Source organism: Vipera ursinii, assembly GCF_947247035.1.
Source record: "Vipera ursinii genome assembly, chromosome: 4".
NCBI classification, from domain to species: domain Eukaryota; kingdom Metazoa; phylum Chordata; class Lepidosauria; order Squamata; family Viperidae; genus Vipera; species Vipera ursinii.
In genome coordinates this window covers 108,110,870-108,255,048 of record NC_139514.1, presented here as the reverse complement: position 1 = coordinate 108,255,048, position 144,179 = coordinate 108,110,870, and the positions used below count along the sequence as shown (strand labels likewise).

The 144,179-nt window shown below is 43.5% G+C and overlaps 1 long non-coding RNA gene across 1 annotated transcript; it reads right to left on the bottom strand.

Moving 5' to 3' along the window:
* Window positions 1-63,170: 63,170 nt before the first annotated feature.
* Window positions 63,171-113,537, bottom strand: LOC310640195. Its single transcript, XR_014492490.1, has 2 exons — window positions 113,501-113,537; window positions 63,171-63,279 (listed from the first exon to the last, which is right to left on the bottom strand). It is a non-coding gene; the product is annotated as an uncharacterized lncRNA (long non-coding RNA).
* Window positions 113,538-144,179: the final 30,642 nt, after the last annotated feature.

Sequence of the window (144,179 nt, the reverse complement as noted above, 5' to 3'; positions counted from 1 at the left end):
TCTTTTTCTCCTTTGCCTTTCGCTTCCCTCCTTTCCTCAGCTATTTGCAAAGCTTCCTCAGACAGCCATTTTGCTTTCTTGCATTTCTTTTTGTTTGGGATGGTTTAGTTGCTATTTTTTGTACAATGTTGTGAACCTCCATCCATAGTTCTTCAGGCACTCTGTCTATCAGATCTAATTCCTTAAATCTATTTGTCACCTCTACTGTATATTCGTCAGGGATATGATTTAGTTCATACCTGAGTAGTCTAGTGCTTTTCCCTACTTTCTTCAGTTTAAGCCTAAATTTTGAATTGAGAAGCTCATGGTCTGAGACACAGTCAGCTCCTGGTCTTGATTTAACTGACTGTATAGAGCTTTTCCATCTTTGGCTGCAGAGCACATAGTCAATCTGATTTCTGTGTTGACCGTCTGGTGATATCCATCTGTAAAGGTGTCTCTTGGGTTGTTGGAAAAGAGTGTTTGCTATGATCATCGTATTCTCTTGGCAAAATTCTATCAGCCTGTGCCCTGCTTCATTTTGTACTCCAAGGCCAAACTTGCCTGTTTTTCCGGTTATCTTTTGGCTTCCTACTTTAGCATTCCAATCCCTCATGATGATAAGGACATCATTTTTTGGTGTTAGCACTATAAGGTGCTGTAGGGTTTCATAGAACCAGTCAATTTCATCCTCTTCAGCACCGGTGGTTGGGGCAAAGACTTGGGCTACTGTGATATTGAATGGTTTGCCTTGGATTTGCACTGAGATCATTCTGTCATTTGGGGGATTGTATCCCAGTATTGATTTTCCTACTCTTTTCTTGACTATGAAGGCTACTCCATTTCTTCTAAGGCAGACATGTCAAACACAAGGCCCGGGGGCCGGATCCGGCCCGCGAAGTGGTTTCATGTGGCCCGCAAAGCCATCCTGGAAACAGTGAGGGAATGGCCTCCACTGCCTTGGCCCTGGCCCAGAGACCCTCCTTCTGCCAGAGACCCCCAGATCTGCCCCACTCCTGTCCAGGCCCCCATAGGCACACTTGATGCGAAGGATGTAGAGCTGGCCACGCCCACCCAGTAGGCCATACGCACTCTAGCCACGCCCACCCAGTAGGCCACGCCCACCCTGGCCATACCCACCCGGCCCCCTGAGGGCAACCGCAATGCTGATGCGGCCCTCAATGAAATTGAGTTTGACACCCCTGTTCTAAGGGATTCTTGCTCACAGTAGTATACCTGATGGTCATCTGAATTAAATTCACCCATTCCTGTCTATTTTAGTTTGCTGATTCCTAAGATGTTGATGTTCAGTCTTGTCATCTCTTGTTTGACCACGTCCAGCTTGCCTTGATTCATGGATCTTACATTCCAGGTTCCTATGGAGAAAAAATATTTACAGCATCGGACTTTCCTTTCACCACCAGACACATCCACAGCTGAGCGTCCTTTCGGCTTTGGCCCAGTCGCTTCATTCTTTCTGGCACTACTAGTACTAGCCCTCTGCTCTTCCCCGGTAGCATATTGGACGCCTTCCGACCTGAGGGGCTCATCTTCCAGCGTCATATCGTTTTGCCTTTTGGTACTGTCCATAGGGTTTTCATGGCAAAGATACTGGAGTGGGTTGCCATTTCCTTCTCCAGTGGATCACATTTTGTCAGAACTCTCTGCTATGACCTGTCTGTCTTGGGTGGCCCTGCACAGCATAGCTCATAGCTTCATTGAATTATGCAAGCCCCTTCAACACGACAAGGCAGTAATATAATACACACACACACACACACACACACTTATACATACATACATACATACAGTACATGGGGTCAGATGCCCTAATAAACACCTTGGAATCAAGATGTTGGGTCAAGATTCATGGTTTTCCCATGGTATCTTCTTGATCAGTATTGCTCCTGAGATCTATCAATATGAAAGCCATTAATATTCCAGGATTCAATCTGAGTCAGTCACTGGGACCAAAGGTTTACTTTTCCAAGCTCTTGCTGGAGCCCATTCTTCCCAAAATTATTTTTCCCCCAAAACCTGGAGAACAAACCTTTGGTCCCAGTGACTGACTCAGATTGGATCCTGCAACATTATACTGGGATATGTATATTTCCCTTCCATGGTGAATAATAATCTGTGCCCCCCCCTTCACACCTCATGATAATGATAGTGATGGTAGTGATGGGGAGAGTAAATGGAGTGTAGCCAGAGCGCAGCTGTGTTCTGGTCAATTCCAGCTGTTAAGGGAGTCCTGTGAAAGTAGACACAGTGGGCTCTGAAATGGGTTGTGTGTGGAATGGGTCCCCAATGAAATCATGGCTGTGCACACATCAGTAAGTCACATATGTCCTCTGCCCTCCATTCTGGCACGTTAAAAGCTGCTGGCATTTGATATGCTCACCTTGTATGTGATCATTCAAAGAAAACATCAATCTTGCTTGCATAAAACCTAGATTCCCTAAAGCAGAGGTCCTCAATCTATGGGCCATGGCCCACTACCGGTCCATGGCCACTGGGCCGCATGCATAGCTGGGCAGTGCCCACGTGCATGTGCTCTACCCACCTTCGTGCCAGCATTGCCGCGAGTGTTGTGCAGGTGTCAGCAGCACCACTAGTATTGTGCGGGCAGCAGCATTGCCACAAACCTTGTACTAGCGTAGGCAGCACTGAAAATGGCAGGCAGGCCACAGTGCAATACTCACGCAGGATTGGGGGCAGAATCATCGCACTGGTGGTGGCATCACTCTGGGTCATGCCATGAGCTTCAAGCAGGGGCAGCAGTGAGATCCTCGCGCCGGTGGTAGCATCGCCATGAGCCTGGCAGTGGCAGCAGCACCACAAGCCTCACACAAGTGCTGGCATCTGTGAGAGCCTCATGGGCATGCTAGCAGCCCCATTTTGTGTTGTGCGTGGTTGTGGCCTGTTTGTGTGTGTGCATGCACATGTGGCCACATTCACATTTGTGCATGCCCCTCCCTCTCCCACCGGGCTGCCAACACAGAAAGGTTGGGGACCCCTGACCTAAAGTATTGGAGATCTATCTTCTCCCACCTCTGGGAGGACAAAGAAACATCTTTCAACTGAAAGTTTTGGGGGGAAATACGAAAAGATCATTCACAGAAAACCCCAAAGAAGAGGGAGTCAAGCTATTCTCCAAAGCACCTGAAGGCAGGACAAGAAGCAATGGATGGAAACCAATCAAGAAGAGAAGCAACCTAGAACTAAGGCGAAATTTCCCGACAGTTAGAACAATTAACCAGTGGAATGGGTTGCCTTCTGAAGTTGTGGGTGCTCCATCATTGGAGGCTTTTAAGAAGAGACTGGACAGCCACGTTGCCTGGAATGGTTTAGAACAGGGGTAGGGAACCTTGGCTCTTTTATGACTCGTGGACTTCAACTCCCAGAATTTCTGAGCCAGCCATGCTGAGGGGAAAGAGAGAGGTTTCCAAGCTGAGCCATGCTGGCTCAGGAATTCTGGGAGTTGAAGTCCACAAGTCATAAAAGAGCCAAGGTTGCCTATCCCTGGCCTAGGCCGCTTTATGACTTGTGGACTTCAACTCCCAGAATTCCTGAGCCAGCCAAGCTGAGGGGAAAGGGAGAGGTTTCCATGCTGAGCCATGCTGGCTCAGGAATTCTGGGAGTTGAAGTCCACGAGTCATAAAAGAGCTAAGGTTGCCTACCCCTGGATAGGGTCTCCTGCTTCAGAAGGGGTTGGACTAGAAGACCTCTAAGGTGTCTTCCAACTCTATTATTCTGTTAGCTCAGACTTGGAAGCAGACCAGGCAGCTGCTGGGGATGAAGAATTCCAGAAATACTTCCTCTGCACTGCAGATACTTTCAATCAGCGCTGATACTTTTGAAGAGAAAATGTGGGGCTGGTATGGCCAACCTGTTGCCCTGGTGATGCTCTCTTGGATGGCTGGAGGAACACTCAGAAAGATTTCCAGTCTCTGGAGGGCTCTAGTTCAGTGTTCAAGCACATGCTTTGCATTCAGGAGGAGACGGAATCGATCACAGCATTTTGAGCTAGAAAGAATTGACTAGGAGGAGGCGGAAAAGTTTGCAAAGATGCTGCCAGTCAAACTTGCATGTTTAGGAGTTGATGGGAAAAATTCCTAGACTTTGGCACAGGTCACTTTCCCCTGTCTCAGACACCCCACAAGTAAAATGGGGGATAATAGATTTCAAAAGACAGCAAGACAGCAAAACATGAGTCTTTACTCATGAGCCAGGAGGCGTGGAAAGTAGAAATAAAACATGCTTCATGACTTCTAATGCCTGACCTCAGATGCTTATAAGACTTGTGGGACTATCCCCTCCAAGTCCACTTTCTGTGGAGTCCTTCCATGTCACAGCAGATGGCCACAACTGTTGGAGCCCCTGACCTCTGGACATCCAAGGAAGAAGTCCATCATGGAGGAGGACATGACTCTTTCAACTGGTCTATTGTGGGACGTGGACCAGTTCCTCTTCAGATCTTCCTCTTTTCTGATCAGCGTTTGCGTTCCAGCTTCATTTCTAATATTTGAGAATCAAAATAAATGTTCAACGGTTTACATCTTTTTTATATTGTCCACCATCTAAAATAGTTTTCTTTTTAAAAATCAAGGAGGGAGGGAGGGAGGGAGGGAGGGAAGGAAGGAAGGAAAGGAAAGAAGGAAAGGAAAGAAGGAAGGAAGGAAGGAAGGAAGGAAGGAAGGAAGGAAGGAAGGAAGGGGATATGGGAAACAAGATTAAGCAGTGAATATTGAAATTTTGATTGATCATACCCTTTGCAGATTATCAATTTGAGGGTCCCTTTTAAATTAATAACTTCTACCATAAATGTTCAAAATCTTCATTTCAAAGTTATATATATATGCATGTATATTTCTTTAAAGAAAACAAGATTTAGCTAACCCCACCTCTCCCCTGTGTTTCCTGCTCTCTCTCTGCCCATCTTTCAATTCATATTATTGTACTTTCCTTGCTTATTTTTTATTGTTTCCTTGCTTTGCTATTGTTATATTTGCATTTTTTAATTTTTTTCCCCCCAGTTTACCGTCTTAACTCACCCGGAGTAGCTCCATGGCAAGATGGGCAGTAAGTAAAATTAACAAATACAATACAATAAAATAAAATAAATAAAAACAATTTTTAGCAATGTTTGTAACAGGTCTCATTTGCTTTTTCTGTTACTTTTTGGTGCAAAGACTGAAATTGTTTTCATTGTTTTAGGGTGTTGCCAAGTCAAAGGTTCCCATCCAGTACATCAGACGTCACCAACCTTCCTCAGTTGGCAGACCGGAGGGAACGGGAGGGGAAGTATTTTACACATGTACGTGTGCGCGCATGGGGCCACGATCGTGTGGACGCAAACAGGGTGGGGCTAGCGCCCGTATGATACTCACTAACACTGCCCCATTGTATGTCTGTATATGTATATGCATACATATATATGTATGTATGTATGTATTATGCCCAATTTTGAGCAAATTGTATGATTATCCTCAAAATGTTCTATGTCTGAAACCACAATTTGCTTATTGGCAGTTATTATAGAAATACGTCCAACAGTTTTGCATCAGTGTCGATCCCCAGAGAAAGCTGCCATGAAATCAGCTGAACGGAGAGAAGAAACAGATCCCACTGTGATCTCAGAAAGGCAGCGAGGCCAGTGGAAAAATCCTGAGCCCAAGTATAATTGAATCTGGCCTTGGCTTTCCCTTCATCTGACCAGCCAAACCAACGTGTTTTGCTTCCTTTCCTCGCCTTTGTGTTAATGTTTTGTTTTTGTTTTGTTTTGTTTGGCTTGTTGGTCTGAGATCTGTTCATGTATGGTGGTTGTCAGTCCCGTAGGCTTTTGGGCTGAAGGAATTAAGGTACAGTACAAGTTTTCGGAGACACATGCCAGGAGCAGACAAGGGCAGGCAAAAGAAACCAAGGGGAAGACGTAAGAGATAAGGAACGCCAACACAATTCAGTGCAAACTTCATTTCTGTACTTGCAAACCAGAGTTACCTTTAGTGGTTGAAACTGCTCACTTTCCTTTTTAAGAATTATAAGGAGGTAACATATCAATGACACATCATTTTGTGATCTGCAGAAAAAATATTGGGCATGGAATGGGGAGGGAGGAAGGAAGGAAGGAAGGAAGGAAGGAAGGAAGGAAGGAAGGAAGGAAGGAAGGAAGGAAGGAAGGAAGGAAGGAAGGAAGGAATGGATTTCTCACACTAGCATACGTATAATATGATTCCAAGAGAAAAAAGAAGGTTAAATTTCTATTGGCCTTTCTTGTTTCTTTTCCTGATTGTTATTTTGCACTTGGATTGTTTTGTAAACTCCCGTAAAAAATATTGGTCAATTAAAAATAAAATTCAGTGGGGCTAATCTGAGCTTTAACAAAGGACCTCCTCTGAGCAGAGATATGACATTTAGCCTTTCATTAACCACCACCACACATTAATGTGGTTTTTGCAAAAGCTGCAAAAGAAAAAAGGAACGAAAACTGGCTCACATGTTTAGTTAAGTACATTCCTAGCTTTAAAAAGCAACCAAACCTCATGCATACTTGGGAGAATCCGATTCCAAGAAAAAGACTGGGGTCCCTTGACAGTTCTGCCCATGATAAGGAGCCAAGCTAGATGCAACCCAAAGAGGAGACAAGAAGGTAACAGAATATCAGCCTTTCGAGGGACCTTGGAGGTCTTCTAGTCCACCTCCCGCTCAAGCAGGAAATGCTATAACATTTCAGATAAATGGTTGCCCAATCTCTTCTTAAAAACCTCCAGTGATGGAGCATTTCCACTGATTAATTGTTCTAACTATCAGGAAATAAGATAAGCAGCTCTCCTACCTCCATCTCATAAAAAGTTACTTAGTCAAAACTTTTCTTTCCTCAAAAACGTTTTGGCTCCAACTTCTAAGTGATCACTGTGGCTTCACACCATCCACCAAAAGAGGATCAACTAATTGACTCTGGTTACTGCTAATTACATTATTGCTGAGTTGGTGCTTGGGATGTGCAAAGTTGTATGATTTATTTTATTGTCCATTATTGATTTTGTTTAATTATGTATTTTATTATCTGAAAGTTATTATCAGCTGGCAAGACTTCTTGTGTACAAAGAAAGGGAGAAACAAAGCCAATGTTTTGTAACGCTTCTTGGAAGCCCAAATCAGGCAGAGAACAAAGGAAGGTTAATAAATAAACCCCAATCAGATAATTATATGCAAATTTGCGGAAAAAAGCCTCTTCTCTTTTAGTCAATAAACTAGAAAGCAAGACTGGGGATGTGCAACATAAAGTGCAACATAGTCCTTACAACAGTTTGTTTACTGACCATTTGAAGTTACAATGGCAGTAAAAAAAAAGTGACTTATGATCACTTTTTACAGTTATGACCATTGCAGCCTCCCTGTGGTCATGTGGTTTACATTTGGATGCTTGACAATTTCATATTTATGATGGTTGCAGCATCCTGGGGTCATGTGGGTCGCCTTTTGGACCTTCTGAGCCACCAAAATCATTGGGAAAGCCAGATTCAGCGTCCCCCAGGGAATGGTGATGTCACTAGCTAATTCTTTCAACTCAGAAGTGCCTTGGTGCTTCTGACACAAGTGCAAGGTTTAAGAAATTCTTTAATACACCAGTGTCAATATAAGACTTAAATGTCTGGGTTTTTTGGTTCGGAATAAATAACAACAAAACAACAATAATAACAATAACAACAGAGTTGGAAGGGACCTTGGAGATCTTCTAGTCAACCCCCCTGCTCAGGCAGGAAACCCTATACCAGGGGTGTCAAACTGCCGGCCTGCGGGCTGGACGTGTCATCTGGAAACCGCACCCAGCCCATTGCCGGCAATGGCAAAACCGTCCCGATATGTTGCGTGACGTCATGTGACGTTGCAAGTTTGACATGTCTGCCCGATACCATTTCAGACAAATGGTTGTCCAGTCTCTTCTTAAAAACTTCCAGTGCTGGAGCATTCACAAATTCTGGAGGCAGGTTGTTCCACTGATTAATTGTTCTAACTGTCAGGAAATTTCTCTTTAGTTCTAGGTTGTTTCTCTCCTTGATGAATTTCCAACTGTTGCTTCTTGTCCTGCCTTCGGGAGCTTTGGAGAATGGCTTGACTCCCACTTCTTTGGGGCAGCCCCTGAGATGTTAGAACACTGCTATCATGTCACCCCTTGTCCTTCTCTTCATTAAACTAGACATACCCAATTCCAATTGTGTTTTAGCCTCCAACCCAATACAGTTACAGTATATGTCAAATCCAAAATAAGACAGATCATCTCTATGTTTTACTCTATACAGGTTGTCCTCAACCTACGGCAGTTCATTTAGCGACCATTTGAAGATACAATGGCACTGAAAAAAGGGGACTTATGCCCATTTTTCACACTTATGACCACTGCAGCATCCCCATGATTCTATGATAAAAATTCAGATGCTTGGCAACTGATTCATACTTATGACCATTGCAGCATCTCGGGCTCATGTGATCCCCTCTTGGGACTTTTTGACCAAAGTGAATGGGAAAGCCAGATGCACTTAACGACCATGTTACTAATTTAACAACTTCAGTGCTTCACTTAACAAATGTGGCAAGGAAAGTCATAAAAGGGGGCAAAGCACACCTAACAAATATCTCACTTAGCAACATAAATTTTGGGATCAGTGGTGTTGGTAAGTCAAGGACTACCCTTACTTAATAAATAAGTTACTTTAAAAAAAAACAATGCTCAGCGTTCTGTACACTTTTAAACATTCCTACAACTGATTAACTAATATTTCAGTAAGAACAGCATAAAAGGGCTGCCTGTTGAATGCATAAATGTTTTGAAGCAAGCAAAAAAAAAAAGTGAAGAAAGGGATAAAGTGTAAAACTTGCCAGGATACACGATACCCAACACTTGGTAGGTGAGATCCTCTATCTTTTCTTGAGGTGTTCCCCCGCTCCCCAGGATACTGGAAGCTACTATTCGGGATATATACAAATGCCCATTTGCATTTAAAAATTATACATTCAGGAATGAAGCAGAGAAAAATATTTTCATCATCATCATCGAACACTTGTTCAAAAATGCTTAAGGGAAATAAACATGCCTTCCTGATTTAACATACTCATCCTTTTTTGGAAAAAAAAAAGTTCAACCTCTTTTTTCTGCAAACAGGAGAAAAATAACTTTCCATTAAAACCTGTTTAATATAAAAGAAAATGAAGTTATCTGTTGCTCTTGGTAACCCAGTTAAATATGGTCCTTTTTTTTCTCTCCTCCAGACACAGAGCTAACGTAGCTGGGAAGAATTTAACCCTAGTATAGTTCTACAGCTACAGATCTACTCATGAGTAAGAAAGAGAAGGAATGGGGAAAATGCCCGTCAGATTTTGCAACGCTCTGACTCTCTTGTGGCATCTTTCTATAAGTCAGATTTAGAAAGCAGATATTAGGGATCCATAAAAGTAACGGTAAAGGTTTCCCCTGCCCAGTCATGTCCAACTGTAGGGGTGGTGCTCATCTCCATTTAGCCAAGGGAACCAGCATCATCCAAAGGCATTTCTTGTGGTCGTGTGGCCAGCATAATCATACGCTGAGAGACATGGAACGCTGATACCTGCCCACCAAAAGTGGTACCTGTTTATCTACTCACATTTGCATGCTTTCAAACTGCTAAGTTGCCAGTAGCTGGGGCAAGTGACAGGAGCTCACCCCATCGCACGGTGCTCAAGTCTCGAACCTGGGCTGTCAGCTTTTCAGCTGACAAACTCGGTGTCTGAACACCTGAACCATTGTGTGATGGGGTGAGATTTAAGAAGTCGATATTAGAAATACGTATAGTCTTATCGGCTTCATCCCTCCTTCTTCAGCATGGGGTGGAGGCCAGCATTAGAGCTGCCACTGTTAAGAATGGAAGCAAACTCTGACTAGCAGGGAAGTCAAAAGTCTGTGTGAGCTCATTCTACAATGTAGACCTTTAGAAAAGATCCTCAAACAGCCAGTCCCTTTCAGCTCTGCTGCTTAATCAGGTGACAATGCATCTTCTAGGTTTCTCCTAGAAGTCTTCATCCATGCCTCATTAATTATGAATCCAAATTCTTTTACTAACCCCTCTCCTTTTACATCTTATCACTGCTTAAAACTATGGAAGATAGAAATGCAATAATAACACATGGAGATTTGGTGCTTCCTTCCACTCACTCATTCACTCACTGCCCACATTTAATTTCTTGACATTATACTTTGTTGTTGTTGTTGTTAGTTGCGAAGTTGTGTCCGACCCATCACGACCCCATGGACAATGTTCCTCCAGGCCTTCCTGTCCTCTACCATCTTCTGGAGTCCCTTTAAGCTCACGCCTACTGCTTCAGGGACTCCATCCAGCCACCTCCTTCTCTGTCATCCCCTTCTTCTCTTGCCCTCAACCTTTCCCAGCATTAGGCTCTTCTCCAGTGAGTCCTTCCTTCTCATCATTTTATGGCCTGGTTAGGTCTGCTTTCCTGTATGGCTAGAATGCTTTTGAAACATGCTGGCATGTATGGCAAGTTTAAACCACATTTAAATTTGGACTGGATCACTCACTTGTTTAGCCAAATCACACTGGAGAGTAGGGAAGCTTTTTTTTTTAATTAAATTTATATCCCACCCTTTTCCGAAGACTCAGGGCGGCTTACAAGCTTACCAGTAGCCTTCATTCTATGTATATGCCTGCTTGTTAGGGCTTTCACACACCCCCCAAGCGGCATTATTACAAAGTCAGCTTATTGCCCCCAACAATCTGGGTCCTCATTTTACCTACCTCGGAAGGACAGAAGGCTGAGTCAACCTTGAGCCTGGTGGGATGCGAACCTGCACTAATTGCAGGCAGCTGGTGTTACTTAAGGAGGCATTAGCCCACTGCTCCACCAAGCTAACCACAGAGACGGTTAGGGTTAGGATTAAGGGCAGGTTTGGGGCCACCTCTCCTCTACTTGGTCAAGGGCCACAGTCTGGTCCCTCCATTAGATTCAAAGATAGGAACTTGCAGTCTACTTTTTCCACCATGGCTGAATTCCAACTATGGCTTATGGCCAATAGCAAAGAATGACAGAAGCTGCAGTTAAACACTTCTGGGCTGGTTGCAGATTTTTAGAGCAAGTTCCTTTTTATTACCTTTCGATTACTAACAAAAGAAAAATGAGCAAAACAAATAATAATAATAATAATAATAATAATAATAATAATAATAATAATAATAATAATAATAATAATAAAAAATAGTGATGGTGATGGTGATCGATACACTGTCAAAAAGAAGACAAAAAAAGAAAAACAACATGGAAAAAGCACAATATGAAATGTCATTATAACAATAAGCAGTTACAATACTTGTGTAATGCAAACACTATTCAAATACATGCATACATTCACACACACACACATATGCATATACATAATACATGCATACATACAGTATATATGTTTCTACTACATTAATACAACTATCTTTTTGTTTAGCTCATGGTATTCTGAGGGGTCCTTGGTGCTCTCTGAGCTTGCTTGTTTTCTTGCAGATGTTTCATTCCCCAAACTAGGTAATATCATCAGTGCTGGCACTGACTAGCACTGATGATGTTACCTAGTTTGGGGAATGAAACGTCTGCAAGAAAACAAGCTAGTTCAAAGAGCACCAAGGATGCCTCATTTCAACCCTGAGCTACAAATATTCTCCTTCATTGGTATCATTGTATTCTGTATTTATAATTTTTAGAGCAATCTTGAGAACTCGGATGAGGTGAAGACCTATTGACAGGCACACGCACACACCCAAGCATCTAAAGAGATAATTTGTCGAGATGGCATACTTGGTACCAAATGGAGGTAATTGTTGTGATTCAGGGTCAGCCTGTGAGTTCGGCAGTTGGGTCAGACGACTCAGAGGAGGAGGGGGTTGTTGAAGAGCTTGCTGAGGGGGTTGGAGAGCTTGCTGATGAGAGCCCTCAGCCAGGCCCCTCCCACCTGGTCACAATGGAGACCCAGCTGTGTGAGCCTGACAGCATGGATGAAGATGACCCACAGCTGGCCCTGTTCAAGGACGCCTGACGTAGGAGGCAGTCAATCAGGAGTAAACAGAAGAAGGCAATGGGGCACCTCGGAAGGAGGCAGAGAGAAGCCATGCCCTGAACTGTATAAAAGGGGAATGCGTGGGAGGGCTGGTTTGCTGAAGGCAACCGCTTGAATAGCTCCTGTTTCATGGTTCGTGTCTTGTTTGCTTTTGTATCCATAAATTTGGTAGGCTTAGTTCCAGCCTCTTGCCTTCTTGTAAAAGGGGTTGTCCCTGCCTTTTCTGCAGGGCCGGTAGCAGGCTGGTACAGAACAGTAATATAGCAATAGCAATAGCACATAGACTTACTGTATATACTGCTTCAAAGTGCTTCACAGCCCTTTCTAAGCAGTTTACAGAGTCAGCATATTGCCCCCAATAATCTGGGCCCTCATTTTACGCACCTCAGAAGGATGGGGGGGCTGAGTCAGCTTTGAGCTGGTCAGACTCAAACTCCAGGCAGTGGGCAGAATTAGCAATCTGTATTCTAACCACTGTGCCACCGCCACCACTTTCTCCTGGCACCAAAGCCTGAAGTAGAACGTTGCCTTCTGGAGGTTGCCTATATCAGCACCACGTGTGGTGGTTGTTCTCTGCACCTGCCGCATATCTAACCAACCCATGCCAAATGCTTCTAGAAAAGGGACTGAGAAGGAAAACAAGCTCCAAAAATACCGTTTTATCAGCAGAGTAGTAGACCCAGAAATAACATCACCACAGACTGTTATTTCTGGACACCAGAACTGAAAGCTGTTAGAGAGGATCTCAGACTGCTTCAAGCAACACCAAGAGATCAGAGAAAAAAATATAGAACTCCCAAATTAATCATTTTAATCTGTCTTTGAAAAAAAAACATGACCATCATCTATCAGTCTTGAGAGATTTCAGATGAGAAGGCTGAAATCTCAAAAGATCTTGCGCCGGGGTTGCCAAGACTTGTGCAGTTAATATTTAATATTTTGATTTTAAAATTGTATCTTATTGAATGGCATGGCTTGTTTGCACCCAGAACCTGAAAAGTGCACCCAGGAGGTAACAGGAGGAGGAAAAACTTGATTCCAGCCTAATCTTTGGGAAGTAGTCTTGACTTTACCACCTAGACCTGCCTTTGGGTTTTTGCAATTGAAATAAGAGAGGAAAAGCTTAAGTCAGAGAGAAAATGGTTCTTGGCCAATAGACCCTCTTGACACCCATTGCTTTTCCTCCAATGTTCTGCTGTCCTTTCCTCAATTTTCCTGCACAGCAGAAAAAGAAGTGTAAATATCCTTCAGAAAATGGACTATAGCAGAAGGAGCAACACAATTTCCTTTAACAAGGAGGAGAAAATAAGAAGCCAATTCAAGTAACAAGGGACACTTTTCATCCTTGCAATTCATGCTCAACGTCAGAATATGTTCTCCCGCACAATTAAAGGGAGCCGAAATGTCCCTTTCCATGTTATGTAGTCCAATCTCCTTTGTTTTTCCTCCTCCTCCATCTAGATGTGCTTCCCCCCCAGCCCTGGAGGGATGTGGTGATGTGTAAGGCTGCCATGGAAACCCAATGGGACAAGCAGCAGAGAGGGAAGAGGTGAAGAAAAGCATCACGTTGGAAGCAAGCAACAACTAATGCAAAGTTCTTTGGAACTGACAAGAGGAGAGATTTAGACTGAAAGAGCATTTGTCCAATAACAGGCTCACAGCTAGGACAATGCACGTTCTCTCCTTTCTCCCAGGGTTGAATAAAATCAAGACTGTATCTGCCAAACAGCAGCTAAAAATGGAGATGGGGTAGGGAAGGATTAATTGAGGTCAGGATTAGATAAAGAAGAGGTTGCCTCTTCTTCAAGCTGGCTTGCATGATATGACTTTACCATCTTTACCACCAGACCACCAGAGTCTGTCCTTTCCGTAAACTTTGACTCCGCAGTATAAATGCCTTGGCAAGGAAGCAGCACGGATCCTCTTCAGAAGGAGCCGATAAGTGGGCTCCTTTCATCTTCACAACAAGCCTTGTATGAGAAAAATAACCAGGGAAACATATTAAGTATTTTACACACACATGGGGCCACAGTGAATAATACAACAGGTGCAGAAATATCTACGTCCTCCAAATCTAATAATCTCAGTGTCTCCCTTGCCATCCAATTGTGTTCTCTCACGCCCAAGGTTGTCTAACTGAGAAATACCCATCTTGATCTCCAGCGAAAAGTATGGGAGGGTCAGGATGGATGTTCTTCCTAGGGATGGTGTGAGAGAAAAGCCGGCCCACATCATCTGGCAGGTTGGGCTGAAGATCACAGCAGAAATCAAGCAAGGAAACCAGTGTGCTGGTGAGCTTCAGTAGCTTTCATTGCAGGAGCTGAAGGCAGCATCTGCTTAGTGGACCTTGTTCTGGTGTGTTTCCCCCCCCCCCCCTTACCAGAGCAATCCTGAGAGACAGGTTTTTGCAAAAGATCACTGGCCCGTGTGATGGAATGTAGTCTGGATTCCCAGGAGGGAGGGGCTGCATTCCAGAGGACCAAGAGACAGTGAAGTTTAGATGGCTTGTATGGGTGAACGAGAGTTAAGACAGCTCCTCCCTAGAAGTTCCCAGAATATATGTTTAATGGAGCAAACTGCTTAGGTTTGGCAAGATTTCTATAGGTGAGGAACAATAACGGAAATTGCTTAGAAAAACGTCAGTATATCTTTCTTGGTGTCTGGAGTCTGACATCATTCTTGCAAGACTCAAGCAGACTACTTGCAATATTACCCTACATTGTGCCCTATCATTGTATCATAATGAAATACACACTAAAAAAAGGGGCGGGGACCCAAATATAATGTTTACATTATAATTCTCTAATGTAAATGTAGTTTGGGAACGAGAACTATGAAAGCATGGACATTTCTCCCATTTCTTTGCTAACTTTTCTTTGTGGAAATAGCAGTGTGGAAATCCATCTGCATAGGCTTTAGAAGGTAAAGTCTCCTTTGAACTGAGTTGACCACCAAAATGGAAATGAAACAGCTGGAAGGTATTGGACTCCTCATTCCCCCTGCCCACCCCCCATTGCTTCTGCCCAACCTGTTTCTCATTAGCTTAATGAAAGACAAAAAAAAACCATGATAACATTGCTGATTTGTCTGGACAAAGTCAGGGAGATTTGGAAAGCAGATGTGGCTAGGAAGAGTGTCTGACCAATCCTGAGAATTGCTTCAGGGCCTAAATGGACTCTATGTCCAGAACCAATGTTGCAGCCAAGAACATTCTCCTCCTCCTCTTCCTCCTCCTCCTCCTCTTTATCGTCATCATCATCATCATCATCATCATCATCATCATCATCATCATCAAAACTAAGTTATCCTACAGAGGAGTGATCTTCAACTGCCTTCTGAAATCTAGTACAGGTAGTCCTCAACTTACAACAGTTGATTTAGTGACCATTTGAATTTACAACAGCACTGAAAAAAAGTGACTTATGATCATTTTTTCACACTTACAAACCATTGCAGCATCCCCACAATCACAGGATCAAAATTTGGACGCTTGGCAACTGGCATGTATTCATGATGGTTACAATGTCCTGGGGACATATGATCCCCTTTTGTGACCTTCTGACAAGCAAAGTCAATGGGGAAGCCAGATTCACTTAGCAGCCATGTTGCTAATTAAGCAACTGCAGTGATTCACTTAACAACCGTGTCAAGAAAGGCCGTGAAATGGGGCAAGCTTACTTAACAGTTGTATGGCTTAGCATCAGAAATGTTGGGCTCAGATGTGGTTGTAAGTCAAAAATTACCCGTACACTCCAGATGTGTTGCTGTTGAACTCATGAATTTCCTGCAAAGCTGGCCTTTGGAACTGATGCCTTGGGGATTCTGGACTTGGTCATCCCAAACCTTCTGGCAGGGGAAGGCTGACCTATCCTTTCTCACAGATCAGTGCCACATCTGTAGGTGAGTTCCACAAGAGAAAGAAATTCTAATTATGCCCAGTGTGACAAGAATCCTTTGGCAGAGGGCGTTGATTGGGGTAGCTACACTCTCTGGCCAGCCTTCTTTGACTTGCATTCTTGTTGCTTACTATATCTGGCGCTCCCACTCTCCTCCCATCAGTTAGAGTTTTCAAAGAACTGCTTTGCGTAATTGTAGAATTGCAGTAAATCTTCCTCATTTCAGCCTCCAGGAACACTGTCAACAACCTGCCCAGATTTTCCATGAACAGGCAAAGATTATACTGTACAAGGCAATGAATGTACAGGAAGTTTTATAATTGATATTAATCTTTGGATTATTATTTTTTTCTATGAACTGAGCTTCCTTTGGACTAAGGTCCACTTATCTTAAACCTTGTATCTTCAACCATGGCCAGATCTATGCCTGTGGTCAATGAGGGCTGGCTCACGAGCCAGTGGGGAAAACTTTAGTAAGTGAAGATAACATCTAATATATATACACGCACACACAGCCAGTTTTGTTGAAACAAATTACTGTAATGGAAAATGACGAGCAACACAAAAATTTGCTTTCTGTTCTGACGTTGAAATAAATAATAATGAAAAATAATAACCTTCTGACTGAGCATTGGATATAACCTTCTGTACAAATCTCTTCTTGGAAAAAATTATGAAGACTAATGAGAATAGACAGAAAGATCTAAATTTAAAGAGTGAAATGTCAGACAGTGAAATTAACGAAAATTCTTGGATAATTTTGGTGCTGTAGAGCATTCTTCCTGGCAATGTGACCCATGCTTGCTGTTTCACCATAAACTGATCTGCCAAAATAAATCCGTATTTCATGACTCATTTTTTTTGGCCTCTTTTTAAAAAAGCAAAGTTAGCTGAAGATATACTGTACGATATGATCTTCCTTGCTCTTCATTTCTGAAAATTCTCTATCACAATTTCATTTCAAAGTAGAGAAGGGAAAGGAAGGCTGTCCAATGTCCAACACTATCTTTTTAAGCAGAGAGTGATCTTGTCGTTTCCTGTGTCTGCTGATAAAAGAAAAGCCACGGAAAGATAACCCCTTGCTCCTTGGCTATAGACTTCCTTTGCATCCAGTTCTCCAGGAAAGGTGAAACCAAAACAGGAGATGTGTCCATCCATGGTTGGTTGGAGAAGGAGGAAATCAAGGATAAAAGTTTTCTTATTATTGGGAAAATCAAGATTGTTTTCAAATAAAGTTCCAGGAGTGGAATGGCACACTTCTCCCTCAAGAAATCTGAGCTTCCTCCTTCTTGGAAAGGAAGGATAAGTGCATCTCATTCTGCAAACCAGTTGCAGACTTGTGCACTTTTTATCATAAACAGGAACAATATTTGACCATATCAGGACAGAGAGATTTTCAAAAACTCAGAGCTGAAAACAGGTTTTAAGATAATGGCAATTAGCAATCTCACCCAAACAGAAAAGCAATTTGTCTCTCCATTCTTGAATGTTAGCTCAGGATGTCTGCCACAGATGTGACCTCCTTCCAACCTCCACAAAGCCCCACCCAGGTGTTTTGTGGTTGCAGCTGTGCAGAGAACAGTATCTGATGTTGGCTGAGGGTTGTCTCCTTTTGGTCTCAGAGAAAAACAGTTTGCTTAGCATGATGCTCAGAAGCAAGCTATCCGTCAAATAGCAGTTTCAACTTAGAGATCAGAAGGCATTAGCTCCCAATGTCGAGGAATAATAGCCTACTACCCTGTCATCCCCCCAAAAAACCTTCCTCAGTTGTTACTACCGCCTGCCCTCCTCTAGAGGCCCAGGCCTGCACTGCTCACAGCCACAAAAGTTGGTTGATACAGAGATGGCCAAGGTTGGCTAAGCTGGGGATAGCCCTCTTTCCTGCACTCTTATAATCTTAAAAACTCCAGGAGTCACCCTACAGATCTTGGGAAAATGCAGCACAACACAACTGGTTTGAAAGAACCCACCCAGAAGCTCCCTTGTAGCCACAGCAGTCTCTGTAAGATTGACATACATCAGGAAAATTCAGTGGACTAAAATCTGGCCTTTAAAGGGGACCTAGGATCTTCTTATATTTTATAGAGAGCAAGTCATGTCTAGCCTAAGGACAAGACCACTGATTAAGATACTGGCCACTATTGCAATGTTAACCCTTTGATTTTTAGATATGGACTTGAACTCCTTCAAATACCAATAAAATCAAAAATGGTCCCAATCCAGCAAGAGATCTTACAGGTTATACCCAGTTTTCTGCTTGAAAAGTACACACAGTACCACTAAATCCTTTCTTCTTCAAAAAAAATGTGAAGCCAGCGTGGGGTAAGGGTTGAATCATCAACAGCCCAACAACACAATAAAAAGAGCGATGGGACCATGAAGCATCTCAATAAAAGTACAGTGGTACCTTGGTATTCAACTGCTTGGAAACTCATCAAATTTGTTACTCGACACTTTTTGATGAGAAAATTTTGTCCCCATATTTGTTATTTGTCTGGTACTCAACGCACTAGCTAGAACTAGTAGGTGTTAGTTGCCTCCTGATTCACTCCCCTTTCCAGCTGAAGGGTGACATGTTAGCCACATGGTTGCTTTTGCCCTGTGCACATCCCCTTATCTTAGCTTCTGTGGCCATTTTGTATATTTTTGAGCTTTTTTCCCCCTAAAGGTAAAGTGAAGCTTTTATTTTATTTAATCTAAGTATTTATTAATTTTTAGGTTTATTTCTCATGTAAAGTGATAGTATACAACTCTATAATGTGCATTGTCTTTGGTTTGGGAGTTTAATTTATTTGCATTATTCCTTATGGGAAAATTTTGTTTGGTACTCATCATTGGTACTCTGTTCTGTACCAGCCTACTACCGGCCCTACAGATAAGGCAGGGACAATCCCTTTACAAGAAGGCAAGAGGCTGGAACTAAGCCTGCCAAATTTATGGACACAAAAGCAAACACAGCAAAACAAGACACGAACCATGAAACAGGAGCTATTCAAGCGGTTACCTTCAGCAAACCAGCCCTCCCACGCATTCCCCTTTTAAACAGTTCAGGGCATGGCTTCTCTCTGCCTCCTTCTGAGGTGCCCCATTGCCTTCCTCTGTTTACTCCTGATTGACTGCCTCCTGCGTCGGGCGTCCTTGAACAGGGCCAGCTGTGGGTCATCTTCATCCACGCTGTCAGGCTCACACAGCTGGGTCTGCGTCGTAACCAGATGGGAGGGGCCTGGCTGAGGGATCTCATCAGCAAGCTCTCCAACCCCCTCAGCAACCTCTCCAACACCCCCCTCCTCCTCCTCTGAATCGTCCGACCCTACTGCCGAACCCACAGGCTGACCCTGAATCACAACATACTCATTGCACCTCTGAAAACCAATTAACAATGAGTACTGAGATACCTATACTGCACAAATATTACAGAGAATGCTTGTCTCCCTCCTGGTCACCTATGTATTGCTGGTTTTATGTATAAGAATACTGGTAAGTCTTGAAATGATCTTATGTAGATTTCTTCTTTGTGAAACTTTGAGCAATGACATCCATGGATTCTGAACAGAAAACTCCCATTTTGCTCTTTTGTTTGGGACAGCAGAAAGCAGAAGAAGAAATCTAGGGTTCTCTCCAGGGGTGGGATTCAGCCAGTTCCTACCAGTTCAGCAGAACCAATACCTAATTTTTTGTTGAGTTCAGCAAATCGGTTATGATAAATCCGTGTTTTCCAGAACATGTCTGGTTTTCGTTCAACTTCCTTCCAGGTGGGGGAAACAAACTCTCCCCAAAAGTCAAAAAGAGGAGCGACAGAAACCAAACAGAGACTTGGCATCTTCGATCACGTCACTCAGATGAGAATTAGATGGTGCTTCTCAGAGGTAATTTCAGGAATAGACATTTCATCTCTCTAGTTTCCCGATTGTTGGATAACAGGAAAGGGGGTGAGGCCACCAAGTACTACCTTTTGATATATCGTTTTTCTATATACTTAAAACAGCCATTAGGGCAGAGAACAGATTGTTAAATTAGTTGAATCCCACCACTGGTTCTCTCCCTCACCTGTTCCTGCTGGTGATCACTCACATGGAATGTGACAATTTGCTGTGGCCAATTCGCCACAGAACAATTCGACCGTTCGACTTAATTATTTAAGATAATTTAAACATTTTTTTTTGTCATTCGCATTTGATTTTGTCCTTCCTTTTGCATCCTTTCTTTAATGATTCTGTTCCACCGTTTCTTCGATATTGCCGTAACTCTCGTACCCTTGGCAAATTGCCCCATGGGGAGTTGGCGATGCTGTGGCATGTTGTGGGTAAACGTCGGATGAAGGGCCCCCATTGCAGCCCTTTCTGGACAGAGTTGATTTTAGTTGTGCCACTCAAGGCTCCCACCAAGAGACAAGAAAGCATTAGTCACACTGCTCTGCATTGTAGCTCTATATTCAGATAAAGTCAAGAGCCCTAGAGAGAGGGGACAAGCTCCTGGCAGTGTATTTGTGCAGCAAAGAAACATCTTCTGTTCAAGGGCATCATCCTGATACAGACAGAGATTAGCCATGTTCCTTTTTTGAGAGAAATGTTTATTTTTAAGAGACGTTGGTGGGTTGTAGCTTTCTCACTGGTAGATTTCGCTTAATGCTTATGTGTGGACTGGACCTCTTAGATATAAACCTACATTTTGTCCTTCCCCTCCCTTCTCCTCCTGTTTGCTGGGTTGCAGGCAGTCAACTTACTACTGTAAGGTAAAATCAATGCAATGTAATCCTATGGCTGGTGTTTCTCTCTCCCGACCCCGCCTTTTTGGACTCTGGCATGGACAACCCTAATCTGCAATGTGCCAGAATAGCCAGGATTTATTGGGCCAATAAAATTTTGGAACAGCCTTCTGATACAGAACTGAATTAGCATCCATCATCCACACTCCTGTGGCCTCTCAGGTCTCAAAGCTTTAGCCCTTATCTCCTCCCCATTTCTTTCCCTCTTTTTTTCTTTTCTTTTCTTTTTAATGAAAAAGCCTGTCCTTTAATCTTATAACCCCTTAACCGTTCTGCAGATATTGGCATTTGGATCATTGCATGACTTAACGGTTCTCAGTTCTGTTCAATTTGCTCATGATTTTTTTTAATGGAATTTCTTTCCCCTTTCCTGCCCAAGTGCACTGAGACTGCTACGATAAGTCATAGCTGGTGGCACTCGTGGTTTGATGGCCTGAACCCAGGAGACCCAGGGGTGTGTGGGGGGGTGGGTGGGGGGAAACAGTTCAAATTCGAACTATTTCCAAATTTAGATGGCCTTTTTGGGGTGTGAACATTGCTCTGAGGGTGAAGAGGCAGCTTCTCTCACAGTTTTTTTCATCTTTGAAGGGTGCTTCGCTTAAAAAAAAATTCAATTGGAAACATTTTGCACTTTGTAAGAGAGAAGATTACCAAGGAGCACAAGATGATAACTTAATCATCTTCATATGAAACATAATGTATATTGTAGGTGGGCTTGTTCCCAAACTCAGGTATGGATTTTTGTACAAAGTAGCAAACAAATATTTAAAGCCAGATTTAAAATTATATGATTCACCTTTATTGTGGTATTTTATTCCCTCCAACATATGCATTTTAGATGAATCTTGGCTGTACCTTTCCTTATTATTTTACACACAACTGCCCAACATGCACATTTTTCATGCAGCAGCCCTCAAAATATGTTGTTTATTTGATAATTTTTGGAAAAAAAATGCTTTTTCCTGGAAGGAAGTTTGAAAAAAACTGTTGGGTAGTAACTTCAGTTCCTACTTGCCATCATGAGGATGACAAATTTAATCTGGCTCCAAGACCAGATCTTTGAAATGCTAGATGAAATTCACATTACATTCAATTTGGATATATTCTACATTCATATCCAGGAATTTCATGTTTCCAAATGCCTCTTAGAAAGTTTTAGAATTGTTTATGCATCCAGCGAAAATCTTGGACATAAGTTTTTATACACCGGTATAAACAAACTCTCCTTAATTTCCCATTTTTTCATTCTAGTTCCACATTTCACAGATTAGAAAGTACCATCCACCCTGCAACTTCATGAGACAAATTTGTTTGTAAGACATGCAAATTTGTAAGATTTGCAAACTTCATTACGTTTTTAATTTTAACTCCTCAGCTATTGATAATAATCAGATGCCTGAAGGAACATGGATATCTTAAAGAGACACAAATAGTAACAGAATGGTGTTAACACTCACTACGGCTATGATAGAAAACAACAGATTTATATTGTGTGGGAAATTTTTCTCCCTTCTCCACTGGGCTTCCAGACAGCTATGTTAGTTTATTACCACTTTTGCTCTTGGATGGATAGAAACCAGTTCAGGCTATATAATCAAGAAATGGTCTGAATTCCCAGTGGGTGGAAAGTCAGCAGAACAACAGAGAATTCTGTCCAAAGACCAAGAAGGTGAACTATTGGATTAAAAAAGGATGATTAACCAATGTCTGGTCAAACGAGGTGAACCTCAATTCCTTACAAGTTGGCCAACATAGCTAGTGGGATGCTGCATTTCAGGAATGTCTTCATCTCTAAAACAAGCTTCCCATAATGGAGCAAAAATGCAAATTAAATGGAGAGTCAGGAATTCAGTGAGGAAAAGAGGGAAATTCCCCAATTCCCCAGCCAAACGGTCACTTCGTGGCTACCTAAATTACAGCTACACAAATCTGTCTTTAGAATGACCTCAACAATACTGGATCAATTTTCTTTATCACTGTTGTCTGCTTGCGGTTTCTAGGATTGAAAAAAGAAAGCTTAGATAGCAATAATAAATGCATCGCAGATTATAAAGACTTTATCTGACTCATAACCATCGGGAATTGAAAAGTGCTTCTACTTTTCAAATAAGAAGGAAACGCCACCAAGTCCAGCATCATAGCAATAGCAATAGAACCTAGACTTATATACCACCCTACAGTTCTTTACTGCACTCTATGAGCAATTTATAATGTCAGAATATTGCTCCTAACAATCTGAGTCCTCATTTTACCGACCTCAGAAGGATAGAAGGCTGAGTAAACCTGGAGCTGTCTGGCTCGAACTCCAGGCTGTGGACAGAGTCAGCCTGCAATACTGCATTCTGTCTACTGCACCACCATGGCTTCTCCTTGATTTATTCCCCCAAGAGAAGATTGTAATGTTACTACATATGGTTCTGATGTAGCCTTTTATCCCTTCCATTAATTCCACCCCAATTCTGGGGAAAGGGCTAAGACACCAAAAACTTTTTCCCCATGATGAGGGGGATTCAACTGGCAGGAAACAGCCTTCTTATTTTGGGCTGTCCAGGAACAAGAGAAATAATTATACAGATACTTCAGACAGTAGCATTGCTTTGGAAAAAAACAATAGGTTGGAGGGCTCTCCAAATCTAAAACACCTGTTGCACAAGGGGAGGGAAAAGCTAATTGAGGATTCTGTCTAGCATCACCATGGATGAAAAGCTAGAACAGGGGTGTCAAACTCAATTTCATTGAGGGCCGCATCAGCATTGCGGTTGCCCTCAAGGGGCCGGGTGGGTATGGCCAGGGTGGGCGTGGCCTACTGGGTGGGCGTGGCTAGAGTGCATATGGCCTACTGGGTAGGCGTGGCCAGCTCTACATCGTTCGCATCAAGGGTGCCTATGCGGGCCTGGGCAGGAGTGGGACAGATCTGAGGGTCTCTGGCAGAAGGAGGGTCTCTGGGCCAGGGCCAAGGCAGTGGGGGCCGTTCCCTCCCTGTTTCCAGGATGGCTTCGTGGGCCACATGAAACCACTTCGCGGGCCGCATCCGGCCCCCGGGCCTTGTGTTTGACATGTCTGAGCTAGACCAAATGGAAGTTTGCAGGAGATGAACAAAGGGTTGTGCCTTCAGCAAAGGCAACAGAAAAGATGAGAGTGGAAGGACTTTGGAAGCTTTCAGAGGTCACAATTTTCTCCTTTCTGATTAACCTTTTGCCTGATCAGGTCTCCAACCTTCCATGAGTGATGACTAATATCTTACCTTTTCTTTTTTATGTCCAAGGATAATTGTGATATTATTATTATTATTAGATGACTAGAAGAAACTTCAGCCTTGACAGCTCTTGCTATCAGGCACGTGGTTGTTCCTCATGCTTAGGGTTAGTAAGAAATTCAGATATCAGCCTTAAGGGAGGTGGTCAAGTGGAGTCCACAACATCACCTTGTTTATGGTTCATCACTTCTGACTATTATAAAGGGAGACTAAAGGTTCCCCCATCCAGTCTTGTCTGACTCTAGGGGGTGGTGCTTGTCTCCATTTCTTACCTCAGGTAGGCAGAGTTGTATGAAGACACTTCTGTGATCATGCAGCTGGCATGACTATATTACCAAGGTGCACAGAACGCTGTTACCTTCCCACCAAAGTGGTACCTATTGATCTACTTGCATTTGCATGCTTTTGAACTAATAGGTGGGCAGGAGCTGGAGCAAGTAATGGAAGCTCACCCCATCATGTGGTGATCAGGTCTCAAAACCAGGTTGTCAGCTTTCCAGCTGACAAGCTCAGCATCTTTTAATCGCTCAGCCATCGTGCCCCAGAAGGGGACTAGGATGGCTGAACGTTCCTCAGTACAAAACCAATTCCTTCTTTTCTGGAAAAAAGTGTGAGAGGATCTAGCCAAGCTTTCCGTAGAGATGCTAGTTTTCCAGGCACAGGCTTGGGCATTTTGACCATCATTCAACATAAGATCCTCTCTTCTTCAGATTGGCCAAAAGCATGCTCAAATGCTCCGTAGACCTCACAATGTCTACATTGCTAGAAGTGTTATCGCCTCTTTGTTTTTTTCTACTCTGCTCTCTCTGAGCCTTTTTCACTGCCCTGCAGCAGAAATCTGAACTCCACCATGCCCTTTCATCAAAATGTCTTTCAGAGAATGAGGAGATCTGTCAGGGAATTGTGCAGCAGTCACAATGAGGTCAGAGACACTGACACGAACTTCTAGTTTTATATAAATAAATATATTTTACACCGATATATACAGCAGACAAAGTCGTCAGGCAAACAGGAGCATCATGAGGTAAATCACAGAGCATACAGGGCATGGAAGAAAAAGGCGGGAAAAAAGGGAAACTCCCCTTCCACACCCACAGCAACCCATCACAGCACAGATTGCCTCAGACAAGACCAGCACCTCCAATCATCTATAACCGTGTGTTCTGAATCATTTTGCAACCCAAATTTAAATATCTTAACAAGATCACAATGGAAAGACCCTCCCACTACTGATGGTGTGATTGTAGCAGCAAAACCTGGCAGACAGTTCCTGCCTTGGGCAACCCAGATGAATCCAGCAGGGCTGACCCCAAATCCTCACATTAAAACACCTTCAAACCATTTTTTTAAAAAGGTGATTCCTTTCTTTAGGTGGAGGAAACGTAGGAGAGAAATAGCTTCTTGCTTGCCTGGGATCTAAATTTGTCAGTTAGGAGTAGCTAATGCTTTCTTTGTAGGCTTAGCATGGCAGCAATTAAAAATAAAAAAGCAAATCCACAAAGTTCAGCTTGACCAGGCATGGCCAGGTCAGTCAATTAAAGCTGCAGGATGGGGAGGAGGATCAGGCAGAAGAGAAAGGGTGGGTGGGTGGGGGCAACAGTATGACCACAAGTCTGCCTCTGTTTCTCATAGCAACCATCTCAAAGGCTTTTGTCTTTCTGCTCTGCTTCATAATTAAGCGCTAAGAAGAAGTACAGCTTGGTGAGCTCAGCTTCCTTCCTGATAAAACCTCAGGTTACATTCATCTTCCCTCTTGACAAGATGAAAGATTGCACCAACATGGGGGGAGGAGGAGGAGGAGGAGGAGGAGGAGGAGGAGGAGGAGGAGGAGGAGGAGGAAGAAGAAGAAGAAGAAGAAGAAGAAGAAGAAGAAGAAGAAGAAGAAGAAGAAGAAGAAGAAGAAGAAGAAGAAGAAGAAGAAGAAGAAGAAGAAGAGAAGGAGGAGGAGGAAGAAATACAATTTGCAAATCTAGAAGTATCACAAGTTGTTTGAAGGAACGCTGTGGCAGGATGGAAAGGGTGGGGCATTAGATTCTCTGTGTTATATTAAAATGAATGCCTGGCAACATTTATATTGGATTGCATATGGACAACTTCAAACACCTTTTATGAATGTCTAGAAATTGACTTATTCTATAGAAAAATGACAACTTTAGTGCTGATGTTTATTCATTGAGATTAAAAGCATTCATGTATGGACTGCCAACACTCACCAAGGGTTGGGCATTTACTGCTATAATTCTTTAGCACATAGTTCCAAATCAAGGTTCCTTTAGACATCAATTGCCGGAGACTATGTGATTTTTGTGCCAACACCACAGAGGAAAACGTTTTGCATCTGTTGTGGTGTCTGACTTCCCAGTTTAGACTACTACACTGAAATTTCCCGGTTTCTTCCATCCAAAATTCACCATATCTAACCAGGATCAGTTTTATTTATTTTTTTCAGATCGGCCAGGGCTGTCTGGGTGCTGCCAATCATTTGTACTAACCTGGGGTTGGTTGCTTAGTTTCAACTGCAATTAGAGCAAGTGTGTCAGGGAGAGCTAATTCTCCGGCCTTTGAATGAAAATAGAGGTAAAGTTTCCCCCGCACATATGTGCTAGTCATTTGCGACTCTAGGGGCCGGTGCTCATCTCCATTTCAAAGCCGTTGCTGGTGGAACCAACAGCAAAAGTTGCAACAGTAATAGAAAAACAGAATTGGGAGGGACCTTGGAGGTCTTCTAGTCCAACCCCCTGCTCAAACAGGAGACCCGATACCATTCCAAATATTTGCCCAATCAGTTCTTTTTTAAAAAAAAAACTCCAGTGATGGAGTAGCCACAACTTAACCTGAAGTTCTCTCTTTTAGATATATTCATCTTTATTTCCCTAATTTCCTATGGTTTTGGCCACTGGCTGGGAATTTTGGAGTTCAACCGGTCTTACCACAAAGGGAAAGATGAGCTGACAAAATCCTGATCCCTTCCTTGCCTCTGTTCACCTAAAACCAAAGAAATCCCTTAAGGGTACTGAGTCCAGGGCCTCCCTTGTTTCATAAAGCTGCCCTGAAGAAATAGGGAAGGGATGTGGCTTGAACTCTGGACTTTACAGTTGATACTCTTCACTCCTACATTACATTAGCAATCCATCTATATATATATATATATACAAGTGTGTTTGTGTGTTTCCTCCCCACCTTAATATGTCACTAAGTTTGTTCCAAAGTTTATAGGGAGTTCTTGCTACAGCAGTTTATTTCTGGTTCATTTCTTCCCAGGAGAACACAGGAAAATTAATGAATGCAAAGATACTTGCACTTAGAACATAGAATAATGGAGTTGGAAGCGACCTCGGAGGTCTTCTAGTCCAACCTCCTGATCAAGCAGGAGACCCTACACTACAGGTGTCAAACTCGCTGTGTCACATGATGTATCATGACTTTTTTCGCATTGTCAGGGCTGGGGTGGGTGCAGCCTCTGCATGATGCAACCGACCCAAGGGCTGGCAGTTTGACACCCCTGCCCTATACCATGTCAGACAAATGGTTGCCCAGTCTTTTTTGGAAAGCTTCCAGCGATGGAGCACCCACAACTTCTGAAGGCAAGCTCTATTCCATTTGTTGACTGCTCTCACCCTTAGGAAATCTCTCCGTAGTTCTAGATGGCTTCTCTCCTTGGTTAGTTTCCAACCATTGTTTCTTGTCTTGCCTTTTGGTGCTTTGGAAAATCTTTTATAGGAGCCCCTCAAATATGGCTGGTTAGCATTAGCAAAGCGTAATGAGAGTGGGGCTGGTGAGGAAGTGACACACAACCAATTGGACGGGAATATGAAGAGCTGAAAACCAGAAAGGAAAATGTGCTGTGCATAGAATAAGCTATCCACCTCATTTACTATCTAAAGATCACCACTTTTCCATGTTTACGGTGTGCTTCATTTTTAAAAAATAATTTGAATGGCCAGAACTTTAGCAGCAGCCCAGCCTTCAGGACCTCGCTAAGTCTACAAAAGTTTAAATTCCCTTCAAGGCGTTGCAAATCTTCTAGGGGCAGATGGCAGCACCCAGCTAAACTGTAACACGTGTTTTTTTAGTTTTGCCAGCTTTGCTCATTTCTAATTGTACATCTCTTTCTGCTCTGCACCTGTGTTATTATCTTATCATGTAACCATAGTGACTCCAGCTATGTCCAGCTATGTTTTAGTTTTAAACAGTTTTGTGCGCATGCCTAGAAAAAGTTTCTCACAGTTACTACTTTACTTTTTTCTTCTGCCTGATGAGAGAATGTAGTCAGTTTAGGTCTTTTGTTTTCTCATTAAAAGTTTTACTATAGAATATGCCTTGGATTTCTTTTCTTTGATATTGACCATGCAAATGAACCACGGTCCATCCTCCTCTGGTCGGACTGTTAATTGTTCCACGACATTTGGTAGCAGAGGATGGTTTATTTTTATTTTCAAGATTTATTGATAGGCAATTAGCCAGGCAGTTAGTCCGGCACTGAGGAGGCTGTGATAAATTGCTGCAAAATATGCCGAGGAAAAGGAGAAAGAAGAAGGCCGGCTATCTCTCGGCTGAGGAGGAGGCAGCCGTTTCACAGAGAGATCTTAGCAGATGTTCCCTAAGCTACACAGGGCTGGACTCGGGTGGTGCTAGGATAGGAGATTGCCAGGTAATTCTGGAGCTTTAGGCTAGTTGGGGAGAAGTAACAAAACACTGGGGGAAAAAAGACTTGTTAACCTATTACTCACTGGAGAAGAGCCTAATGCTGGGAAAGGTTGAGGGCAAGAGAAGAAGGGGACGAGAGAGAATGAGGTGGCTGGATGGAGTCACTGAAGCAGTAGGCGTGAGCCTAAATGTACTCCAGAAGATGGTACAAGACAGGAAGGCCTGGAGGAACATTATCCATGGGGTGGCGAGGGGTCGGACACGACTTCGCAACTAACAACAACCTATTACATTTTTCCCATTTCCCCATTAATGTACATGCTTAGGAGATTCAGCACGCTGCCTACAGAATCTGAGGGGTGCATTTCTTGGAGCAGAATTCATCAAGACTAAGTTGGGGACTGGATTTTACTACACGTAGTCCTTGACTTATAACAGTTCATTTAGTGACCGTTCAAAGTTACAATAGCACTGAAAAAAAGTGACTTGTGACCATTTTTCACACTTACTGTCATGGTTCCGATAGATGAAACTCTTCAAAGAACTTCGAGGCTGTTGCAGCATCCCCATGGTCACGCGATTTAGATTCAGATGCTTGGCAACTGACTCACATTTATTTACTTACTTACTTACTTACTTACTTACTTATTTATTTAAAAGATTTTATTGGTTTTCATAGGGTTGGGAATAGAGTGGAAGGATGAGGATTGGGGTTGGGGTCAAAGGAAGGATGGAATCAGGGTTAGGGTTGGGGTTCCCCCCCCCAATAAAATTTCCAATATTTGGCAAACAGCATATTGTCTGGGTAGGTATGTATACATAAGAATATAACACAACAACAACTGGTCTAATGGTTAATAACAATAGAGAATATAGTTAATAATCATAAACAACATTAATTTTTCAATCCATAATCTTTTCCTTACTAATATATAGTCAAAATTATATATCACATTCCTTTCTCTTTAATTTGTTTTCCTAGCCCTTGGTAAAATCTATTCCAAGTTCTATAGTAAACTGAGTGTTCTTTCTCTTTAATCTCTAAAGTTAATCTATCCATTTCCGCACAATCTAGTATTTTCTTAATTAGTATTTCTTCCGTATTTTAAAATATTTTTCCAGTATTGGGCAAATACAATTCTTGCTGCTGTTCATTCATGTAATATTAAATATCCAATCTCCTTTTCATAGCTAGGTCCTATCATTCCTAACCAAAACAATTCTGGTTTAAATTCTATTTGTTTTTTAGTCATCTTCTCCAACCATAAATGTATCTTAAGCCAAAACCTTTTAGCTTTAGGACATGTCCACCAGATATGATAGTATGTACCCAATGATTACATTTCCAACAAACATTTGAAGTATTTTTAAACATTTTCGCTAGTCTCACTGACTCACATTTATGACAGTTGCGGTGTCCTGGCGTCACGTGGTCAGATTAGAAGGTCAAGCAAGATCTCTTGACAGAATAAAGTGGATGGTTCAGAACTGCCTGACTTCACTCCACCCAACAGCTCACACCCAACAGCCAGAACGTCTGAGAAGAGTTTTTGATTAGAGACAATTTGGAAGACATACCCAAAGAATTTGCAGTGATGCATCTACCATCGTGTCTACACGTGGAAAGGAGATTCACCACTGGCTGTGTGAGACTCGCATGAGGCCATTGGAAAGTCAGGACTGGGGAACAGAAAAGCCTAACTACAGACAGTCCTCAACTTACAACAGTTCATTTAGCGACCGTTTGAAGTTACAACGTCACTGGGGGAAAAAATTGACTCATGAGCATTTTTCACATTTAAGACTGCTGCAGCATCCCCAAGGCCACATGATTTATATTCGGACGCTTGGCAACTGACTCACATTTATGATAGTTGCGGTGTCCCAGGGTCATGTGATCCCCTTTTGTGACCTTCTGACAAGCAAAATCAGTGGGGAAAACAGATTCACTTAACAACTGGGTTACTAATTTAACAACTGCAATGATTCAGCTAACAAATGTGACAAGAAAAATCATAAGATGGGGCAAAACTGACTTAACATATTTCTCACTTAGCAACATAAATTTTGGGCTCAATTGTGGTCGTACGTAGGACTACCTGTATATCAAGGTATGTGAGATTAGTCCTTAGCTTCCTGGCTTTGACCAGCACAACAATTTTGCACACAAAATATGTTGCCTAATAAACCAATGCCCATAAAACTGCTGTGGTTGCGTCTACAACTATTACTGATTTTGAGAAATGCTGCCTTATTATGATGATCCATCAGTCAGAATAGAGCTGGAAGGGACCTGGGAGGTCTTCTAGTCCAGCCCCCTGCTCAAGCAGGAGTCCCCATATCATTTCAGACAAGTGACTGTCCAGTCTGTTCTTAAAAACTTTGAATCTGAAGGTAAGCTGTTCCACAGTTTGATTGTTCTCACTGTTAGGAAGTTTCTCCATAATTCTCTCCTTGATTAGTTTCCATCCATTGTTTCCTGTCTTGCCTTCTGGTGCTTTGAAAAATAAGTTGACCCCTTCCTCCTTGTGGTAGCCTCTCAAATACTGGAATGCTGCTATCACCTCTCCCTTAGTCTTTCTGGCTATAATCTTTTTGAGGCAGAAAACACGAAAGAACGAGAGCTTCACCCCACTCTCTCTCACAACATGGGGAATCAAAGCCAAGCAAATGAGGTCAGAACATATTTGTCCCTTTCTCCTTTGAACCAAAAAGGGACGTGGTGGCTCAGTGGGTTAGGACGCTGAGCTTATCAATCAGAAGGTCGGCAGTTTGGCGGGTCAAATCCCGAGTGCTGCATAACAGAGTGAGCGCCTGTTACTCGTCCCAGCTTCTGCCAACCTAGCAGTTTGAAAGCACGTAAAAATGCAAGTAGAAAAATAGGGACCAGTACGGTGGGAAGGTAACAGCGTTCCGTGCGCCTTTGGTGTCTAGTCATGCTGGCCACATGACCACAGAGACGTCCTCGGACAAGCGCTGGGTCTTCGGCTTTGAAACGGAGATGAGCACCGGCCCCTAGAGTCAGAAACGACTAGCACGCATGTGCGGGGGAACCTTTACCTTTACCTTTGAACCAAGACATCTTTGTGAAAAGCTCCTTTCTAAAGAGAGTCCAAACTCTGTTACCTGAAAGGCCCCCTTACACACACACACACACACACACACACACATCCTATTCGCTGGCCATATGACATCTCCCAAGCCCAGGAAAGATATGTCACAACTGCAGACGGTTGTTCAGAAACTGTTGTACCAATTATGAACTGTTTTAAAAATGAAAAAATAGGGTAAGATTATGTCCGTCTCCTCTCCATTTCTTAGCTGAGGGAGCCAGCATTGTCTGAAGACGATTCCATAGTCATGCGGGCAGCTTGGCTGTATGCTGAGGTGCACTGAATGCCACTGAAGTGGTACCTATCTATCTTTTCACATTTGCATGCTTTCGAACTGCTAGGTTGCAGGAGCTGGGACAAGTTAACGGGAGCTCATCCTGTCATGCGGTGCTGGGGTCTTGAACCTGGACTGTCAGCGTTCCAGCTCAGCATCTTTAAACACTGAGCCATCACAGCTCCCAAACTATAGTCATGCTATAACCGAGGAATTTGCTCTGTGTGAGTCAGGACATTGGATGTATCTCCTGGTTACTGATAAAAAAAAGCTTGAAGACAACATACTGAGATTCTATGAACATCCTCGGGGCAAAGTCTAGTTGAAGTTTGGCATGCTGATCCAAATGTTCCCAAACTGACCCACATTATATCCTTCTCATTAGCTAGGCAAGCCATCATTATGACAAAGGTCATCTACCCCACGTTCTTAACCTATAGACCTTTTAGGGATCAGTGGATAGATTGCTTGGAATAAGGTGAAAAGATGTATGTAGAAATGTGAAAAATGAACAGAAAGATGAAGTGAAAGGGATTGTGGATGAAGAATATACAATTTCTGAAAAAGATGAGGGTGAAAGAAATAGATGGTACAAAGTCTACAGCAGGCATGTCAAACTTGCGACGTCACGTGATTTTAAGAAGAGACTGACAGCCATTTGTCCAAAATGGTATAGGGTTTCCTGCCTGAGCAGGGGGTTGGACTAGATGACCTCCACGGTCCCTTCTAACTTGATGATGATGATGATGATGATGATGCACAACATATCACAACTTTTCCCCCATTGCTGGCAATGGGGTAGACGCAGTTTCGCCGTGATGCATCCGGCCCGCGGGCCAGCAGTTTGACATGCCTGGTCTCCAGAATATAAGGGGAAAGAACATTAAGTCAAAAAGAGCGAGGAACGGTTAGAATATTAGGACATTATCATTTTGATGTCTCAAAGGTGCTTTTTCAAAAGGCAACCAGACTATCTATCTATCTATCTATCTATCTATCTATCTATCTATCTATCTATCTATCTATCTATTTATTTATTTATTTATTTATTTATTTATTTATTTATTTATTTATTTATTTATTTATTTATTTATTTTTGCCTCGAGGAAGGCCTCTCGCTCACCATCCAAGAAGTTTCATGGGTCCTGGCAGGATGATGGAATCATTTTGATGGAAAGGGGGGGGGAGAGGAAAAAAAAAGCATTTAGGAATTGAACGAAGAGGACCAAAGAAGAGGCCTCCTGCAGGGAGAACAGAATGAAAACTGCCAGAAGGAAATCAGAAAAGGGAGTCGCAGCGGCAGCGAGAAGGTTGAAAAGACTGCAAGGGTGGAGGGCAGGCAGCGCTGGAGAGAGAGGCTGAAATACGGCTGCAGTCGGCCTAGGGAGGGGCTGCCAAGACTTCCTTTCAGCCACCCAGGCAGGAAGGCAGCCGGGAGGACCCCCCCTCCCCACACAGACACACACACTTCACAAGGGAAAAGTGGCAAGAGCGAAGCCACAACTGCGAGAAATGGGGGGGGGTTGTTTGCAAAGTACAGCCTGCCAGGAAGGGGTGGAGCAGAACAATAACCGAAGGTGGGGTGGGCGGGAAAGGCAACATTTGTGGGGGGGGGAGGCAGAGCAGATGTTCTCCCTTCAGCAGGTCACTGAGGCGTGTTCTTTGGGAGAAAGTTGACGACTCGTTATGGCTTTGGAGAAAGTGCCTGGAAAGTGAACTGGAATCAGTGAGCTGGGAGGGCGGCGGGGGGGGGGGAGAAGGGGAAGGGGGAGAGAGATGGTTTGGGGCAGGGAGCTGGTTGCCCAATGCCCCCAACCCTGGGGAGAGAGAGAGAGAGAGAGAGAGAGAGAGAGAGAGAGAGAGGGGGGGGAAGAAAAGGGCTAGACGCAGCCATCGAATGACGAGCCCCCCCTCCACGCCTCCCCAAAGACAGACGGAGCTCTCGGGGTGGCCCCTGTGGAGGGCAAAGGAAGGGCGGGCTGGAATTCCCCCGGGACGGGGATGCTCCCTTGCCCGGGACGAGGTGGTGGTGGTGGGGGAGAGACAGGGGGTCCCCGAAGCTCTCGGGGTGGCCCCTGTGGAGGGCAAAGGAAGGGCGGGCTGGAATTCCCCCGGGGCGGGGATGCTCCCTTGCCCGGGACGAGGTGGTGGTAGTGGTGGGGGGAAAAGAGACCGGGGGGTCCCCGAAGCCATCCGAGCTGGCTGGGGAGGCGTCCCCCACCCAACCCCTCCTCGAGCCGGACCGCGATCCCAGCCAGCGTGCCGAGAGCCTCCTGCTCGCCCACCCTCCATCCTCCCCTTTCCGCCTTGGCGAGCGGAAAGCAGGGCTCACCTGAGCCCTCCCCGCGGACAAAAAAGCGCCCGCGCCGCGGCCAGTCCGGCGGGCCTTTGTTCGTCGGAGCCGCCGCCGGCTGCTCCGGCCCCGCGGCAGCGCCTGGCATGCAAACGAAGGGCAGCTACCACACACACACACACCCACCCACACACACACCATTCTCTTCGGCCCCCGCCCGGCGTTGCCATGGGAACTGCAGGCTCGCAGCAGCTGCGGCCCCGCTGCCGGAGGGGTGGGGTGGGGTGGGGGAGGGAAGGGAAGGGAGGGGACCGAGCCGTCGCCTGCGCAGAAGCCGCTTTTTACCCACCCACCCACCCACTCCCAACCCCCGCCCCGATTGCGCTCGGAGGCGCTGCGGGACGCCTTCCGACCCGCAGCGAAGAGGTAGGAGAAAAGCCACAAAGCCCAGCCTGCCCAGCCAGCAAGGCGAGGGCTGGACGAGTCTGGACCTTCCCCTCCCCCCCACCTCCGTCCTCAGGACTGATCTCTGCTGCTGCTGCTGCTGCTGCAAAGTCAGGGTTGCAAGATCCAGATGTGCAAGCGACCCCCAGGAAAGAGACAGAGAAACTCCCGGCTCTTCTCTTCCTCCTGTAGGTGGATGGAGGTTCAGTCCAATGACCAGCAGGGGGAAGAGGCTGGGCTGGCTGACCTGGACGGATGGCAGACCACTAGGAGATCATTCCCAGAGGGAGGGAGAGAGTGTCCCAGAAGCAGCAGTGGTGAGCCCTGTCTGGCCTCTGAGTAGGCAATCTGCAAGCTCAACTTGAGGGCATCTCTGGGTGACCCCGTGCTCCTTTTCTGGTTCTGACTCTTAGACTTTCTTATCATTTCCACCTCAAAGAACAGGGGATTGAAGCAGTCGGTTTCCAGAAGCAGAAAGACTTTGTCTGCCCAAATGTCAGTTTTGTGGCACAATAAAACCTGATTTTGTCCCTTAAACCTGGTCCCTGGAGGCCCGGCTTGTGGCAAGGGGCCTCCAACTTCCTTTGCACCATCCAGCATGGCCAGGAGGGGGCAGATGATACCCTAAAATACCCTAAATACTGATGCTTTGGTGCCACCTAGTGGTCTTCTCAAATACTTTGGCCACCTAATGAGAAGGATTCTCACTGGAGAAGAGCCTAATGCTGGGAAAGGTTGAGGGCAAGAGAAGAATGGGACGACAGAGAATGAGGTGGCTGGATGGAGTCACTGAAGCAGTAGGCATGAGCCTAAATGGACTCCAGAAGATGGTAGGGGACAGGAAGGCCTGGAGGAACGTCCATGGGGTCGCGATGGGTCGGACACGACTTCGCAGCTAACAACAACAACAGTGGTCTTCTACAGCGCTGCAGTGCAGCTCTCTATAGGCAGCTTTTGTACACTTTATTCCCAGGGCTGTAGCTGCTCTTAAACAAGGGAATGCTTTATCAAAAACTATTGCTAGGTTGTGTTTACTCTCAAAGCTGGTTTCTTCCATCACCTCATTCTCTCCAGAAACTTTGCACATAAAGCAGCCACCATCTTGATTCCCGGGATCACAGCTGTGGACATCCGAAGAAGGTTCCCCACGAGGGAGCTGAAACGCTGATGCAGAAAAACAGCTTTTCCTTCAGCAGAGTTAGTATCCCTTGTGGAAGCCTTTAGAAAGGGCAGTATTTGGGGCAAAATAAATTCCATCTCAATATAGTTTGGTCCCACGATATAAGAAAGATGTTGAGACAGAGTGCAGAGAAGACCAGCAAAGGTGATTAGGCGGGTGGAGGCTAAAACATATAAGGAACGGTTGCAGGAATTGGGTATGTCTAGTTTAATGAAAAGAAGGACTAGGAGGCAACATGATAGCAGTGTTCCAATATCTTAGGGGCTGCCACAAAGAAGAGGACTGCCTAATTCTCCAAAGCACCTGAAGGCAGCACAAGAATCAATGGATGGAAACTCATCAAGGAGAGAACCAACCTAGAACTAAGGAGATTTTTTCTGAAGTTAGAACAACCAATCAGTGGAATAGCTGGCCTTCAGAAGTTGTGGATGCTCCATCATTGGAGATTTTTAAGAAGAGATTGGACAACCATTTTGTCTGAATTGATATAGGATTTCCTGCTTGAGCAGGGGGTTGGACTAGAAGACCTCCAAGGTCCCTTCCAACTCCATTATTCTATTATTCATAGAAAGCTTTTTCATCATGATCCCATTGTGATCATGTTTTATTCTTGATGCCCTTCATTAAGGCCACCTAGAAGGGAAGCAAATGACCTGATCTAAAAATACTGGCCTGGCTAGACCAGGGGACTCAAATACGGAACTTGCTGGTTTAGCAACTGGTGAATAGAGCAGAGCAGAGCAGAACAGGAAAAAACAACAACAATATTCTTTATTGCCCAAGTGTGACTGAACACACAAGGTCCAAAACTGGACCTTTGTCACTGGCCCTTATCCAGGACAAATTTTGAGTTCACCACCTTATTTGCCATCAGGAAAGTAATATTAAATTTCATCCCCAGCCTTTTCTCTAAAAGGGAGTCCATACAGATGAAAGACAAATGATGTGACTTAATTTCATTAAAGTTTTGCTGCTGGGTGCAAATCAGAGAACAGATGCCTTTTGTGCGTGCGTGTGTGTGTGTGAATGTGCATGCAACCATACTAAATGTAAGCGGTATTTTGGAATTCCTAGGCAATGGTCTACCGGTCCTTCACCTGAAATACAGATTTGGAAAAGCAAAGGGAGAGAAGCCCTTCTAGTTCTCTGCAGAGGTTTGGGGGAACTGAAATATATTTCAGCTAAAAGAGTCACCCAAGGACAGGAGAATTTAATAGTGCCCATCGGCACACTGGCAGGCTGGAGCAGCTCTCTCCTGTTAGAAGGAGAGAGAGAAAGAGAGCGACATAGAGAGAGAGAGGGAGGGAGGGAGAGAAGAAAGAGAGGAGAGAGAGGAGAGAGAGAAAGGAAAGAGGAGAGGAAGAGAAGAGAAATCCTGGAGGGAAAAAAAAATCTGTATTGCCATGGAGGAGCTGAAGAGGCTGATGCAAAGATAAAAGAGCCTGTACAGAAATGGTTTCCAGGGGATGGTTCTCCAACTGCAATCTCTCTGTGGTGTGTGTGTGTTTGGGTGTGTGTGTGTGTGTGTGTGAGAGAGAGAGAGAGGACTGCTCATTTTCACTACAGCCAGGGGGGTCTCGGATCCATTCTTCAAAAAACAGAAGGAAAGGGGGGGGGGTTCAACCCCCGCAGAGAACTGAGCTACTAGCAGAGGAACGGAGAGGAGCTGCTGTGTATTTATTAAATCAGGGTCCCCAACCCACAGGCTGCAGCTCACTACCGAGCCGTGGCCTGTTCTGCAGTGAGCCACATGAGCAGCTGGCCAGTGCACATGTGCACGGAGCTCAACTCGCGTGAGCGATGGGCCGGGGTGTGCAGCAGCCTTGCATGGGTCGGTTCCCCTCTCCCTCCCCCTCCAGCTGGGCTGCAAAGCCATAAAGGTTGGGGAACGCCATATTAAGTCATATGTCCTCCGTCTGACTTTGCAAAGCAAATCTGGGTGGCTGTTGCCCCCTCCAAGCTGATTTGCACAGGACCTTAGCAAAGCAATGGATTTTAGCGAATGGCTTCCAGCGGATTCGCATGAGTGGGCTCCTTGCATTCCCGTCAATGCAGGTGAGCTGCAGCGGAGTACAAATCTCATCCCTAAACAGCTGGGAGAGTGGAAAGGACAGGCCACTTGCAATAGGCCCTTGATACCTCCCTGCAAGGAACCTCTGGAATTCTGGAAATAAAATCATTTCTTCTCTTCAACTGGAGCCAAGCACTGCCTGCTTGTCAATGTGATTGCTCACTGCTGCTCTGGAGATGCCCAGAAAACCATGTTTAATGTCTGTTGCAAATTGAAGTTGAATTAGTTGCTAAAATGGCAGTGACTCGAAAGTTTTTTCCCCCTCCCCCATCATTTGAAAAATTACTAGACTAGTGCTGTGACAGCTTTCATTCTGATGTTGTATTTGAGGCCATAGACTACTTTTCCAGCATTTTAGTGGTAATGAAAACATGGGTCTTTAAAATGAGGGGAGAAGAGTGATCGGAGATCCTATGTAGGTAACTGTGAAGGGGCTCAGTTGTCCTGCTCGTCTCTTCTTTAAAGCCTCCAGTGAAGGAGCACCCACAACTTCTGGAGGCAAGGAGTTCCACTGGTTAATTGTTCTCGGTGTCAGGAATTTATCTTTAGTTTTAGGATGCTTCTCTCTTTAAAGATCTTCCACCCATTACTTCTTGTCCTGCCCTCAGGTGCTTTGGACAATAAATCACTTCTTCTTCTTCTTCTTCTTCTTCTTCTTCTTCTTCTTCTTCTTCTTCTTCTTCTTCTTCTTCTTCTTCTTCTTCTTCTTCTTCTTCTCCTTCTCCTTCTCCTTCTCCTCCTCCTCCTCCTCCTCCTCTTCTTCTTCTAACATGGATTCTACCATGTCACCCCTAGTTCTTCTCTTCGTGAGGCTACTCATACCTAATTCTCTCAACCATTCATCATATGGTTAAGCCTCCAGACTTCTTACCATCTTTGCACAAATGTTAGTGCAGAAAGAGAAGTTAAGTGGCTTCATTCTGCTTTTCTCCAAAAACTTTTTTATGGAGCATTTCTCCCCCCCACACACACACTCGCTCCAATTTATAGCATCAGATAGCCAGCCTTACATCATCTTACTTAGTAAGAAGAGAAAGCTCCTGAAATGCAAAATTAAGTCTTCCCACTTACTCACCGCTATTTACACAAAGGTACCTGGGACTAATTCGTTTAGACAAACCTGAGGTTGGGATGGTTTTGCACACAGGCTGTGCAGCATGGGTTTTGCCCTGTGCTAAGGCTCCCCCTTCTTGAGAAACCTCTGCAAGTGTAGGAAGCTGTTTCTGGGCTCTTCTCTTGAAAGTGTTTGCGGGCTGAGATTGCTCTCAACTCTCCTTCAGAAGTTGTGGGTGCTCCGTCACTGGAGGCTTTTAAAAAGAGACTGGACAGCCATTTGTCTGAAATGGTATAGGATCTCCTGCTTGAGCAGCGGGTTGGACTGGAGGATCTCCAAGGTCCCTTCCAACTCTGTTAGCCTATGTTCTAGTTTCTCCTAGAACTCAGCTCTGTGCACCGGTTGGCTTTTTGGCAATGATTTCTTTACAGTATTTGCATCGCTATCATGATCGGCATTAGCATCATTCCTTCGTTGTGTTGCCATTCCATTCAGAATGCTTTGTCTGGGGAAGAACATTTGCAACAATGGTACATATTTTGCCCCTCTTGACACATCCTGTAAGAGGCACAGCATTTCTGTGAATGAAGACGGCCTCCCTCATCGTCTTCTCCATGCCCTTTAGCCAGCAGGAGAAACGGAGTGGACAAATGAGCAAGTTTCATGCAATAAGCTGCTAATGAAACTATCATTCTTGAAACCAATTTAATCTTCTATTTCCTGGTACGAGGCAAAGAATTAATTGGCAGCCCATGGCTTGTGATGGACTTTTTTGCTGGAATGCTCCCTGGTGGCCAGTTGAAATGCTAAGTAATAGTTCCGTTGCTAACTCGGTGAGCAACCAGATGTGAAAGGTATGGGTGCAAGAACATCTGCCACCCCAGATGTGCCAACACAGCACGATATCATCCTTCTTTTGCTGCAGAAATCTTTCATGCAGCTTGGGGAAAAAAGGTGATCTAACAAACTGGGAAGAAGAAGGAGGAGGAGGAGGAGGAGGAGGAGGAGGAGGAAGAGGAGGAGGAGGAGGAGGAGGAGGAGGAGGAGGAGAATCATCACTGGAGCCAGTTATAGATAAAACCATCAGAAGCATCATTTCTTACAGAAAACCAGTAACACTTTGCAAAATGAATGTGAGTGATTATGACATGAGCCTGGTCATATTGATTACAATCCACAATATCAATAAGAAGGGAGATGATAGCAATTCAGAAGACATGTGGAGGGAAAAAAAGCAGGTAGGAGATTGATGGCTTGAATGAAAGGTGCATCTTCTAAGTGCTATATCAGTCATAGGTTTGGCATCCTGGACAGTTCCATATTCTCGGTGTTATTGTAAGTCTGAATTCTCTGGCTAGGCAACACTGCTGTGCTTTGGCTGATTTCCAAAAGGCTAACCAGGTTGAGCTTGGTTAGTGCTTAGATGAGAGACTGCCTGGAAATTCAGTACAGTAACTATGGGAGCGACTGGACAGTTTCAAAAGAATATGGTGACGCTGGCATGTCAATTTTGTGGCCAAGAAAGCAACCCACGGTATTGTTGAATCTGAAGTGTAACAATCCAAATGGGCACAAGGGGGCACCAAAGAGCTGGGTTTTCAGTATCTCTCTGAAAGGTTTGTGGATCTGTAACTCTAAATAGAATCATCAGGCAATCAGCTAAACTTTAGGGATACTACTTTATATCTAGAAAAAATAAATTGTCAAAAACTGTTCAGAACTGGATTACTTTTCTCCACCATGTCTGTCAGCTTTGACCTTGAGTGAATTGTGAAACGGGCAATAAGATAATAAAGATCCTATCAACACAGTACTTGACTAAAGAAATTCTTCCCGCTCGGCTGTCATAAAAGGGAACAGCAACTTCCTCCACGCTTCATCCAAAGTCTCTTTTTTCCTGGATCAGGAAGGGGAAAATGGAGACCTTCAAAGGAGCAAGCAGCCCCCACCCCACCCCAAAAATGAAGGGGTGAGCCATGGAGCTCTTCTGTGGACCAGATTTCCAGGTAGGCTCTGCTGGATTAATAATGGAGCACTGCAGTTTTCAGGTCAGCCCAGGCCTGCTTCCATGTGGCGCTGATGTTTCACAATTCTTGCATTGTGGGAGGACTTATAGTCTCCCTTCTTCCCAACGCACAATCGTGCAAGATAGGCATGTTCTAAGGAGCACAGTTTCACAATTCTTGCACTGTGGGAGGACTTATAATCTTCCTTCTTCCCAATGCACAATCGTGCAAGATAGGCATGTTCTAAGGAGGCTCCTGTTCACCATCACACTTTTGGCCATAGTGCAACCTGGCAGCTTGAGTGAACTCACTGTGGTTTATAAACGTGGTTATGGCTTATCATGACATATTACCTGACCTCTGTGTTTGTTTAACATATGGGTTCTCCAAACTTGGCAACTTTTAAGACTTGTGGACTTCCAACTACCAGAATTCCTCAGCCAACCATGCCAGGAGTTGAAGCCCACAAGTCTTAAAATTGCCAGGTTTGGAGATTCCTGGTTTAACAGATGATGGCTTTGCACAGGGAGGGAGCCAGACCTGTGTCCATCTGACTGGCCCTACTTCAAGAGAAAGAATCCGGACTTCTGTGTTAGGTCAGGATATGTCCATTGTTGCATCCAGGGAAGGCTGTTCCAGCTAAAGGAAAACTCTGAAATAGCCACAACTGTGTTGGGGCCAGTAAGAGGAGTTCATGGAAGGAGTTCATAGGCAAAGGAAGGGACTATGATCTCCAGAAGCTTTTGCTTTGGATAACGGAGAACTTAGTGGGGGAAAAACCAGTGGAGTCATCCAGAAATCAATACCTTTATTCAATCAAATGAGTGAATAGAATCCTTCAATTGCAGCAAGTGATACTCAATGCCTCTCTGTCACAGGCTCATAATTGCCACATCTGAGGGCTGAAAATGATGGGGACTCTCTGCTGTAAATTACACAAGAGATTTTAAAGTAATTGACAATCTACCCACCATGAGACAGTTGTAGTTCCCAGCCTGAGCACAAGCAGATCTTTCAATTCTTCCGTGCCTTGTACAATGCCTATTGTTGGTTTCTCTCTTTCTTTCTCTCCCACGCAGACAAAACCATGCACCAAAATATCAATACAAAAATGCTGACTCCTGAAACTTCTCATTTCATGGGTTTTCTCCACCCAGGGATGAGGATGATCTCTAGGTAGCTCCTTTTTTATACAACACAGAGATGAGGAGCAGATAAATAGTGCTCCTGGTCACCACGTACTCCAGGGGTCTTCAAACTTGGCCCTTTTATGACTTGTGGACTTCAACTCCCAGAATTCCTCAGCCAGCTTTGCTGGCTGAGGAATTCTGGGAGTTGAAGTCCACAAGTCATAAAAGGGCCAAGTTTGAAGACCCCTGACGTACTCCTTGAATACAAGTGCAGTTATCCTCTGAAAGGCCCAGATTAAGCAACGTGGCATGAAACCATTGGACTCATCATTCCTGGAAGAACATTCCTTTCTGTAAAATATCTACTGTAGCACTTTTCCTTCTCCACTTTCCCTTGCTCTGCTTTATTGAAGACTTACATCTTCCAGATTTTTTTTTCTTTTTTGGAAGCTCAAGTTGCTACAAGGGAAGAAAGAAGACTTAATCTAGGATACAAGACAGTTCAAGGACATACTACTTAGCTGGACAGAAGCTTCCTGTGGACAATGAAGTAAGAGAATAACAGAGTTGGCAGGGACCTTGGAGGTCTTCTAGTCCAACCCCCTGCACAAGCAGGAGACCCTCTACCCTTCCAGACAAGTGGTTGTCCAATGTCTTCTTAAAAGCTTCCAATGATGGAGCACCAACCATTTCTGAAGACAAGCTGTTCCACTGATTAATTGTTCACACTGTTAGGAAATTTCTCCTTAGTTCTAGGTTGCTTCTCCCCTTGATGAGTTTCCATCCAGTGCTTCTTGTCCTACCCTCCGGGGCTTTGGAAAATAGATTGACCCCCTCAAAAATGGGCACACCTAGTTCTTTTTACTAGACTAGACATAGCCAATTCCTGCAACCGTTCTTGATATGTTTTAGCCTCCATTCTCATAATAATCTTTGTTACTCTTCTCTGCATTCTTTTCAGAGTCTCTACAACTTTTTTATAATATGGTGACCAAAACTGAATGCGATATTCTAAGTGTGATCTTACTTACTTACTATAGCCTTTAGCTGTATTTCACGTCCAGACAGGTCATATGATTGCACTATTGAATTCAACATAAAGGTAAAGGTAAAGGTTCCCCCGCACATGCATGCTACTCGTTTCCGACTCTAGGGGCCGGTGCTCATCTCCGTTTCAAAGCCGAAGAGCCAGCGCTTGTCCGAGGACGTCTCCGTGGTCATGTGGCCGGCATGACTAGATGCCAAAGGCGCACGGAACGCTGTTACCGTACTGGTCCCTATTTTTCTACTTGCATTTTTACGTGCTTTTGAACTGCTAGGTGGGCAGAAGCTGGGACGAGTAACAGGCGCTCACTCTGCTACGCGGCACTCAGGATTCGACCCGCCAAACTGCCGACCTTCTGATCGACAGGCTCAGCGTCCTAACCCACTGAGCCACCACGTCCCTATGAATTCAACATACAGCACATTAAATGTTAGACTGATAATTTGGATATGTGTTTTCCATTTTTTCATTGGATGTTCTAGGACTTTCTTTTTAGTTTTATCATCCTCCTGTAATGATTTATTTATGAGCAATGGATCCAAACAATGAAGAGTTTTATGCTAATTTACACTTAATTAGGATTAAATTAAATACCGCCAACATTGCTCTTCATGCATTTAATGTTTTTTAATAATTTAAGCGTTGGTGTGTGGGAGGGGGGGGAGAGAGAGAGCTGTTGCAAATTAATGCTCTTGTTTGGAGAAGCCCTAGGGATTTGAGGCATTCCAGCAGCTCCATCTGTTGTAGGTCTGGGATCCCAAAAGAACAAGGAACTCAGTGTTCCAAAGGTGCTTTTTCAAGAGGCGACTGGACTTCCTTGTTTTTTTTTCCTTTGAAGACGTTTCGCTCCTCATCCAAGAAGCTTCTTCAGCTCTGACTGGATGGTGGGGAATGGAAGGATTTATATTCCTTGCAGGCAGCTGGTCGTTTGCCCTCTTTCAGAGAGTCGTTGAGGCCACTTGGAGGTTGGAGCCTTAGGTGGCCTCTTTGACCCCTCTAGTCTGCAATGGGGATGAGACAGCATACAGGGGGGAGGTACAAAAACTATCCATATGGTGTTGCAACAACAACTTGCACCTGAACATCGGCAAGACGAAAGAGATGGTGCTAGACTTTTGGAGGAAAAAGGAGGAACCTGCACCACTTTACATCGGGGGAAGACTGTGTGGAGAGAGTTTCCTCCTTTAAATTTCTGGGAGTCTACCTCTGTGAAGATCTGACCTGGAAAGTCAGTACAACCCAGGTGGCTAGAAAGGCCCAACAGAGGCTTCACTTTCTCAGGGTCTTGTGGAAGAACAGGGTAGAACAACGGCTAATGACCCTCTATTACTGGTCTACTATAGAGAGCGTCCTCTCGTACGGTATTGTGATTTGGTATGCTGGTCTGACAGCCGCGGATAGGAAAGCATTACAGAGGGTAGTGAGCACAGCACAGAACATCGTGGGCTGTCCCCTGATACCACTGGATGACCTCGCCAGGACTCGCTGCCTTGGAAGAGTGAGGAAAATTCTCAGGGACGACTCACACCCTGGACGGTATCTCTTTACTCTCCTACCATCGGGTAGGAGATATAGGAGTATAGCCAGCCACACCAACAGGCTGAAAAACAGCTTTTATCCATGGGCTGTTAGGCCTTTGAATGGGAAATAATTTTTATAAACTTTATGCATGATTGACTTGCGAGGCCGGTGTGTCGTGCAATTAGCTCGCATGGTGTAATAAGATGGAAGGTTTGTGTCACTGTGAGTTGGGGGGTGGGAGCACGAAGGGAGGCTCAGCCAATATCAATGTAGGGTTGTACTTTGACAATAAATGTTCATTCATTCATTTCCCCCCACCATTTGAGGGGTGTCCATCCCAAAGTGAGAGCTGGATACTTCTCTGAGGTTTGGAAACTCATTTGCGAAGTGCTAGATTGACGCTGCTTTGCTGCAGGAGCGTTTCAGAAGGAAAATCCTTCCTTCCTTGGTTCCCCCTCACTATAAACCTGGCAGTTGCAACTGATTTTGAGTGATGAATCACCAGGAAGAGGAAATGTCTGAGCAGGTCTGAGGTAGCTGGATGATTAAGCATCCACCACCTTGACTTGAAAGCTTACAGAAAGGATTCGTCACATTTGCTTTCCTAGGTGAAGAAGCTCTTTGAAGACCTCCTGTATTTTCTCTTTTTTTCCTTCTTCTTACCATATTGTTACTGTATTGTTCCACCACCACCACCAAGTAGCAACAGCAACAGCAGTAGTAGCTAGACCTATATACTGATGGAGGGCTGAGTCAACTTCAAGCTGGTCAGTCCGCTGAATTACAGCGCTGGAGGGTGCAGTGGTTAGAATGCAGCATTGCAGGCTAACTCTGCCAGCTGCCAGCAGTTCAGTTCTGACTGGCTTAAGGTTGACTCAGCCTTCCATTCTTCCAAGGTTGGTAAAATGAGGACCCAGATTGTTGGGGGCAAGATGCTGACTCTGTAAAACTGCTTAGAGAGGGCTGTAAAGCACTAGGAAGTGGTATATAAGTCAAAGTTCTATTGCTATTGCTGTTAGCCTGCAATGCTGCATTCTAACCACTGTGCCATCACGGCTCTTAGCCTCCACAGAGTAGTTATCTAGAGCAGGGGTCCTCAACCTATGGGCCGTGACCTACTCGTGCTAGCACCCGCAGACATGTTTGTGCATGCGTGCGGGGCTAGCAGCGACAGCTAATGCTTGTGCACCTGTGCAAATGGGGCCACTAGTGCCCATGCGGTTTGCACGGCCCATTTGTGCATGCATGCAGGGCTAGCAGCGGCAGCTAGTGCCTGCATGCCTGCGCAAATGGGGGCTGCTAGCGCCGTGCAGGTTTCACATTTGCACATGCGCACAGGCAACTTGAAAAGGTTGGTGACCTCTGATCTAGAGACCAAATCCTGGAAATACTCCTGCCTTTTAACACTTTGATTGTTTTAATAATAATAATAATAATAATAATAATAATAATAATAATAATAATAATAATAATAACAACAACAACAACAACAACAACAACAACAATAATAATAATAATAATAATAATAATAATAATAATAATAGTTGCAAGGGACCTTGGAGGTCATCTAGTCCAACCCCCTGCTCAGGCAGGAAACCCTATAGGCCTATACCATTTCAGACAAATGGCTGCCCAGTCTCTTCTTAAAAACGTCCAGTGTTGGAGCATTCACAGCTTCTGGAGGCAGGTAGTTCCACTGGTTAATTGTTCTAATTGCACCACAATGCAACAGTTGCAATATTTTAAAGTGAAACTTTACAAATGAAACTGCAGGTTTCATTTCTTTGTTTAAAACAAGAGCACTTTCTTCTTAAACATCACATAAAAGGTAAAAACAGAAAACTATTTGAAAGAAACAAAGACTAGGTGCCTGATGCCTAGCCATTTCCAGTCCATCTTTTCTCTTAGTTAGGGCAATTGAAGAATGGGCACAACAGATCTATCAAGCAGAAAGCCTAGCCTAGAAGCTGCAGCTGCCATCCCTAGCCGAAGAAGCTGCAGCTGCCAAAAAAGCCAACACAGTTCTAGGCTGCTTTAACAGAGGGATAGAATCAAGATGACGTGAAGTAGGTTAATACCACTTTACAATCCCTTGGTAAGGTCACACTTGCAATACTGCATCCAGTTTTGGTCACCATGATGTCAAAAAGATGTTGAGACTCTAGAAAGAGTGCAGAGAAGAGCAACAAAGATGATTAGGGGACTGGAGGCTAAAACATAAGGAATGGTTGCTGGAATTGGATATGTCTAGTTTAATGAAGTGGGACGCGGTGGCTCAGTGGGTTAGGACGCTGAGCTTGTCGATCAGAAGGTCGGCAGTTTGGCAGGTCGAATCCCGAGTGCCGCGTAACAGAGTGAGCGCCTGTTACTCGTCCCAGCTTCTGCCAACCTACCAGTTCGAAAGCACGTAAAAATGCAAGTAGAAAAATAGGGACCACTACGGTGGGAAGGTAACAGCGTTCCGTGCACCTTTGGCGTCTAGTCATGCCGGCCACATGACCACAGAGATGTCCTCAGACAAGCGCTGGCTCTTCGGATTTGAAATGGAGATGAGCACCGACCCCTAGAGTTGGAAACGACTAGCACGCATGTGCGGGGGAACCTTTACCTTTTACCTAGTTTAATGAAGAGAAGAGTGAGGGGTGACATGATAGCAGTCTTCCAATATCTCAGGGGCTGCCCCAAAGAAGAGGGAGTCAAGTTCTCCAAAGCACCTGAAAGCAGGACAAGAAGCAACGGATGGAAACTAACCAAAGAGAGAAGCAACCTGGAACTAAGGAGAAATTTCCTGACAGTGAGAACAATTAAACCAGTGGAACAACCTGCCTCCAGAAGCGGTGAATGCTCCAACACTGGAAGTTTTTAAGAAGAGCCTGGACAACCATTTGTCTGAAATGGTATAGGTTTCCTGCCTGAGCAAGGGGTTGGGCTAGAATGGGGGTCCTCAACCCCAGGTCCATGGACTGGCATTGCTTCGTGGCATGTTAGAAACCAGTCCACACAAACAAGCAAAGCCCCATCTGTGGGATGCAGGCAGCACACGAAACCACGTCTGTTCCAGTCCATTAAAAAACCTTTCCACTGAATTGGTCCCTGGTGCCCAAAAGGATGGTGATCCCTGGACTAGAAGACTTCCAAGATCCCTTCCAACTCTGTTATTCTATTCTATTCTATTCTATTCTATTCTATTCTATTCTATTCTATTCTATTCTATTCTATTCTATTCTATTCTATTCTATTCTATTCTATTCTATTCCATTCCATTCCATTCCATTCCATTCCATTCCATTCATTCCATATTTTATTCTATTCTATTCTATTCCATTCCATTCCATATTCTATTCTATTCTATTCTATTCTATTCTATTCTATTCTATTCTATTCTATTCTATTCTATTCTATTCTATTCTATTCCATTCCATTCCATTCCATTCCATTCATTCCATATTCTATTCTATTCTATTCTATTCTATTCTATTCTATTCTATTCTATTCTATTCTATTCTATTCTATTCTATTCTATTCTATTCTATTCTATTCTATTCCATTCCATTCCATTCCATTCCATTCCATTCCATTCATTCCATATTTTATTCTATTCTATTCTATTCCATTCCATTCCATATTCTATTCTATTCTATTCTATTCTATTCTATTCTATTCTATTCTATTCTATTCTATTCTATTCTATTCTATTCCATTCCATTCCATTCCATTCCATTCCATTCCATTCCATTCATTCCATATTTTATTCTATTCTATTCTATTCCATTCCATTCCATATTCTATTCTATTCTATTCTATTCTATTCTATTCTATTCTATTCTATTCTATTCTATTCTATTCTATTCTATTCTATTCTATTCCAGTCCAGTCCAGTCCAGTCCAGTCCAGTCCAGTCCATATTCTATTCTATTCTATTCTATTCTATTCTATTCTATTCTATTCTATTCTATTCTATTCTATTCTATTCTATTCTATTCTATTCTATTCTATTCTATTCTATTTTCTATTCTATATTCTATTCTATTCTATTCTATTCTGTTCTGTTCTGTTCTGTTCTGTTCTGTTCTGTTCTGTTCTGTTCAGCTGATAGAGTGAATTCTAATCCAGAGAAGACCCAGGGAAAGTACTAGGACTCCACCTGGTTTCTAGGCAACGACTCATTATGGTAGCTCTGCAGCTGTACGTAACCCCTTTCACTTCTACATTCACCATTCCCAGGATAAATTAACCCTTCATTCCCTTCTCCAGAAGAAACTTGTCTACCCTGTTCTCAACCTCATTTCTACCTTACTCTCTCCATCATTTTTAACCACCAGTTAAAAGATTGTCTCCATGTATCTTGAGTCAGCTTCGGGTGCAGCGCAGAAACAACCACCAAAGTAACCAGAAAGGCTTGTGGGGAACAGAATCTACCTATTATCACAAGCTACAGTGCATGTTAATGCTCACTCACAAGGAAGTTATCTTATAAGTTCTGCTTCTGGAGCAGAAATGATGAGTGCTCTTCTTCAGCCATTAATAAACAAGCACTTTGTCAATGAATTTCAGGTCTGCGGTCACATGGATGATACAAGCAGTCTCAGGGTTTTTGCTTTTTTTCTTCCATTCAATCGTGTCTGAATCTCAGAGGCTCACTGCTGTTTTCTTGGTAAGGGCTTTTCGGAAATGGTTTTCCATTGTCTCTTTCCTAGGGCTGAGAGAGAGTGACTGGCCTACAGCTACCCAGCTGGCTTGTACCCAAGGCAGGACTAGAACTCACAATCTCCTTGTTTCTAGACCGATGCCTTGATCACAACACCAGACTAGCTCTCGGTTTCGAAGTAGACAGAGTTAAAAAAAAAAAGGATCCATATATACAGTATTTTGCATCCTTATTTCAAATTTAACCACCTTTCTGGCAATTTTTCCAAATAAGAATTCTTATTTGAAACAGGAATGATAAAGCAGAAAAAAATGTAAGCCAAACAATGCATGAAACCTCTTTTCTCAACATCAGAATAGATTTAAGTAACCCCTTTACCGTTACCCTGAAGCCACCCAGAATTACCTTGAGGTAAGATGGGCAGCCTAATAAGTTTTATAAATAAATTTCCCGAATATCCCACCCTTAATAATCTTTCCCCATTGGAAACGTAGTTTGTAAATCTCTGTTTATTACATTCTCTGAATCAGATTCTTTAAATGTTTCCTGCTGAAAACTGTAATCTGATTATGGAGGCTTTCCCCCAAACGGTCAGATTATTCCCATTTCTCACCCATAATCCTGTAGAATATGACAAGGTGCAGTAAGATGCTAGCATGATCTTCTAAGGTTGTCCACTATTGGAAACCCCCAAAGTGCAATGTAATTTTGGATTAGCTGTTTCAGGAGCAGCCTTCAGGGATTTTGGAAGCTGTAGTCCAACACCCATGGATTCAAGCTTTAGTTGTTCTAAAGCTTCCAATTCATTATTTCCACTTGTGGAGTAATTCTCAGTGAATGGAAAGCCTACAATAAAACAGAATTTAAATATGAGGTTTGATAAGCCAGTTTCATCAGCTAAGAAATGGAGATGAGCACCACCTCCTAGACTAGGGGTCTTCAAACTTGGTCATTTTATGACTTGTGGACTTCAACTCCCAGAATTCCATGCTGGCTGAGGAATTCTGGGAGTTGAAGTCCACAAGTCATAAAAGGGTCAAGTTTGAAGATCCCTGTCTTAGAATGAGACACAACTGGACAGGGGAAACCTTTACCTTTATTTTTAAGCCTTGTTGGGTCTGTGAAGTCTTGGTGCTCTTGTGAGTTTGTTTGTTAGCACACAAACCAATCAAAACCCTCAAAACATCTTAGGTAAACCAAAAGACCCAGTAGCCCAAGAAAAAATAATAGGAATCATCTACAACTATAAGGCAGAGAATGAGGTGGCTGGTCGGAGTCACTGAAGCAGTAGGCGTGAGCCTAAATGGACTCCAGAAGATGGTACAAGACAGGAAGGCCTGGAGGAACATTGCCCATGGAGTTCTGATGGGTCAGACATGACTTCGCAACTAACAACAACAACACAACTATAAGGACTGTAACAGCCACTCTGTAGGGTAGACAGGCAGAAGACTAGGAGACTAGCAAAGCACATCCATGATCGTGATCTAATAGAAGACACAATGAAAACTCCTTAATTTCACAACATATGGACAGATCAACTCACAACTGGAAAACTGTCAGCATCTTAAACCAAGCAAAATCCAAAATGCTAGGGAATTCCTGGCAGCTTGGCACTCCGACAAATCAGCCATCCACAAGCACATAGAGATTGACAGCATCAGCACACCATTTAAAACTGACAATATAAAGCTAAAAAGGACACCAAAAGATCAGAACATCTCCTCTCCAAGAACCCACACCCAGGGGTTAACACCAGACAGGCAATCATGCAGTAAACCTAATCAAGGAGGAAACTGCTTCCCCACTAACTCTGACAGGCCAAGTTACTGTCTATAAACACAATCCACCCTTCCCTTCTAGAATTGATGGTGTTACCTAGTCTGATAATGAAACATCCCCAAGCAAACAACCCAGTTCAGAAAGCATCAAGGACAACACAGTTCAGCCCTGAGCTACAGAGATTCTCCTGGCTCTTGTGGGCTTTCCCCACCCCCTCCTCCTTGTCTGCTATGCTTTTCTACTCTGATGCATCACTACATGTGCGGAAGAGGAAGAGCTTCATTTGCAAAATCACCAGACCCTGAGGATGCTGTCAATGCAGAATGAGAAGGCTGAATTTCATAGAGGTACTTATGTTCCTCTGTAAAGCTGATGAAAGGGACTTCAGGAAACATATGGAGGGAAGATAGACGGCAGGTAAATTCAGATGTGGATTAAATTGGACAATTCACACAGGAACAGGTTTTCGGTTTTTTTGTTTCTTCGCAGCAGAAGTCTTTTACTTAATCTGTAGTTTTGGAAATGCATCCTGGGATGTCACATCATCGGTTTTCCCACCGTGCTCGCTTTTCTTTGCTTGCCTCCCGCAGAAGCAGAAGCAGATGCATTTATGCCCAAGGCTTATAGAGCTTCTGTTTGGGTTGTTTATAAATGCCTCCTATCATACTTACCATTATTGGTAGATTAGCGGTGCAGAAAATAACAGCAGCGTCGACAGTAACATCGTCTCAGGAAAGGAAATCACAAGGAAAAGCCACGCTCTAAAATTTTCACAAGTGAAACGTAAACCAGAGGCTTAAACAGTTTGAAACCTGGCCTTCCGCAGCTTAAAACCCTCAGCTGTGGTTGTACAGTTTTGGCCAGACTCCAGTGGATCTGGAATCTGTGGATTCTAAGAGCTGGGCCTAAGTGTCCCCACTTGACCAGTCTGGCTGTAGGAGAGTGGTTACCTCAGCCTGTGGTCTGGGGACCTCTGCAGGGCTGCAATATCATCATGGGGTCCGCGAAGGCTTGGAGAAATGTCATGATTTAAATCTTGAGGATCCGTGGCCATGGTTGAGAGCCACGGCTGTAGAAGCAGCAGAAATATGCTGAGAGCGAAAACAAGTCAATCCGTTGTAGGACAGCTTCGGATTAGATCAACCAATTTCTTTCGAGTGGTAGGAAAAGATGCTAATCAGAGCCAAGGTCAACCTAGGCTGTTCTCATAAAGAAGGGAAGAGAAATTAATAAGCCTCACATAATTAAAGATGAATTGTGCAATGCTCTCATCCAAGAGATTTACTGAGGATTCCCCTATGAGCATTTTGCATAAAAATCACCAAATGGAAGCCCATGGTTTTTCATAAAACAATGGCTGTTTAGCCTCTGTAGCAGCTCGTGTGTTTAGCTATTGTTACAAACTGTTTTTCAACTGATTTACAAGGTATCTGGGAGCAATGAGGGTTGTTGTTTTTTTCTCCCCATAATCTTCTATATTAAAATGCATCTTTTAACAGCCAGGCTTGTGCTTGGGAATCGGTTTATGTCAATCAGAGCAGACCTGGCAAACGAGGAGATCCCTGTGGCAGGTCTTGGGAGAGAGAAGCCCATCCCCCAGTAATGACTGGTTGAGATAAGGAGACTTTCCCCAAATCCCTGTTCCTGCTAGTCGATGGTCATCTTTCATGGGCAAGGAACTGGCCGCCATGGCAAGCGATGCCCCAGGATGTTATTTGTCGCTCTGTGTAGAAAAAAGAACCAAGGAAATGAAGACCAGATCTTTGCTCTAGCTACTTCCTTCCTTTCTTTACTCTCAACAAAAGCATTATCTATTGACATAGTGTTATGTATGGGGTAGGAGCAGCAGCTCTGCAAGAACCACCGGGTGGCGCTGTGCTGTGGCTGGATTGGCTGAAGGGTTTTCGGCGGGAGATTCGGATGGATGGATTGGCCAGAGTGATACCTGGCTAGGTATATAAGGAGTCCAGGTAACCCCCTTTGTTCAGTACGCGCCTACCACGAATAAAGAGCTGACATGCGGTACTCATGTCCTTTCATTGCCATGCGGTCCACAACTCACTACACAATACATAGTTCTAACCCTGGAGATCTCTCCCCTCTTAGCAACCTGTTTCTTGCAAAAGCAACAATACAGAGTGACTCTATTTTTGTCCTCTCCGTGGAAATATCAGCCTTGCTCACCCATCTATCTACCTTCACCTTCTGCAACCAATTTGGACAACCAGTGGCTCTTTAGGTCTCCATTTCAAATGGATTTCCAGGAAACCCATCTGGGACACAGCCAAGAGTTTAAAAGCGCTCAGAAAACATTGTGTTGGATCACTACTGGGGTGATAAGCTACAGTGAGGCGTTTTACTTTCCAGAGGAACCTAGATGTCATCTTTCTACACATTTTATATGCTGAATAAATCCTCAGAGTTAATAATCAGTATTTGGTTTTTATTATAAAGATAACGTCTGCATTCTGGAAGGAATTTCTGATTTTACATCTAATACACACCTCCAGCCTCAGATTGCCTCTAAAATTTTCTAAGGGCACGTAGCATTTATATCCTCTTCTTCAGGATCCAAAGGGTTTCGCATTTACATTATCCCGCGGTGATCTTTCGAAGGGATGCCACGATTATTGTTTCCATACTTCAGTGGAAGGTTTACTTTGGCTGAGAGAAGCCATCATCCGGTTGGTCATGAGTGCTTCCTGAGCACAGAGAAAAGATGGAAACAAATTCCTCTTAAGCCAGGGACTGGATATCTGCTTCACCTGCAGGAAACTCTAGTTTGACCACTCACCTTCAGAAACACCTTGGTGTGAATTTTCTGCCGGTGACCAATGGTCAGGAGAGAGACTGATCAGGGTCTGAGCTAGCCTACATGCCTCCCTGAGCCATTATGCTAAAGATGTATTTATTTATTATTAATTAATTTGAAAGAGTAATATCTCCAGGTGTGAAAAACAAGCAATGTTTGGTTCTCTGCTGATTAATGAGGACTGATTAATCGTCTCCCTTGTAAACAAGTATTTAATATATCAAACTGAAATATTAGTCTTATTTATAGAACAGCATCAAAACATTCAGCAGTTTATAAGGATTTTATAAGCACATTGGATGGTTTTGATTGTGCAGCAGTGTCCAAGATGGGGCACAAGGAAAAGGCAATTTTGCCAATATCATTAGAGGGTTGCTGTTGTGTTGTTGTTGTTGTTGTTGTTGTTTTTGTGGCGGATAGAAGAAAACACAACACTTAGCAAAGGTTAGGTTCTTCCCATGGTGGGATTCAAATATGTGAACAACTGGTTCTCTGTGTGGATGCCACTTTCAGAAGTCCATTCTGGGCCTGGGCAACAAAAAAAGTAGCTACAGGTTCTGCTGAAGTGGTGCAAACTGGCTGAATCCCACCACTGGCTTCCTCCCATGTAGGAAATAGGAGCAAATAAGAGAGATGCACTAAGCACAAACACACACTACAATATCTCCTTCCCTCCTCTGCCCCTATCGATTATAACCATCAACTTAATCTATCAGTCTAACAGCCAAAGAGGTGTCTAAATTTACTGTTATCAGCTTAATATTCTTCTAGGATCAACCAGTGAAGATTATGTAAGCTTGTGATCCAGGGAATGGGAGACAGGATCACAGGTAGACTTTAGAAACTAATTCAGGAAGGAAGCTTTTTGTAATTTATTGGGCCTTGTTTAACTTGAGTGTACCACGTGGGTTTGAATGCTGGAAGACTGCTTAAGCAAGGAGCTGGCTAATGGTCGCCAGCTCCTCAGACAGTCAGTCTCCAGGACAGCCATTGGTTGGCTCTAGGGCGGCAATAGGTTGCTTTAAACCTATTGGCTGCCACCTAGAGGCCAGAGTATAAATAGCTGCATTGCAGCCCTGCTTCTCAGTTCAGTTCCTGCACTTCAATAAAAGCTTGTTCCTGCCTGAACTCACTCGCCACATCTCTTGCTTCAACAAAAGAACCCAGTACACAACAGTTTTGATGGCGGTAAACTAATTAAACAATATTTAGCTCTGTCCCAAAGAGGCCACTAGAGTTCCTTTGTTTTTCCTTGCAGACGTTTCACTTCTCATCCAAGAAACTTCTGAAGCATGAACTGAAGAAGCTTCTTGGATGAGAAGCAAAACATCTTCAAGGAAAAACAAAGAAAGTCCAGTTGCCTCTTGAAAAAGGCACCTTTGTGACAACCATGACCTGGATGACTGAGAATCTCCAAAGACATGTTAGCTTTCGATTTTCTTTTCAAGAAGAGATTTCTAAGGAAGCACCTAAAGAAAAGAGGAAGGCTGACACCGGTCATAAATTATACAGTGCACTGGGGGAATGTAAGCTCATAAGTGAACTATAATTTAGGAAATTGTTTTTCCATAGATAAATGGCACTTCTAGAAGAAATGTGCAGAAAATACTTGGAGTTTTTAATGGGACTCCTGTCAATTGTGTTTGCAGATTAGCAAAAATGAGAAATTAAAATAATCTGACCTGATTGATTTGCAAGTACTTCCTAACCTTGAAGGAAGATTGGGATGGGAAGAAAAGAGAAAATTGCCAAGAAAGAAAGAAAGAAAGAAAGAAAGAAAGAAAGAAAGAAAGAAAGAAAGAAAGAAAGAAAGAAAGAAAGAAAGAAAGAAAGAAACAGAATTCCTTTTCCCAAGAGAAATGTTGCTTCAAAGGCCAAAGTTTATCAGAACAGTGTGCATAGAAAACAAACCCTGGAATAATACAATAGAATTAAAATTAAAGTGCAATTTAAACTGTTCATAAATCTCAGCTGCGGTGAAATTCATTGTTGCAGTGTCTCCTTGAAGGGTTTCTGCTCTCTTGACAGGAGAAAATAAATCTTAATGTCCAATCTCTCAGGCCCTTTTCCCCCTTCTGGAGCAAAATAGCTAAAATGTCCTTGCATTGCTAGTTGTCACAATCAGCTCAATATTACCAAAGCATCGAAATGAATTTTATGTTCTGCAGAACCATCTGTTAACATATCTGCCAATCTGCATGTCAGAAGTGGTTGACCTCCAGCCACCCATCACCCTGCAATCATTTCTGCATCTTTTGCCCATCATTTGCTACTTTTATAGTTCAAGGAGTACATAATTCGCTGACCTCCATTATCCCCCTTTTATTCGGTTTGCGCTGAACCAGAACATGACAGTGATGCACAGCTGTGAGCATTGGGTGGCCTTTGGGGACACCACCTGAACCAGTAGGGGAGAAACACAAGTGTTTCAAGGAGATGCAATTTTTTCCCCCAGTAGATCTTCAGCACAACCACCTTTACTAACTAGGTTTCATGAAATAGCAGTGTTAATGCACGAGAAGAGAATACATCAATTTTCGTCAAGTAATTAAAATCATTAGATCCAGACTCACTGAATCTAGGCTTAAATAAGTCACTAACAATAATAACAATATTGAAAAGATATTGAGACTCTAGAAAGAGTGCAGAGAAGCACAGCTAAGATTACTAGGGGACTGGAGGCTAAGGCATATGAATTGGATATGTCTAGTTTAATGAATAGAGGGACATGGTGGCTCAGTGGGTTAGGACGCTGAGCTTGTCAATCAGAAGGCGGATGGAATCCCGAGTGCCACGTAACAGAGTGAGCGCCTGTTACTCGTCCCAGCTTCTGCCAACCTAGCAGTTCAAAAGCACGTAAAAATGCAAGTAGAAAAATAGGGACCATTACGGTGGGAAGGTAACAGCATTCCGTGTGCCTTTGGCATCTAGTTATGACCACGGAGATGTCCTCGGACAAGCGCTGGCTCTTCGGCTTTGAAACGGAGATGAGCACTGGCCCCTAGAGTTGGAAATGACTAGCATAATGTGTGGGGGAACCTTTACCTTTAGTTTAATGAAAAGAAAGCCTAGGGGGTGACATGAAAACAGCCTACCAATATTTGAGGGGCTGCCACAAAGAAGAGGGATCCAGCCATTCTCCAAAGCACCTGAAGGCAGGACAATGGTTGGGAACTAATCAAGGAGAGGACTAACCTAAAACTAAGGAGAAATTTCCTGACAGAACAATTAACCAGTGGAACAACTTGCCTCCAGAATTTGTGGATGCTCCAGTGGTGAAGGTTTTTAAGAAGAGATTGAACAGAACAGACATTTGTCTGAAATTGTATAGGGTTTCCTCCTTGAGCAGGGGATTGGACTAGATGACCTCCAAGGTCCCTTAGAACTCTGTTATTCTGTTAACTAATTTAGCTCCCACCATTTTCAAGGTCTATTCTTACTGTGTCTCATTCTGGGACTGGGTTCATACATGATGCTAAATCATTGTTTGCTTTTACTATGAATGGGCAATGGCCAGGTTCGTAAGTAGCCCTAATCCATTAATCAAGATTTGGAAACTGCAATGACTGGATGGGGGGGAAAGCCCAGCTGAAGAACATCAAATGCATTAGTGGAACCCAGCTGTGTTTTTGGTACACAACTCCAGATGTTGCTATATTGTCTCTGTCAACAGGCTTTGCCAATGATGGGGCTAATGGAGACTTCTGGGTTTGGGAATTCAGCAAAACCAGTAAGCCAAGGTAGAGGGAGGTCATGCCAAAAGCTGCTCAGTTGAGCTCCTGCTTCTCTAGCATCAAGAGGAGTCTCTGGGAGGAAGGCCAGAAATTTCCATCCTGGTTTTCTGAGTATAACTACCACATTTCTGCTTTGCATTTTTTTATCTTTAGACAAGCCTTTGGGAGGACTGTTGTTCTGAAACAATATAAACAATTGTAAAGGAGATCAAATCAGTCAATCCTAAAGGGAATCAGCTTTGACTTTTCTTTGGAAGGACAGATGCTGAAGCTGAAGCTCAAATATTTAATGAGAAGAGAGGACTCTTTGGAAAAAACCCCGACGTTGGGAAAGACTGAAGGCAAAAGGAGAAGAGGACAGCAGAGGATAAGACGGTTAGATAGTATCATCAATACAATGAATTTGGGTGTACTCTAGGAGACAGGGGTAAAGGTAAAGGTTCCCCCGCACATGCGTGCTAGTCGTTTCCGACTCTAGGGGGCGGTGCTCATCTCCGTTTCAAAGCCGAAGAGCCAGCGCTTGTCCGAGGACGTCTCTGTGGTCATGTGGCCGGCATGACTAGATGTCAAAGGTGCACGGAACGCTGTTACCTTCCCTCCGTAGTGGTCCCTATTTTTCTACTTGCATTTTTACATGCTTTCGAACTGCTAGGTTGGCAGAAGCTGGGACGAGTAACAGGTGCTCTCTCTGTTATGCGGCACTCGGGATTCGACCCACCAAACTGCTGACCATCTGGTCGACAAGCTCAGTGTCCTAACCCACTGAGCCACCACGAACCTATATATATATATATGTATATATACTGTATGTGTGTGTGTGTGTTTATATAGATACACACACACACACACACACACACACTTAAACAACACAATGTACTATATTTAATAGTAGGATATCTTACTTTCTGTTCCCTTTATTTTTTTGAGCAAAAAATTGAATATGAACCCTTCAAACCTGAAGACAATCAGGTTTATTCTGACCTAACTGCTGAATGACTGCCTTCCAGCTTCTATGTGTATGCTTTTCAATCTGTATTCAAGCAGTAATGCCTGGATTATCCCAATAATCTTTATCCATTCCAGACTAAGTCCTCTTGTGCCTATCATGATATATGAACCCAGCCATCTTTTCATGAACCACTGACTTTCTTCACTATGGCTTCCTAGGATGCACAGGCTTAGTCAATGGGCACGATCTTCAACAACATTATTGCCTCCTGGTGGATTATGAATATGTAAGCTTAGATAAGTATCATCAGGTTATCAGGTTTTGTTGAAAGCTGATCTTAGACTTGGATTTGTAGACTGAGAAAATTGCACATTAGTTGGGAATTCTTCCTCTCTCGGGAACATAAAAGGCCAAATCTTGTCTAAAACAAATCTGTCTTTTTCTGAATCTACCCCACCCCCCCTCATTTAGTAGCCAGAGAGAGGGCTTTCTGATAGAATCCCCTGGATAGGAGCATACTTAGGCTTCATTCTGTCCAGGACTAAACATACTGTTAATTTTCTTGCTAATTTCTAACCTGGAATTTGAATTCTTGAGGCTCCATGATACAAAGATGCCTAAAGCACAGACCACCACCACCACCACCCTTTTTTTCTTGCAAACTGAGGAAGAGGGTCATTTAAAGGTCCTTGACTGAGAATTGCTATTAAATCCACCCAACTGCAGAATTGAGATTGCAATTTAAAGACGTTGGACTGCTTAGAGTTATGTGAATATGTAAATCACCCTAGTGACTTACGTTCAGCTCAATGTCAGAAGGGATTCTTTTCAAGAAAGTTGAAGTTGGCTATCAACACAAAAACAGACTAACCTGGAGCATCTCAACTAGAAGCAATTGGAATTCAACTGTCCTTAAGATGCCAAAAAACCCTAAATTATATTCTTCCTGTAGTCACAAAATGCGTTCATTTTTCCTTCCCATTGCTTTTTCTGTACTGCGTTGTATATTCTCAAGTTTTCAGCAGTTTGCTTACTTGTTCATGCAGTTAATTGTCAAGTGTGATCTAAAGTTTCTGCTCGCTTGTAGCTACACTAGTCATGCCTCAGCTACTCTGGATGTTCCTTCTACAAATTCGCTCATATGTGCAAAGTCACCTCCTGATTACTTTCTTTATCTTTTCTCCACGTCTTTTTTTCAGGTTGTGTATAATGCAGAGAGACGCTCATGCACATACTCTGCTGGGTTCTTGGGGGCTTTAAATAAACATGCAGTGTAAAGAATTGCTAAAAGGTCCTTCTCTGTCCATACTATGGAAAGAAAAGTCTTCAGGGTCCAAGCTGGGAATAAACAAAATGGAGACTGCTTTAGAAAGAAGGTTCAAGTTTATTGAAGAGCAGAACCACAACAGCATTTGGCTTTGGAGCAGCTGACCCCCTGATGCTGGAAACGGTGGGTTTTTATACCTTCTTGGACTTTTGTGTTTGAAGTTGTTCCTGTGGCACGAACTTTGAATTTAGGGATGTCTGGATTTCATCTTGGTCCAGCAAAGGGTGCTTTGAAAAGGGAAATGGGATGGAGAGCTTGGACTTCTTTTGAAGAGCATAGGGGAGTTGATATTCAATTCAGAAAGTGCCTCCGTGCCCTTTGTCTCTCCAGGCTGATCATGGTTGGCCAAGACATAACTCTAAAGTAAAGTTATGTCAGTAAAGTAAACTCAGTAAAGTTAAGTCACCCAAGCCCTCCTTTCTCCTTCAGCCACTTCTGCCCCACCCACTCCCCACACAAAGAAAAGAAAGGCAGTGCCATAAGCAACATTCTGTAATTGGCAATGGGTTTCCACTACAGCCTCCGTGTCCACAGGGTAGACTCCTCTTTCCCTCCCTTACTGATGTCAACGCTGCTAACATCAGATGTTTTTGCTTTGACAACATATAGAGATTCAACCATTTTCCTTCTTATATTTTACTCTTAGAATTAGAGTTAGAATTAGATGATACTGGGAGGGGGGCAGGAATGTGCATGGGAGTTTAGTTAGACATAACAAATACTCTAACTAGTGTGGGAACCAAGGTTAATGAAATAAGAGATGATAAGAATTGGCAGGGTTGGAGAACTGGAGGGAAAGCCTGCATTTCAAACTAATTGGAGAATGTGATTTATGACTGTTAATTAGGGGAGGGAATTATGCTTTGATACTATGTGCTCAGGGGAAGGGAATTCAGATTTTGGCTTCGACTGTGTAAGTGCCAATGTTATGCTCCTCGAATAAAGATTCTTTAAGGTAAACAATGCCTCAAAGTTCTTTGGAGAGTTTCATCTGTCGGAACCGTGACAACTTGCTTCAGAAGAAGCCTTCTTTCATCGGGGAGAAGGCTTCATTTTTAAAAGGCTTCCCTCCTACATCTTATCACATCTTTGGAGATCCCACTTCAGTTGCAGAGGCAAAAAGAAAATCCCCTAAAAGGAGAACTACAAAGAAATCTGTTCCCCCTGGCTTTGAGGAAAAGAAGATTTCCATGCATCTGAAGTGCCTTTGCTAAATAGAAATGGGAGACAGTGCAGCCCATAAGTCTGGGATTATGGTGAGCACAATGGGTTTTGGAGTTGTTGAAGGAAAAGTCTTCATCATGGTTCAGTCCAAGCCAGGAATAAGCAACATGGCGACTGCTTTAGAAAGAAGGTTGCAGTATATTGAAGAGGAGAGCCAGACAGAAAGATGGCTCTAGAAGAAAAGAGAGTGAGCACATGTAGGGAGTGGGTTTTTATACCCTCTGGAGCCTTTTGTTTAGAGTTGTTCCTGTGGCATGAACTTTGACCTGAGTCTGAGTGTACCTTTCTGGTATTCTGATGGTGGTGGATTAATCCTATTATGTCCCAAAGGTCATATCCTGCTTCCCTGAGGCTGTGGCTGATGACTGTTTTGGTGTGAGGGGTTGTTGATTCTAGGGATCTTTCTTCCTAATCCCAGTTTCCTGACTCCAGTCTTTCTGACAAGGTTATCACATCTGCAATTCTGCAGACTTGGTTTCTGTTTGGGACAGAGAGACTTGGGGGCGGGATTGGTTTCTGCTTTTAAAATCCTTTAGGGAAATATATTCTGCCTTTTAAATATTTCCAAAAATATTTCTTTCTCCGAGGGTTGGAGGGAGCTGAATTCCCACAGAGTCAATGTGGGAGAATGTCCTGCCAACCTGAGTGACACCTGGGAGCAGGTGCCTTCACACAAAGGTCTTGCAAACTGCTGGAGAAGAGGAAGGGGAAGCACCCGGCTAGCCAGAACATTACGAGCGCAAGTGGACCAAATTTCCTCTTGAGCGGAGCTGCACTCGTGATTCTTCTCTTCAACCCATTCATTTGAAAAAGGGAGCTAGTATGACAACACTGAGCCAAATAGATGATTTCAGGTAGGTATTTTTTAAACCCAGTGGGCTTTTACCTCCATTTTCAATTTTTCTTCTTCTTTCACCAGTAACTAACCTTGTGATCTGCCATCAGTGTCAATGGAAAACGAGCTCTGGAACATCAACTGGAAGTTTATTTGGGGAAATAATAACATGAGAGGGAACTGGGAAGATTCACAGCCAGAAAATCTGAAACAGGAAGAAATCCATTTAAAGACAATGGAGGGGAAATCTAATTGAAAATTATAAAATAGCTGCATTAATGCATTAATACTGTATTATGATATAATTCTTGCAGTGTTGCAATTAGATTATCGCTGTCTCCCGTTTAAAGAATTTTAGCCGGTTATTTTCCTTTTAACCAGTTGATTATTTAAGGTAAATAAATATGCATATTGTGTAAATCTCGGTATAAGTGCCTGTTAAAAAAGCCTTGGGTTACTTTAAACTTTATTCACTATTATAATTAGATGGCAGAACCTAAACAGCTTCACGAAGGAAACACGTCTTCATTTTTCGACTCTCCCATGGACTAAGAGAATAGACCACTCCCAAAGGGCCTGGTTTTGTGTGAATTCCCACCTTCAGGAGTCTGTGTAGGGCTTTCTGCATGCAACAGGAGGCCTGAAACTCCAATAAAATACAGAAGACCAAGGATGTTTGATGGTGAAGGGAATCCTGGTGATTTATGTCATAATTATTCACAGCACTCAGGAAGAAGTCTTGGGGCATTTGTTTAATCAATCATGTTTATTAATGCTATTAATTTTCAAACAAGCACCAGAGCACAAGGTAGAAATTATTCTGTGCTAGACAAATGAATTTAAGCAGTCTGAGATACAGAATTGCAAGATGAAGGTTTAGACTAGAGCTTCCAAATTTTTCAGTCCATGTAACCTGCTCAAGTTTTCTCCTCCTCCTCCTCCTCCTCCTCCTCCTCCTCCTCCTCCCCCTTCCCCTCCTCCTCTTCTTCCCGCCTCCTCCTCCTCTTCTTCTTCTTCTTCTTCCTCTCCCCCCTCTCCTCCCCCTCCTCCTCTTCTTCTTCTTCTTCCTCTCCCCCCTCTCCTCCTCCTCCTCCTCCTTCTCTTCTTCTTCTTCTTCTTCTTCTTCTTCTTCTTCTTCTTCTTCTTCTTCTTCTTCTTCTTCTTCTTCTTCTTCTTCTTCTTCTTCTTCTTCTTCTTCTTCTTCTTCTTCTCCTTCCTCATCAGCCTGTCATGGAACCCCATCACACTGTTTCAGAACACAGTTTGACAAATCCTACTCCAGATGGACTCTTATGGACCTCTGCAGAAACCATGCACAGAACACAGTGAAAATTCCCAACTTCTGCTTTTGTTTTAGGGTAATTGCTCCATTGAGCTAAAACATGATGTCCTTGAATTCTTGGGAGAGTCCCAGCTAGTCTTAGGTTGGAAGGCTGGGAGTTGTGGCAGAAGATACTGTATCTTCTACAGATGGAGAAACGACTTCTCATCCCAAGACATGCAGCAGTGAGAACACATCTATCCTTGACTGATTCTCTACCAAATTGTCCTCTGCAATGGGAGGTGAAGGTTTATAGAGGATGGCTGATTTCCTGGTCGTTGTTGGTTTGGCTTCCTGTTTTTATTTTGGTTATTGTTGGTTTGCCTTCCTGTTTTGCTTTTCTAGTCCTGGTATAAGGTGAATGGCCTCTTCAAGCACTGCCATGCTCAGTTGGCTAGTTGAACCTTTTGGCAATTGCAAATTATACAGTTGATATCCAAAGCCAGATTTTAATCAGTAACTCAATAAGAAATATTTTTTGTTGTTGAGGTTGGCTGAAAAGATCATTGGCAGTTCCCTCCCTCCCATCCAGGACATAGCACAGAAGCGTTGCTTTAAAAAATCCCCCCTACCCCTCCCTTCTCCCTCCTTTTTTTTAATAATAAAAAAAAAGAAGCGTTGCTTGAACAGGGTCTGTAAGATTATCTGGGACACTACTCATCCTCTTCACAACCTGTTTTCCTTGTTACCTTCTGGGAGAAGGAGGCTCCGTGGTATCCGAAGCAGAACATCCAGATTCAGTCATAGATTCGTTCCATACGGTATTAACCTTATGAACTCTAAAGCTTCCTCCTTCCGTTATATATTCAAGATGGACAGTGTTTAATATTTATTTGTTATGTATATGTAGGGGTGTGGGTCTATACATATGTTGTATGTAGTATGTTTCGGTGTGTGTCATGTATGTGTTTGAGAGCAGGCAACTAAATTTCATTTTTGATGTGTGCTGTGTGCCCACAGTAAAAAAAATGACAATAAAGGTTATCTTATCTTATCTTTTAAAAAAATAAGAAAAGTAGTGTCATTGGTATAATCAGCTTTGAATAAATTTTCACTGTCTTTCTGCCTCTTAATTATTTTTCTAAAATCCCCAGCAGGCCTCTTCACATTCCAGAGCATCTAACGATACTGCATTTGAAGAAAATTAACAGTGCCTGTTTTCAATATATAAAGTTTTGCATGGGCAGTTGCTTAGCATTTTATAAACCAGGCAAAAGGAATTATTCCCTTCATTTCCCCTTTCCTGCTTTTCTGGAAGGACCTTCACAATGTTTCCACTTCTGAAGGGTGTTGAGGAAACTTTTGCCATCAGTTTGAGATGCACCTGGAAGGCGTTTCTGCACAAGATCCACATTTTTCAGATTTTTGGCAAAGCAGCTCATCACTCAGTGACAAGTGCACAAAATGTACATAGCAAGAAAAACACACACAAAAGTAAATAAATAGAAAATACCCGAGGCGGTTTAGAGTTTAAAAAGTGAAAGGAAGTATTTTTAAAAAAAGGATGTGACAGTGGGCTCTCTGATCATCTTAGAAACAGTGGTGGCACAGTTAGAATGCAATACTGCTCACTTCAGGAGTTCGATCCTGACCGGCTCAAGGTTGACTCAACCTTCTATCCTTCCCAGGTCGGTAAAATGAGGACCCAGATTGTTGGGGGCAATAGGTTGACTCTGTAAACCACATAGAGATGGCTGTAAAGCACTATGACAGGGGTGTCAAACTCAATTTCATTGAGGCCCGCATCAGCATTGCGGTTGCCCTCAAGGGGCCGGGTGGGTGTGGCCAGGGTGGGCATGGCCTACTGGGTGGGCGTGGCTAGAGTGTGTATGGCCTACTGGGTGGGCATGGCCAGCTCTACATCGTTCACATGAAGGGTGCCTATGGGGGCCTGGGCAGGAGTGGGACAGATCTGAGGGTCTCTGGCAGGAGGAGGGTCTCTGGGCCAGGGCCAAGGCAGTTGGGGGCTGTTCTCTCATTGTTTCCAGGATGGCTTCGCAGGCCACATGAAACCACTTCACAGGTCGGATCCGGCCCCCGGGCCTTGTGTTTGACATGTCTGCACTATGAAGTCTAAGTACTATTGCTATTAGAATTCTGATTAATCAACAGGGATAAGGAGGAACAGAACAGAGACCATGAACAGAAAAAAATAAAAGACTCTTGCCTAGGCATGTGTTTCCTGTTGGAGGGAAAAGTCCTTACTGCAATTTCTGGGATGTTCTTTAACCTTTTGGGAAATAAATCTTACTTACCAAAGCTCCTCAAGATTCCTTGTTGACGTTAACTACTTCTGATCTAGGTTTGCAGAAGCAATTGGAGAATGGTCGAAGGCTAAGTGATTTTGCAAGCAGGTTCCAAATTATGGTTTGGGCAGAGGGATGAAATAGCTTTGGAAAATCGTTTGACCTCTTTGTCTTTGTAGGGGCTCTGACAAAGATGAGGGGGTCAGCCTGTTTTCCAAAGCACCAAAAGGCAAGACAAGAAACAATGGTTGGAAAGAAGCCAAGGAGAGAAGCAACCTAGAATAAGGAGAAATTTCCTAATGGTGAGAGCAATTAATGTCTTGCCTTCAGAAGTTGTGGGTGCTCCATCACTGGAGGCTTTTAAACAGAGACTGGACAACCATTTGTCTGTAATGGTACAGGGCACAGGACTGCAACCCGCGGCTCTGGAGCTGCATGCGGCTCTTTCAGCCATCTCCTGCGACTCCCAGTCCTCTGCCATGTGCAGTCCAAAAAAAAAAAAGTGGGACTAAAAAAGTTCAACCAATCAATTCAAATATGCAGGGTAGGTGCATATCTCGCCTTGTCTCCACTCTTCAGTCAAACCCTGTTCTGCACATGCGCGCATGTACGTGCATGCGCACACATTTTTTTGCGGCTCCCAGTTTTTCCTTTTGTGAGGGAACTGGTTCCGAGTGGCTCTTTCACTGTTTCAGGTTGCTGACCTCTGGTATAGGGTCTCCTGCTTGAGCAGGGCGTTGGACTAGAAGACCTCCACGGTCTCTTCCAATTCTATTATCCTATGTTCTATGAAGCAGTTCATGGACAGCCAGTGAGATAATTCTGGGACAGGAATGGACCTCTGATGGTCCAGCAGAACAACGGACTGAGCACATTGCCATCCAACGTCTGTCAGGGGTTTGGCATGACTAATAGGAGTCTCACTGGGCAAATCATAACAATTCTCTCTCAGAAGGCTGCCATTGATTTGAAAGTTCATGGTCAAATGGACAGTTGGTTAAAACTGCTGCTTGCCCATCTAAGAAGAATAGGAATGTGGTGAGAACCGAAGAAGCTTCTTGGATGAGAAATGAAAAGTTTTTTTTTTAAAAAAAACCCAAGGAAGTCCAGGTGCCTTTTGAAAAAGCACATTTGGGAAAACCATGATCTGGATGATTGAAAATCTTAATAGACATGGTGGGGAAATTATAATAAAAGCCAGAGCAACGTTTTAAGTCTGGGCAGAAGGGGAAAGTAGAAATGGAGGCGAGAGCTTCCTAAGAATTAATTGACTTATTAATTTGCCCTTCTGCATCCATGGCCTGAGATAATAAATGACCTATTTTATTGAAGGCAGTTTCAGTATTAATAGCATCATTATGGCACATTTACAGAGTCTTGGTTGGAAAGCCCTTGTTATTTCCACTCTTTTTTGGCTTTCCAAGATGGGATTGGGGGGAAATTGCTTTTCCTTAAAACAAGATGTTCAATCTTTTTCAGTTATGGATCTTTTATTCGCCTACCAGGAGCCTCACTCCAAAAAAAAAAAAAAAACCCACAAAAAAAACCCAGACATTGCCAGGACAGAACAAATGGCCCTAAATTAGATTTAATTAAGTGTAGTTCATAGGTTTGCTTCTCAAGTGCCCAATAATTTTCCCTTTGGTCACATTAAAAATGACCATTTGGTGTCCATCTGTAGATGAACTTTGAGTCTTCTCCAGATTCAGCAGGCAGTCACAAAGCAAAGATGTCAGACTTGCCCTTAAAGGATGCACATAAGTGTTTGAGGAAAGCTAAAGTTCACATCACCTGGTTAAGCAAGTTTGGTTAGAATGGAACTTTTATACATTTGAAAATATTTACTGCATCAGGTTCCTAATGTATATAGAGCTGAGCTTTTGAAGGCTAGCATTTGTAAACTGCGAGATAGCAATAGCACTAGCACTTAGATTTACATACCATTTGATAGTGCCCTACAGCCCTCTCTAAGCACTTTACAGAGTCGGCATGTTGCCCCCAACAGTCTGGGTCCTCATTTTCCTGACCTCGGAACAATCCATGGCTGAGTCAACCTTCAGCCAGTCAAGATCGAACTTCTGGCAGTGGGCAGAGTTAGTCTGCAATACTGCATTCTAACTACTGTGCCACCATGACTCTTACAAAAGGAGATGTCTCCTTTTATGTTGATTCTCCAAAGGTCTACAAGGAATTTGCTTTCTGTTTTCACTAATCCTGCTCAAAACAGGTTCTTGAGAAGATCAAAAGAAGACCCAGGTGCCACACCTATCTTGAAACCACAGGTACATCTTTGTATCTAAGTCCTGATGTGGGTCACTCCAACATTCCAGATTCATGTCTTCTTTGGGTTCCTATCAAAGGTAGATGTTCCTTCTGTTCCTTTTCTGAAACTCTGGATGGTTTTTCTCTCTCTAGCAGGAATGGAGAACTCAACAAACGGCTGTAACATTTTCATTTTTCGTCAAAGTGGGAATGCAATTTGCAGACTGAGGAGAGCTTTCCAAAGGGATCACTTTGTGAAAATACAGACAACAAGTGTAAGGACCAGGTGCAAAAACAGGCAAGCCCAACCAATCCTTCTCTATGCTTCTGTGGGCTAATTTGCCTGAACTGGATGGAATTGGTAGAGATGTGTTTGATTAGCAGCTATTGTCATTATCATTCTAGCCATTGTCTATCCACTGCAGGATGAAGGCCTCTTCTGCACATTTCCAACCAATACGGTCCTGGGCTTTCTTTTGCTAACTGAGCCCAATCCATCATGTTTGAGGTCTCTTTCATGGACACTTTTTATCAAGTGGGATCCCTTCTACGACTGCCTTGGTCCACCTGCCAACCGTTCTTCTTGCTGTGTGACCAGCTCATTTTCATTTCCATTCTTTTATTCTTTTTAAGATATTGTATAGTTTTGTCTGTTCTCTAATCCACATGCGTGTCTTTCTATCTTGTCTTGTAATGCCGAGCATGTATCTTGCCATGGCTCTTTGTGCCACTTTTAGCTTTTGTATCGATTGTGTTGTGATTCCGTGTCAGCCTGTGCTCCCAGCAGCTGAGTCTGAAGGATCTGAGGAGGAGGAGGAGGAGGGGTTGGAGAGCCTTCGGTGTCTGAGGGAGGCTCTGATGCAATCTGAGGACCCAGATTGTTGGGGGCAATTAAGCTGACTTTGTAATAATGCCGCTTGGGGGGGGGGAAAGCCCTAACAAGCAGGCATATACATAGAATGAAGGCTACTGCTAAGCTTGTAAGCCGCCCTGAGTCTTCGGAGAAGGGCGGGATATAAATGGAATTAAAAAAAAATTACAGGACTCTCAGTCAGAGGAAGAGCCTGGCCCCTCCAATCATGTTCTTTATGAGGCTCAGCTGTGTGAGGAGGAGGAGGAGGATTCAGACTCTGAGGCTTCACAGCTGAATCTATTTAGAGACGCTCGAAGTAGAAGGCAGCTTAGCAGAGCAGACACGAGAAAGTCTATGAGGCAACTCAGCGAAAGGAGGAGAAGGCATTGAGAAGCCACGCCTTGGGGCTGCTAATAAAAGGGGAAGGTGTGGGCGGTGCTGGTTGCTGAAGGCAACCGTTCGTAGAACTCCAAAGGAAATCCTGGTCTGTTTATGTTCTTGCTGAACCTCTTGTTTAGCTCTTGTTTTGCTGTTTGAACTAATTATTTTGCTAAGGAAAATATTCTGCTGCTTTTTGTTTTGAGGACTTCATTATTTTGAACTGTATATAAATAAAAGGGTTGGTTTTTTTTCCCCCAGCCTATTGATTTAAAAAGAAAAGGGGTTGTCCTTGACACGCAAACTGGGACGGTCGTAGGCTGGAACAGAACAGATTGTGAGGTTAAGTGTCCATGTTTCACCGGCGTATGTTAGAGCAGGTAGCACACGCTGATCTAAAACTTTTCTCTTTAGGCATAGGGGGAGGTTGTTCTTGAAAACTACGCTTAACTTGCCAAATGCCTGCCAAGCACATTTAACACATTGCTCAATTAGATTAGCAGCTATTCAGCTTCAAAATAAGAGATGCATAGAATTCAGCTTACAAAACAGGTGCAAAAGACCTGTGTCGTTTTTAGTGCCTTTTCCAAAGTTTCTCTGAGAGAAGAACCCTAAGCCTGCCTGGCATTTACTTTTCTTAAGAGAGATTGTGCATCGGGCGTGGCTAAACTGAAGGTGATCCCTTTCCAAAGAGATCTAAAGGAACTGGGACCGCCTATTTTACTTTCGATAAGACTTGCTGTGATCCAGTCCAAATATGGAGTACACTGGATATACGCTCCAGATAGTTATGCCTCCCTAAAGCCACCCACTGAAGTCAGTGACCTATACCAGGGGTAGGCAACCTCGGCTCTTTTATGACTCATGGACTTCAACTCCCAGAATTCCTGAGCCAGCTTGGCTGGCTCAGGAATTCTGGGAGTTGAAGTCCATGAGTCATAAAAGAGCCGAGGTTGCCTACCCCTGACCTATACAGTACAGGTTAAAGTTTTTGTTCAAGAATAATCTCTATTCTGCCTAAATATACTTAGGAAGGCAGCTATTAAAACAACATTCTCCAACCTGATGTTCTCCAGCTGTTCCGAGCTTCAACTACTATTATTCTTAGTCAACAGGACCTTTGGCCATGTTGGCTGAGAACTGTGAAGTTTTATCTGAAGGTTCCAGCGTGGGGAAGACTCATTTCAAGCAGGGATTAAATGTGACTCTTAATTTCAATGTGGCTTAAAAACACAGCCAAAGTAAGGTGCTGATTAATCGCCGCACAATTGACTTAAGACTGAAAACCTTAGGATTTTTTTTTATTGCTTGGAAAGCTGATTAAGATTTGTATTTGTAGATATGTACACCACACAAATTCACAAATATGAGTATTTGTGTATATGAATGTGTGTGTGTATGTATGCTAGTGTGGGTATATTTGTCCATGCACACTCTAACATATATAGACATACATAAGGCCATGCTACACTGCTGCCTATTTAAAAGAGAAAGAGAATCAATATACTTTCATATACTAAAAATAGTTTTGGACTGGGGGAAAAAACCCATTAATATCCTGCAGGGAAAAAAAATGAAATAAGCCCCAAGTATTGTGCTTGGATTTAAGCCACTTAAAGCATTTTTATTTTTCCCACAGGTTCAGCTTATGCCAAAATTTCAGGCAGGATTTTCTTTGGCTTTTTATGACTTCCTTATATTATTCAACCCATTAAGTTGACCAACAGATGGCTGTTTGGATGCCAGTTCAGCACTTTTTAAGAAACTGGGGCTATACAAATGCCACTGGCATATCCAGGTGGAAAGGAAAAAGGTGCTTATTGAAAATTCCAAGGAATGTGCAGTGATTGCTAGAAAAGTCATCATAGATATACAGTATCAAGCAGTAGCCAAAGGTGCAAATATCTCCTTTGCAAAGCCCAGCCCTCAACTCTCTTGTTACACTCCCCTGCTAAAGTCTACAGCAGGGGTCCCCAATCCCTGGGGCACAGCTAACTACTGGGCTGTGGCCTGTTTGAACCCAGGCCGTGTGAGCAATGGGCAAGTGCACACGAGCTCATACGGGAAGCTCCACTCACACAAGTGTGCATGTGCAAAACTCCACTTGTGATAGCAGTGGGCCATTGTGCTCATGCGCAAAGCTCCACTTGCAAAAATGGAGGGAGCTTGAGTGGAGACAGAGCTTGTGGTCAAGCATGAAGCTCCATTCACACAAATGGAGCTTCACCTGTTCACACAAGAGGTCATGCATGCCCACTGCTTGCACCAATGGTGCTATGCGTGTGTGCATGTGCCTGCCACTCACATCACCCACCCACCCACCCTGCAGTGGGCTGCCAAAGTGGAAAGTTGGGGCCCGCTGGTCTACTGTGAAAACAACTGGGAAGGTATTGTGTTTTTCAAGACAGCTCATTTATGTTTCCATGATTTTTTTTAACCATTCATGGCTGCGAGCATCAAGCCAGATTTCCCAGAGAGAAACAAGTTTTACTTTGGAGATCTTTGTCTAATGCATCCCTCTTCAGAAACAGCTGCAAAGAACAGTTTGCATTAGACAGCCCATCTTCTATGCTGGGAGCTGAAAAAGATCTCCTCAACCACAGAATGTCCATACCAGAGTTTTTTGGCACACATCTACTGTACTCTACTTCCAATGGATGTATCGCCTTGTCAAATTAGCCGCATCTTAATTTTTTCATGTCCTCCATCTCTGGAGATGTTAGGTTATGGACTATTAGATGAAACTCACAGGATATACTAGCCCCATGGTGGCGAACCTATGGCACGCATGCCACAGGTGGCACGCAGAGCCCTCTCTGTGGGAACACGTGCCTTCACCCCAGTCATTGGCCTTCAGGTGGGTTTTATAAAACCTTTTCGCTTTAGGCCTCCGCCACCGTGTGCAAAAAAAAAAGGTTCAATCAATTTCAACTTCTTGTGGGGAAAAAAAAGATCTCACAAAGTTGGAATTGATTGATTGAACTTTTTAGTCCCACCCAGTCTGCCATTACCACTACAACCATGCCCACCCAATTGGCCACACCCACCCAGCACCCGATGATACATTAGTGGGTTTGGGGTTGCAGTTTGGGCACTCGGTCTCTAAAAGGTTCGCCATCACTGTCCTAGCCTCTTGCGATGATGACACTTTAATGGAAGACAAGGAAAGCAACAAAATGTTTTAAGGGACTGGAGGCTAAACCATATGAATGAGGAATTGGGTATGTCATTAATGAAAAGAAGGACTGGGTGGGGCACAATAGCAGTGTTCCAATATTTGAGGGGCTCCTACAAAGAGGAGGGGGTCAAACTATTTTGCAAGGCTCCTGAAGGTAGAACAAGAAGCAATGGATGGAAACTAATCAAGGAGAGAAGCAACCTAGAACTAAGAAGAAATTTCCTAACAGTGAGAACAATTATCCAGTGGAATGGCTTGCCTTCAGAAGTTGTGGGTGCTCCATCACTGAAGGTTTTCAAAAAGAGACTGGACAACTATTTGTCTGTAATGGTATAAGGTTTCCTGCGTGAGCAGAGGGTTGGACTAGAAGAGGTCCCTTCCAACTCTCTTATTCTACGTTTAATGTTTTATGATTCCCATTAAGCTTCTGAGGAGAACCAAGGAGAACCAAGCAGGAGCTGAACTGGATCAGGACCTCTGCTCAGAATTCACTAGACTAGAGTAAATCCGCCACTGAGATGAGAGGTCTTCCTTTTGGGACTAATGGACAAACCTTTGGAAAAAAAATCATGGATCTTTGCTTTTGTATACAAGAGCTGCTGCAAAATTATCGTATGTACAAAGATGGAAAGATTTGCTGTTATGCACCGTGGAAGAACGGTTTGGGAAAATGATGGAGCTTGCTGAGATGGCTAAATTGACTTCTTTGATCAGAAAAAAGAAGATATTTACATTTATTCCTTCTAGGCTTTTTATGTATAACAGGGAAAAAATGAACGTATGAGTTATACCAAAGTGTTTAGAATGCAGTACTGCAAGCTACTTCTGCTGACTGCCGGCTGCCAGCAGTTCAGCAGTTCGAGTCTCACTGGCTCAAGGTTGACTCAGCCGTCTATCCTTCAGAGGTCAGTAAAATGAGGACCCAGATTGTTGGGGGCAATACGCTGACTCTGTAAACCGCTTCGAAAGGGCTGTTTAGCACTGTGAAGTTGTATATAAGTCTAAGTGCTATTGCTATTTCCATGAAACAGAATAGATTGTAGAAAAAAGAGTTTTGTACTTATTTAAAGAAAGTTGAAGTCCACTTCTTTGTAGCTTTTATCTTTCTTATCTTTACTTTCTTCCATTTCTTGAACTTTTAGCTTTTTTATTTCTCTTTCTTGTCTTTTTTTGCCCCTTATATTAATTTCCATTAGTTTTTATTTTCTTTTTAAAATGTTTCATAATGTTATAAATATAAAAATAAATAAATTCAGTGGGTCTTCCAAAACATATATAGAGGACTGAAATAGGAACAGGCATCTTACATCTCCTTTTTCAATTATTCATACTTCTAATTTTGAGTGACTGTCATAAACAATATATCCAGCCTTAGAAACAAAAGACAAAATTGACATATCTTTGAAAGTCTCCCTAGAGGTTGAATGATTATGTATCATCCATGTGTGCACACAAACACAGAGAAGAGTTACTTTGCCCTTCCCTCATAGACTGGCATTGACAGCTTGGGGGCCATGAAGGTGGAACATTTCTAGGGTATACCTTGATGAAAATAACTTCCTTCCCTCTGGCCACCTAAAATTATTTATATCAAACAATAAATAATATCCGTAGAGGAGCCCTGGTGCCGCAGTGGTTAGAATTACAAGCTAACTCTGCCCAGAGCCTGGAGTTCAATCCTGACTGGCTCAAGATTAACTCAACCTTCCATTCTTTTGAGGTCAGTAAAATGAGGAGCCAGATTATTGGGGGCAATATGCTGACATTGAAAATTGCCCTGAGAGTGCTGTAAACTAAGCACTAGAGAGCAGTATATAAATCTAAGCGCTATTGCTATTGGTATAAATGTTTTGGGTTATCCAGGTAAAGTTGAACATGTTTGGCTTTCCCCAGTGTGGTGTCCCTATCTTTGCTGGTGACAATTCCATTATTCCAGCAGTTAATAAGATGATGTCCTCACGGGGGGGGGGTGTCCCTGCTTTCCTCTTTGTCTTCTGAACTTTTTGCAAGTGCAAGTCATTTGATCGTTTGTGGGTTTTATTGCAGAATGGGGGCGGGCGGGGGTGGGGGTTAGAAGAAGATCTGTGCTTCGAAGACACTGCTGCTGCTGGCTTTACAGCTGCCAAAATGAGGGAGGCACCGCTTCCTTTGAATATTCAAGCTAAAGCAATTAGATGTAAAGCATCTAATTTCAGATTCAGCTTTTTTTTGTGTGTGTGTGTGCATCCTAATAAGGTTTGCAAAAACTGGTTACCCTGATTTCCTGCAGGAGAAGGTCATTTTATTTATTTGCTTATTTTAACATAGTAGTAGCCTGAAGCACTGATGGAGGCAGCTGAATCCATTCTGAAATTATAAAATTAAGGTATGGGGGTGGGTGGGAATCCAATGCTCTATGTAAAATGAATACTTGGCAGCTTCCAAGCTGCAGCTATGCCCACGTGCATGTAGCTCTGACAAACCAAAATGAGCAATAATTCACTGCCTGATGCCCAGGCACAAAGCTGCAGATTAAACGTGCCTAACACGAGTTCCCCTTTTCCTATCTTACAGATTTTATGACACACCAGGCCCTGGAACGGATTAAGAGACGCAATTTGGCAGAGATATTTAGAGCCAAGCAAAGCTCAGTTGACAACTGATTCCCTTCCAGGCGCGCCCCATGTCCCTTCAGCTCCTGCCTGTCCTCCCAGCTATCTGAATCTTTCTGTAAGTCTAATGGCCTTGCTGGCTGGCTGGGGCATGAAGGAATGTGAAGGAGGATAATCATAGTCTCAACAGTCCAATTCTCCAAGGTAGCTGCCCAATAGCACGGTTCTAATTGAATCCATCGCTATTTCCCTTGAGGAGACCCCCCCCCCCAAAGTTAGAGGCAGATGGTGCAGCGCGCACAATGAAACCTGCAATTTTCTCTCCCGACTGGGCCAGAGATTTTTTTCTTTCCCTTTTTAAAAAATATTTTAACTATTTCCCTCAAATTATTAGGTGCCAAGGAAGAAGGGGGAGATCAGAATCCTCAGGATAAATTACAGTCTGCGCGAGACGCTTCCCACAGCAGCCCCGCCAGGCAATAATTGTGCTGCCAGGTGTATGAAGGAAATGAAAATATCCCCATTAATTGTAAGTGTGGCTATTAAAAACCAAAGCCAGGAGACTTCTGAATGACAGCTTCTCTGTCGCAGCGAGCAAACCTGGGAAGAGTGAGAAGGGTGTCCTTCAGACAAGCTTCTGCCTACCACCGAGGTTGTGGTTCTTTTGGAAATAATCCAAGCATTCTTTACGTTACTCACCAAGTCACATAGTACTTAGCCAATATTTGCTTGTCTGTCGTCTGTCTGTTAGTGTACATCTCAAAGTGTCAATAGTTATTATTCTATTCTAAAATCAAGGACACGTGGGGAAGGTGGGAGGAGGTGGGATCTGCGGTTATTCGATCAACCATCTCCACCGTGCTGTTCTCCCATTGGGGCCCCAGGCCAATTGGCAGAGCCACGTCTTGTTGTGATTCAGGGTCAGCCTGTGGGTTCGGCAGTTGGGTTGGATGACTCAGAGGAGGAGGCGGGTGTTGAAGAGCTTGCTGAGGGGGTTGGAGAGCTTGCTGATGAGAGCCCTCAGCCAGGCCCCTCCCACCTGGTCACGACGGAGACCCAGCTGTGTGAGCCTGACAGCGTGGATGAAGATGACCCACACCTGGCCATGTTCAAGGACGCCCGATGCAGGAGGCAGTCAATCAGGAGTAAACAGAGGAAGGCAATGGGGCACCTCGGAAGGAGGCAGAGAGAAGCCACGCCCTGAACTGTATAAAAGGGGAATGCGTGGGAGGGTGCAACCGCTTGATTAGTTCCTGTTTCATAGCTCCTGTTTCATGGTTGGTGTCTTGTTTTGCTCTGTTTTATCTTAATAAATTTGGCAGGCTTAATTCCAGCCTCTTGCCATTTGTAAAGGGGTTGTCCCTGCCTTTTCTGCAGGGCCAGTAGCAGGCTGGTACAGAACACGTCTTTAGGCTCTTATGAAAAGATAGGAGGGTTGGGACTGAGATGTTCCAGTGGGAAGGAGCAACAGCACAGAAGGCCAGTGGATGGTCTCTACAGTTTCACCTGCTTCTGTCATGGGAGGACCTTCCCTTCAAGGAACTTGAGGAAAACAAGGGGCTTATTTAAAAATAGTGAGCGTGAACGGCGTGGATAAGAGACAGTTCTTGACTTGGGAGCCCTTAGGAGTTTAACTGATACAAATTAAAATTCTGCAACTAACTACTATAGGAACTCTACCTCCCCCCCGCCCCCCCAAGTATGAAATATTTTGGGAGATATTAAAAGAGGCAGAATAGAATATTTCCCCTAAAGGAGAAATGGAGAAAAAAAATGTTAACAAAGGCAGAAACAGCCTGCCACAGAAGGCTGGAGCTGATGGGATTAGAAAAACAAAGACTCCTAAAATCTACATTCCCCACCCATCTCCAAGGACTGGACAGGACCTCCCAGCCACAATGGGAGTCAGGCAACAATAATTAGAACACTAAAAGGGCATACTCAAGCACAGGTCAAAGTACCTTTCACAACGAACAGGTATCTCAAACACAAAGCTCCAAAGAATGTATAAAAACCCACCTGCACTCAACTCCATTTTATTCAGCTGTCCCAGAACTACATGCTGTTGTTGGTTCTGCTCATCAATGAACAGACTTTCCTTCCAAAGCAGCTAGCCTCCATTTTATTTCCAGCATCTTTTCTCCTGGCTTGGAACTAGATCAGATTTTTCTTCCAACACTAGGAATTATTTGGACATGTCCACTATGCTATTCCTTTTCAACATAAGCAATGTTCAAGCAAAGCACAGTGTTGAATGCTCCAACACTGGAAGTTTTTAAGAAGAGACTGGACAGCCATTTGTCTGAAATGGTATAGGGTTTCCTGCCTTAGCAGGGGGTTGGACTAGATGACCTCCAAGGTCCCTTCCAACTTCTTCTTCTTCTTCTTCTTCTTCTTCTTCTTCTTCTTCTTCTTATTATTATTATTATTATTATTATTATTATTATTATTATTATTATTATTATTATTATTATTAAAATAGTAAAAGCACAGGAATTAAGGCAGAAGAAAAAAAAGGAAAGAAACAGGGCTAAATCTGGTTTACATCAAATCATTCACTAGCCTACTCTCTCTATTGTTGCAAATCATCTTTGATTCCATCACAACTCTCTGTTGCTTTAGGCATTCTCTTTTCTATAAATCTTTCAAATAACAAATCAGAAGCAATGTAAAAGAGTAATCTTTTTGACTATTATCTCATGCAGGACGAGCCAATAATTCTTCATATGTTGATGAAATTCCAAACTTGAGGAATTATATGTGTGTGTGTGTGTGTGTGTGTGTATGTATATATATATATATATAAAATTCTTAACTACTGATTTTCTAAAGGTGGATATTCCAACTCTTTATTCTAAAGGTTTTCATGCCATTTTTGTATAATTTACAATTACTCATTTCACTTTCTCTGCCAAACACAACTACTCGATCTCTGCTATGTTCATTTTCAAACCCCTGTTCCTACTTACATTAAATAACCTCATTCACTTTTTCCAGTCAATATACCATATGAATATGTATTCAAAACAAATAGGGTTTTTTTCTAAACAGCCCAACCTCACCAATTATTTACCACTCTTCTTCATTTTTGAGACTCTTAAGGGCCGATCATTCTTTCTGATGTCACACCAGTCTAGTCAACCTCAATTCATACATTCTCTCATTCCATAGTCCTTTCATTTCTTATTCAGCATACATCTTCCCTTCTTCTAACCCAACCATAATGGTTTTTGAATTTCTTATGATAATAAACATGATTCGTGTTTATTATCATAATGAAGGGGAAAAAACAGCTATTTGGGGGATAAAATATAAACAGCCATTTGGGGAAATAACATATAAACTAGAATCGTTAGCTTTCCAACAGCCAGTTTGGTCTAGACCAGGGGTCTTCAAACTTGGCCCTTTTATGACTTGTGGACTTCAACTCCCAGAATTCCTCTGCCAGGCAGGCTGGCTGAGGAACTCTGGGAGTTGAAGTCCACAAGTCATAAAAGGGCCAAGTTTGAAGACCCCTGGTCTAGAGGTCAGGGCACTAGGCTAGAAAGCAGGAGACCATGAGTTCAAGTCCCACCTTAGCCATGAAAGTCAGCTGGGTGACCTTGGGCCAGTCATTCTCTCTCTGTCTCAACCCAACCTACCTCATAGGACTGTTGTGTGGGCAAAAATAGGAGAAGGAAGGTGTGCTGGATTGTAAAAATAATAAAGGCTAGATACAAATAAATAAATTTTTTGCTTCACCTATAAATACAGCATAAATAAAGGAATGCAGTTCAGAAAAGCCAAAGAAGGCAAACAGTGTCATACAGGACAAAGCTGGAGGCCTAGGGGCAGCCATTCCAAAGGTTGTAATCTCCACTGAAGTGTGTGTCTTCCAATAACTGAGACCAACGTCCACGGTGTTTTGGGGGCCTTTGCCCTCATTCATAGGTTTATCCTTGGGTTTCTCTGCCATCTGTTAGAACAACTCTGTTCATATATACTGTAAGTAAAAGGTAAAGGTTCCCCCGCACATGCATGCTAGTAGATTCCAACTCTAGGGGCCGGTGCTCATCTCCGTTTCAAAGCTGAAGAGCCAGCGCTTGTCCGAGGACGTCTCCGTGGTCATGTGGCCGGCATGACTAGACGCCAAAGGCGCACGGAACGCTGTTACCTTCCCACCGTAGTGGTCCCTATTTTCCTACTTGCATTTTTTACCTGCTTTCGAACTGCTAGGTTGGCAGAAGCTGGGACGAGTAACAGGCGCTCACTCTGTTACGGGGCACTCCGGATTCGACCTGCCAAACTGCCGACCATCTGATCGACAAGCTCAGCGTCCTTACACACTGAGCCACCGCGTCCCTATGTATATACTGTAGGTGGTCACAAAGCTGGGCATAAGGCCCCTTATATTAATGTAAAAGAAAGTTTCAGAAGATAATACTTTGGGGGAATATGTGATGGTCTACCCCCCTCCCAGCCAGATTCTGGGCCATGATTGTGCCCTCCCCCTACCCCCACCCCCATGCCCAGCCAGTAGTCTGGCAGTATGGGAGCTGAAAGGCAAAATATTCAGGAACTCCAGGCCATCTGTTCTATGCAGCCAGTGCCAGAATTACGTCTACATTTAATAAACAAGATAGAATTGGTAACAGTAATAGATACTCTCTACTCCATGCTAAAACATTTTTTTAAAAAATATACAGCAAGCACATAATTACTTTAATTCACTAGCCGGAGCTGAATGGGAACAGCTTTTATACTGATTTACTGCATAATAACTTCGGTAAACTGCAAACTGGGGAAATGATGGCCACTTCAGACCCCAATAAAATACAGGGGACAGCAGTTCTCTAGTGACTCAGAAGAAAGCGCCTGTTCTACTTCTTCCCTGCGTTGAACACCTGAAGCAGCCAGAGTGCAAGACTGTCTGGCCCAGAAGACTTCCATCCCTGTTGGTCCATCCCTCCCATCTGCACACATGGAAGGGAATTCCCCCATGCCTAGACTTGCCCAGGCATAGGCTGTCCTGGGAGTGGAAGAGACTCAGATGGTGCAAGGATCCACTTTCCTGGGGTGCATCAAAGTCAAGGGGCATTGGGTTCCCCCAGAAGATGAATGTTTCTCCTGTGGATTTCACATCCAGCCCAAACCCCCTTGGCTAGTTTGGAGGAAACAGGTTGGTCTTTATGGAAGTTGTTAGCAGGTAACTGGGTGCAGGTTTCCCCAAAATGACTCAAGCATCTGTCTGTCTGTCTGTCTTTGAAAAAGGAAGGCATGGAGAAATTTCCTGACAGTTAGAACAATTAATCAGTGGAACAACTTGCCTCCAGAAGTTGTGAATGCTCCAACACTGGAAGTTTGTAAGTAGAGACTGGACAGCCATTTGTCTGAAATGGTGAAGGGTTTCCTGCCTGAGCAGGGGTTGGACTAGAAGACCTCCAAGGTCCCTTCCAACTCTTCTCTTCTCTTCTCTTCTCTTCTCTTCTCTTCTCTTCTCTTCTCTTCTCTTCTCTTCTCTTCTCTTCTCTTCTCTTCTCTTCTCTTCTCTTCTTGCAGAATATAGGCAGTGTACAGATGCATCTGTGTTATCCCTAACTCCACCGATTCCATTTTCAGGTACAAGGGCACTTAAAACAGTGACATGACCATTTTTCACACTTATGACCATTGTAGCATCCCTGAGGTCGCTTAATCAAAATTAGGACGTTTGGCAACTGGCATATATCTGTGATGATTTTATTGTCCCAGGACCATATGATCACCTTTTGTGACCTTCCAACAAGCAAAGTCAATGGGGAAAGCCAGATTCACTTGACACTTGTGTTATTCACTTAACAACTGTGTCAAGGAAGGTTGTAAAATAGGGCAAAACTCACTTAACCATCACCTTGCTTAGCAATGAAAATTTTGGACTCAGTTGTGGTTGTAAGTCAAGGGCTACCTGTGCATGCAGCTGAAATGCTTAACTGGGGCTGGGGGTAGATTGATTATCCACCCTAATATCTTCCTGTTTTGGAACTATAATGCCACAGTATCAGATAAACTGGAAGACTTCAGGGGAAGTACAAAGCAGCCCCAGGGCTTTTTCCCCTGCAAGTGATACAAGAATTTACATCCGTGGACTTGTTAAGCATCAGCAGAGAAGCCCAGCAACCTTTGTCTAAAGAATAATAATAACACAATACGACAAATCTCTGATCTTGTCAGCAGCAGGCCTCTCAGGACCAAGGATTAAAGGGGCTTCTCGGCAGGAGATGTAGCAACAGTCCCAATGACAAGGCATAAAACGCCTCCTTGCGTAGAATAATTCTGCCTATTGTGAGACGCTAATCAGGTCAAAAGAACGTTCAACACTGTTTCTGAAAACTGGCATCAATTCATCCACACTCATCGCAGTCTGCTTTCAAAGCTTACGTCAGCCGGATTGTATTGGTCCTGTTTTCACAATATGAGATTCAGGTGTACGTATTGTCCAAAGCTACAGAAAGCCGGGTTAGATGTGAAACCAAACCATTCCCAGTGGTGGGATTCAAATACCTGAACAACCGGTTCTCTTATTGGATGCAGGCCTCGGCCTCCAAGGCCTAGAACAGACTTCCGGAAGTGGCATCCATGCACTTCCGGCGGCCTATTCTAGGCCTGGAAGGCCTCCTCCAGGCCTCCAAGGCCTAGAACTGACTTCTGGAAGTGGTATCCATGCACTTCTGGCGGGCCGTTCTAGGCCTGGGAGGCTTCCTCCAGACCTCCAAGGCCTAGACTGAACTTCCGAAAGCACTGTGCATTAAGCCGGTTCTCTGAACTCAGCAAAATTTAGCTACCGGTTCTGCCAAACCGGTGCGAACCGGCTGAATCCCACTACTGACCGTTCCCCATATTTTTAACCAGACATTTGCAAAGATAATAATAATAATAATAATAATAATAATAATAATAATAATAATAATAATAATAATAATAATAAAGTTGGAAGGGACCTTGGAGGTCATCTAGTCCAACCCCCTGCTCAGGCAGGAAACCTTATACCATTTCAGGCAAATGGCTGTCCAGTCTCTTCTTAAAGACTTCCAGTGTTGGAGCATTCACAGCTTCTGGAGGCAGGTTGTTCCACTGGTTAATTGTTCTAACTGTCAGGAAGTTTCTCCTTAGTTCTAGGTTGCTTCTCTAGGTTGCTTATTCAAAGGGTTTTCTGATGGCCCCTACCTCTCTCTTTTTCTTCCCCTTCCATTGTCCCAAAGGTGCTTTTTCCCAAAACTGAACTGAAAGAAGCTTCTTGGATGAGAAGTGAAATGTTTTCAAAGGGAAAAAAACATGAATGAATGAATGAATGTAAGATTTCACTCTAGGGCTCAGTACCCATCTCCATTTCTTGGACAAGGAAGCCAGCACTGTCCAAAGACAATTTCCATAGTCATGTGGCTATCATGACTATATGCTTAGGCCCACTGTAAGCTCCTGCCTCAGCTATCTGCTCAGGAAAGCATGACTCTTGAAATAAGTATTATTTCAAAAGGATCTTTTACTGAGAGAAAGTGATTGTCAAGAAGCCAGGCAGAATCTGAAGTTCCCATGCAAAAATGTGAAGTTAATTTCCCATTGTTCAAACCCCACCCCAATGCCCCAGTCCATCAGGAGCCAAGAAGGTGTTTTGAGAACGCCGAGATGAAAAGGTGATAACAAACTGTCTTCTGTCAAGCCCTACAGGCTCGACACCACAGAGGGAATCAGGGGAGCACAACCAGCAGCGCCCGCGTAGCACCGAAGGCCCAGCCGCGCCCGCACCCACCAGCTGTACGGCGGGTGAACGCTGGACCCGCGGCCACACCAACAGCTGAGAGGCGGCCGGAGACAACTGTGAGCGGCCACAGAGAACCCACGCCAGCACAGACAGCTGGGAGGCGGCCCACGCCGGCACAGACAGCTGGGAGGCGGCCGGAAACGGCTACCGGTGGTCGCGCAGACCTTACCTGACCTTAGGGGGAAGCTGGGCTTACACTTTTCTTCACGCTGGGGATCTCGGTGCCAGTGGGAGGAGCTGGGCGTGGGTCGACGGAGTAGGGGGGTGGAGTATTTACGCAGGCCAGGCGGATGCTGGTCTGCGCGGGGAAGGGGTGGGGCCCATGGGTGGATGGGTGGGGCTGCTGCCTAGTTATAGGCACGGGATAAAAGGCGCGTTGGGGCGGGTAGCTCCCAACGCTGACTTTGTATTTGCATGGATATCCTGATAGTAAAGGTTTTCTTGCAGTCAATCGTGCCACGTCGTCGTTCTTCAGGCTTGCGCTCTCCGGCGTGGACGTTGTTTGACATCTTCATGGTGCCACAACCTTGGTAACAAGCTGAAACCGGCTGGAAAGGAGGTCCATCCAAATGGCCCTGATGCTCCATTCCCCCCTCTCTGTTTCCCACACTAATACAATAAAGCGAAAGCAACAAGTTCTTCAAACCCCAAATAGCCATCCCCCCTCCCCCTTCGAATGGCAGTGTTCGGACAGGAACCTGACACCCATGGAACAGTGTGACCTTTCCACCAAAGTGGGACCTATTAACCTACTCACATGTGCATGCTTCCAGAGTGTAAGGTGGGCAGGAGCTGCGGCAAGGAACGGGAGCTCACTCCACTGTGTGGCACTTGGATGTCGAACCCAAGCTGCCAGCTTTCCAGCTGACAAGCTCAGCGCCTTTAACCGCTGAGCCAATTGTGCCCCCAAACAAACAAACAAACAAACAGTATAGCAACAAAAAATAAATAAATGGTAATCCTATTTTATTCCGCAATGACCTGTTCAGAAGGGTTTTCTTAGACTTTATTATATTATAGACTTTATTATGGTGGTGCTGGCTGGAGATGCGAGGATCGACAGAGACCTGGCCTGCCTGTTCTTACTTTCCCTGTTGACAGGCAGGCATTTGGCTAGCTCCATGCCTGATGGGAGTTAAGATCCCTCCTATTGATAGTCCAGTGTGGCCGGGACCGGACCGTGGTGGGAGGACGGTTTTGGACTGGTCAGCGGCCACCTCACTGGTGTGAGAGACCAGTTGGGGTGGCCCTGGCTCAGGATTCCCTTTCTCTCTCTGCTCCTGATTGGACTCCTCAGCCGGAGTGAGAGGACGACTGAGGCTGTCCCTTGGATTTCCATCTCAGGTGAGAGCTGAGATGGCTTTGCAGATTAGGAGATATGCCTACTGGACTTGTTTACCATCTATACACCATCACTGAGCGATCCTTGGACATATTCATAACATCTGCCCTAAAAGACTATCCCAGCGCAGTATGATTTATCATTATTCCGGAGCGGACTTGTATGCCCTTAGGGCAGTTCCTGCCTCATGGGCGTGACCTGTCGCCTGTTTCTATACTCCCCTTAATGACGATCCCAAGCTTTGGGATTCCGAGAGGTGGCTGGGCTTAGATAGGGGCCTCGAGTTAAGACATGCTAAGAGGCCCCTGATAAAATTTTTAGCCGGTTATTTTAAGAAGTTAGGGAGGGGGAGGGAGGGGGGATAGGGAGGGAATCTTTAACCGGCACTCAGTCTGGTCCTGTTAGAGGTCCTGACGGGACGGGGTCTGGGGAGGTGGCTGCTGTTTCTGGGAATGTGGGGGTGGGGCTTCAAATCCCCACGGTGATAGGGAAAGGCAGCAGGTGTTTGCGCGGAGGGCCATATCAACATCTGGGATCGCGCCCCCGCTATCTCCGAGCGGTGGCGCGCTCCGACCCTCCGGTTAGCACCCTCTTACCCGGGGATGAGGGTGATCAGGCCCCTGAGCTCAGGTTGGTCTATTTTAACACTAGATCCGTAGTTAACAAAGCTCCCCTCATCCGTGATCTGATCGAGGAGGAATGTGCGGATCTAGCGTGCATCACGGAAACTTGGTTGGGTTCGGAGGGAGGGGTGCCTCTCACCGAGTTATGCCCGCCAGGTTTCCGGGTGCTGCACCAGCCACGGGCTCAGGGCAGGGGTGGTGGGGTGGCAGTGGTTATTCGGGAGACCTTGTGTCCCCGGGAGGCCACCATTGTCCAGATGGCCGGAAGTGAATCCCTCCTCTTGAGATGTGGTCCTCGGGTTCAGTTGGGCTTGTTGCTCACATACCTGGTGCCCAGCTGTGTGGCAACAGCCCTGCCTGAGCTGCTCGACACCCTCTCAGGGTTGGCGGTGGAGTTCCCCAGGCTTATAGTCCTGGGTGACTTCAACCTGCCATCACTGGGGGGGTCGTCGGAGTTAGCTCGGGAGTTCATGGCTTCCATGACAGCCATGGGCCTGACCCAGGTTATTGAGGGCCCTACTCACGAGGGGGATCATACTCTCGACCTGGTGTTCCTGTCTGGACAGTGGTTGGATGATCTGGGAGGGGGTTCTCCATCCATCACCCCTCTGTCATGGTCAGATCATTACCTCCTGAGGCTGGTTTTCCGTCATGCCATCCCCCGCCGCTGGGCGGCGGAACCGACCAGGTGGTTCCGCCCCAGGCGCCTAATGGACCCGGACCGGTTCCAGAGGGCGCTTGGGCCGATACCTATCACCCTTACCCACAGCCCAGTTGATGCTCTGGTGGAGGCCTGGGAAACGGCTGCCGCCAGGGCACTCGACTGCGTTGTACCCATGCGACCTCTGACCCGGCGCAGATCCCGTTGGGCCCCATGGTTCTCTGTGGAGCTCCAGGAGATGAAGCGTCGGAGACGAGGTCTAGAGAGCGGTTGGAGATCCAGCCGATCCGAATCCGACCGATTGCAGTTAAGAACCTTTATAAGGTCTTATCTTGCGGCGATAAGGACGGCGAAGTCTAACTACTTTGCCGCCCTTGTCGCATCCGCAGATAATCGCCCGGCCACCCTGTTTAGGGTGACTCGCTCCCTCCTTAACCAGGAGGTGAGAGAGGATCCCTTGCAGGGACGAGCCGAGGAGTTTAGTCATCATCTGGCGGACAAAATCGCTCGGATCCGGACCGGCCTGGACTCTGACTGGGCAGAGTCTGATGTGGAGGAATCAGGCGGTCTTGAGCATGTTATCTGGACTGAGTTCGACCCTGTTTCCCCTGATGATGTGGACAGGATCATGGGGAGACTGAGCTCCACCACCTGTTTGTTGGATCCGTGCCCCTCCTGGCTAGCTTATGCGGCTCGGGAGGGAACACGAGGCTGGTTCCAAGCAGTAATAACTGCTTCTTTGAAGGAGGGTGTCTTCCCTGCCGCCCTGAAGGAGGGGGTGGTGAGACCCCTCCTCAAGAAGCCTGCTTTGGACCCGGCTGTTTTAAACAACTATCGTCCAGTCTCCAACCTTCGCTTTCTGGCGAAGGTTGTTGAGAGTGTGGTGGCGCATCAGCTCCCTCTGTTCCTGGAGGAAACTGATTATCTGGACCCGTACCAATCGGGCTTCAGGCCCGGACACAGCACGGAGACGGCATTGGTCGCACTGGTGAATGATCTCTGGAGGGCTAGGGACAGGGGTTGCTCCTCTGTCCTGGTCCTATTAGATCTCTCAGCGGCTTTTGATACCATCGACCATGGTATCCTGCTGCGGCGTCTCAGGGGGTTGGGAGTGGGAGGCACCGTTCTACGGTGGTTCTCCTCCTACCTCCGGGGCCGCTCGCAGTCGGTGTTGACAGGAGGGCAGAGATCCGCCCCGAGGTCTCTCATTTGTGGAGTTCCTCAGGGGTCGGTTCTCTCACCTCTCCTGTTCAACATCTACATGAAGCCGCTGGGCGAGATCATTCGTGGTTTTGGGGTGGGGTATCACCAGTATGCTGATGATACCCAACTTTTTCTTTCCACCCCGAACCAACCCAGTGATGCCCTCTCCGTGATGTCCCGGTGCCTGGAGGCGGTTCAGGTCTGGATGGGGAGAAACAGGCTTCGTCTCAATCCCGCCAAGACTGAGTGGCTGTGCATATCGGCGTCTCGGGTTAACCATGTTATTCCACCCCTAATGATGGGGGGTGAGGTGTTACCCCCCGTTGATAGGGCTCGCAACTTGGGCGTCCTCCTGGATTCACGGCTGAATTTTGAAGATCACATAGGAGCCGTGACCAGGGGGGCTTTTGCACAGGTTCGCCTGGTGCGCCAGTTGCGTCCCTATCTGGACCGAGACGCCATACGCACAGTCACTCATGCGCTTGTGACCTCCCGTTTGGACTACTGTAACGCTCTATACATGGGGCTGCCCTTGAAGACCACTCGGAGGCTTCAACTGGTGCAGAATGCGGCCGCGCGAGTTGTAATGGGGGTTTCCCGATACTCCCATGTAACACCTCTACTCCGCGAGCTGCATTGGCTTCCGGTTGCCCTCCGGGTGAAATTCAAGGTGCTGGTTATCACCTATAAAGCCCTATATGGCCTGGGTCCGGGTTATTTGAGGGAACACCTGCTGCCGGCATCAAACGCCCTTTGCCCAGTGCGCTCCCACAGGGAGGGTCTGCTCAGGGTTCCGCCGGTGAGAGATTGCCGGCGGGTGACACCCAGGGATAGGGCCTTCTCGGTGGGAGCGCCTGCCCTCTGGAACCAGCTGCCGGTGGAGCTGAGGACTGCCCCCGACCTCCAATCATTCCGCCGGGGCCTGAAGACCTGGCTCTTTGAGCTCTCGGGCCCAGACTGAGGAGGAATTTTTAATTTGGGGTTCTTTTTAACTGACTACAGGGTTAATTTAATATTTTTTAATTTGGTTCTTAATTTTTGTATTTTGGATTTTTAATTCCCTGTAAACCGCCCTGAGTCCTCAGGGAATAGGGCGGTATATAAATATAACTAACTAAATAAATAAATAAATTATAAAATCTCAGCCTTGTTGCATTTCAAGAAAAGTTTTTCTTTCTTTCTTTCTTTCTTTCTTTCTTTCTTTCTTTCTTTCTTTCTTTCTTTCTTTCTTTCTTTCTTTCTTTCTTTCTTTCTTTCTCCCCAAAGTTGTTGAGATTGAGCTTTTGCAATAGCTCATGTGCGCCCTGCCATCCTTCGCCCTGGGCCAGCTTCCTCTTTTAGCCTGAGTCTTTCGCGTTTTCCTTTTTTTTTTCTGAGGTCAGACCCATCACGAGTTCCTCTCTCTTCTCTCTACAATGCTGTGTCTGCTTGAAGGAAAATCATTTCTCACGGCTGGGGGGGGAAAAAACAAACACCACCCAATTTTGTCTCGCTGCTCAGTGAAAAGAAGACCACAATTTTGTACGTGTTCGCTTGAACGTTCATGACATTAAAGTTGGTAGGATTTACAGCGAGTTAAAAGGAAGCAGTAGAATTATTTCTTTCCCACATCTAACATATACAGTCTCCTATGTCTGGATGCATTTAAGCCTCTCTCCCGCCTTCCTTCCTTCCCTGACGATAGACATGGCTTTGAACATAAAGGAGCCACAGATATGTTTATGATCACATGTAACATGGTGATGAATGCTATGGAGACATTAGAACAAGACTGAGAATAGTGCATAAAATCTTTCTTTTATGTGACACCTCACTCTCCTCCAGAGCAGTAAACCAAGCTGGGTATATACAGAGAAACAGTCACGATCTTGAAAGTTAGAAAAGAAATCCATTTTCCCCTTCTCCTCCTCCTCCTCCTCCTCCTCCTCCTCCTCCTCCTCCTCCTCCTCCTCCTTCTCCTCCTCCCCTTTCTCCCTTCCCCCTCCTCCCCCTTCCTCCTTCTCCTCCTCCTCCCCCTCCTCTGCATTTTCTGTCTTACTGAAGGGCAAGAGAATTTGTGAGGGCTACATTCTTTCTGATGCCCAGATAATGTCATTGCCCTGCAGGAGTTTCTGTTCCATCAGCTTCAGCATTCAGCAGGTACCACAGGGTGGCTGAGGGAAATTAGCAAAAGTGCCCAAGGAGATGGAGAAGGAGTAGAGAGGTCAAAAGGGTCCCCGGGGAAGGACTGGAACTTTTATAGCCCAAAGGCTACAATGCAATATGGAGTAAATTGAATCAGAACCAAAATCTAGCTCTATCGTCTGTCTGTCTCTCCTGTCTGTCTCTCCTGTCTGTCTCATCTATCTATCTATCTATCTATCTATCTATCTATCTATCTATCTATCTATCTATCTATCTAAAACCTCCCTTTTAATGAATCTGCAATCCCTTTATCTCTCTCTCTATCTCTGTCATTTCTTTCTTTCTTTCTTTCTTTCTTTCTATCTATCTGTCTGTCTATCTATCTATCTATCTATCTATCTATCTATCTATCTATCAAAACCCTCCCTTTTAAGGACCCTATCTATCTATCTATCTATCTATCTATCTATCTATCTATCTATCTATCTATCTATCTATCTAAAACCTCCCTTTTAATGAACCTGCAATCCCTTTATCTCTCTCTATCTCTGTCATATCTATCTATCTATCTATCTATCTATCTATCTATCTATCTATCTATCTATCTATCTATCTATCTATCTATCTATCTATCTATCTATCTATCTATCTGGATTGGAGGTTAGATTGAGGACATCCCAAAACCGTGTCAGAAGAAAGGCATCACAAACCACTCCTGTACTATGATTAATACAAACGATATGGAGAGGTTAACAAAGATGGCAAGACTTGAGCCGCCACCTGAAAAAGTCATTAAAAACATTGAGGAAATGATTCTACCCTTGTAGCCTCTATCTCTGTGACTCCGCAACAGTGAATTTCATTCCATAAACTTCTTTGATACTATTTAAGCCATGGGTTTTATCGTATTTTTTCCACCGTTACGCTCCCTTGATCACTTAAAATGATTTTGTTTTTGCTAGTTTTCTATCAAAATCAGTGGGACATGTCTAAATGAAGGGAGACCCCTTCATGCTCTTCCTCCTGGAAGTGGCTGTTTGTGGGTCTCCACCCACCCAGGAAGTTTGCTCGGGTTTTCATAAGCAAGATGCAGAGTGACGCAAGGAGAAAAGGAAGCTCTGTCAAAATGGGAACTGAGTCTGTTGGAAAGTCCAGTTTGCCATTGGCAGTCCTGGGAGGAACATTGCCTTCTTCATTGGGTTGAATTGGTACAAATGAACCTGGTGAATTCAATTTGGAGACTGTTCAGAGCCTGGGAGAGCCACTTCTTCTCAGACGAAGCTTGTTTACAATTCTGTTGGCAAGATCAAGCCGTATGGACAGTAGAGGGATTCAAATAGGTGAACAACTGGTTCTCTGTGTGGAGGCCATTTCTGGAAGTCCATTATGGGCCTGGGCAACAAAAAATTAGCTACCAGTTTTGCCAAAGTGGTGCGAACCGGCTGAATCCCACCACTGTGTATGGAGCTTCCTCAGCTTGAGGAACTCTTTTCTCGTGGCTCAGAATTGGGTTAGCAATTGCAAACATCAATGGAGACTAGGGGGTTTTTTTGTTGTTGTTGTTGGTTCTTATTATCTTCATTGGCTCCATGCTGGCTAAAATCTACATTTGAAATACTCTTCTAAATTTCCACTATCACATTCTGGACCGACGAGAGAGCTCAACCACAGCTATGCAGATTTTCCCCACAACATTTAGCTGGAAGGGACCTTGGAGGTCTTCTAGTCCAGCCCCGTGATCAAGCAGGGGAATCTTTACCATTTCAGATAAGTGACTGTCCAGTCTCTTCTTAAAAACCTCCAGTGATGGAGCACCCATGATTTCTGGAGGCAAGCTGTTCCACTGGTTAATTGTCCTCAGGAAGTTTCTCCTTAATTCCAGGTTGCTTCTCTCTTTGATTAGTTTCCACCCATTGTTTCTTGTCCTGCCCTCTGATGCTTTGGAGAATAGTTTGAGGCCCTCTTGTTTGTGGTAGCTCCTCAAATATTGGAATACTGCTTTTTATCAAGCCTCATCTGACTGGATGGGAAATAGCTTTAATGTAACAAGAAGGGAATTTTTGACATTTTCTTAATGACATGAATACATGGATTTTCGCAGAGGTCCAGGATGCATGCATTTGGTAGATATTGTGGAGTTCCCCCTTCATTCCAGCTGCCCCCAAAGGCAAGACAATTTAGGCTTATATACCACCCCATAGCACTTTTCAGCATTCTCTCGGTGGTTTACAATATATTTGCATATTGCCCCCCCAAAAAAATTGGGTCCTCATGTTGTCATCTTCAGAAGGATGGAAAGTTGAGTCAACTGAGAGCCCCATCAGGATCAAACTCTTAAGCTGTGAGTTTGCCTTTAACCACTGTGCCACCAGGGCTCCTATCATGCAGCTTCAGTGATGAACTGGAACTGGAAGAGAAGCTCTGAACATCTTGTTAAACTTTTTTAAAGTAAAGGTGGTCCATCATTCCTCTGCAGATTTTTTTTTCTCCTCCTGGATGCAGAGAGATCAGTGCTAATCATCTTTCATTGAATTCCTGCAGTTCATTTTGGGGGTCCCCATGTATTTGGGTGGGAAAGAAAAGGCTGAGGACCTCGCTCTAGAGCAGGGGTGGGCAACCTCGGCTTTTTTTTTTTTGACTCATGGACTTCAACTCCCAGAATTATGCTATGCTGACTCAGGAATTCTGGGAGTTGAAGTCCATGAGTCATAAAAGAGCCGAGATTGCCTATCCCTGCTCTAGAGGCAGCCTCTCCTCCCCCCCCCCCGCCTCAAATCTTCTCCAAGAATTTATGGAAGAAATCTTGGACATGTCCCCTCAGGAAACCAGCAATTTCAGGCCAACATTATGGAAAAGGTGGGGCTGTTTTCAGTTTCAACGGTTGTGTATAATGTTGAGTTTCCCCACCAATATGAGAAGCTTATTTCTTGTATCATTTTTCTCCCTGTTGTGAGGAGTTGAGCCTTTGCTGTTTACCACAAGCAGAAGTAAACCTTGAGCCGCTGAGTGTCAAAGAGATGAAGAACAAAACAGGAAACCAGAACAATGCCTACAAAAGTTCCTGGGGTTTATTTTTAAGCTAAACAAATAAATACGGTTTTTGTTTCAGAATCCGTTGTAATGATGCTATTTGTGCAGAACTGACAGGGAATGCTGTTTGGTTAACATCAGCTCTAACGTTGGTTAATGTTCCTAGAAATATAGGAAAACTGTGTGTCTGAAAATACTTCAGGGCATTTAGAGAGATTTTGCTGACTGGAAACCCTCTATGGACTTTTTTGAAGAAACAACAACAAAGAAATGAATTTAGGGTCTGTGGTTTTGATTATTGCATAGGACAGATAATGGAAAGAAGAGGGCGATGTAACTTTAGCAAAAGAGGAAAATCTACAATTGTACTTACAATTTCTGAAAAGAAGATTGGACCAACATCTTTATATCTTTTTTTTAATTTTTCTTCTATCTTTTTTCCTTTTAGCACTTTAGTTTTCTGCTTTCTTTCTTTCTTTTTTCTTCTTATTCCATTTCAGTTTGTACTAGTTTTTACTCTTGTTTTTAAAAGTTTCAAAAAAAAAATTTTTTTTTAAAAAAAGAACACTTATGATTTATCCAGTGGTAGGATTCAAATATGTGAACAACCAATTCTCTGTGTGGATGCTGCTTCTGGAAATCCATTCTGGGCCTGGGCAACAAAAAATTAGCTACCGGTTCTGCCAAAGTGGTGTGAACCGGCTGAATCCCACCACTGGATTTATCACTATTGCTTGTATGTACACTGAGAACTTATGCACCAGAGACAAATTCCTTGTGTGTCCAATCACACTTGGCCAATAAAGCATTCTATTCTATTCTATTCTATTCTATTCTATTCTATTCTATTCTATTCTATTCTATTCTATTCTATTCTATTCTATTCTATTCTATTCTATTCTATTCTATTCTTCCATGTTGTCTATTCTATTCTATTCTATTCTATTCTATTCTATTCTATTCTATTCTATTCTATTCTATTCTATTCTCTCTTCCATATTGTCTATTCTATTCTATTCCATTCCATTCTATTCTATTCTATTCTATTCTATTCTATTCTATTCTATTCTATTCTATTCTATTCTATTCTATTCTATTCTATTCTATTCTATTCTATTCTATTCTATTCTATTCTATTCTTCCATATTGTCTATTCTATTCTATTCTAGTCTATTCTATTCTAGTCTATTCTATTCTCTCTTCCATATTGTCTATTCTATTCTATTCTATTCTATTCTATTCTATTCTATTCTATTCTATTCTATTCTATTCTATTCTATTCTATTCTATTCTTCCATATTGTCTATTCTATTCTATTCTATTCTATTCTATTCTATTCTATTCTATTCTATTCTATTCTATTCTATTCTATTCTTCCATATTGTCTATTCTATTCTATTCTATTCTATTCTATTCTATTCTATTCTATTCTATTCTATTCTATTCTATTCTTCCATGTTGTCTATTCTATTCTATTCTATTCTATTCTATTCTATTCTATTCTATTCTCTCTTCCATATTGTCTATTCTATTCCATTCCATTCCATTCCATTCTATTCTATTCTATTCTATTCTATTCTATTCTATTCTATTCTATTCTATTCTATTCTATTCTATTCTATTCTATTCTTCCATATTGTCTATTCTATTCTATTCTAGTCTATTCTATTCTAGTCTATTCTATTCTCTCTTCCATATTGTCTATTCTATTCTATTCTATTCTATTCTATTCTAATTCTATTCTTCCATATTGTCTATTCTATTCTATTCTATTCTATTCTATTCTATTCTATTCTATTCTATTCTATTCTATTCTATTCTATTCTATTCTATTCTATTCTTCCATATTGTCTATTCTATTCTATTCTATTCTATTCTATTCTGTTCTGTTCTGTTCTGTTCTGTTCTATTCTATTCTATTCTATTCTATTCTATTCTATTCTATTCTATTCTATTCTATTCTATTCTATTCTCTCTTCCATATTGTCTATTCTATTCTGTTCTGTTCTATTCTATTCTATTCTATTCTATTCTATTCTATTCTATTCTATTCTATTCTATTCTATTCTATTCTTCCATATTGTCTATTCTATTCTATTCTATTCTATTCTATTCTATTCTATTCTATTCTTCCATATTGTCTATTCTATTCTATTCTATTCTATTCTATTCTATTCTATTCTAGTCTAGTCTAGTCTAGTCTAGTCTAGTCTATTCTCTCTTCCATATTGTCTATTCTATTCTATTCTATTCTATTCTATTCTATTCTATTCTATTCTATTCTATGCTATGCTATGCTATGCTATGCTATGCTATGCTATGCTATTCTATTCTATTCTATTCTATTCTATTCTATTCTATTCTATTCTATTCTATTCTATTCTATTCTATTCTATTCTCTCTTCCATATTGTCTACTCTATTCTATTCTGAGAAATTTGGTTTAAGACCAAGTCCCAAATTTAGAATCCAATAGGGCCATAATTGTTGAAAACATTCCTTGCTTACAAACTCACTCTGCAAATTCCAAATTTGTGTTGCCTAGGTATGTAAACTGAGAACGTTCTTCATGAGTGATGCCAGACAGTTGTATATGTTTTCTCAGGAGAAAACAAATAAAAGGAAATTAAAGCCCATTAAGTGCTTAAGCCCTGCAAAGAGTGCTTATCATGGTTATTTTCAGCCCAGGCCTTGAATATTATCTGCAACATCAGGAAGTTTTACATACTTCCCTTAGATGCTGATGGTTTTGTCCTATTCCTTTTACAAAACACTCTGTTAGGTAAAAATTGCTTTGCTGGCTCAGATCAGTCCAAGACAGTGTTCTGTTTCCAGTAATGTAATACTTTATGAACTTTATTGGGCTGAGTTTGGAATTGGCTCAGGAATTAGGAACTTGTTCAGTGAAGATTTGGAAAAAGCAAAAGCCTTCATCTATTTCCAAGCATCTCCTTGGTGCTGAAGATGCATACAAAGGCTTCATACAGACCTGGCACAAGCCATGATGGGGCCTGTGTGGAAACTCCCCATTGCCAGGCAAGATAAATCTGAATAGTGGTAGGATTCAAATATGTGAACAACCGGTTCTCTGTGTGGATGCTGCTTCCAAGAAGTCCATTCTGAGTCTGGGCAACAAAAAATTGCCAAACCGGTGCATACTGGCTGAATCCCACCACTGGGGTTGGAGGTTTATATTTGGACAGGAATGATGGTAGGCTTGCAAGAAAGAAGAGGACCCCCTACCCCCTATATCAGTTTAATTTTGGCTGAGGTGGCATCAGAATCAGCTCAACGTGTCAACAGAAGGCAGGCATCCCCAGATCCCTTTTCAAGCTGGTTTCCAATCCTGGCAAAGTCATCTCCCTCCCTTCTCAGAACTTTGAATCAGAATGGCTACCCTTTCTGGGCCAGATAATTGCCCAAGATTCCTCCACCCTTCTTTGGATATCAATGATGGGGAAAGACCTTTCTCCTGAAGTTCTTGAGATCCTACTAAGCACAGTGCTGCTGGTTCTCTGTTTTCACAAGCAGAAATTTGCTCCATCTTTATCCACTTCTGGTGATGATCAGGCCCTGGAAAAGGTGGGTGAGGGAAAAGCAGGCCTGGAGCCAAACCTCGGGAAGCTCTTTTCCAAGAATGACAACACTCTTGGATGATCCTATAACCAGGAGAATCACCAGATGAAAAGGCTGTTTTGCAGGCAGTTCTGGTCACCTTATCCACAGCCAGCTCTGTGTTTTATTGAGCGTCACAGTTCTGCACACTGAATGCTGCCCTGTTCATGTTTTTCTCTCTCTCTCTCTGCTATTTTCTAATGGAAAAAATATATTATTAGGGTTTTTTTAATGGAATAGCAGTTGTGGTGTTAGGGATACTGTCAAAGAGAAGTGCTAACAAACGTCAAGATAATATCTGTGACAAAAGTGCAGCAAATTACATTTAAATTTGACTGGTTTGAAATGGCAAAGGTAACTACTCTCTTCTGATGACAGAGAAAGTGGATTTCTCCCTCCCTTTAAATATTAGGAAATGGAATGGCTAGGAGCTCAAAGATTTACTTATTAAACTCCTCCATTTTAATCTGAACTGGATAAGAAGGTCCAGGTGTGGCTAATGGATCTATCACTCTGAGCTGAATTGAAATCACACCGCATAGGAGGTAGCCTATGAGGCCATAGCTTTTACAAAGCCTTACTCGGTGCTTACCCATCGCATATTATATAGTTAATGTTCATGGCGTGTGTGCCATATTGGTAAGAGATTACAAAATGTCAGGAAAAATGCATTTTCCAGTCCAGTTTTTCACCAAAGTGGCCTGCCTATCAGTGCCTGGAGTCAAGACAGCAGATATGTTAGACTTAGTAAAGGGAGAATTTCTTGTAAAGTAGGAGAGAGAGATGTCTCCATATAGAAATCTAGCAAGGTCACGATAAACCAAAATTGTTCTGTGGCCTCTAGTTCTCCATCTGCTTCAAATTAGTCTTCTACGAGGAGCTGCCTGGAGCACAAATTGACGTCATCCCATCATTGTAGCCAGGGGCTGCTGGAGGGAGCAGAACGAGAGATGTCCAACCCTTTCAGGAAGAGGACCTTTCAGGAAGAGGCCTTTCTGGGAGCTTCTGGAGATACAAATTGGAAGAGGACCCTTCTTCTCCCCCACCAAACAGCAACAGCTTGTAAGGGTTGTGTCTTCCTCCATTGTATCTCTACTCTATCTCTATTTCAATCCAAATACCTCTCAGAGCACTTACAACCATTGTAACCTGTTGATACTGTTCCTTGCAAAAGATAGTAGAACAGAACAAGAACAACAACAGAACAGAACAGAACAGAATAGAATAGAATAGAATAGAATAGAATAGAATAGAATAGAATAGAATAGAATAGAATAGAGCTGGAAGGGACCTTGGAGGTCATCTAGTCCAACCCCCTGCTCAGGCAGGAAACCTTATACCATTTCAGACAAATGAGTGTCCAGTCTCTTCTTAAAAATGTCCAGTGTTGGAGCATCCACCGCTTCTGGAGGCAGGCTGTTCCACTGGTTAATTGTTCTAACTGTCAGGAAGTTTCTCCTTAGTTCTAGGTTGCTTCTCTCCTTGGTTAGTTTCCACCCATTGCTTCTTGTCCTTCCTTCAGGTGCTTTGGGGAACAGCTTGACTCCCTCTTCTTTGTGGCAACCCCTGAGATATTGGAAGACTGCTATCATGTTACCCCTAGTCCTTCTGTTCATAAAAATAGACACATATCCAATTCCAGCAACCATTCTTTATATCATATTTACATTTAGATCCATACCCACATGGCAGGGTAAGGTTGCCAAGTCACCAAGACAAGAGTTGGGGTCTCCACTGGGAATCTGCTTCAGCTGTGAACCAAAAATGGGGCCAGGTGCCCGAGCACCCTTGGGTTTGCATTGATGGAGAGCCCAGCAGTTGCTTGTGAGCGCCACCCCTGAAGGGAACCCAACTGGGAAGGTGAATTTTGATTACCAACCGTAGCTGGATATTTGGCGTGAAAAATCAGGCCATTCACTGCATGCCTGCTTTTAAAATTGTTTTCCATAAAAGTTCCCAAACTGAACTCTTTGTAGAACTCTTTGCAGCCCAGATGAAATATTTTTTTAAAAAAAAAACAATCTTGGAAACTATCTGTAAAACCTTTAATTTTCTCTCCCGATTATCTCTAAATGTGTTTCACTGAAACCAATACAGGTAGTCCTCAACTTACAACCGCAATGGAGCCCAAAATGTATGTTGCTAAGTGAGAAATTTGTTCAGTGAGTTTTGTCCCATTTTATGACTTTACTCATCACCTGTGTTAAGCGAATCACTGCAGTTGTTAAATTAATTACACAGCTGTTAAGTGAACCTGGCTTCCTCATTGACTTTGGCTCTCAGAAGGTCACAAAAGATGGGACACTATGACTGTCATAAATGTGAACCAGTTGCCAAGCATCCGAATGTGAATCACATGACCCTGAGGATGCTGCAATGGTCATAAGTGCGAAAAATGGTCCTAAATCATGTTTGCCAGTGCCATTGTAACTTCAAAAAGTCACTAAACAAACTGTTGTAAGTTGAGGACCACTGTATTATATCCTTCAGCTGATACGTTTCAGTGAAGGTAACCTTTCTTGGCTGGGGTGCCTCTCCCTGTCTCTTGGGGATGTCACAGTAGGGCTTGATTTTTGCAAGCCACCCTGTGATGGAACAGAGACAGTGGCTGAGATGTCTGCAGCCTCTGTTCTGTTAATGCCAGAGATACGTTTTCCGTGTAATTAATATTTCCCACCATCTGGATAAATCCTGGTGGTTGACAACTCATTCAGCACCCTGGCCAGCAACTCAGAGCCCTCATTCCCAGGAATAGAATAGAATAGAATAGAATAGAATAGAATAGAATAGAATAGAATAGAATAGAATAGAATAGAATAGAATAGAATAGAATAGAATAGAATAGAATAGAATAGAACAGAATAGAATAGAATAGAATTCAGAAAGAATAGAACAGAACAGAACAGAATAGAATAGAACAACTTTATTGTTATTTCAAATGTACACTAATCAGCATAGATTAAGATGAGATTTCATTGCATACAGCTCTCAAAGGGTAACCGCCTCCACTGCATACACACTGCATTAACATGACAATAAATAAAATAAATTATGCACACACACACACACACACACACACACACACACACACACAGAGAGAGAGAGAGACACACATGTGGCCCAGAGAAACAACACAGTCTAGTTTACATGTATACATATACATGGTGAGAAAAATGACTCTTGTGAGTTTACCAGACAGATGGTATAGGGAACAAAAGCTGTAACAGAATTAGGTAGCCCTGCTGGAAATACCTTGAAATCTCATCTCAGAAGGGAGCAACAGAAACAGACCATGAAGTGGGTGTGTGGAGTCTTGCTTGTTTGGCCCTTTTGGGGAAGATGGTGGATCTTTTGCAGTTACTGACAACGGCTGTTGTTTGGGATCTTCCTAAGAAGATGCCCACAATGCCTGGGCCACTTCAGCAAGATTCTAGCCATGCCTTCATTTGCACACTGAGAATGAACGTCTCACTTAATGCTCCAATTCACAGAGCTCAGAAGCCTTAAAGGCAGAAGCTCATCCTTTTAATGAACAAAATAGTGATGGCTGCTGAGACATGCCAGCCAATGGGGAAACCCCCCCCCCCAGGTACCCTACAAGAGCAAAGACACTCTCTCTCCTGTTTCCATCCTGACACGGGAAGTTCCAGGTTGCAAGGGTGCCTCCTTCTCTCCCAGCCTTTAAAGCCACCCCTCCCTTTTGCTCCTCACCTACTTTGTATGCACCATTAATCCCCTTGAAGGGTATTTTTGGCCTTGTGCCATTTCCTATCAAGCCAGGATCTTAATGAGCATTTGTCTTGAAGGGTTCTTTTTCCCCTTTGCCATGCGTGCACGTTCACAAGCACACCCGGCACAAGGGGCCTTAGCAGACTTGATTTCCGACTGCTGAAAGCTGGGGATTTTTGCTAGCATTGTCTTCCCATGCATCTGTCACGCCCTGCTTGGATTTAGCCTGATGCACACAGCTGCAAATGGGAAGGGAAGCTGGAGAGAGCATGCCTGCGCACTGGGGTGTGATTTAGCACCGTTGCCTAGGCACGTTGCCGAGGGAGCGCCTGGCATTTCCTCCAGCTTCTGTCAGAGGACACCTGCAGGCAAGCAGGTGAGTGACTGGAGGCAAACTGCGGGTAGAAATCCTGTGGCCTGCTAGTTCTACCCAGGGCACCGAGAAGGAGAAAGAAGAGACTACAAGCCAAAAATACGAAGGGGTCCCCCACTAATCCATCATGGATTTTCCTCTTGCAACTGCAGCCACTTGCACTTGAGGTTCACCCCAATTCTTCAGGCAAAATAATGGGACAAGGGTGTAAGTCAACACCCCTAGGAAGATAGTGGCCTCTGGATCCCTTTCACAGAAATTATGGGGCTATATTATTGCTTCTGGGGGGCAGTGGATATCTTCTGCTTTCTGAAAAGTGTATTTATTGAAAGCATTCATGCCCTGCCTTTCCAAAAAGTTCAGCGATAAATCAGCCTTTTCCCATAGGTGCCATCGAGCTTCTGTGAGTGCAAAAAGTCATATATTCTTGCTTAATAAATATTTCTTTGCTCTATACTTGCCGTTGGGGAATATGACCTTTTTTCCTTGAACAAGAGCCTGGGGGGGAGGGGGAAGGGGGGGGAGACTGAAATGGATTTCAGAAAAGAAGTGATAGGGGTATGTTTTTTTTAAAAAAAAACAAGTTTTATTGGTTTTTCAGTTAAAATCTACATATTTAGAAAGCATCATGATGACTGGGTAATCAGAGATACAGGAACAGAGTTTTCAGTACATAATTCAGGCTACATTATCAAAACATCCTTCTCAATTTCCCAAGGGGGGTATGTTTTAAAAAGGCATTCCTCTTTTTTAAATATGCACTTTTGCTAATCTCAGCAAAAGAAGCATTTGTTCCGCTTGCATTGTTGATGACATACTTTTTAAAAAGGTAAAATGGTGATCATATGAGTGGATCTTGCTGGCAGAGATTAGAGATTTTGCAAATTGCTTCATCAGTAACACCTTGGACTGTGTGCTGCTGTTGCAAAAATCAATACTGAAGTAGGGAAGATCTGAGATGATACCAATGGCTCTGTCTTTCCAAGGGAGAAATCGGACAGGACAGCAGTGACTTTGTGTTAAAGGCTGTCCATGCCACCTCTACCATATAAAGTGAAACACTACACTCTAAAATGAAAGATAAACCCATTCGGATGCTTTCTTCCAAAAATGTAAGCCCATATTTTTTCATGTAGTTCAAATGAAAAGGGCAATAAAATTGCACTAGGCACTTTTTCCTGAAAACAGCTGGGTGCAAGTTGGTCTGAGTGCCAAGTAGATCTGCTTTGCTTTCCTTGATGGACACGACTGCCTCTACCCCACAAAGCATCAAAGTTTGATGCCTCACTCAAAGAAAGCTCTACATACCATACAAAAGAGACAATCAACAAGCCAAAAAAGGAACAACAACAACAACAACAACAACAAAAAGACACCTCCCCACCAGTGATGAACACCCAGATCAGCATAGATTAACACCAAGATGAACATCAGGCCAATACTAGCAGTAGAACGTAGACTTATATACCAATTTCATAGTGCTTTACAGCCCTCTCTAAGCAGTTTACAGAGTCTGCATATTGCCCCCAACAATCTCATTTTAAGGAGGGAAGGCTGAGTCAACCTTGAGCCTGGCAGGATCAAATTCCTGGCAGTGAGCAGTAAGTCAGCCTGCAATAATGCATTCTAACCACTGTGTCACCATGGCTTTTCCCAGTTAAGAAGTAGGTAAAGTAAAGGTAAAGGTTCCCCCGCACATGCATGCTAGTCGTTTCCAACTCTAGGGGCTGGTGCTCATCTCCGTTTCAAAGCCGAAGAGCCAGCGCTTGTCTGAGGATGTCTCCATGGTCATGTGGCCGGCATGACTGGACGCCAAAGGTGCACGGAACGCTGTTACCTTCCCACCGTAGTGGTCCCTATTTTTCTACTTGCATTTTTACATGCTTTCAAACTGCTAGGTTGGCAGAAGCTGGGACGAGTAACAGGCACTCACTCTGTTATGCGACACTCGGGATTCGACCGGCCAAACTGCTGACCATCTGATCAACAAGCTCAGCATCCTAGCCCACTGAGCCACCGCGTCCCCTTAAGAAGTAGACAATACCCCAATCAAGGAACTGCCAAACAAGCTAATCATAAACAGCCCAACCAAAGACCACTCCCACCGACAGGGCAAGCCACCAGAACATAAACTTAGAGCAAACTCCACTGCCTACCAGCACTGCTGACATGACCTAGGTTTTGGTAATGAAACATCTGCAAGAAATCAACCAAGTTCAAAGAGTACTAAGGACCTCCTGGAGGAAGCTTCTTGCATGGAAACTGCACCTGACCTGTTCAGGCAAAGCACCATGGCTATCTCCTTGCCTAGAAATGGAAAGATTGGGGGGAAAGCCTTTCCTCATGTTTCATCAGTAACAAAAGGGGAGTGAGTCTGCTCAGCACGACTGAGCATATTTTGCACACCCTCGGCTGTTCATAGAATGTACAATCGGTTGCACACCACACTGAGAAGGAAGCAGCCTACAGAGACATGGTTGCGCAACCTCTGGAAGACAAGAATGGCTGTCATGATGACATGATAATAACAGGGAAAGGGACAGGGACTATTGCTTTATTTTTCTTTTCTTTTGTTTAGCATTATTGTTTTGGCTTTTTTTTAACAGACTGGTAAGATGTCTGTGGAGATTCTCCATCATCCAGGTCAGGGTTGTCCCAATGGTGCTTTGACATGAGGCAACTGGACTTTCTTTGTTCTCTTTGTAGACATTTCGCTTCTCATCCAAGAAGCTTCTTCAGCTCTGACTTCCGTTTCTCATCATCCAGTCAGAGCTGAAAAGGCTTCTTGGATGAGAAGTGAAACGTTTTCAAAGAGGAAAAAAAGAAAGTCCAGTTGCCTGGTGAAAAATAACCTTTGAGACAACAGATTGGTAAGTTCACAAGTCTTTTCTGATCTTTTTTTAGAAACATATAAGGAATGGTTGCTGGAATTGGGTATGTGTAGTTTAATGAAGAGAAGGGTGAGGGGTGACATGATAGCAGTGTTCCAATATCTCAGGGGCTGCCACAAAGAAGTTAAGCTATTCTCCAAAGCACCTGAAGGCAGGACAAGAAGCAATGGATGGAAACTAATCAAGGAGAGAAGCAACCTAGAACTAAGGAGAAACTTCCTGACAGTTAGAACAGTTAAGCAACCTGCCTCCAGAAGCGGTGAATGCTCCAGCACTGGAGGTTTTTAAGAAGAGACTGGACAGCCATTTGTCTGAAATGGTATAGGGTTTCCTGCCTTAGCAGGGGGTTGGACTAGATGACCTCCAAGGTCCCTTCCAAATTATTATTATTATTATTATTATTATTATTATTATTATTATTATTATTATTATTATTATTATTATTATTATTATTATTATTATTACATGTAGATATGCTGGCCAAGCAATTGCCAGGAGATGACAAGCCCTATCCTAGAAAGTTTGACATTAGCATCTGTCCCATTGATCTGGATGCCAAGGACAATGTGGCAATTGGCTATCATCCCTTTGCCTCTGACCTTCTTTCCTCCTCCTCCTCCTCCTCCTCCTCCTCCTCCTCCTCCTCCTCCTCCTCCTCCTCCTCCTCCTCCTCCTCCTCCCCTTTGGGTGTCTACTCTCTTCTCCAGCACCAGCATGCAAGAAAGACCTAGCAGACAAAATATTTGCTTTCATGATCAATAAGCTGCTGACTGAATAGGGACATTTAACTTCAGTCCCTAAAATCTCTTATTTCCAAGCAGTTTAAGAAATTTGTCCAACTGATTGAACAATGGCAATCGATTGAAATCAATGGCTACAGCCCTCCATGGGATATGTTTTTTTCAATGAACAATCAACTAAAATCGATATAAACTAGAAACAATATAGTTAGTTATGTGTTTGTTTAAAACCTATTTTCCTCTTTCTCAAAACCCTAATTTTTTTAGTGCAGTCCTCATATTGCTTTCAAAGTTAATAACAACTCATAATATGATATAGATATATAGGTGTGTTGCGCTGAGAGGCTAAAAGGCTGAAAACCACACTTTTGCAACTTAAATTGAACTTCAGCAACATGATTAAGCGGTTACATTTTCTGATCTATTTGACCTTTCCTAGTCATCCTACCAATAACTTTGGCTGTGCCATAAGGATATCTCTACTGAGGCTATTCAGTTTTTTCATTTAAGATGCAGCACACAAAGTCCGTAAAACATTAATAAACCACACAGTTGATAATCTCCTCTCTGACTTAAAGCCAATTACTTCTATAGCAGGATACAATTGAACCAATTTATTAAACCACTTTTTTGTGTGTGGTTTATGCATTTGTCTTAATCTAATCTAACAAAGATTTTTCTTGTCTGCTTTCAGTACAAATTGTAATAGTTCATTTTTTGTTCCAGGAATGAACTTGTAATTGGCAATTGAATACATAAATAATTATATGATCAGTTCCCTGTACAAATGAACTGACGATGGGTCACACAATCTGCTGGCATTGGCTCTGAGATATAAAGTGTCCCGTGGAGAGAGAATCCTTTGAAGCGGAGAATTTGCCCTTCCTCTTCTTTTGCCCTGAGTCACTCTTGTTGTGAAATCATGGGAAATCAGGGCTGTTGTTGGGATTTTCTGGGAAAAACTGGCCTGCAGGAAAAAGGATAAAAATAAGAGCCATATTTCTTCTCCTCCTGGAAGAATCTTGCAATTGAAAGTGGCTACTGAGCATCCAGGCATATAGTTTAATCTAGAGATATGTATTAATGACTTTGTTTAGGATGGGGCTTCTAAAATTCCAGGGTTATGAAGGAAAAAGGCAAAAATGTTACATTCTTGTTTAATTCTTATTCATTTCCTGAACATGATTAGATGCCAGTAAAACAGCACTTCTATTGTTATCTCCATTGTTAGGAATAATTCATATTTTTGTTGAGAAGTTGGAAAACTATACACCAGTTGAGTTGGCTGATGGATTGTATCCAAAGTGCTCACTGAAGTCTTGTTGCAACCTGGAGATAAGGAAGATGGTGTCTGCCAGGTTTGGGCAGAACCAATTTTATAAATAATTTAGAATAAGAGGTGAAGTTCTGCCTTTCGGTTTTACTGGTACTATTAAAGAGGAATTAATATGAATTAAGACTGAACCAACATTCAAAATATTCTTGACAGGGTCCAAGCTAGCAAGTTAATTTCACCATAGATAACTGGAAAGTTTGCTGATATAGGAAATATTTGGTTGATGTGTGCAATACATACCTTGATAACAGTCCAAGTGAAAAATGATCCTGAAATTTAAAAAGGCTAGAGAAATGCAAGTTGCAAGACGAAAACAAAGCCATGGTAAGTCAACAAAGGATCATATTCAGATCTCAAGAAATATTAATAATATCAACTATGGTTCATGCAGATCTCACATAATGCAAAGTGTCCGGTTCTGAGTACCTCAAGTTGAAGACAATAGTGACACTTGGAATCTGGAGAAGGGCATCACAGATGCAAGTCTAAGAGAAAAATAGAAGACACGTGATTGTCAACCTCAAATACATGAGGGAATGTCCAAAAATAATGAGGTTGTAGAATATTTCTGATCAACCATAGAAGATGTGTAGACGTCCTGAATATAAGAAAATAATTTGTATTTTTATTAGGAAAATATCTTGAAGGCACCAGAAGTTTCATAATGGAAAGATTAAGATGGTGGATTCCTATAGATACCTTTTGGAATACTGAAATAAGAGACTGTATTAACAGACATCCTGAAAATAGTGTGTCACAGAAGTTGTGAGAGGAACATAACCTTTGAGAATCCTTTCAACTGTTGGATACCAGAAGGTTGAGTACAGATATTTATCCATGAAAAAGGTACCATCTAAGATGGAATCTAAAAGAATTTTGCCCTCACAATCTAGCAAAACAAAACCATTTCTTCAAGTCCCCCTTCTCCCAAGTGAAGACACATTCCCTCATAGGAAGAGAAAATGAAAGGGACACATCTGGGGAAGAAATTAAGAAGCACTCTCTTGTGCTCTCTCTCAATCTCAGTTATAGGACAAAAGAGGAGAAGCTGGTGGCTTGAGATCTGGTTTTTATAGCATGAATATAAAGGGACAATTTGCACTTCGGTGAACAGAATCCATCTGAGTGACATTAACTGAAAGGCCAAGTTTGTTCCCCAATCCAGAAATTTTGTTTTATGTAAGTCAGATGGCAACTTCATTGAATTTTTATAACTCACTGACGTGTCAAAGCTGAAAATGAAACAAATGAATATGTCACAAAATTAATTGCCATGCACTGACAATCAGGAAGTGCGACGTCAAACAGGGAAGCAAATGTCTGGATTTGTTTAATCTGCATTATACATGTTAATTATGTCGCCTGCAGTTGGCTGATAATGAGCCACATGCAGAAGGGAATGGCTACTTGATTGGACAACTCATGAATGGAAGACTCCAGGGGTCTTCTAAGTTGGTTTGTCACCGTTCTTCATTAATTTTTACAAAGACTAATTAAATGAATTAAAGATACATGAGTGAAATCAAAATAGATTCATTGAGTAGAAATGCTGGCAAAGATGGGAAAGGATACCCATTCTTGAAATATACTGAAATCAAAGACATGAATTCAGAACAATGTAACTGTCATTTAGTGTCATTCTGAAAACAGTCAGGTTGGAATAAAGCAAACATTTCTAAAATTTCCACTCCAGGTTTCTAAACATTGTGTTAGAATTATTGCAAGGGTAGAAGGCTTCCCATTTTCATGGACATCACGTTTTCCAAGCAAGTCTTGGAACACTATTTATTAAAACACCAGATTGTGAGTCTCCAGATTTAAGCCTCCCACACAGTCTCTTGTTGATGTACCTTTTCTATCCCTCCCTATTCCCTAATTTAGGAGACTTTCAGCTTAACCATATTGTGTTTCCGCAGATACAAAACTGTGAAAGTGGAAGAGAAATTCAGTGGGGTTCCCTCATTGGATTGTGACTCCTGTTAACTATCAGTCCCTCTGTTTTGGAGCTATATCAGGCTGAAGGTGCTATCCTTGGTTTACCATGTGTCACACAACAGAGTTGCTTGATCTTGTTGCTCTTTTCTTCGTTTGTTCATGTCAGAAGCCTGACAATTGAAATAAGGCATCTGTGGACCTGAAAAGGTCCTTTGTGGGAGAAGCGGAAATGAGTATCTCACTAAGCTTTGGTTGCTTCTAGATTTAAAGGACTAGCCAGCCATAAACTGTTGCCCAGGGTAAGCCCAGATGTGTTAACAGCCTGAATGTGTTAACAAGGAAGTTTTTTTCCCCTGTCCTCCAATCTTGTTGCTAAGAGCTCATGTGATCTAAATGGGGCCCCAGATCCTTCTTTGATCCAGCCCTGATCCTCCCAAAGCAAAAGTAGTCTGGGAAGCAAGAGAATAGGTGCATGGGCCCTATCTTCTCTGCAATCACTTCAGATGTTTCCATCAGATCTTCTGAAGTGGGGAGGAAGAACGTCAGGCTTGAAACATTTTAGACATAAGAGGGCAAGAGGTCTATGAAGGGGGCACTGAGTTACCTGTAGATTCTGAAGAACCATAACATCTCAAAGATGATATTAAAGAGCCCAGTTTTCTTTTGGTTTCAAGTAGAAGGTAGCTAATCCATCCACAAATCAGCTCAACTCTCAAATATCTCAAATGTCATGGGATCAAGAGGTCATGAATTGCTTTCAAACTACTGGGACAGACTTGTGTGGCAGGCCACAGGGTTATTATTCATTATTATTTATTATGAATGACACAGTAAAAGAGGAGAGAAAATAGACAATGAAAAAGCTCTGGTAATGTTCTCAGAGATCTCCCCATAGAAGAGTAGACTTACTACACACTCATGTACATGTTGCTTTTCAGTTCCTTGAATTGTAGGGATCTTTTCAAAGAGCAGACTCCATTTAGCGGGTCCACCAAGAATCAAAAAGCTTTTGCAGTCAGGACCTCCAATACTATTGAATTGCAGGTGAGAATTTTCAAGATGGTGAGCAACACTATCCCATCAGATTGAGTGCTACCCATTTCTTTGCTCTGAATTACATTTCATGTCCCTACACTTGCTTTTTGTTCATTGAAGGTAATGGCCCAATAACCACAAATCTACCATGACGCAGATATTCCTCTTTAGCATGGGTGGAGGGGGAGGAGGGCTGAGCTGGAGACAGAAGGGTAGTAGCAAATCTACAATTATTCAAGAAGACAAGATGTCTTCCCCCTGTGATTTAAGATGTCCTTGTGATGTCTCTGGGCAGGAATGTAATGAGAAAGAGGTGACCACAGAATATCAAAACAGAATGGGAAGAGAAGGACACATTTTAGGAGAAAGGATTGTAAATTGTGCAGTGTCTTCTAAAGCATACCTTGAAGTAAACATCTTGAGGTCCTACCTTGATGATTCATCACTAAGCTTTCCGAAAATGGGTGTTTCTCATTAGCTTACTAAAACACTTTCCTGTGTCTAAATTTTAAGAAATATTAAGCTTCGGTAATGATATTCTACTCAAGAACAACAAACTCAACTGATGTAAAATAAATGTCAGTTTCAATCTACTCATTTGGGAGTCTATCTCTTTAGCTCAGCAGTAATATAAATTTATGTGAAAGTGGCAAAAATAATAGCTATGGTTATAACATGACAGACTTTTCAGAAATAATTCCAAGTGAGACAGTTCTTGAATCAGGTCAATGCCACGATCACAGAACACAGAACATTAGAGTTGGAAGTGACCTTGGAGGTCTTCTATTCTAATCTCCTGCTCGATTAGGAGACCCTATATTATTTCAGACAAATGGTTATCCAATCTCTTTTTGAAAGCCTTCAATGATAGGGCACCCACAACCTCTGAAGGCAAGCTATTCCATTGGTTAATTTCTCTCACTGTTAGGAAATGTCTCCTTAGTTCTAGGTTGTTTCTCTTCTCGGTTAGTTTCCAACCACTGTTTCTTGTCTTGCCTTTTGGTGCTTTGGAAAATAGTTTTATGCCTTCTTGTCTTTGTAGGAGCCCCTCAAATATTGAAACACTGCTATCATGTTACCCCACTCCTTCTTTTCATTAGACTAACATACCATATCCTATAACTGTTTTTCATAAATTTTATCCTCCAGCCCCTTGTTGCTCTTCTCTGCACTCTCTCCAGGGTCTCAACTTCTTTTTTGTATTATGGTGACCAGAACTGGATGTGTTATTCCAAGTCTGGTCTTACTGAGGCCTTGTAAAGTGATAATAGAACTTCATGTGATCTTGATTCTATCCCTCTATTAATCTAGCCTAGAATTGCGTTGGTTTTTTTGGCTGCTGCCACACATTGTTGGTTCATATTTAAGTGATTGTCTACCAGGATTCCAAGATCCCTCTCACAGTTACTGGGTCCGGATTACCTACGGCAACACCTGCGACCGGCGTCAACTTCCCTCCGTCCAGTGCGCTCCCACAGAGAGGGCCTCCTCAGGGTGCCGCCGATCAAAGAATGCCGATTGGTGACCCCCAGGGGGAGGGCGTTCTCTGTGGGCGCGCCAGACCTTTGGAACAGCTTAGCGGTTGAGCTCCGGACGGCCCCCGACCTTCGCTCCTTCCGGCGCGATCTTAAAACATTCTTTTTCGAACAAGCTGGCCTGGTCTGACGGGATGGGGTGGGGTTTTTAAAATTAGTTTTTAACTTAATATGTATTGATTTTATGGGCATGATGTTTAATGGTTTTTTAATGGTTTTTTAATTTTTGTATCTGATTTTTATTGTGTATTGCCCTGTTCACCGCCCTGAGTCCTTCGGGAGAAGGGCGGTATAGAAATCAAATTATTAAATTAAATTAAAAATTAAATTAAGCCAGGTTTCACCTAATCCAGGGGTAGGCAACCTTGGCTCTACTATGACTCATGGACTTCAACTCCCAGAATGCCTGAGTCAGCATAGCTGACTCAGGAATTCTGGGAGTTGAAGTCCATGAGTCATAAAAGAGCCGAGGTTGCCTACCCCTGACCTAGTCTGTACTTATACAGTTGTTCTTTTCTTACCTAAGTGTAGAACCTTACTTTTATCTATGTTGAATTTCATGAATTTTGCATTTCTGAAATCCAAAAAATGTCACTCAAAATAAAAAAGAGATAGAAATGGGAGGGGGTGGGTTCCAATTGGTTTGCTGTTTGGGATAGTCTCATGCAGACTCCACAAGAACACAGACCTTTGTCTCAAGCTGAGCTATGAGTTGCTGTCAGGTGAGTGAAAACAAGTGAGGTTGTTGCATTCCAGCAAAGGCAAGATAACACATTTAATGCTAAAACATCTTTTTTTACATCTTTCACCTTTTTTCCACCAGAGGAAATATTGCTCATAACCTTTACAAGAAGTGGATATAAAAAGTGGATATAAAGTGTTCATAGCATGGCAGTAATTGATCTTGGTCTCCACTTAATTGACATCCCTTGGTGACATAAAATAAATGAAAGTATTAATTAATTGATGCAACACTACCAGAAGATGCTCTACATCCAACAGGCATAATGCATTATTCATTTATCCACTATGTTAACAAATTCATTTAACTAGGAAACAATAATGCCTCAACGTGGCTTTTATTTTTAATAGCACCGTTTCATCAAATCTTAGTTTAAAATCATTTGCAAATTCATCTTTTAAAGAAAAAAAAAGACAAATGTGAAGTAGAGATCAGAGTGCACAAACTGCTAAGAGTAGTGTTTCCAAATCTGTGACCGGTCATTGTATGCATAGGAGGTTAGGGTTAGTGTTAGGCAGTGCTTTTTTTGTAAAAGAAAAAGGTGCCGGAACTCACACATGTCATACAACCCGCCTTGCCCTACCCTACAAGGTAGAGAGAGATTCTCTAGCCCTGGCTCCTTGGCTGCTGTTTATATTTCATTATGTATTGTTGGTATTATTTTTAAATGCTGCAAGCTGCTCAGAATCACCATTTTGAGATGGGCAGCCATATCAATCAAAGATAAAAAGGAAGGAAGGAAGGAGGGAGGGAGGGAGGGAGGGAGGGAGGGAAGGAAGGAAGGAAGGAAGGAAGGAAGGAAGGAAGGAAGGAAGGAAGGAAGGAAGGAAGGAAGGAAGGAAATAAAGAAGGCTTAAATAACTCAAATGAGACCTAAGCCTCAATGTTCCTTATCTCAGCCAGCTTTAATCATTAACTGAGATCTGGAACGTGAAAGGTAGAAATAAAGTAAATACACTTGTAGAATAAAATAAACAAGATTAAGCCTGAATAGCAATTTCTTATTCCTCTTCAGCTGTGGAAATAATGTTAGCCTTATCTCTTGGGGAGTGGATGCTCTTACAATCCAATAATTGGGATAAGGGGGAGGGAGACCCTTTCTGCTATTTAGGGCCTCCTAGAGAAGAAATCATCACCAGGGCTTTTATCATCTTCAGACAAGAGAATAAAAAGCTACCCAGTGAATTCATTTCATAATGAAATTGTATCTTCCATGAGAGCTTTGGAAAAATAATTGCAATGAGGGCACTCAGCTAGTCGATTTCAATAGAAAAGGACATCTTGTCTCCTAATTCTGTTACGGAATCCTATCTATGAGTAAACTTTCTTCTGCACAATATTTTCAACTCTCCTGCATCTCCACTGGATAATAGTTTCCCCATACCAAATATCTATCTGTCTGTCTGTCTGTCTGTCTGTCTGTCTGTCTGTCTGTCTGTCTGTCTATCTATCTATCTATCTATCTATCTATCTATCTATCTATCTATCTATCTATCTATCTATCTATCTATCCTTTCTCTCTCTCTCTCTCTGTCTCTGTGTATGTGTGTATATATATATATATATATATATATATATATATATATATATATATATATATATATATATATATACACACAAAGATATATATAATCTATCTATCTCTATCATCTTCTATCTATCTATCTATCTATCTATCTATCTATCTATCTATCTATCTATCTATTCTATATATATATAAAGGGATGCGGTGGTTCAGTGGGTTAGGATGCTGAGCTTGTCGATCAGAAGGTCGGCAGTTTGGCGGGTTGAATCCCGAATGCTGCGTAACAGAGTAAGCTCCTGTTACTCGTCCCAGCTTCTGCCAACCTACCAGTTTGAAAGCACGTAAAAATGCAAGTAGAAAAATAGGGACCACTACAGTGGGAAGGTAACAGAATTCCGTTTGCCTTTGGCGTCTAGTCATGCCGGCCACATGACCACGAAGACGTCCTCGGACAAGCGCTGGCTCTTCGGCTTTGAAACGGAGATGAGCACTGGCCCCTAGAGTTGGAAACGACTAATATGCATGTGTGGGGGAACCTTTACCTTTATATATATATATGATAGATAACTATCTCTATCATCTATCTGTCTATTTGTCTGTTTGTCTATCCTTCTATTTATCTATCTATCTATCTCTATCATCAATCCATATTTCCCAACCACCCAGCTCCCTCAGATAATTTACTAGGGATCATGTTTTCAAAGATGAGTAGAAAGGTTCCTTAAGTTGCAGAACAACATCCCTACTCACAGCCCATTATTTTCATGGAAACCTCCCATAATCATAATGCAGACCATGAACCAGAGAATGGAAGCATCCTACGGAATAATTGCCAGCTTTCAAAGAGACAACCCCTTCTTTGACACTCTCTCCAAAGTAGGATGACAGTTACTTTGTGTCCCCAACCCATATCTCACAAAGGTAATCCAAGGGTATTTTTCATAGTCAGTGTTTTCAGAAATCACAAAGGAATCAAGCCAGATCAGCACAGAGTTCAGGACAAGAACTGAATCTTGTTGAATTTCAAACCTGAATCTAGAATGAGAAGGGGAAAAAAAATCAGTTTGCTGAGACCCAGTGTGAGTCCTGTGTGAGAATGGAGAAAAGATGTCTCGCTCGTTTTTCTTCATGGAACACCGGCCTGTTTGGTGAGCTTCCAGAAACTAGCTGAAGATCGAAATCTGTTCCATCCCAGTTGATTGAACAGTTCCATTTCCTTCTCAGAATCTCAGGATAGTTCCTCTGTAATCCAAATATTGCCCTTCGCTCTCTCTGTGCCCATCACACTTCTCCTGTCAAGAAGATGCCTCTTAGCAGAAAGATAAAATGACCAGTTCAGGTGCTGGATTGATTTACTTGGTTGCAAGACCTGATTCTGCTAATGGATTCTGTTTGTTGTCAGCCATGTGCATAAATCCTTTCCATACCCAGTCTTGCATGCATTCCTCCTCCGAGTTGGAAGTGACCAAGAAAAGATCCCAATGAGCTTGAAGCAAGGCTGTCGATTTTATCTGCACTACATCATTCGCATAGTAAATCACTCAATACTTTCCACTCACTCAACTGTCACAGATCTTAATAAAGCATGAAAACATGATTGTTTTTACATGCTTCTTTCTTGCTGAATTTATTTCCAGAGCTGCTGTGGCTGCTGCTGCAATGTTAGAATGGATAATTTGATATGTATCACTTAAGTTTTCTCGAAGCTGGGAGAACGAAGAGGAACACAAAGGAGAGGGAGCCCAGAAGCCCACAGGACTCATTCAGATCCTGTTTAAGCTACAGCTTCAGCTGCTTCTCTTCTCCTATTGCAATCTTGGTCATGTTTCTTTCCTATTTCTTTCTGTTCTTCCTAGAGCATCCAGCCACTCTATCTGCTGAACAATGATGGATGGGCACTAGCTGTTAGGAAGGCTGCCTTAAGCGAAGGGTTTCAAGTTGTAAACACAGGGTTGTTAGAACAGTTATAGAAGGGTTCAGCCCTCTGGGTCCACCCTTTACTATTAATGTAGTGCAATTAATTAAGGTATTCTCTGCTCTCTGGTGCTGTCAGTGCAGGCTTGACTGTTTGCCAAACTAGCTAACATCATGAGTGCATGTGAGTGTGTTACCTAGATGGGTAATGAAATGTCTGCAAACAACCAATTTCAGAGAGCACCCAGAAGTTCACTGACTGAGCTTAAACTACACATGATCTCTTCTCTAGCATCTGCCAGAAGACATCCAGAAAAAGAGAGTTCACTTCTCTGGGTCAATGGCTGCACTACCACACTAATCTTACTCTTAAAATGTTTTTCTCTTTCTGTTCTTCCCTCCCTTCTTCTCTCTCCCCCTCTCTTTCAAGGAGAGAAACAACCTACCATTTCCCCAAAAATAAGACCTGGTCGTCGTCTTCTTCTTCTTCTTCTTCTTCTTCTTCTTCTTCTTCTTCTTCTTATTATTATTATTATTATTATTATTATTATTATTATTATTATTATTATTATTATTATTATTATTATTATTATTATTCTTGCCTCTAAAAGAGGCACCAGGTTTTATTTGGTGTGTATGTGTGACTTTTCCACTCACCCACCGGCACCAACAACCCTGCCCAACTAGATCACTTCTTCTGCAGCTGAAGGAGCAGCTTCATTCTGCAGCTGAGAATGGAGCTCCGGCCTCCATTTCACAAAGTCCTTTCTGGAAGGCCACCGCAGGAAAGAACCAAGCTATGGAGTTAATCCATAGCTCACTTCTCGACTGCAGAGGCCTTCCAAAAAAAGCCTCTGACTGCGAAATGCAGGCCTGGGGATGCCGCAGAAGAAGTGGGCCAGCGAGAAGAGGCCCGACTGCAAGGTAAGCGGATGCAGGGTGGTGTGGGGCAGTTCTACACCCTAGATTGTTTTTTAGGTGTTTGACTCACCCCAAAACTAGGGCTTGTTTTTGTGGTAGGGTTTATATTAGGCCCACCCACAAAAATCAAGCTAGGACTTATTTTCAGGGTAGGTCTTACTTTCAGGAAAACATGGTCAACTAAGGAGAAATTTCCTGTCAGTGACAGCAATTACTGAGTGGAATGACTTATCTCCAGAAGTTGAGGGTGCTCCAAGACTGGAAGCTTTTAAGAAGCGATTGGACAGCCATTTGTCTGAAATGGTATACTTTCCCTGTTTGAGCAAGGAGTTGGACTACAAGACCTACAAGTCCCTTCCAACTCTGTTATTCTGTCGTTTTATTAACCTCCCTCTTTCCCTCCCACCTCCTCTCTCTCTGGCTCTCATAGGGATCTCCCTTCCTGAATGAACCCATGAAGACCCTTGAAGTTATTAGTAGGGACATAGTCCATGTGAAGAACTTTACACTTGTTCCTATTAAAATCATCTAAGATATTAACCATCCCGCCCACTTTTGGGAGGTCTACAAATCTAATTCCTTCCACTTCTTCAACTAAATTAATGAATTTAGATAATCAAACAACAAATCCGCAAACACCTTGATACAAACAAAGTCATCACTAAAAGCCATCATGGGTTTGTCAAAAACAGATCATGCCAGGCAAATCTTATTTTGACCAAGTGACAAAACTAGTGGACCAGAGGAATGCTGTAGATATAATTTACTTGGGCTTCAGTAAGGCATTTGACAAAGTAGATCACAACCTACTACTTGATAAGATAGAAAAATGTGGGTTAGATAGCATCACCACCAGATGGATTCGTAGCTGGCTGACAGGCTGTACTCAGTGTGTGGTCCTCAATGGAACAGCATCTACATGGAAGGAAGTGTGTAGTGGGGTGCCCCAGGGCTCTGTTCTGGGCCCAGTGCTCTTCAACATCTTCATCAACGATTTGGATGAGGGGATAGATGGGGAACTCATAAAATTTGCAGATGACACCAAGCTGGCAGGAATAGCCAATACTCCAAAAGACAGGCTTAAGGTACAGGAGGATCTGGACAGACTCAAACACTGGGCACTATCTAACAAAATGAAATTCAATGGTGAAAAAAGTAAGGTTCTACATTTAGGCAGGAAAAATCAAATGCACAGGTATAGTATAGGTGGTACCTTGCTCAATAGTACTAACTGTGAGAGGGATCTTGGAGTCCTAGTGGACAATCACTTCAATATGAGCCAGCAGTGTGCTGCAGCTGCCAAAAAAGCCAACACAGTGCTAGGCTGCATTAACAGAGGGATAGAATCAAGATCACATGAAGTACTAATACCACTTTACAATGCCTTGCTAAAGCCACACCTGGAGTACTGCATCCAGTTTTGGTCACCACGATGTAAAAAAGATGTTGAGACTCTAGAAAGAGTACAGAGAAGCGCAACAAAGATGATTGGGGGACTGGAGGCTAAAACATATAGGGAACGGTTGCTGGAATTGGGTATGTGTAGTTTAACAAAGAGAAGGGTGAGGGGTGACATAATAGCAGTGTTCCAATATCTCAGGGGTGGCCACAAAGAAGAGGGAGTCAAGCTATTCTCCAAAGCACCTGAAAGCAGGACAAGAAGCAACGGATGGAAACTAGTCAAGGAGAGAAGCAACCTAGAACAAAGGAGAAACTTCCTGACAGAACAAGTAACCAGTGGAACAACCTGCCTCCAGAAGCTGTGAATGCTCCAACACTGGAAGTTTTTAAGAAGAGACTGGACAGCCATTTGTCTAAAATGGTATAGGGTTTCCTGCCTGAACAGGGGGTTGGACTAGATGACCTTCACGGTCCCTTCCAACTTTATTATTATTAAATCTTTCATAAGAATATTGAACAATAGACGATCTAAGAATGCATCTTTTAACCTTCTCTACACTGAGGATCCACTGATGAGGATTGTTTAAGTAAGATTTTTAAGCCAAACATGTACCTACGTAACTGTCATATTATGAGCATTATAGCGGTGGTATGTTTGGGGGAAAAAGTTATCTCCGGGAAGACAGTTCTGGGTGTAAGAACAAGACTATAATTATATTATCTTACATTCTGGCTTTCTGACTGTTGGAACATTCCTTTCCGGATATTGAATCTTTAAGCCACCCACATAATAGCCATGTCCAAATCTTGAACTATATCTTCTCTCAATCAAATACTTCCACAGCATTTACCAGGCATCTTTTTCTGGCATATTGAGTTTCTAGAATATTTACAGCTCTGAGCAGTAATAGAAACCTCTGGGCATCTAAAAGTGAATTCCAAGTAATTGATAATTTGATGTAATATTGATGTGATAAATATTAATGTTTATTCTTTTAATCATAATTTCTAAGCAATCTGTGCCCTAATTTGAATGTAAGTCAAATGTATACATCTGCCAAACACTTTATTGTCACCATAAATAAAAAATAGAAAAAAAAACTTTATTAAGTGATGGTAAAAGGTCCAAAAAGAGAGGAATGTGGCACTCATTTAAAAAGGAATTAGAAAAAGAGATTTGGGGTGATAGTTCAAAAGAGCCCCACAAGAGAAGTGTGTTGGATTAGTTTTCACCTCAGGAAGAGTTTGGGAGTTATTTTCATTTAAAGAAGGCATAAAGGTCTCCCCTGTCCACTCATGACCAACTCATGGGAGTGGTGTTCATCCCCAATTCTCAACCAAGGAAGCCTACATTGTCTGAGAGACATTTCCATCATCATGTAGCCTGCATGAAAATACAGAACATGGTAATATTCCTACTAAAGTGGTACCTATTTATCTACTCACATTTGCATGCTTTCATACTGCTTAGGTTGGCAGGAGCTGAAGCGAGTAACAGGAGCTCATCCCATCATGTGGTGCTCAGGTCTCAAACCTTGGCTGTCAGCCAGTTGACAAACCCAGCATCTTAACCCCTGAGCCATTGTGCCGCCCACTTCCATTTATTGAACATGTAATGATTTTGAAGCTAGTGCAGTGTTTTTATATAGGTATGATTGAACCGGATGCAAAGCCTGACCCATTTCCACACTATGGGCATCTTCATAGTATCTCCCAGCCATTCAAGTGAAACAAAGCGAAGTGATTTCAACTGTTTAAATTGAAAGCCAAAAGTTAAGGGGTGATCTGGTGCAGAGCTGAATAGAATTTTGTAAAAAAAAAAAGGAGAAAGGATGAATGCTGGACATGATCTCAGTTTTAATCTTTCCAAGAATGATTATTTCCTTGTGGTTCATGAAACTGGGAATTGCCAACATCATTGATCACTTATTCCTCCACACTCCATGCCCCCAGTTCTGTGCATTTTTTATTGTTTTGGGTTGAGAACCTAAATTCAACATCACTAGAGTGAGCGCCTGTTACTCGTCCCAGCTTCTGCCAACCTAGCAGTTTGAAAGCACGTAAAAATGCAAGTAGAAAAATAGGGACCACTACGGTGGGAAGGTAACAGCGTTCCGTGCGCCTTTGGCGTCTAGTCATGCTGGCCACATGACCACAGAGACGTCCTCGGACAAGCGCTGGCTCTTCGGCTTTGAAACGGAGATGAGCACCGGCCCCTAGAGTCGGAAACGACTAGCACACATGTGCGGGGGAACTTTTACCTTTTAGAGAAATGCTTGGTATGATTGAGTAGATAGTGCTAGAGAGCACCATTCTATAACACTTTGGGCAGAATTTAAGACATTGTCTATCTGACCAACACCCCTGTCCATTTCTTATTCCACCCATCTTCTCAGGGAACACATGGCCCAATAGAGTGCCAGCAATGTGTGGCAGCAGACAAAAAAGCCAATGCAATCCTAGGCTGCATTAACAGAGGGATAGAATCAAGATCATGTGTAGTATTAGTACTATTTTATAAAGCCTTAGGAAGACCACACTGAGAATATTGCCTCCAGTTTGGGTCACCACAATATAAAAGAGATGTTGAGACGCTGGAAAGAGTGCAGAAGGGGTGTGGAGACTTCTTGGAAGATGATTAGGGGACTGGAGGCTAAATCATATGAAGAACGATTGCAGGACTTGGGAATGTCCAGTCTAGTGAAAAGAAGGACTAGGGAAGACATGATAGCAGTGTTCCAATATTTGAGGGGCTGTCACAGAGAGGAGGAGGTCAACCTATTTTCCAAAGCACCATAAGGTAAGACAAGGAGCAACGGATGGAAACTAATCAAGGAGAGAAGCAACCTAGAACTGAGAAATTTCCTGAAATTGAGAACAATTACCGTATATACTTGAGTATAAGCCGAATTTTTCAGCCCACTTTTTGGGCTGAAAAATTCCACTTCGGCTTATACTCCAGTCAACAAAAAAACTTACCGAGGACTTGTGCGCGGCCGAGGCTTTGGAGCTTCCGGGATCGCGCGCACCTCTCCCAAGCCACCGCCGTCCGGAGACCTGCCGAAGTTTGGGGAGGTTTGGGGAGGTGCGCGCGCACCTCCCCAAACCTCCCCAAACGAAGCCGGGTCTCCGTTCCTCTGCGCCCTGCCTGCCTGCTTCTTTCCACAGCGGAAAGAAGCAGGCAGGCAGGGGGCGGAGGAACGGAGACCCGGCGACGTTTGGGGAGGTTTGGGCGCCTCCCCAAATATCCCCAAACGTCGCCGGGTCTCCGTTCCTCTGCGCCCTGCCTGCCTGCTTCTTTCCACAGCGGAAAGAAGCAGGCAGGCAGGGGGCGGAGGAACGGAGACCCGGCGACGTTTGGGGAGGTTTGGGTGCCTCCCCAAACCTCCCCAAACGTCGCTGGGTCTCCGTTCCTCTGCGCCCTGCCTGCCTGCTTCTTTCCACAGCGGAAAGAAGCAGGCAGGCAGGGGGCGGAGGAACGGAGACCCGGCGACGTTTGGGGAGGTTTGGGCGCCTCCCCAAATATCCCCAAACGTCGCCGGGTCTCCGTTCCTCTGCGCCCTGCCTGCCTGCTTCTTTCCACAGCGGAAAGAAGCAGGCAGGCAGGGGGCGGAGGAACGGAGACCCGGCGACGTTTGGGGAGGTTTGGGTGCCTCCCCAAACCTCCCCAAACGTCGCTGGGTCTCCGTTCCTCTGCGCCCTGCCTGCCTGCTTCTTTCTACAGCGGAAAGAAGCAGGCAGGCAGGGGGCGGAGGAACGGAGACCCGGCGACATTTGGGGAGGTTTGGGCGCCTCCCCAAATATCCCCAAATGTCGCCGGGTCTCCGTTCCTCTGCGCCCTGCCTGCCTGCTTCTTTCCACAGCGGAAAGAAGCAGGCAGGCAGGGCTCGGAGGAACGGAGACCCGGCGACGTTTGGGGAGGTTTGGGCGCCTCCCCAAACCTCCCCAAACGTCGCCGGGTCTCCGTTCCTCTGCGCCCTGCCTGCCTGCTTCTTTCCACAGCGGAAAGAAGCAGGCAGGCAGGGCGCAGAGGAACGGAGACCCGGCGACGTTTGGGGAGGTTTGGGGAGGCGCCCAAACGTCGCCGGGTCTCCGTTCCTCCGAGCCCTGCCTACCTGCTTCTTTCCGCTGTGGAAAGAAGCAGGCAGGCAGGGCGCAGAGGAACGGAGACCCGGTGACGTTTGGGGATATTTGGGGAGGCGCCTAAACCTCCCCAAACGTCGCCGGGTCTCCGTTCCTCCGCCCCCTGCCTGCCTGCTTCTTTCCGCTGTGGAAAGAAGCAGGCAGGCAGGGCGCAGAGGAACGGAGACCCGGTGACGTTTGGGGATATTTGGGGAGGCGCCCAAACCTCCCCAAACGTCGCCGGGTCTCCGTTCCTCCGCCCCCTGCCTGCCTGCTTCTTTCCGCTGTGGAAAGAAGCAGGCAGGCAGGGCGCAGAGAAACGGAGACCCGGCGACGTTTGGGGAGGTTTGGGGAGGCGCCCAAACCTCCCCAAACGTCGCCGGGTCTCCGTTTCTCCGAGCCCTGCCTGCCTGCTTCTTTCCGCTGTGGAAAGAAGCAGGCAGGCAGGGCGCAGAGGAACGGAGACCCGGCGACGTTTGGGGATATTTGGGGAGGCGCCCAAACCTCCCCAAATGTCGCCGGGTCTCCGTTCCTCCGCCCCCTGCCTGCCTGCTTCTTTCCGCTGTGGAAAGAAGCAGGCAGGCAGGGCGCAGAGGAACGGAGACCTGCCGACGTTTGGGGAGGTTTGGGGAGGTGCGCGCGCACCTCCCCAAACCTCCCCAAACTTCGGCAGGTCTCCGGACGGCGGCGGCTTGGGAGAGGTGCGCGCGATCCTGGAAGCACCGAAGCAAGTCCTCGGTAAGCTCCGGGCGGTCACTTGCTTCGCGTCTCCTGAGGGAAGGGGGGGTGACTGGAGCAGGCGTGTTTCCTCGCCTGCTGGGCACCGCGATTTGCCCGGGGAATGCGCGGGCCCCGAATAGCAGCGTGGAGCGAGGAAGAGGACAGCCAGGGCTTCCCGGAGAGCCAAGGCCACACAGGGTATTCCTGTGTATTCAGGCTTGCAAAATGGCGGATCGAGCCTCTGCTGGTGGCAGAGGCTTGCAGAACGGCGGATCGGCTTATACTCGAGTCAACAACTTTTTCCAGTTTTTGGGGGTGAAATTGGGGGTCTCGGCTTATACTCGAGTCGGCTTATACTCAAGTATATACGGTAATCAGTGGAACGGCTTGCCTTCAGAGGTTGTGGGTGCTTCATCATTGGAGGCTTTTAAAAAGAGACTAGACAGACACTTATCTGAAATGATACCAGAGCAGGAAGTTGGTCTAGAAGACTTCCAAGATCACTTCCAACTCTGTTATTCTGTTATGCTGTTATTCTGCATGTAAGAGAGATGTGTTCACAATCAACACTATTTCTACCATGCGTTCAAAACACAAGTAGCTAGTATAGAAATCAAGGTTAGTACTTGATAAGGCCATTAACCTGGACATTTTCATTATACATGACATCAAACCAGGAGGCCTCAAGAACCTCAAGCCATATATCTCATGAAGGCCACATTTTTATGTTTTGAAGAATAAATATTGGCTGCAAAGATCATGTGATTTATAGCTGTTTTTATGGGTCTTCTGCTATGTTAGCATGATGGGTAATTTGGCAGTTTCTTTCATTAATATCCCATGATGGAATATATATGATGCTAGCATCGACTCACAGAGACATATTTTATATTGCAGCATAGAAATTTAAAAAGGAAGGGTGAACATGAGTTTATTGCAGGGGAATTATAATAATAATAATAACAATAATTCCATTTAATTAGAGCAGCACAGGCACAGAATGTTAAAAAAGAGCGACAGGAGATAGTCAAAGCAAACAATGAAAGGTAGCAAGTCAACAATGGGAGGTTACAGAATGATCCCAAACAGGAAAATAGGAATTTATCCAAGGCTGTGCACCTTTCCTTTTACAAGCATCTTTTTTTTTTTGCACAGAAAGCAATTTTCTGCGTATTTTTGTCAACTCCAAGAACAACCCATCACCATGTTCAAAACTTTCCCTGTAATTGAAACCCTACCCAGAAGTAGGGGTATTTCCATGAGGCTTCACTACCATTTAAAACAGTGAGTTTTGCTCATAACCTCCGTACTTCAAAAATACAAAGAGGGTTGCAGATATTGTCAGCCATGGGGCATTTTTAGAAGGCAGAGCTCCCTACACAGCATCTTTACAGGCTAATCTGGAGCCGTCAAAGTCTTGGAAATTAACCACTACACCATTCTGAATTTGGCCCTTCCTTTAGACCAGAGGTCCCCAACCTTTTGGGCACCAGGGACCAGTTCCATAGAGAAAGGTTTTTCCATGGACTGGAGGATGTGCGGTTTTGTGTTCTGCTTGCACCTCATGGATGGGGCTTTGCTTATTTGTGTGGACCGGTTGCTGGCATGCTGGGGCCCAGTACTGGTCCATGGACTGGGGGTTTGGGACCCCTGCTTTAGACAATTGGAGAACTGCCAACACAAGACAGACCGAGAGATACTCATTCCTGCATGATGACATGATAGCAGTGTTCTAGGTGTGTCATGATAGCCATGTTCCAATATCTCAGGGGTTGCCACAAAGGAGAGGGAGTCAAACTATTCTCCAAAGTACCTGAAGGCAGGACCAGAAGCAATGGATGAAAATTAATCAAGGAGAGAAGCAACCTAGAACTAAGGAGAAATTTCCGGACAGTTAGAACAATTAATCAGTGGAACAACTTGCCTCCAGAAGTTGTGGGTGCTCCAACACTGGAGGTTTTTAAGAAGACAATGGACAGCCATTTGACTGACATGGTATAGGGTCTCTTGTCTGAGCAGGGGGTTGGACTAGAAGACCTCCAAGGTCCCTTCCAATTCTGTTATTCTGTTATTTTGTTATTCTATTCTGAGAATCAGAGGGGCATCAAGTCAATACCTTCCCACATCCAAATGATGTAAAATTTAGATTACATTTTTCACTGTTATTTCATACATTTAGTGAACAAAATGACTCCTCCAGCTGCTGTAAAGAATTAGATGTAAGGGCATCCCCACAAAGGTACTTTATATTGTTCCAAAATCAGTTCTGTCTCTATTTTACTTCCACTTCGTTTGCAGTGGATTAGAATATTCAGTACAGTATAATGCTATATAATCTCTTTCTCTGTGTGTCGAATTGCAACAAAATGGTCACGCCCATAAGATGAACACTGTGGCTGTTGTTCTGCTGCTGCTCCTGTCGGTCACAACGAAATTTAGTAAGCGCACAAGCGAAGGATCACATCTTCCCATTTTCAGGATCCTGAAAGGGCAGCTCTTTGAACCAGGCAGAAAACGGAACACATTTAAATGGTTTCAATTATTTACACGGTAATTTTGCTGCGAGGGAGATGGATTGCAGCAAGAAAGGATAAGGTTTCCAGGGTTATTGAGAAATATTTGGTAATGCCTGGTTCCTAGAATACACAGGAGAAATGGGCGTACCTGGCTTTCCCCCAAGAACTGGGAGGGGTTGCCATGGCAACCTCCTCTGGGTAGACATAAGTCCAAGGCGAGGCTTCAGGTATCTTGACTCAAAGAGGTTCATCTTTCCCTACGGGCCCCCAGCAGGTCCACCTTTATTAGAACTGCCTGCGTTTCTTAGTGTCAAAGCTGCCAGACTTCATTCTATTAACCCCCGAGGGTGGCTTTGTTTGGGTTACGCAATGAGAGACCACATCAAAAGATGTGCTGAAGACCATTGGGCTTATCTCAAAGAAAGGAAAGCCCTTATGAGAACATCACGTCCTACATACCTGAATACAAGTGGGCTCTACCCCGTCCAAGCGGTTGCTATCCTATGTACTTGTTGTTGTTAGTTGCAAAGTCATGTCTGACCCATCGCGACCCCATGGACAACGTTCCTCCAGCCCTTCCTGTCCTCTACCATCTTCTGGAGTCCATTTAGGTGTAATATATGTGAGTTAAACACTGTTAAACTTAAAGAAACGCAAGTGACAGCTTTTGACAGCTGACAGCTCCACACGCGGCTACCGATGACAGCTGTGCATGTGGTCCGCACGGATTGGCTTACACCAAAACGGCGGGAGAATCCGCGAGCGGGGATTGGCCAGAGGCTCGCCAGCACCACTATATAAGGGGGTTCAAAACATACTTGTTTGTTCCTGTGGAGCAATAAACAGCTGATCATACCTAAGCCTGCTGTCCTCTTTACCGGGAACCCGCTGCAGACTTTACATTAGGCTCACGCCTACTGCTTCAGTGACTCCATCCAGCCACCTCATTCTCTGTCGTCTCCTTCTTCTCTTGCCCTCAACCTTTCCCACCGTTAGGCTCTTCTCCAGTGAGTCCTTCCTTCTCATTAGGTGGCCAAAGTATTTCAGCTTCAACTTCAGGATCTGGCCTTCTAAAGAGCAATCAGGGTTGAACTTCTCTAGGGCGTGGACCAAAGGAAGCCCTCCAGATGTTGGTGAGGTTTTTATAGCATATAGCAGTGATGGCGAACCTTTTAGAGACCGAGTGCCCAAACTGCAACCCAAAACCCACTTATTTATCGCCGGGTGTCAGGTGGGACATGGCCCACTGGGTGGGCGTGGCTGTGGTGGTCATGGCAGACTGGTTGGGTGTGGCCAAAGTGGGTGTGGTTAGCTCGATGTTTCTCATGGGAAGGGATGCCTCTGGGGGCTGGGCAGGTTTGGGGAAGATCCAGGGGGTCTCTGGCAGGTGGGGCGGTGGGCCGGAGGCTCATCCTGCGGGGTGAGGCGAGGCGAGGCAGGGTGGGTGTGCCAATTGCCAAGGGGCAAGGCAAGGCGAGGTAGGGGCCAGTGCAGCTGCTGCCTGATACCATCAGCCCCTGCACACAGAGGCCAGCAAGCGGATGGAGGTCGACAGTGTCTGTCAGCAGGCACAGCCCACCAGCTCCTCAACCGGCGCACTCTGGACAGCTAGCTGACAGCAGAGGAGGCAATGCAGTGGGTCATGCCTGGGAAAAGGAGAGCATGTGAAGCCAGAAGGGACGGGACAGGGGGGGAGGGAAACCAGCTGTGCCGGGATGCATCTGGCCTCATGGGACCTTGGGCAAGTGGTTGAAGAGGGACAGTTGCCATCTCTGAGACATGACACACATGCCCACAAAGAGGGCTCTGAGTGCCCCCTCTGGCACGCATGCCATAGGTTCGCCACCACTGGCATATAGCATCAGACAAAAGGTTTAATTCTTTTTTTATTAGTTTATCAGAGTATAAAATATAAAGAAGATGAAAATAATGGGACACTAGGGAGGTAAATGGAGAAAGTTGGGATAGAAGGGGGAAAAGGGGGGGGACAAGCATTGATTCCTGATCCCTTTTCTTACAGTAGAAGCTAATAACATTAAACCTCAACTTTTTACTTTTACACAATCACATATACTAGCTATTTCTATAACAACGAACCTAATCAGCAAAACCAGAATCAAAGTTTTTTTTTCTATCACAAGCACAAAACCCAGAAACGGTTTCCAAATGTAAGCAAAATTAGATATGTTCTTTTCTTTGAATATAGCATCCAGTTACTGCATTTTGCTCCTTTTATCCCAAAGGTGCTTTTCCACAAGGCAACTGGAATTTCTTGTTTTCATTTGAAGACATTTCACTTCTCATCCAAGAAGCTTCTACAGCTCTGACTGGATGGTGGGGGAATGGAAGGATTTATTCTCCTTGCAGACAGCTGGTCATTTGCATTCTTTTTAGAGAGTCGTTGATGCCGCCTGGAGATTTATCTACGTCATCAGGGTCACCAGAGTAGTGCAAATGGGTGTGGAGCCTTCTTGGAACTGCTAAAAGGACGGTTGTAGACAGGAGATAGATGTTGAACAGAGGGCTGTTCAGAAAAGCACTTTTGGGATAACTATGACCTGCATGACGGAGAATCTCCATAGACACTTGCTCCTTTCTTTCCTTTGATCCTGCTGCCAACTACAGAACAAGCAGTCAGTAGATTCAGGGCAGGGCTTTTCAACCTTTTCACCCATTGTACCACTTTTAGGATATGGCAATATCTGAGTACCACCAGTCACCTAGCAAGGTGTCAAAAACTTGATGACCAAAAAAATGGGGAAAAAATGATGAAGTACAGGTAGTCCTCGACTTACAACAGTTCGCTTAGCGACTGTTCGAAGTTACAATAGCACTGAAAAAAGTGCCCCCCAAGCCACAGCCGAGCAAGACACCTGCCTGCCCACCCGGCGGCGCTCTTCCTCCTGTCCGAGGTTTTCATTGTTGTGAGCATTTCTGTTGAGGATTGGCAGCGGGGGTGGGGTGGGGGGTGTTTGGTTTTTATTTCCCTCCCCCATCTGCTGGGTGGTTGAAGCAGGTTTGGGTCACTTCACATGACCCTGGGACACTGTGACCATCATAAATATGAATCAGTTGCCAAGCATCTGAATGTAAATCACAAGACCCTGGAGATGCTGCAACATTCCAGCTGAACGGTGCTTTTTCTGGGCTCAGAAGCCCCAGGATCAGTGCCAAGCTCCATCTGGAGCCTGATGCTGATCCTGGCGCTTCCACTGAGCCCTGACAGCCCTGCAGCTCCAGCCATCTCTCGCTCAGGCTTGTGCAGTGCTGCTACTGGTTCATCTCATTCCCCTCCCCAGCTACCCCTTTTCTAGGATGGTCGCGTACCACCTGCCAAGTGCCAATGTACCACAGGTGGTACCCGTACCACTGGTTGAAAAGCCCTGAGTTAGGGTACCTGCAATCAGTGGCTTTCTAGAGGCAAAACCATTGATATGGCTGTGTCCTGACTGCCCGACTCAGAAGACGTAACTTCCAAGATGATGAACTGCAGTGTCCTGTACACCACTATTAAAATGAGATCTCATATTGAGAATTCCGTCAGGGGTTCAATCCTGTATTAAGGATCACTCGTTTCTCTTGCTTTTCCTCAGGCATCCAGGAAGTGTCACAAACTGACACCAGAAAGACCCACTGAATCCCCTGAGACTAATTTGAATGCCCAACTGAATGAAGAGATAAGAGCTGGAGGGGGTGGGGTGGGGTGGGGAATCAGATTCCAGTTAGAAAACATTCAGCAGAGAAGAATTTTAGCTGACCTAAAGAAAGAACTGTCCTAAACGCCATGCAATGCAACGAAATGGAGCCAAAAATTGTAACTGAGTCATCAACCAGGCTGCAGACTGAAAGACAGGAGGCTAGGAAAATGAGTCTTGCAGATCTGGGGTGGCAAAAAAAATAAGGCCATTAAAAAAATAGAATTTGGTCCTGGCGAGTGTAAGAAAAGAAATTTGCATTAATGGCAGCTCTTTTCTCATAATGAAGTGCTCTAGCAAGCAAATGTGTTTTACGATAACACAGGCACTCTCAATAAACCAGCTTCAGATAAGAAATGTCAATTGCTGTATTGCCTCCTGGATTAAGGGACTATAGCAAACATACAAGCGCATCTAGATGTTTATCCCATTATCTCTGTATTTTATTTTATTTTTTGAAAGAGAGGTGATAAAAACCGTGATTTTAAAAATTTGTTGTTGTTGTTGTTGCTTTTCATTTTCAATGTATAGACTGCACCAACATCTAAAGCAGAACTCTGCAGAGCTTTTTAAAGCAACCTCTCCAAATCCACTAGGGAACATCAGTGTTAGCAAAAAGTAACATGACCAATCAAATGCAAATTCCAAAGCAGATTTTGAGGAGGAGTACATAGCAAAAGCATAAATAAAAATATTGATATTATATCCTCGTTTATCACGAGTGCTTCTATGCCACTTTAATTGCTGGACATTCGGGAAACCAAATGATCAATCTGCTGGACAAAAGACATAAAACTTTTGCTGAAGGAGAGCAGGGAAATTGCAGGGGGAAAAAAATGAATGAATCTTTTACATCTTTCTCTCCCTGCTCCAGCTGGCTTTTTTAGGAGGCAGATATATAAGCTGAGACAGATATAGGTGCCAAGAGATTAAGTGGTAGGTTTAATGCACAGATGAAAAATAAATGAATGTCCAAGCCCAGTAATATCCATCCAATGGCTGAAAAATTTTACCACGCTTGTTGAACCAAGAGCCTACCTGTGCATCCTTTTCCTAGTTTAAAATTAAAATACAATGTCCATTGTTGGTTTATTTCGTTAAGACTTTTATGTGAACTAAATTGTTTCAGCCCCAAGCCGCAATATATAAATACACAATAACGCAGCAATCAAAGATACATCATCCCATAAAAATGTAATCAACAGTCATAATGCTATAATCACGCTATTGCATAAATCAACTCCCAAGTTGCTTTGGATGGTAAATGCTGTGTATTTACGTTTAACATTTCGGTCAGCTTTTCTAGCTAGGAGAGACACACGATATCGTATTTTTAAGAAATTTTGTCAAATTGGGTCCTCAGATTTTGAAGGGCTTCCCCCCAATATCAAGGGACTCCTTTGTGGCATGTGGTTTGTAATAAAATAGCTTATACGAAAGAAGCAAATATACATGTCCCAGGATAATGTTGCAGGATCCAATCTGGGTTGGTCACCAGGACAAGAGGTTTATAGTCTTCCGAGCTTTAAGATTTATACTGAAGCCCATCCTCGAGGAACTTCTCTTTCACCAGAATGTGTGCCTTTCTTGTGAGCCCCCTACTTTTTATTAAACGAGATTGGCTGAAAAGATTCCCTTATGGAGAAAGAAGGAAAGGTGAGAAAGAGACTCAAGAATCAAGAAACTTGATGTCAGCCTTGTGTGGTTGTTGTTGTTAGTTGTAAAGTCATGTTCGACCCATCACAACCCCATGGACAACGTTCCTCCAGGCCTTCCTGTCCTCTACCATCTTCTGGAGTCCATTGAAGCTCACACCTACTGCTTCAGGGACTCCATCCAGCCACCTCATTCTCTGTCGTCCCCTTCTTCTCTTGCCCTCAATCTTTCCCAGCATTAGGCTCTTCTCCAGTGAGTCCTTCCTTCTCATTAGGTGGCCAAAGTATTTGAGTTTCAACGTCAGGATCTGGCCTTCTAAAGAGCAGTCAGGGTTGATCTCCTCTAGGACTGACTGGTTTGATTGCCTTGCCATCCAAGGGACTCGCAGGAGTCTTCTCCAGCACCATAGTTCAAAGGCTTCAATTCTTTGGCGCTCGGCCTTTCTTATGATCCAAGTTTCACATGCATACATTGCAACTGGGAAGACCATAGCCTTGACTATGCCCACTTTTGTTGGCAGGGTGATGTCTCTGTTTTTTAGTGTGCTGTAGGCAAGGGCAAAAGACTGGCATGGGAGGGATTCCAGGAACAATCCTGCTTACAGGCAGGTAGAATCACAGAATCTCGAAATCTACCCAGGTTTCTTTCCTGAAGGCTAGGTGATTTTGAGGGTGTTTTTTTTTTCTTTCTCTTGTCCTCGTCTTCAGTCTCAGGACTGAATAAATATTGTACAAAGGCACCTCTTAACAGCTCACAGTTCCCTCCCCTCTCCACAAGAGTTCACCACACTTAGCTTGATCATCGGTGATTTGTTGAATCCCTCTCTTGAGTAAGATTTCTCATTCTCAACCAGATCCTTGCCTCAGGTTTGCCAGGAACATCCACTGACCTCAAAAAGCATGATAACTTTGTTGATTCCAGCGACACCGTTTCGGAATCCCGTCTCTAATTTGTACAAGTGAAATAAATAGGGAACAGGTTTTGCAGAAGAGAGGCATGATGTTAAAATGCGTGGAATGAGCAGGGATTGCTGAATGCCTGGTTTAAAGAATACCCTAAGTTAAAGGAGGTTGAAAGATTTAAAAAACCTCTGCATAATATCGTAACTGTTTCTATACATATAGAAAGCGGTGTCTCAACGCTGCTAACGTCGGATGTTTTTGCATTGACAACAGTTGGAAATGTAGCCATTTTTCCTTTTCACTTTTAGAGTTAGATGATGCTGGGAGGGAGGGATGCGAATGAGAGTCCAGCTGGACATTACAACACTGAACACAGCGTGAGAATCAAGGTTACTGAACTCAGAGTTGATAAAGAATTGGCGGGCTGGAGAGCTGGAGAGGAAGCCCCCCGCTTCAATCTAATTGTAGAATGTGATTTCTGACTGTTAATTACAGGAGGGAATTGTGCTTTGATACTATGTATCAAAGGGGAGGGGAATTCAGTTTTTGGCTTCAACTATGTAAGTGCCGATATTATGCTTCTTGAATAAAAGATTCTTTAAGGTAAACAATGCCTCGAAGTTCTTTTGAAGAGTTTCATCTGTCAGAACCATGACATGGTGGCTGTATTAAGGTGCCATCAGAGGAGCTGTGGTGGCACAGTGCTTAGAATGCAGTACTGCAAGCTAATTCAGCTCACTGCCAGCAGTTCAATTCTCAAGGGCTAAAGGTTGACTCATCCTTCCATCCTTCCGAGGTCAGTAAAATGAGGACCCAGATTGTTGGGGGCAAATAGGCTGATTCTGTAAACCACTTAGAGAGGGCTGTAAAGCACTAGGAATCAGTATATAAATGTCAAGTTTTGAAGCACTTTTTTCCCTGCTGCAACAGTTACTGCTTCTTATATATTTTTTTAAATTTTATTTTATTCAAATACAAATAATACAAACATAACACATATAAATCTAAATAAAAAACAGTATTAAAAAAACACAAATACTACAGTGCACCCACACCCCTGGAGACCATTTTTGTTACCTATATTTCTTCTCATATAACAACTAACAATATACAATATATTTCAATTGTGCCCTTATCTCACAGTGATTGCTTCTCAGCTTGCCAGCGAACTCTGGGGTGGGGGGAATCAGTTTGGAATGCAGACTTCAAAGATTAAGAAGCCAGACCATGAGACTCAAGGACATTACACTAGGTGTCTGGCCAGACCTAGACATGCTTTCTCATAATAATATTTTTCCACTTGATTGGGCAACGTGACCTGACCCAGAGGGAGCAGGGAGAATTCAATGCTTTTACAATGTGATTTTTTTTCGTCTTGGGGGGGGGAGGTCTGGCCAGAGCTGGTTTTGCTTTCATAATGTGCTAACTTGGTGTACTCAATAAAGGTTTACATTAAGAGATTGGAATGTCTTGAAGATGTTTGCTTGGTTGGGTTCATCAGTTGGAAGGATGACAATAAGTCTAAATCCTATTGCTATTGGTATCAGAAGAGGTTCCTGCCATCTCTAAAGCTCATGTTTAGTGTTGTGATTGCCCATGGACCAACATCAGATGATGTAAGTACAATTCTACAGCAGGGCGAACTAACTGTGAAATAGTGACTGGAATAGTGAGCCCTTATGTACTTTTTGCTGAAAAAAAGAAAAAAGAATAAAGGGATGATTTAGGGATTTGATCATTAGAAAGAGAAAGAAGGAATCCTTAAGGTACTCTTAGAGAGAGAGAAAGGATAAAATTTAAATACACTTAAAACTGTTGTTAAGAATAACAGAAGCCACTTCTTTTATTGCTTTTTTTATTTTTCTATCTCTTTTTGTTTATTTCGTTTGCACTTTTCTATTACTTTTCTCTGCCCTTCGTATGTTAACTTATTAGTATCGTTTTGTTTTTTATCCTGTGGAAAAGCTAGAATTAGAACGTTAATCTAATTGTAAGGCAATAGAGATAAGCATTTGCTCAGAGGGCCTTTTTTGTTGTTCAGTTTGGCAAATGCAAGTAGAAGTTACCAAGTGAAGATAAGATAGCTGGACTTGTTTTGCCAAAGAAAGCTTCACTATGGACAGATAAGCGCAGGGCTTTTTTTCTCATAGAACGCTCAGAACGGAGTTCCGGCACCTTTTTTGGGTGGAACCTTGTAGGGTAGGCAAGGCGGGTTGTATGACATGTGTGAGTTCCGGCACCTTTTTCTTTTACAAAAAAAGCACTGGATAACCGTGTAAAATAAACTGTATTATCTAAGTATTTGGTCATAAAAATTACCATATGGTTAAAAGGGCGTGCCGGCCCTATGGAACCAACTTCCCACGGAACTCAGGACTGCCCCCGACCTTCGATCATTTCGCCGGGACTTGAAAACCTAGTTCTTCGAGCTGTTTGGCCCAGACTGAGGGGTTTTAATTTAATTTAATTTAATTGGGTTTTAGTTTAACTTCAGGGACTGTAATTTAATCAATAGTTTTAATTGATTTTAATTTTGTATACTATGTATTTTAATTTTCCCTGTAAACCGCCCTGAGTCCTACGGGAATAGGGCGGTATATAAATTTAAATAATAAATAATAAATAAATAAAATCTCAGGACCTGACCAAGACCTCTGTGCATATAAACAAGACCAGAATGGGCTATTTACAGAAGAATGTGGCCTTCAAACTGTGAAGGAGTGGAGAGATCACCTTCATTTGGCTCCACAGTTCTCTGCCTGTTCAAATGCGTGCTGATGCTTCTAATTAATAAATCTAACAAAATGAAATTCAATGGTGAAAAAAGTAAAGCTCCACATTTAGGCAAGAAAAACCAAAGGCACGGCTACAGTATAGGTGGTACCTTGCTCAATAGTAGTAACTATGAGAGGGATCTCGGAGTCCTAGGGGACAATCACTTAAATAGGAGCCAGGCCTGTGCTGCAGCTGCCAAAAAAGCCAACACAGTGCTAGGCTGCGTTAACAGAGGGACAGAATCAAGATCACATGAAGTGTTAATACCACCTTACAATGCCTTGGTAAGGCCACACTTGGAATACTGCATCCTGTTTTGGTCACCATGATGTAAAAAAGACATTGAGACTCTAGAAAGAGTGCAGAGAAGAGCAACAAAGATGATTAGGGGACTGGTGGCTAAAACATATAAAGAACGGTTGCTGGAAATTGGGTATGTCTAGTTTAATGAAGAAAAGGAGAAGGGATGACATGACAGCTGCGTTCCAATATCTCAGGGGCTGCCACAAAGAAGAGGGAGCCAAACTATTCTCCAAAGCATCTGAAAGCAGGACTAGAAGCCACAGATGGAAACTAACCAAGGAGAGAAGCAACCTAGAACTAAGGAGAAACTTCCTGAAAGTTAGAACAGTTAATCAGTGGAACAACCTGCCTCCAGAAGCTGTGAACGCTCCAACACTGGAAATTTTTATTCTTGTCTTTCTCCTTAAGACAAGAACATCAATGCATAATATCTTGGTATAGTCTACTATGTATCCTTTCACTATGGAAGCTTCTCAGTACAGGTAATCCTCAACTTACAACCACAACTGAGCCCAAAATTTCTGCCGCTAAGTGAAACATTTGTGAAGTGAGTTTTGCTCCATTTTACAACCTTTCTTGCCAGAGTTGTTAAGTGACTCAATGCAGTGGTTAAGCTAGTAACACAGGTGTTAAGTGAATTTGGCTTCCCCCATTTTCTTGGCTTGTCAGAACTCACAAAAGGGGATCACATGACCCCCGGACACAATGCGACTGTCATAAATATGAGTCCATTGCCAAGTGTCTGAATATTGATCATGTGACCAGGATGATGCTGAAATGGTGGTACGTATGAAATATAGTCCTGTCACTTTTTTTTCAGTGCCATTATAATTTCAAATGGCCACTAAATGAACTGTTGTAAGTCAAGGACTATCTATAATATACTGTGCTTCTCCAAAAATAAGACCAGGTCTTATTTTTTTTATTTTTTTTTTGGCCTCCAAAAGAGGCACCATATCTTATTTTCAGGGGGTGTCTTTTATACTCAACTCTGGCACCAATAGCCCCACCCAGTCGGTCCACTTCTTCTGGGGCCAAAGTTCTGCAGCTGCATTCAGGCCTGCATTTTGTAGTCAGGCCTTTCCACAAGGCATAAGCAGCCGAGTTCCGAGCGATGGATTCAATCTATAGCTTGGTGCTCGGCTGCTGAGGTCTTGCAGAACCGAGCTATGGATTGAATTCATAGCTTGGTGCTCTGCTGCACAGCCCTCCGGAAAGCCCTGTGACTGAGAAATGCAGGCCCGGCTACAGAAGAGGCCTCAGGAGAAGAAGTGGGCCGGTGAGGAGAGGCTTGGCTGCAAGATAAGTGGGTGCAGGGTGGGTGGGGCAGCTCCACACCCTCCCACCCCTGCTCTAGCTTGATTTTTAGGTAAGTTCTCACCCCAGAACTAGGGCTTATTTTTGGGATAGGGCTTATATTAGGCCCACCTCTGAAAATCAAGCTAGGGCTTATTTTCTGGGTAGACTTTCCTGTGCCATGTGATCCAAGCATGAAATCATCTTCTTTACCCAAAAGCTGAGCATTTTGCTGATGTGCACTCAAAATATATCTGGTGTTTTCTCTCTTAGAAAAATACTTTCTGAATAATAAACAGTGACTATTCTGAACATACCAAATAGTGATGCACATATGTAGGAAGAAGCTGCAGCTGCAAAGAATGGGACGGTGAATTCAACAATCCTGTTCGTTGTCTATGCTCCTACGATGAGAAGACTTGTATATCTGTAGGGGCTGATATATAAATGCTTCAGACTTACGCAATTGCAGTTCAGGAATGACTTAAACAGCTTGAGAAGGCTGGGAAAAAACAGAATTTCCATCTCTTTGGAATTGCCGATGAAGCCAAGAGATCTTCCAAGCATCGTGTCCAAAGCAGGGTTCACCTTCACCTTAAGGGCTCCCCCAAACTGATTTCTGTTCAGACTTGAGACAAAAATGCTCTGCAGAACATTGGAAGCATCCTGTCTTCTCACTAAGTAGCTAGGGAAGACAACAATTGCCTAGAAAAGAGAAAAGAGTTTCCTCCTCATCGGATGTTTTTGCATTGACAAGAGGTGGAGATGCAGCCATTTCCTTCTTTTGCTTTTAGAGTTAGATGATGCTGGGGAGGAGGGGGGAATGTGCATGGGAGTCTAGCTAGACATAATAACACTGAACCTAGTGTGAGAACCAAGGTTGTTGAAATAAGAGATGATAAAGAATTGGCAGGCTGGAGAGCTGGAGGAGAAGCCCGCACTTTAAACTAATTGGGGAATGTGATTTATGACTGTTAACTGGAGGAGGGAATTGTGCTTTGATACCATGTGCTCAGGGGACGGGAACTCAGTTTTTGGCTTCGATTATGTTAGTGCTGATGCTATGCTACTCAAATAAAGATTCTTTAAGGTAAACAATGCCTTAAAGTTCTTTGAAGAGTTTCATCTGCCAGAACCAATGTCTCTACAACCCCAGGCACAAATGCGAGAGAGGAACTGACCACATCGGGACACCAAAAAGAAATCAAACAGGTCATATGAATTAAAGTCCTATCGCAGCTATTAATTTTAAAAAGTGCCTGGGGTTATGGGAAGCTGGATGGCATTCTTTCCTTATAACAGAATGAATTTTGAGAGCAGATTCGTGGCTCCAAAAATAATGCACAAAGAACCCTTGTTTTTCTATTTTCTTCTACCTTTATTTACTAATGAACGATAACATATATCCCTTTGCAACTCTTTGCTGTCATATTATGGTGATTGTATGGTTAAATTTTACCCTAATTTAATATTTTACCTCATATATTGTATTGCTATGCTCATCTCTGTTCCTTGCCTAAGAGAGCCAGAGTGGTCCGAAGAAAAATTTCTATGGTCATGTGACCAGGACGGCTATACACCAAGAGTGCACAGAATGCTGTTACCTTCCCACCAAAGTGTTACCTATTTATCTACTTGCATTTACATGCTTTCGAACTGCTAGGTGGGGAGGAGCCGGGGCAAGGAACAGGAGCTCACCTCATTGCACGGTCTCAAACTACAGTCTGTTAGCTTTCCAGCTGACAAGCTCAGCCTCCTTAACTGCTGAGCCGTTGTGCTCCCTTTTTGCATGTATAATGTGTTTTATTGGCGCTGTGTATTGGGGATTGCATGACCTCTCTAGATGCTGTATGCTAAATAAAATAAATAAATATCCTTACAACCTTTCAGATCCTCAGGGATGGACTGCCTCCCTCCGTATATGGTCAAGCTTTGCAGTCTGCAGTGGCAGGGGTATCTTGAGGAAGATAAGATCTGTCCTTCAGATTCTAAGAAGACCAGAAGGTTAGAAAAGTTTTGTGTTTTTTTTTCTTTACCAAATGTTTATTCAGTCTCCTGACTGTCCCAATCTGATGAGCAAAACAACAACAGCAGCCTTGGTGGAGCAGTGGGCTAATGCCTCCTTAAGTAACACCAGCTGCCTGCAATTAGTGCAGGTTCACATCCCACCAGGCTCAAGGTTGACTCAGCCTTCCATCCTTCCGAGGTAGGTAAAATGAGGACCCAGATTGTTGGGGGCAATAAGCTGACTTTGTAATAATGCCGCTTGGTGTGTGTGTGAAAGCCCTAATAAGCAGGCATATACATAGAATGAAGGTTACTGCTAAGCTTGTAAGCCGCCCTGAGTCTTCGGAGAAGGGCGGGATATAAATGGGATTAAAATAAAATAAAAATAAAAATATACATAGAATGAAGGCTACTGCTAAGCTTGTAAGCCGCCCTGAGTCTTCGGAGAAGGGCGGGATATAAATGGAATTTTTAAAAAAACAACAGTATTTTGCTGTGGTTGATGATGTCTCATTAGTAGAAAATCCACTGTAGTCTGGCAGCTTCTGGATCACAACCCTTGACTCAGGACTTACAATCAAGTGGAGAATGACCCCTCATGCCGTTTCTTGGAAAACAGTATATTTCCTTGGATAATTTTGTTCCAATTGTTATAAATGAACGGTTTCGATCGTTTCTACAGGCCATTAGAAAGAATTTACCACTGATTTAGTTCTTCTTTATCCTTCCCACAAGAAGGGCCATAGACTCTGGTTGATTGATTGCACATTTAACATTATTGGAGGCAATGCTTTCTCACAGATGTCTGGCAACTAATTTCTCCAATTACTTCCGTATCAGTGTCATTCTTCTCATACGTAACTGTCACTGACTACAATACGCCTTCTAACGTTGCTTATTATCAACTCCATGCACAGATAACTCATTTATTTCTCCAGGTTTAATCAAAATCGTCTTGGGTTTTCCCTCTGACTGACGTTTCCTCGGCACTCAGATACATTATTTCGGATTAATTTTTGCTTTGTTAGCCATCACCTCTCCGTCAGGTTGTTTTTCTTTCTAAACAATGGGCCATCATTTGTACGCTGCCCGTGGGATTTAAATTAGATTATTCAAACTGGATGTTTTTTATTCCCTCTCACCACACCATCTAGCCTCTCCCTGGTTAAATTCCAGGGGTCCAGTTTTCCCTGGTTTCCCATAGAATACGATGTTCTCCTTTCTTACAATCTAAGTTGTGACATCAGATAGTAGCAGAAAACACTGAGAAACCAGAACAAAACTAGTTCTGGAGAAGGTGCGGCCAACTTTCTCTCCCTCTTCCTTAACTCAATTCCATCTCCCATCCTTTTGAAAATCAGCACTAAACAATTCACTAACCATTTAATACACACTTCACACTAGAACCACCATTAAAAGAATGTGCATCCTGCATCCCACCAGGCTCAAGGTTGACTCAGCCTTCCATCCTTCCAAGGTAGGTAAAATGAGGACCCAGATTGTTGGGGGCAATTAAGCTGACTTTGTAATAATGCCGCTTGGGGGGTGTGTGTGTGTGAAAGCCCTAATAAGCAGGCATCTACATAGAATGAAGGCTATTGTGCTTAGGCACATTGATTTGTGCTTCTTAGATTGTAAGCCGCCCTGAGTCTTCGGAGAAGGGCGGGATATAAATGCGATTAAAATAAATAAAAATAAAAATAAAACTCAGAAAGTTCAGACTGCCCCGGGAGCTGCTGATAGGGTTCTACAGAGGAAGTATTGAGTCTGTCATTTGTACTTTTATAACTGTCTGGTTTGGTAAAGCAACTAAACAGGATAGGTACAGACTTCAACATATAGTTAAAAAGGTAAAGGTAAAGGTTGCCCCGCACATGCGTGCTAGTCGTTTCTGACTCTAGGGGCCGGTGCTCATCTCCATTTCAAAGCCGAAGAGCCGAGGACGTCTCCGTGGTCATGTGGCTGGCATGACTAGATGCCAAAGGCTCACGGAACGCTGTTACCTTCCCACCGGAGTGGTCCTTATTTTTCTACTTGCATTTTTATGTGCTTTCCAACTGCTAGGTTGGCAGAAGCTGGGACGAGTAACAGACGCTCACTCTGTTACGCGGCATTCGGGATTTGATCCACGAAACTGCCGACCTTCTGATCGACAAGCTCAGCGTCCCAACCCAGTGAGCCACCGTGTCCCTCTCAACATATAGTTAGGACTGCAGGGGGGAAAAAACAATTGCAACTAGCAATTGAAGGATTAAGAAAGAGGTCTGAGAAAGTATCAACAGACTCCTCACATCCTGAATATAAACTCTTTCAACTCCTCTCCTGGGCACATTGTTATACAGAGCATTGCATGCCAAAACAAAGATAGATTTTTTTTCCTTGGGGCATCGCTCTGCTCAAAACCTAGTTCCTACAATACTGTCTTATGTCTAAGCATATTTACCTATGTAGTATGGCTGTATTACTTTAATCCTTCTCATCTGTTCCACTACCTTCCCTTTTTGGCATCATTACTACAATTATTATTACTTTGATATTATGCTCATTATTATTTTGTCATTTTGCATGTACCCTGAGAGCTTCTGCACTGGGGACAAATTCCTTGGTGTCTAGTCACATTTGGCCAATATCCTATCCTGTCTTATCCTGTCCTATCCTGTCCTGTCCTGTCCTGTCCTGTCCTGTCCTGTCCTATCCTATCCTATCCTCCTATCCTATCCTATCCTATCCTATCCTATCCTATCCTATCCTATCCTATCCTATCCTATCCTATCCTACCGTATTCTATTCTATTCTATTCTATTCTATTCTATTCTATTCTATTCTATTCTATTCTATTCTATTCTATTCTATTCTATTCTATTCTATTCTATTCTATTCTATTCTATTCTCTCTCCTCTTTCCCAAGATTGAACTTCAGCTTGATTCCCAGAAGTACAGAACAGAACAGAACAGAACAGAACAGAACAGAACAGAACAGAACAGAATAGAATAGAATAGAATAGAATAGAATAGAATAACAGAGTTGGAAGGGACCTTGGAGGTCTTCTAGTCCAACCTCCTTCTTAGGCAGGAAACCCTATACCATTTCAGATAAATTGTTGCCCAATCTCTTCTTAAAAACTTCCAGTGTTGGAGCACTCACAATTTCTGAAGGAAAGTTGTTCCACTAATTAATTGTTTTAACTGTCAGGAGGTTTCTCCTTAGTTCTTAGTTGCTTCTCTCCTTGATCAGTTTCCATCCGTTGCTTCTTGTCCTGCCTTCTGGTGCTTTGGAGAATAGCTAATTTATTTCCCAATGCAAAGAGCATTGTAAGGGTACTAGCAGTTTCCAGTCTAAAACATAAGATTTGAATATTGTAAATCTTAATTACACTTCATTGAGGAGAAGGAAATCTGCAACGATTCTAGCCGACCTATCAGATACAAACTTTCTCTCTTTTTCAGTGGTCCCATGGACATTCTCCATGCTTCTGAGCCCAGATAGATAAGATACTGCAAAAGGGTTCATCATATTGCTTATTTCAGTGTTTGCATCACACCATGCATTTACCTACTAAACTTTTCCCATCGTTGGTTTTCTTTCTTACTTCTGGAACCCCAATGTCTTGGTGTTGCTTCAGAGGTCAAGACAACCTCTCTAGCAGTGGACCTGAACAGAAGAATCCTGGAAAGAGCAGATGGCCTAGTGGTCAGAGAAGCAAGAAAACCACATCTTCTCAGTGGTGACACCCCGTTGGTCAAACAGCAACATTATTGGCAGGACTTATAAGAGAGCTTGTTCTGTCATGGTGCCCATTCTTTGGAACGTCAACCCTCTGGAGATTCTGTCCCTGACCCTGCAAGCCTTTCACAAGGCCTTAAGGATGTGGTTCTGTCACTCTGTTTGGGAACCATGCAGGCAATAATGCCTTTGCAACGGTTATGTTGATTATGGTTGATGGGTTCTGTACCTTGGCTGTGATAGCATATATATGGTTTTTATATCCACCGTTGTGTTATTGCTGTTTTTACATAGCTCTTAACTGTTACATGACATATACATAAAGTATTAGTACTGTTATGTATTGGGCTCATTTGTAATACCACGTGGTAAGCTGGAGCACCTAACGGCTCTCCAGCAACCCAGACTCCAGGTCTCCAGTACTGCTATTGGCTGCCCCTAAGTGGCAATGGGTTGCTTTAAACCTATTGCCTGCCACCTAGGGGCCAGGCTATAAATTGCTGCAAGCTGCAGCCCAATTCTCACTTCAGATCCGGCAAGCAATAAACCATGAGCTTTGTTGAACTCACTTCCCTCATCTCCTTTCCTGCACAACGAACTCACTACACAACAAGTACCGCTTTAGAAATCCTTAGTAAGACCACACCTGGAATACTGCATCCAGCTTTGCTCACCACATTACAAAAAAGATGTTGAGACTTTGAAAAAAGCGCAAAGAAGAACAACTAAGATGATTAAGGGCCTGGAGGCAAAAACAAATGAAGAACAGTTGCAGGAATTGGGATGGCCAGTCTAGAGAAAAGAAGAACTAGGGCTGACATGACAGCAGTATTCCAGTATTTGAGAAGCTACCACAAAGAAGAGGGGGTTAACTTATTTTCCAAAGCACCAGAAAGCAAGACAAGAAATAATGGATGGAAACTATTCAAGGAGAGAAGCAACCTGGAATTAAGGAGAAATTTCCTAAAAGTGAGAACAATTAACCAGTGGAACGGCTTGCCTTCAGATGTCATGGGTGCTCCACTGCTGGAAGTTTTAAGAAGAAACTGGGTGGCCACTAGGGTCTCTTGCTTGAGGAAGGTCTAGACCAGGGGTAGGCAACCTCGGCTCTTTTATGACTCATGGACTTCAACTCCCAGAATTCCTGAGTCAGCTATGCTGACTCAGGAATTCTGGGAGTTGAAGTCCATGAGTCATAAAAGCCGAGGTTGCCTACCCCAGTCTAGAAGAACTCCAAGGTCCTGTCCAGCAATATTCTGATTGAATTGAATTGATGTTAGCCACCTATATTCATGTATCTGAGATGGTGGCCATAGAAATTGGAATAATAAATAAATAAATGAATTAATCCCTGGCCAAGCCAACTGGAAGTTTTATTAGGGGCTCCAAAGAATCGTATTGTTGCAAAACATTTTTTTTTACTGCTAAGACAACACCCCAATGCTAGTCGTTTTATTTTTGTGCTTTTAGGTGTTGACATTTATAATTATTTTTGTTATTATTGTGTGATTTGACTAATGTGCCACGAAGGATTTAATTCCTGTGCTATTTCTGCATTGGCTTTATTTTATATGGTATAAAGTGATTTAGCTGATTTGTATGCTTCTCAGAAAACTGTGGATTGCAGGCAGATGAAGAGTACAATGCACAAACATCATCTAAAGTGAGTATTACAGATCTACATAATAAGATAAACATAAATAACAGGAGTACATTAGTAATTGCTACTTTATAAAATATGAATGTGCACATCAATTGTAAGTCCTATCAAAGCCATCTAGATCTCACAGTGCTGAAATTCTCCCATGAACAGATAATTAATATTTTAACCATGAATAAAAGGTGAAAAACCATATCTGACAAGAACAGAAGGAGTCTCTCTCTCTCCTCTGATTCTAACTGCACTCTGGAAAAAAAAAGCAATTTATTTTGAATGGATGTGAAACAGGTATTTTCTTCTCTGTGGTCCCGGATAATTTTCCTCTAGCAAATCTTATTTGTATAGCTGCTTATTGAATTCCTGGGTAAAGAAAGATAGAATGGAGGAAATTTGCTTTTCAAGCAAAGATTTGATGCAATTGGCTAACCTTTGACTGAGTGGGCTCAACAATCTCACAATGATCCATAAAATACATTTGGAAGCAAAGAGACTTTATGAAAAATAGATTTCAACCCAGTTCCTGGATATCCTGGATTGCCAGAGTAAATTTGTAAATGGTGCCTGAGATCCAAACCTGCTATAGGTGTTTGATGGAGACGTACATATGTCATCCTGCTATTCTTGTTCAGTTTTGTAGGCAGTTTAACTGGCTGATTCCTTTAAGCAGGATCACTCAAGGAATCTTGGCTGATTATATCCAGATATTCTGGGTTCCAGCTATCTTAGCGGGCTGAAGGAAAGCTAGCACGCTCTCTTCATCTTCCCAGAAGTACAGTTCCTGGGAAATTCAGATTACTCCATCTCTTGCTATGGGGGGTGAGCTATTGCCCCCCGTAGATAGGGCGCGCAACTTGGGGGTCCTCCTAGACTCACAGCTCTCTTTAGAAGATCATATTGGAGCTGTGACTAGGGGGGCCTTTGCTCAGGTCCGCCTGGTGCGCCAGTTGCGGCCCTATCTGGACCAGGATGCCTTGCGTACAGTCACTCATGCGCTCGTGACCTCTCATTTGGACTACTGTAATGGTCTCTACATGGGGCTGCCCTTGAAGACCACTCGGAGGCTCCAACTGGTGCAGAATGCAGCCGCGTGAGTTGTCTTGGGAGTTTCCCGATACTCCCATGTTACACCTTTGCTCCGTGAGCTGCATTGGCTGCCGGTTGCCCTCTGGGTGAGATTCAAGGTGTTGGTAATGACCTACAAAGCCCTACATGGCATGGGTCCGGATTACCTATGGCAGCATCTGCGGCCGGCGTCAACTTCCCTCCGTCCAGTGCGCTCCCACAGAGAGGGCCTCCTCAGGGTGCCTCCGATCAAAGAATGTCGACTGGTGGCCCCCAGGGGGAGGGCGTTCTCTGTGGGCACGCCAGACCTGTGGAACCGCTTGCCGGTTGAGCTCCGGATGGCCCCTGACCTTCGCTCCTTCCGGCGGGATCTAAAAACTTACTTATTTGAGCAATCCGGCCTGGTTTGATGGGTTTGGGGTTGGGTTTTTAACATGGTTTTAATTATTGTATATATCGGGCATAATTATTTAATTGTTTTTTTAACTTTTGTACTTTGTTTTTTAATATTTATTGCCCTGTACACCGCCCTGAGTCCTTCGGGAGAAGGGGGGTATAAAAATTTAATAAATATAAATAATATAAATATAAATAGTTGATTATGGGTGGGGGGGAAAACATCCATGTAAAAGAGACATGCTTTAGCAGGAAATTAGAACATTTTATAGCATCGGCCTAGGTCAATTTACTGAGGCGGTTGATCAGAATGAAAGAGTTGTAAAATGGAATCGAGAAGAGCATTGCAAAGCATTATCTCTGGAAACCAGAGGAACATCCTAGAAGTAGTTTGGGTGGGCAAAAATTGTCTTGGAAACCGATGTGTGTTCATGTTCTTTGTAATCTATCGGGTGTTGCATCCTCTGAAAGTTGCTTTGAAGGTAAATGGACAATTGGATGTGTATTACCAGGCACGGAAGAAAGGAAGAACGTAATGATGCTAAATATAACCGGTGGGGCATGCCTTTGAAATAAGTTCTTTCTTTAGCTAAGAACAGGAAAATAAAAAGGGATGGAATCTCTTTGAAAGAGGGGGAAAACAATTGGCTTTGCATTAAGCACTTGCTTGAATCTCTGGCAATAAATAATTTAATATAATAAAGCTATCATTAAGATGCTGTAGTCATAAATCAGTGTTTTACTGTTCGAGGCTAAGCGAACTTTTACAATTTATTTACTGCTCAAGTGTTGTTTTAAATTAACCGAATAAGATTTAAACGCTTCCCTTGGGGAAAGAAGAACAAGTACCTTGCTTGGTTTCCGGTGTTTCCGTAAAAAGTGTATTCCCAGCTGCTTTGAAATCACTGTGTGTGAAATGTGGAAATTTTCCTCTTAAAAAATAAGGGGACTCTAACCAGCCTTGCAGGAAGGCAGAAATGGAGGTGGAATAGATGAAACAGTGGCTGCCTTTCTATCCAAAGCACACCAAGAGGTTCAGGTTGACAGGTCATCGAAAGGAACTCTAATTGGGCTGAGAAGCTCGCATCCAGAAGCTCCAGAGATGAAAGACATGGTGCTGTCAAAGTGAGAAGAAGCAGGACCAAAGATTGCATGTAAACCACCACCACCACCTCCTCCTCCCGCTTCTCCTTCTTCTCCTTCTCCTTCTCCTCCTTCTCCTTCTTCTGGAGATGGTATAGGACAGTTTCTCCTGCTTCAGCAGGGGGATGGACTAGAAGACTCCAAGGTCCCTTCCATCTCTATTCTATTCTCCTTCTCCTCCTCCTCCTCCTCCTCCTCCTCTTCCTCCTCCTCCCACTGCTGCTGCTCCTCCTTCTCCTCCTTCTCCTCTTCCTTCTTCTTCTCCTCCTCCTCCTTCTCTGCCTCTTCCTCCTCCTTCTCCTCCTCCTCCTCCATCATCATCATCATTATCATGTAGAGGGGGAGAAAAGCTGAATGTTATGTTTCCTTGTCGTTCAGAAGCCACTTCAACTTTGGGGCCTTGAAATTCAACCTGAGCTGCACCCCAGTGGCCTTCAGCTATTCTACCAAGGCATGAAGGGGGCCCCCTCTCCCACTTACTTAAAATTCCAGGCAAGCTACTCTCATGCACAGAACGGGCTGAATGTGTAAATTAAAGTTGTGAGTTTAGTGGTAAGAAAGTATTGAAAGACATGTATCGATAACTGGCTCACAATTGGGCCTCTGTATTTTGTCATCAACCAGAACTATGAGCAATGATTCAACAGACCTTGGGAAGGACTGCAGGGTTTTGAATCAGCGAAAATTAAAAATAAACACACCGTCAGGAACAGCACATTTCTTAATGCTATCCCACAATGACTCAGTTGGGAACAAATTGGCCTCCAGTGATTCACCAGTCTTTCTCTAGCATTGCTGCTTTCTCTTGAGAAGCCTTTCCAAGTGGTGATTCATCCAAAAGTGGAC